The sequence below is a fragment of the Patagioenas fasciata genome, chromosome 4 (genome assembly GCF_037038585.1).
Source record: "Patagioenas fasciata isolate bPatFas1 chromosome 4, bPatFas1.hap1, whole genome shotgun sequence".
In the NCBI taxonomy this organism is placed as follows: domain Eukaryota; kingdom Metazoa; phylum Chordata; class Aves; order Columbiformes; family Columbidae; genus Patagioenas; species Patagioenas fasciata.
In genome coordinates, this window is record NC_092523.1 from 47,252,901 (window position 1) to 47,370,634 (window position 117,734).

At 40.4% G+C, this 117,734-nt stretch overlaps 3 protein-coding genes across 12 annotated transcripts; 1 reads left to right on the forward strand and 2 right to left on the reverse strand.

The window, feature by feature from the left end:
- Window positions 1–18,588: 18,588 nt before the first annotated feature.
- Window positions 18,589–55,971, reverse strand: FHDC1 (FH2 domain containing 1). 3 transcript variants are annotated; one of them, XM_065837706.2, is made up of 12 exons: window positions 55,900–55,971; window positions 50,815–51,443; window positions 43,769–43,830; window positions 43,139–43,241; window positions 34,859–34,944; window positions 34,673–34,773; window positions 31,280–31,350; window positions 31,069–31,176; window positions 30,121–30,191; window positions 27,686–27,803; window positions 25,632–25,796; window positions 18,589–22,666 (listed from the first exon to the last, which is right to left on the reverse strand). In XM_065837706.2, exons 2-12 carry the CDS (start codon window positions 51,295–51,297, stop codon window positions 20,624–20,626), a joined length of 3,411 nt encoding a protein of 1,136 aa, XP_065693778.2. In that variant the 5' UTR covers window positions 51,298–51,443; window positions 55,900–55,971; the 3' UTR covers window positions 18,589–20,623. The 3 variants fall into 3 exon arrangements, with proteins under 3 accessions (XP_065693778.2, XP_071663889.1, XP_071663888.1); XM_071807788.1 differs by lacking the exon at window positions 55,900–55,971 and adding an exon at window positions 55,425–55,444; XM_071807787.1 differs by lacking the exon at window positions 55,900–55,971 and adding an exon at window positions 55,208–55,404.
- Window positions 55,972–61,748: 5,777 nt separating this feature from the next.
- On the reverse strand, window positions 61,749–106,891 carry ARFIP1 (ARF interacting protein 1). 8 transcript variants are annotated; one of them, XM_065837262.2, is made up of 10 exons: window positions 106,708–106,890; window positions 102,352–102,431; window positions 97,640–97,741; window positions 88,604–88,712; window positions 85,742–85,813; window positions 84,190–84,299; window positions 79,215–79,436; window positions 75,656–75,813; window positions 72,494–72,668; window positions 61,749–63,333 (listed from the first exon to the last, which is right to left on the reverse strand). In XM_065837262.2, the coding sequence occupies exons 2-10, from the start codon at window positions 102,427–102,429 to the stop codon at window positions 63,178–63,180; spliced, it is 1,182 nt and encodes a 393-aa protein (XP_065693334.1). In that variant the 5' UTR covers window positions 102,430–102,431; window positions 106,708–106,890; the 3' UTR covers window positions 61,749–63,177. The 8 variants fall into 8 exon arrangements, with proteins under 8 accessions (XP_065693334.1, XP_065693332.1, XP_065693333.1 ...); XM_065837260.2 differs by having other exon boundaries at window positions 85,718–85,813; XM_065837261.2 differs by having other exon boundaries at window positions 88,598–88,712.
- A 602-nt stretch (window positions 106,892–107,493) lies between these two features.
- Window positions 107,494–110,137, forward strand: TIGD4 (tigger transposable element derived 4). Its single transcript, XM_065836107.2, has one exon. The coding sequence runs from the start codon at window positions 107,975–107,977 to the stop codon at window positions 109,508–109,510; it is 1,536 nt and encodes a 511-aa protein (XP_065692179.1). The 5' UTR covers window positions 107,494–107,974; the 3' UTR covers window positions 109,511–110,137.
- The last annotated feature ends 7,597 nt before the right edge of the window (window positions 110,138–117,734 follow it).

Below are 117,734 nucleotides of genomic sequence, written 5' to 3' on the forward strand. Positions count from 1 at the left end.
GCCATAGCCCAGAGTCCTCTCTTTTCTAGGTTGAAGTTGATTAAGTCTCATCTCATATAGATAGCATTGCCCATCTCTGATCATTCCTGTCATACGTCTGTCTGCCTTTTCCCATTCCAGTACAGCCTGAATTTCAGGAGTGCTGCACACCCACAACCCTGAGGTTGCTCAGGAGGAACTGAAGATATTTGGTGTTATGCCCTTTAAAAAAATCAGAATTTGCTGCTGTGGGTTGTGCTCCAAAACTGATTGCAGTCATCTGAGGATATGTCCTGGTGGTCTTTGGTGCTAACTCTGCCTCTGGTGTGCTGTGTGGCAGCAGAAGGGGGTAGCACCATGCCCGGCTCCCAGGGCTTTGGCTCTGAAGTGCCACCATGGTAGCAGGTAGCACCAGGCAGCCTCTGTCACTAAGCCCACGAACAGTAGGTGACTGCCACAGCATTTGTATTTGATATTAAAGGGACAATGGAGGTAATACATTCATTGAGCAACTGTAATCATTACCACAATTGAACCATTATAGGCACTTGCAATAGAAATTTTGCAGATAGGAAAAGAAATGACCTCAGACAGGATCAAATATGCAAAGCTAACTGTGGCTGTGGACTTCTCCCACAAGATAAACAAGTGGCTCAGCCCTGAGAGGAATAGCAGGAAAGGGGAATCCCGGAAAGCTGTTCCCGTGACAGGTTTTTTTTGAAGGCTTTAGCACGAGCTGCGCCTGAGAGCCCAGAGATGGCCCCCCCACTGCCCGCAGGGCGATGCTGCAGGATCCCCGCTGCCCTGTAGCCCCTCACCCCAAGCCTCTCTCACTACAGGGGCAGCAGGCTCCTGCCTGCTCTGTGCACCTGAAAACCCCGCAGCGCGCCAGCTCAGAGATTATTTTTTCCATCTCTGGCATTTTTCTAGCTCAGCATATAACCATCTCTAAGTACCCTATTTTTCTTAAGCAACATTGCCATTCCCTTCAAAACAGCGCTGTGTTTATAGAAAACAAGCAAGGGTTGGTATCGCACCACGCCAAATGGCAGCTGCCTTGCTGCTGGGTGGCACCTGACAGTGCCGAGCTGCAGGTGACAACTCCTTTTTCCAGTGAGACAGGCAAGTGCCAGCAAGGATATGCCCATAATAAACCACCTCTTAGCTGTTGGGGCAGAGACTTTTCCTCTGGTTGCCAATAAGGATTAGAGCCTGAACCTTTCTTCAGCAAAAAGCATTTACAGACGTTTCCACTGTTTCTTCACCTAGGTTATTCTGCAAAAGGTGAGGAAAACAATGAAATTGTTGGTTTAGCAGGAGTGACACAGCTCTTCTTTTTAGCAGAGGATTTTGATCATGCCCTGTTATTTCATCTCTTTAGAATATTCACTAGACAAAGTAATTTTCCTGTCTCTGAGCAGTGCTAAGCTGTCAGACTCCTTTTCTTTGAACAAAAGGTAGCACAGCATCTTCCCCCCACACAAGTGCTTTTTTTTGGAAAATAAAAAACTAAAAAGGAAAAACACCTCCACCCCCCACTGGTCACCTAGAGGCATGTGAGTTTCCAGAGGTATCAAACTGTGGCTGTTCATGTAAAACTCCAGCACCTGGGAATTGCTCCAGCAGGATTACCATGACAGGAGAGTCGGCCCCATCTAGTAGCATAAGATCAGGAGGCTCATCTAGCAGCTAAAATAACTACCCTGCAAATAGCCTCTCACTTAGATTTAAATGGCCGATGGGTCAAAATTCAGCCTCAAGCAGGATTGGGGATGGGGTGGGGGTTTGGGTTGATGGGGGCAGGGCAAAAAGGGATTACTCAGAGCCCTCCCTTGCAACCAACACAGACACTGCCCATGTTGTTCCTTCAACTGGGGAAAACAATGTGCCCTTTCAGGGGCTGCAGGTGGCTGGGGGCAGTGCAGAAAAGGGACATTATGGCTTTCTATGGTAGCACGATTGAAAAGTTTGGAGGCCTATGTACAAAAAAGCCTTTGCTAAGGGTATTGCTGCTGCATCAAGTATCAATGAAAGCTGCATATCTGCTGGTATAAAGCCGATTGCTGCAGAAAATGAATGGGAAGCATTAAGAGCAGCAAAATTTCAAGCTGCAATGAACAGCATCAAATTCATCAGTAAATAGCAGGCCAGGGTCAGTGAAATAATAGCTCTGTTTGGAAGAAATATGGAAGAGCCTTGGACAGTCTGCAGGAGCAGATGCACAGAAGAAGTAACCAGAACAGCGGGCAATTGTGAGGTCTGATGTAGAGCCAGGTTCCAGCAAGGCAGTCTGGCTGGGCATAGGGTCTGCAGCTCCCCACATGGGGCCTTTAACAGCCACCCCCCCGTCTTTGGAAACAAGCTTCACTGGAGAAGAAAAACAACCTGTATGTGCAAAAGCACTATAGGTCAGCATAGTCTACCTCCAAATGCGGTGGTCAGCCCTTCAGAAACCAAACTGACATGGAAAACATGAAGGAATTAACAGCACTTCTACAGGTAGGGAAACTAAGCGTGTGTAGTAAAGCCAGAAGGAGAACTTGGATGTCTCAGTTTCCCATCCCTAATCCTGACCCTGCTCCTCTACTTGCCTCTGTTCCTCTGGTTTCTGGGATGCTGCGATGATGAGAGCTGCAAATCCAAAACCAAACCTGTGGGCAGACTGCCAGGTCGCCAGCCTCCAGCCCACACACAAAGCATCAGTCCCCCTCCCAACCCCCTCCTGGCTCTGCATGTTGTTCTGCAGAGCCCAAAAACCTTTGGTCACTGCCCCTGGGTGCTGGGAACCATGTGAAGGACCAAACACCTGCCTGCTCACAGCCTCAGCCCAGCTTGCCTCCTTGCTTGCTGGCCAGGGATTGGTGGGCTCTGCATGGGTTTTTTCCTGGGTGTATGGGATCTGCCTGATGCTGGTCCAACCCTGCTGGTGGCATCCTGCCCATACGTACTGCAAAATTAAAGGGATGACAGTAGAGGCTACAGTGGGAGGTCAACTGGGGCTCAGACGCATGGCATGATGGCTGATAGTCCCAGAACTGCTGGGGGTGCCACCGGGCTGGGCTGTCCCCAGGAACTGTCACCCCGGTTCTGCACTGGTCTTTTGCCTGGAAATTTCTCTGCCTGACCTCTCCGTGGCAGATGCTGTCTTCAAGGGGTGGTGACACAGGAACAGCAAGACAGCTGATAAGGTTTGATTGGTCTTTACTTAGGGGAAATCCTCTTGACTTTTGCCCAGGGCAAGTGAGACTCAGAGGCCTGAATTCCCAGAGGAGGAATGAATGCAGCAGATCAAAGTCTGCTCCCCAGCCCTCACCGCAGAGGTATCACCTCCAGCCTTAACAAGAGGTTATAAAAACAAGGTCTCTCCCTGACACATCCCAGGCTGCACAATGAAACCAGCTCCAAATAAGGGAAGGCAAGAGAGACCTGGCTGCAAGCACACTCTGAACTCTGGGTCTGAGTGGCCAGCACCCAGAAACACCAAGGGATGGTGGCTCCGGCCCCAGGGATGTGCTGGAGCCATGCGTGAGCTGGAGCAGGGGAGCACACATTTCCTGCATTAGCTACCATAGGCAGGGCTGTGTCTGGGGATGCATCTGTTTGCTTCCTCTATTACGGTTTTACATGAGGGGACTTAAATTCAGAGCACCCTGGGGCTCTTGAGTTATTCCAGGGTATAGTCCTGAGTTTTTAAACAAACGGGCACAGGGTCTTGCTGCTGGCAATGTGATTTCTCTTGGGCGGAGGCTTTCCAAAGCCTTGCCGCTGCTGGTACCTCATAGGGACCCCAGCCCAGGCAGGCAGGCAGGAGCTGCATCACCCCACTCATCATAACAGCCACGGGACTCACTTGCATGTCCCCACGTGCTCTCACGACAGCGGCTGCCCTTTGGGGCACAGATCACACCAAGCCAGTGTCAGGAGCAGCCGGTAGCCTTGTGGAAAGCTTGCTTGGCATGCGATAAGCCAAAGAGCTGAGCTGTGTTGGTTGACGTTGTTTTGACAATCTATATCACATTTTATAGCTGTTGATGTTACAATTCCTTCAAGGTACTTCAGCATGAAAGATGGCAAGGTCGCTGCCTTGGAGAGCTTACAGTCTAGTACAGACAGGTAAACATGACAAGTAGAAACATTAAACCTTAGGCAGGGAGTGGGGACAGGTTGAAGGAGCATGTAAAGAAATTATCTTTGGCACATCAAAGAGCTGGAAGAAGTCCATCAGAGGAACCTTTAGGCTATTTATGTATTTCAGGTAGCAAGATAAAAATCATGAATAATGAGTTCCTGCAACCTTTTTGCAGAACCACTGCTGAAACAATGCTTACAGAGGTGCTTCTCTGCTAACGTATGTGCTTCAGATGGGGAATGCGGAGTCCTACCCAGATTTACATTGCTGACTTTTAACCAGTAATGAAAAAATGAATAACAAGCAGCACAAGCACAGCCAGCATTCTTCTAGGTTTTGGTCCCTCTCTATGGCTGCCTGATCACAATGTCTATCTGCCCAGCACCATCCTCAGCCTCTCTTTCTTTTCACCACAGACTGCTTATTCTAAACTCTCAAGATACCACTCTCCCTCAAAAAAAAGTTTTGAAGTCGAAGTTCCCAATCCCTAATCCAGCTCTCCCTCATGATACCCAGTCCCTGCTGTCTTCAATGAAACATTGCTGAGTGAGAGAAGTTGTGCACCACAGAGAGGAACAGCTAGACCCATCTTCAACAGAGCTGCCTGTCTCCTTGGCGCTCACAGGGGTGCAGCACAGGGCCCGTCACACCAGCACCTCCCTGCACATCTGCTCTGGATAGGAGGCAAAGGACTTGGACCCATCCTGAACAGGCTTTCAAACCCTTTTGGTGCAGAGCCCAGGATGTGACTAGGGAAGCAGAAAGGCAGATAACCCGCTCATGCTGCACTGTCTGGCAGTGGGAGGCTCATGTTCACATGCACCGGAGACAGCTCAGGTGCAGAGCAGGAGGTGTTTCTGGATTTATTCTGCTCATTTGTGAGGGCTCCCTCGAGCAGACTGACACAGGACATGAAGTCTTTCCAGTACGATGCAAAAACATGTCACTCCAAAAATAATACAAATGTATATGGCAGCACTGTTAGCTGTTTCACTGCCAAACAGATCAAGCCAAATGCATCAGTCAATCAAATCGCAAAGGAATCCTGTGCATACAGAGGCTGGAGACCCTTTACGCCAGGCTGGTGTAATTCTTGCCAGCCTAAGCCCCAGCAGTGATGGTGTGAAGCAGAACTGCTACAGAAAATCAGCAACTCCTGCCCATCCCTGCTGCTCCCCTCCGCTGCGCTGCCTCCCCAGCCCTGCCAGCCCCAGCACTGGTGCAAAGAGCTGGGTCAAAACAGTGACCCACCTGAAAAACAATGGTATGGCAGAAAGCATTGTTTCTTAGCCAGATAAATTCTGCAATCCAGTTCGTTCTATGGCAGCACCTCTGGGCTGTATCAAGTTAAAAGCTAGTCAGTCTCCATCCTTAATCATCCCCTGGGCAACCTGAGTTATCACTCTTCTGTTTGGTGGCAAACAAATGCAAGAGATTGCCAGTGTTTTTTTGTTGTTGTTTTCCTCTTGCTGTTTCAGCCACAGTTTGCTGGTCGCCGGAGAAACCTGGGCAAAACCACGCAATCCAGCAACAACAGTGGCCATGGTACGGCTGAGGTGGCAAGGGGGCTGGCAGGCCTCTTCCCCTTACATGGCTGGGGGCAGAGGGCTAGCAAGAGGCTGCCCCTGCTTCAGCCACCTGATAAACTTTGAGGAAACTGTCAAATTTGGTTTTTTGCTCCTTTTCCCACTTGTGTTCCGCCCAGTCAGCACCATCTGAGATCTGCCCTCCCGAATCAGACGGGAAACCTCCCTGTTCTTGCCACTCTCCTCACGCCTTTCCCCACCACGGTGCCACCCGCCAGTTATAGAAGCTGGGATGTACCTCCCTCCCATTCCTTCCCCTCACCTACGGTAAACACCCCCTTGTTTCCCTTCTGTTTTGACAACCCTATCGAATTGCTGTGGAAAAGCAGAGGCAGGTCTCCAACACCTCCTACCTCCTGGGTAAACAGAGGCACAGTGACAGGGAGGAGGCACAGTCTCCATCAACCCCTGTGAGCAACCAACTGCTTATTATCTACAGAGGGCATATAGATTTCAAGACACAAAGTGCTCCACAGTATATGCCATGAGGAGTTACAAAAGGCTTTTAAGTCACCAAACGTCCCCTTTCCCACTGATTTGGCAGTGGACACTGTAAACCCATGGTACTCTGCAGACTGCAGATCTCTGAGGATGGGGTCATCTGCTTGCCCTGCTGGGCACGGAGCCCAGCACTTTGCACACAGCCATCCTCTTCCCCTCCGGGCTCCCTCATGATAAAATAAAAATTAAATTTAAAAAAAAGCATCATGTAAGTGAGTGGAATTGCCAGTCACTTAAAGGCAAAGTAAACAATCGTTGAGGAAAAAAATGTTTGTAAGTAGGTTGGCTTAATCTATGCCAAGAGAAAAGTATGTTTGTTGCACAAATAAAGTGATCAGGAGCAAGACTTTCCTGCCTGACTGGTGGAGAGCTCCGTAAATCAGGACTGGAACTCCTTGCCACGTATATGAATCAATTAAAGCACTCGATGAATCATTTATTTTCAACATAGGCAATCAGCAACAATGGTTTGATGTTCAATTGATTTCTCATTTGTCTTGCTCCCCTGAGTAATGACGAACAGCTCACCACTTACATGGTGGTGCATGCCTCAGCCCAACTGCTCCTAGAGCAGCTTCTTCTGCATGGAGTCACTCCGGGCACCTGCTCCTACCGGCTGACGTTTCACACCTCTTGGTCACTACCAGCCAGTGCCTGCTTGTCTCAGTCATCTCCTGCCCCATGCTCTTCCCTCCAGGTTCGTCCTTCTTCCTTTGTTTTAAAAAATAATAACAAATAAATAGTAAAGCACATGGCAGTAGAGCCAGATTCCTCACTAGAAAGCATCAGCATCCTACTTCTCAAAAGCTCAGAATATCAAAAATTGCCAGAGAAGCAGCACAGCTCTGTAAAATACTCTAAAGAAAGGAGGGAGTCTTCAGAATATTTTCTGTTGGATACCATATCGATACAGCACATTTCCTTCATCCAAAGTGCCTTTTAAAGTGCTTTGTGTAGACCTCTAATCCTTATTTGGGATGCCTCATGGTGCATTTCACTATTTTAACTCAGGGACATACCGAAAGGAAGCCCTCTGTTCAGATGCTGGTTACGCTGAAGTCACAGAGATTAAGACATCATGCCAACAGCACGGACTCCTGTAGTCACACAGTTAATTTTACTGTGTGCAGTTCACATGGCCCCAGATATCTGTCCTGAAACACGAAGGCTTGGCTGTGGCTGGTGGTTGTTCCTAGCAGATACAGGGCACCCCTGGGATTGGGCCAGGATGGGCATTAACATAATCCTATTATGATGAATAAACTGATAAAAGATGAGGAAATAAAAAAAAAAAACCATACATTGGGACATGCTGATCTTTCTCATTCATGCAAACAGGGTGCTCACACCCAGCTCGCAGGGCTGAGAACTGATTTAGGGGCCACGTTTTCTTGGGGATCCAAGGCCCCTACCATGGTCACCCATGTGCTCACTTTGGCAGAAACTGGAGGCAGGAGCTGCGCTGCCTTCTGTGCCTGACACTCCCTGGCACAGAGGCTGCGGGTGAAATTCAGGCATTGGTGAAGGACAAAGAGAAGGCTCCCCTGGCCATGTTATGGTCAATATTAGGGATACACGAGTTGTGCTTCACCTCTGGCTGCCTAAGGTCCCCTCAGGAGCATTCCCTCTCCAGAGCATCCCCTCCCCAGCACCAGGCCCCCAGTGCTCTTCTTCCCTTCCAGTGAGCAGGACAACTGACCAGCAGATCTCCTGTTCTCCATCACCATGTAGCTCTTCAAAAATAATTTTCAGACATATTTGTGCATAAAGCAGGCCCAAGAGAGCTGCAGTATAATTATAATAACAGTAATGAATAACTTGTTCCTCTGCACTCAGAACATCTCCCAAAGTTTTTGCTTTTCAGCCATCTCGCTGGAGAACATCTCCAAAACCCTTTTCCATTTATAGCCATGATTTTAGATCCTTAGCCCACCTCCTTGTCTCTAAAGCTTTTGGAGAGCAAGGGGCCAACTCAGGGAAACAGCTGCAGGTGCTGCACTTCCAGCTCCTGTAAGAGTGAGATGTGGAGAGCAGCAACCGCCCCGCGCCCCTGCACACACAGTCTGACTTATTAAAACTTGCTCAATAGGAAAATATCAGTATTTCCAAGATTACCCAACACATGGCAATGAAAGCTGTTGAGACACCTCTCTCAAAGCGCAAGCCTTGTGTCATGTCATTTGCTGTATTTGGGCAGTGTTGTGCACGCTGCAGTTATGACTCAAAAAGAGCAAGTGCAGCAGCTGAGGAAAGTCCTTTCAAAAGGCTCCAGATTCACCTCCAAGGAGCGGGCACGTTCAGAGTTCACCCAAGCCCAAATTCGGCATTAGCTGCCTGATGTCATCGTGATTGCAGCTCACTTCCTTGAAACCCTGCAAGCCAGAACAGAGTTGGTATTCACAGGGGCTGTGCAAATAGTGTCCTTGGTGCTCTGGGTCTGGCTTGGGCCGTGCTTGGATGCATGCTTGCACTAACAAAGTAGCTGCCCTGGAAAAGTCAAACAGCCTTTTACCTGATTGTTTCCATCTTACCTGCAAAATCATTAGAGAGCCTCACAGGTCATGCAGTGCATCCCGCAGGTGCAGAGGGATCCTTTGTCTCAGCTCAGCAGCCTGTCCCTTTAACCAGAGAAGCAGTCGGGCTGCCCTGAGATGGTCAAATGTTAAAACCAAACTGGGAAGCAGAAAAGGAGGAGGAACACAAACCAGACCCATTTTCACACAAACTTCATATGTGAGACTAGATACCTTTGGACCAACATGCCGCTGAGAACCACCACGTTCATCCTCAATTGAGATTTTCATGAGGCTTTTTTGTGACATGCAACATCGGACCTCAGGAATGGAAAATTAGTGGATGTAGTGGAGGTGGGCTTGGTGGTATGGTCTGGTGCTCTACAGTGAAGAAGTCTCTTCTGGGATCAGTTTCTTCAGTCTTATCAGTGCCTAGTCCAATGATTTCATGGTCTAAACTGTGTTGTTAAATGTGGTAAACCACCAATACACCTAACAGAATCATGAAACAGAAAACAACTGACACAATATTACGTTGGGGATTGTCAGCACTATCCAATTAGCACCAACACATGGGGATGCCTTGCTCAGGAAGAGTAATGATGGCCATCATGCTCACAGCTCAAGGAGGAGGCACGTTCAGGAGCTGGTCCCCACCAACTGCTCCTCACTGCAGCATGCTGGCTCCTCACAACCTGGGCACATGCTTCGGAGCCAGCAGATGCGGCACCACAAAACCCCAGGGATCTCCGGCGTGAAGTTTCCTCCTCTTTCTCCTGAGGTCTGAGCTCCAGCAACAGAGGCTAGGAGCAGCTTTGAGCCGCTCCACTGTCACAGAAGGAAATTCCAGCTTCATCAAATCCACTCCACCAGCCTTTTTTTTAATACAAAATATGAGTTTATTTTTAATTTCTGTAAAATTCTCAGCCTTGTACAACTTCAAGATGATAAAAAAAAAAAAAATCTGCCAATTTTCTGCACTGTTCTTGATTTAACAAGACCATAGATTTTAAATAAATAACTAGCACTTTTCATAGAATGTCAATATTTGTCTTAGGAGAAGAAGCACAGAGTTGTCGCTTTTTATATTTGAAATCACAAAAGACCACTTGATGCCTGCTCAGAAATTAGCAACCTCTTTGAAATAATGACAAATCCAATGGAAATGGAAAACTGCCATGAATTAATTTTAGAGAAGAGGCAAAACACTTAATTTCAGCTGGAGTTAAACTTGAGTAAATCCTTTCAGCTGGGTTTGGTGAGTGAGTTTGAACCAGTATCGCAGTAACTCAGCTTCATGGGCAGGACACAGTATGCAAAGTTTACATCATCAGACCTCATGTCATGATCACCCAGGACAGACAATACCACTTGCAGAATCATAAAAGTAGATGAAAACAGACAATGCAAAGAGAAATACTTAAAACTAAGACCTTTGTGGACACTGTGCCAAATCATCCCTCCTTGCCTCACAGGTTTTATTATGAAAGCCACCTCAAACTATTTGTATATATTTTACAGCCTCTTCCTTCCTTCCCCACAAAAAGGATCTTTGCCATGTTTGTCCCTTATCACCGAATCACATGCCTGGTTAGGTCACCCGTAAGCTCTTTGCTGGGATGCCATTTTCCCTGGCTCTGAGAGCAGAGCTCCACGTGACTTTACCCTTATTCCCCTCAGCAGGCAATGAGATCATCCTTCTGGTGGCCCAGGAATTGCTGCAAGTCTTCTCTCAGCCTGAGGTGACTCACCAGGAAGCTGCTGGAGGTGGCTTTGGTGGAGCATGGCACCCCTGACTCACCCCTGCGCTGGATAAACACCCGTGCAGCGGTGAGCTGGCGTGGTGTCGGCACCAGCCGAGCCACGGCTGCCAGAGCAGTGCTGGTCCCAAACAGCAGCTTCAGAGCCCCTTCCTCCCTCTGCCCCGCTCCAAAGAGTACAGCTCCTTTGGTTACCATAGCGTGGGGCTCCGCAATAACATCAATAAAGCAAAATGACCCAGGATAAGGCCATCTGGTTTATAGATCCCTCGAGGCGCTGCAGCAAAGGTATTGTGCACAACTGAGAGATGGTTCACTTCTGTGGCAGAGTGAACAGAGGCAATCGGGGAGCAGCACAGCTCATGTAGGCTCATAAAGGAAAAAGATTTGGGACAAAAAGGAAAATAAATTTATAAGGGAGATCTCTCTTTCTAAAAGGCAGCCTTAAAATAGAGAAAATGGTCAACACAGTCAAAAGAGGGCCAGCTGAGAAGCAGGTGGCCTGGCTGCCATTTCATCTGTAGAAGAGCTCCAGGCTCCTCATTAGCATGAGCATAAGGGAAGGTGCAAAGAAAACCAAAGAGACAAGGAGACAGTCAGAGCTCCCTTTTTAAAGGATATCAGTAAATGTTATTACTTGTCTCCTTAGCTACAGAATGCTCAACACAGTCCCAAGATGGGAGACAGAGAGGTTTACTAAAAAATGCCTAGTCCTAGCTTAAGGGACAGCAGGAGAAATCCAAAGAGCTGCAGGCCAGCTGTAGAAGATAACAAAGGAGAAAGTCGTGGGGTTTATCAGTGTCCTCATTGTCCCCATCAGAGAGAAGGGAAGAGCAAGTACAACAGGTCTGACCAAAGACAGCCCTAGTGATTCCCAGTAGCATTCAGGCTCTGCAATTGGCCACATAGGGGATGCCTGGTTAAAAATAAACATTTAAATACAACCATCATGTAGTTCTGAAACACAACCCTTTTGTTAGTCACGTTTGAATGTGACAAAGACTAAAACTTGGGTTACCGAGAGTGGTTTTGGGAAACCATTGCAGCAAACACAGGTCTGACCTTTTGGAGTTTCCACCTTGTGTCAAAATAAACTCTGCCGAACAGGTTTCTAAATAGCTCCTGTGGGTCTCTCCCAAGGCCAGTGGGCAGACAGCAGCCCACCAGCCAGAGCCGCTCCTGCAAGCAGGAAAACTGCCCCCCATGCCAAAAGCCAGCATGCCCTGCTGAGAATGAGGTCCCCCCGCCACAGCCCAACAGTGGGAGCAGAGCACAGCACCCTCTTCTAGTGCAGCCTTCACCAGGGGAGATCACAGCTCCTTTCTTGCAAAGGCTGAATCCCAGAACCAGAAATCTGACAATAAGAGCTTGCCAGTTTGGCACACAGCATTGTAACAGATCCAGTTACCAGCAATTAGACACTCCACCCCGATTAATTTGTGCTAGAAATACTGTGACAGTTTTAAACAGAGAGCTCAATTATCTGTTCAAACTATTTACCAAAGGTTGGGGTGACTTCTCTGTTATTTAAAATATTGTATATTAAGACTGGACATTTTATTCAGAGCTATTTACTGTGGTTTAAACAAGACTTATTCAGAGAACTATTTTCATTAAACAAGAAGTTAGACTCAACGTACAATGGACCTCTGTGATTAGTCATGGGCCCAGTTTGCCAATTCATACTGAATTTTCAAGCTACACATTCTTGCAAATCTCTGTTTTACAGTCTTTTATTAAGTATAATGCTGTTGGTTGTTTCTACAATCACAGGACCTCTCCTGCTGTATTTCCGCACGCCCTTCTCCCACAGGTTGCTTATGCCACATTTCACATTATTTCAGATACCATCTTTGTGCAGGCTGGGGGAACTGCAGCCCCCAGGACCCTGGGGACACAGGGCTGTGCCTGGTGGTCTCACTCCTCTGCTTGCTGTGCAGATGAAAAGCAGCCCATGATTTCAGAGATATTTCTCATAACTGTTTCAAGACCTCCTCCTGCTCATGCCTCACTCCCAGTCACTCATCCCTGCCTTGTGCTGTATCTTCAGCTGGAAACTCATCTGTAAATTCACTTGTGGGGGTCTGGGTGTGGCTGGTTATTTTGTTTAGTGGTCAGTGAGGATCAGTTACAATCCTACTACAGGCTGCCCACGGGGAGTGCAGGGTTAAATTTGGCCTGAGCATTCAGGTTTTCCCTGTAGCCATCTCCTTGTTGCCTTACTCAACATGAGGTCCTTCAGAGCATGAGCTCTGGTCTGGAACCATCTCCACAGGGGTATGAACAGGTACCATGTATTGCAGTGCCCACTAAAAGCACCAGCAGGAGCTGCCGCGTGATACAGCCCACGCTCCATCCAGTTGAGCTACAAATCTCTTGCAACAGATTGCATCAAATCCTTCAGAGCAACACAGGCTGTGTTTTGCTGCAGTGAAAAGATATTCACTAGATTTCTAGGCTTACTAATAATCTACTGCTTTACACACTTAATATGAACATTAGTATCAGCTGGGATGACCATAGCAGCTCTACCATAAGTGTGAGGGTGCCAGTCTCATTAGAAAAGCCACCTTGCAAGAGAAGACATGCATTGGAAGTGTTGCTGCTTAGCTTTATATACATAAACAGGCATCCCATCCTGGAGAACCCAAGCTAGTCATCAGGAACACTTACTGCAACTTATTTTTCTGTTTGGCCGTTATGTCCTTAAACAACAGGGCAAGCAAATATGTGCAGGAAGGACTGAGCTAGAGCCAGCGTTTCCTTGGGACAGGGGAACGGACTCGCCTGGCTCATGAGGGTCCTTCCTCCGTTTCTCATGGGTCGATTACAGCATGGCCAGTAGCTGCCCACACTCGCCTGTGCTTTGATTAACAGCACTGGACCTGGCTACTGAACATCTCTCACCTCTCCTCTGCTCTCTTCATCCAAAGTGCAACTGTTCACCCTTTCCCACAAGACTCTGCAACTGTCAGAGTTTTTTTTCCCTCTGATTTCTCTTAAGCCACAAACTTATTTCTCTCTTGCATCCAGTAGGGTCCCTTCTGCTTTCTGGATTTTCCTCAGATTTCTTTCTTTGCTCCTGCTTTCACTTGCTTTACTGACTTCACATCACCATCAGCCTTCTAAGGCAAACTTCCATTAAAAGTTGCAATATATTCCTTGGACTAAGTGGCAAACATTTTTCAAGTCATAGCTTACAGAAAACCAGCATTCCTTTAGTGCTTTCCAGTTTCAGCACCCTTGTTTCAGTAGCACAACCACATTTCTCCCTCTTACAAATATTTTGTGCTAAGAACAACCCTCTGTGGCCCTCAGTGAAGTGACATACGTGTGAAGTTAGCCCTTTTTGGAGCAGGAGGCTGAGCTGGGTGACCTCCAGAGGTGCCTTCTCAGCAAAACTATTAAATGGCTTAGGCTACAACCTCCTGGGAGGAAAGATAGTCTTAAACAGGATTCAGTTCTTTTTAGAAAGAGCATGTGCAAGCACCAAGTACTTGCAGCAATAAACAGTGCATACCCTCTATAAATACACTATACATGCATCCCAAGTGCTCTCCATTTTATGTAGAGATTAGTCACTTCTAGCAGAAGGAAAACTGAGTATTTTCCAAGAGCCATCTTTGGGCTTCTGAGTGTTCCCTCTTGTTGTATTATAAAAAGGTCTTGGTCCTTACTCTATGAGAGAAAATCAACTCTACCAGAACCTTAACCTGCACCAAGAAAAGCTACGTGCAAATTTAAGAAACCATAATACAATTATTTTGCTCTGATGTGCAAGGAAACAGCACTGAACTAACTGCACAAACCTATTTGCTTGTGGTACTAAGGGTGGGGTTAGGAATCACTTTGCCAGACAGCTTTTCAAGCTGTCATCAAAGGTCTTTCGTTAGGGCTTCTTAGACTTGAACCACAAAGCTAAATTGCTCACACCTTTATTTGAACAGATTTTCCTCACCCACCTCTGCAAAATCACCCCATGCACTCAGCATCTCAGCACCCCCACCAGCCCCCTCGTAGGCTGCTCAGCATAGGGGTGACCTATGTTCATATAGAAAAGGTGCAAAAATGCATTTCTGCTGGGTAACAGCCACCTCCAGCAACTTGCTTGCAGTGACAAGGAAAAGCTGCAAAATACAGACACGTAAATCTTAAAACATTAGTTCATTTTGTTTCTCTATTCCCACATCTTACTGGACGCTGGCAGAGAAAAGTCTCAGCTTGCAGATTTTGCAGACAGACCTTTGGGGAAAGACTCACATTGGCAGAAAGAAGAAAGCAAGCGGTGGAGCAGAACAGCCACTGAAGAGTTGAGAAATGGGAAGAAAGCAGAAGGAACGGAAGAATACAGAAAGCCTGCCAGGTGAAAAAGAGGATAAAGAAGGGGGATGAGTTATTAGTGGAGGTTGGAAAATTTAATAGAGGAGGATGGAAAATGATAATACAGGAAATAGGAGTGGGAGGAAACAGTCATGCAATGTAAAGGGGCAAATACAGCTGCAAAAGGGTGGGGAAAAATCAAAATCTTATTTACACCGATTTTTCATCCCAAAACTGGAGATTAGAGATTTATATAGGGAATACATTTGAATCAGTTTAAAATGCTGTGTGAGAAACACCAGACACCAAAACACAAAGCTAGCAATATGTCATATTTTCAGCTCCAGAACTCAAGTGACTCCAGCAGTTCCCAGTCCAGTGCTTTCTGCAGTGATTCAGTGGAGTCCGGCACAGGGGAGCCCACATCTCTCCTGAAGACTGTGGTTTATACCTGGATTTGCCAGAAACAGCAGACACGCAGGGAACCATGAGGACGCTAATGACAGAGAAAAGGACCCCTACATTTTTTGAAAACTGTTCTTCAGTTGCACCTATCCATTTGTTGTCATCACATTTTTCTTTACACATATTTCTCTAATTTCCACAGATAGATCATCAGTTACTGGGCTTCAGTAACTCATAATGGCCATTGCACATCTCTCCACCTTAGAAATATATGCAGTTCCTTCCCAGAAATTGTGCTAGCCCAGCGGCAAGATGTGAAATCTTACTCTTGAAGAAACAATCAGAAGTGCACAGACAGTCAATTACTTTCCTTAACCCTACAGAAAAAGACCGTGAGGAGAGAGCAGCAGGAAAATGATGTAGGTGTGGGTGGCATGTTTGCCCGATCAGCCCTGCTTTATTGCTCTCTGTTAAAGGTAGCTTCTTCATTTCTAATGACAATGAAATGGAAGAGTAATGGGAAATAAAATTCACTGTAAACAATTATTTGGAAGTGGAATCAAATATTTTCTAGCCAGCTCCTGTTGGGTGGGTGCCCAGAAGAACATCTTCTCTGTTCAGTTGTGAGGATTTATGTTTCAGAGTAGATAGTCACTGAAATGTGCTCTGTAGTTAAACAGTTCTTGCTATCATGTTTGTTTTGCTGTTGGATCACTACAGACACTGAAAATATCTGGTGTCCCTGTGCAGCAGAGAGTTATTTGAAGCTACCAGCCCTATTTAACAGTCAAAGTCCTATTGTCTTAAAAAAAAAAAAAGGTAGGTAGAGCTCATATCTTTCCTTCACTTGACCCAAGAGGAGGCATCAAAGTTTTCTGCTTTTTTTTTCTTCCTAATAAATAAGGATAGAATGGGATAAAAAAGGAGCTATTGTTGAGACCTGATCAAAAGCAGAAGAGGCACATCTCTATTCAAAGGGACCCTGTCCAGAGCTTCTGCTTCAGATGGGCTGAGTGGTCTCAAAAACGCCTGTAACTCTCTCCCCTTTGTGCAGACATGGCCAACCTTGCTGAGCATTGCTCAGCCACTGCAAATCTCACCATCAACGCCACCGCTAAAGTCCATGTGCTAATGTCACTTCTGTCCCCTGCAATGCTTCAGCACAACAAGGAATTATATCAGCAGCTAAAGGTTAACGGGGTCTTTTTTTCTTTTTCTTTCTCTTTTTATCTTTCTTTTTGCCTTATTATCTTTTTCTTTTCTCAGAGCAAGTTGCTAGCCGAGGCAGTGCATGTCCTGCAACCTTAGCCTTCAGCCTGAACGAACACAGAAACCAACTATATGGCAAAGAACAACTGCTGACTGGAAACAATCTTCTTTTAAGTGCAAGTAGTTGATTGTGATGATGGTGATGATCACGTTGGGAAGAGAAACACGCTTTCGTGCAACAAGAACCCTTCACGTGTCCTTCGCCTCACTGTTACTTTCTTTTCCAATTGCAAGGATATTTGCTCAGTCGCCAGCTTTAGCAGCATGCGAGATTTCCAGAATGCATCTTTCAGCCAGGAGAACAAGACAGATATTTTAATATAGGCTTACGAGTAATAAAAAAGAAATGTATTTCTGGCTATTTAGATAGTGACGTGGCTAAAACAAACTCCTTTGTTTTCGGCAGCTGTTAACAATACCTGTAGGGAGCTGTTCCCAAGGCAGTTATCTCTGGCACTGGCAACAGTAGGATGTAAACAGCCTGTATCAGGTTAATGGAAAACACTGAGCAGCCAAATCTGAAAGGAGCTGTGTTTAGCTGGGCCTCTCTCGCAGGGATTACCTTCTCACGTGTCACAGCAGCAGGAGGGATGGCTTTTGGAGGACAAGGTCTTTCCCGGGCATGGACGGCCGGGGCTCTGCTGCAGTGGCAGAGCCTGGCTGAGGGTTTGCAATTACAGCCACGGTGTTGGGGCTTGGGGTCAGGGCCAAGCCAAGCACCCTACACCTCCAGCCCAGGGCTGGCTCGTGTCTGGTGGGGTGGGAGCCAGCGCGTGGCTGTCTGCATCCGTCCGCACAGACGTACCCCAAGATGAGAGATACCCATGGGTTATTTTGAATGACATAGTCCAGACTTGTACGCTGTGGGAGGTGTGATGGGAACTCATTTCTGTCTTTCTCGATAATTTAATGAGCTGTTGTAATGAGGGATGCACTGAGCCCCTCATTTGTATGCAGTTCCCACATGAGATGTGAATATTAAATTCCTGCAAGTATGAATCAGCAGCTCTTAACTCCCACAGCTCTTTCCCCTATCTCTCAATCTCCACCAGCTCCACAAGCCACAGATCCCCCCATGGTCCCCTGGGCTGCCCCACTTCACTGCCACCTCAATAGCCACTCAAGGGGAGAGACATGTCCCTGGTCACCCCCAGAAACATGGGCCACTCAGCAGAACAAAGCTGGAGAAAAGGTCTCTGTTCGCTCTTGAAAACTGAGTGCAGCCGGGCCAGCCCTGTGGCCTGTTAGTGTTTGGGAAAATTGCGTGACATGGGAAATTAAACCTACAGGGCATCACTGTCTCTGACAGCTGGTAGTTTAAATAATGAATTGGTAATTATAAACCCTTTTGAAATAAAAATGAAGTTTAAAAAAACATAAACTTTTGAGACACACCTTTTGATGGTGAAGGGCTTTCCCACGTAGATTCCAGCGGCAGGCATCAGTCAGCACTGGCAGACAGCAGGTGCTCACTGCTCCCTATGGGGAGAGAGACACTTGCCAAACGAGAAAAGTCAGGGGCTAAATGAGTTTGCAAATAGCAGCAATTCCAGTCCAAAAATCATTTCCATAGCAGAGGGAAGTGCTCCCTAAGGACAGGGAGGCTGTCTGGCTTTTGCCTTTTTTCTGCTTAATAGTTGTTCTTTCGTATGCAGTAAAGAAGGAAAAATAATGGGAGAATAGGACAAAACGTAAAAATTCAGAACTGCAGTGTAGAAGTCACTACCTGCTCCGGCAAAACAGGCTATTCTTTATTCCCAAAGTCCTGGGAGCTGTAAACCAGGATTTCTCAATAAAGTGTGCTAAGCTAAAAGGCATGAAGATAGCGACAGATCCAGACTTGTCAGTGCCATGAACATTTGTCTTGGCCACAACACACAATGTGTACGCAAAGTGCTAATGTCTTCCATGTTATACCCAAACCTGAGCAGAGAGAAATGTTCAGAAACTGAAGTTAAATTGTTTGTCTTAGTATAAAAACAAACTAGCATTTTAAATGCCAGGATTTGTGCTATGAAGTCCTTCCTTTTGGGACTTTCCACACCGTAACCTACACCCAAACTCCAGTCGCCTGAGATCTCCAGGGCCAAAGCCAAGAGTGTAACAGGAAGGAGAAACTACAAACCTCATACCCAATAAATGGGAACTTTATTAAACTACCAAGTTACTCCGAAATGTATAAATGTTCCATTAAATACATTCAGTTTTCTTTTACACAGATTTATAGAAATTTATTTACATATTCCAAACACAATTAAATTATTTTTCAAGCTTGCTACCAATAAAAGTTTTTGTTGTATTTTTTAAAAAAGGAAAAATGTCAATCATCTGCTCTTGCAGATGTGCATACATACACACAGATACAAATAAGAAGGGAGATGCTTTTATAACTAACCCACCAGGGAGGCAGTATCCAAAAAGCTTACAGGCTTTCAAGAAAAAATTCACCCTTGCCAAAAAGCAGGCTATATAAATTTTCCCTGTGGGATAGACTCAAACAAGAGGCTCTATGCAATACTTTATGGTGTTTGGGTATGCTGTCTGCGTCAAGATGTGCTGGTATGTGGGATGAGCTAAAGGCCCCTTGCCAAATTCAAAACACGAAGCTAGCTGTCCCTGATACTTAGCCCGTGAGAAACATGCGAGCAATTAAATGGCTCATTCTCATTGGATTGCGCTCTCCCAGCATTGAAGAATAGAACAGACAAACAGATCTACCACTAGTAAGTCAATGCCACTTGTCTGAAGATATTTTCCTTTTTTTTTTTGGTCTTAAATGAGGCTTCTTTCATAAGTGAATAAAAAGGCAACTCTTTAAATAAGATGCTTAGGAGAACAGTGATCTGTTTCCCCACCTACATACATTTCTCTTGGGAAGATGCACAGCATCCCAAACAAGTTTTCCCTCATTCTCTGTATCTTAGTCTGACAGGATGTTAAAATTTGTATCTGCGGGAAAAAAAAAAAAAAGAGGTGTTTTTATTTTGTAAAAAGCTTATCAAATACTAGTTTAATTCATCCTTTAGAGTTTTTAAACATTAAAAACCACATTTGAAGCAACCAAAGAAGTCTATGAAAAAATTGTCATGCATAAGCTCTCTGTTTCATGCTAAATATTCATGTTGACAAGGAGAGGGAGAGGAGGAGGAGAAGGCAGGGCAACTAATGGCTCAATCAGAGCCATTGCAACATTCAAGTAATTTGGTAGTAGATAAACCAGTGGAAACATGGAATGGTAAGAAAGTGCTTGGCACTACATCGCAGCCTTCAGGAGTTGAACTGCAAACATCCTTGATACGTATCATAAATATATGGCACTTCTGTATGAACAAAAGCTGGCAGGTTTGCTTGTCACCAAAACAAGTCAGGAGTAGTCAACATCCCAATGGGTACTGATGGCCCTTCCACCAGCCACAGCCCCCAGCTGTGCTATGCGACCCAGCACCAGCCATATCTACTTGTGCATGCAAGACAATGCTGCCACATTCTTGGAGAGCAAGGCTCCCGCCCAGCAGAAAGCCTTCTCCAGACACAGGTACACATTCATAAAACATGCTATAAATTCTTCAGTGAGGTTAAAGACAGCCACAAACAGCAAATGTTCTGTTTTACTATTTTTCAGCCAGCAGTTCCCAGTCTGTCCAATTGCCAGCAATGGACTTTGCAACAGGCAAAGAGTTCCTGAATCCAAGGAATTGAAAGCACAATCCATTGAAAGCACAATCACCCAAGTTAGTTTTCTGTACTGTTCCACAGGATTCACTTTGACATCAAAAAAGTAACAGATCAGCACAAAGGCTTGAGTCTTAGCAAGAATCTTACGAACACAAACACTGGCCTTTATCCATGTTTTCTGTCACAAGGCATTTTGTAGTGTAACTTCTTAAAAATTTTTGGCTTTTGGTGGCATTCTGTATCACAAATATGCAAAGATTTGCTGTTACGCTCATATTCCATCACAGTAGCTTCAAATACATTCAAATTCATAAAAAAGGATTTAGACCAGAATACAACTACTTGCCCTTTTCCAACAGCATGCTGTACTTTAACGAGCACATGATGTTGCTTATCAGCAATGTAACTGTTCTAAGGAGTTTCATGACAGAGACATCCAGTGCTTGAACAAGTGTTCACATTCAAAGATTCAAAAAAACCTCTCCTTTATTTCAGTAACGGCTTCAGTATTTTACCAATTGCAGTTCGGTTTGCATCTTTCAGTTTAAGAGAGGCCTTTTCCACTGTTCCCTGCTCCTTTGGTGCAGGCTCTACTTTAGTGCTGACAGCCTCTCCCTGCAGGATGCTTCTTCCAACCACTCTGGCACTATTTGCTCTCTTTAAGGTACCCACACTGTTCTCCTTTGGACTCGGATCATCAGAGGCTGCCACTGGCTTCGCTTTAGGCAGCCTCTGGGACACAGACCTTGTGATGGTTGGAGGTTTGGAGGAGCTGGATAGATCCACTTTTGCGCGCTTTGAAGAAGAAGCCACTGTATTCCTTGCAAAGCTTGGGACAGCAGATGGTGTTTTGGGGACACTGACTGTGGCAACCTTGGTCTCATCTGTAGGGGTCTGGGGTTTTGCACTGGTGCGACAGGTCTTAATTTCATCTGTCTTTGATTTGACATTACTCCTAATTGGTTTAGAGACTGGCTTCTTGACAGAGACTCTGTCCCTCTCAAAATGCGCACTGCTCGAAGTGACAGTGCCCCTCTGTAACCTTGGCTCTTCTACTGACATGCTGTGCCTGTATGGACTTCTTGGTAGCGTGTCTGTTGTGCCTCGGACGGAGCTGCGACGGGACAGCCGACTTTCCACTGCACTAGTTTCTCGAAGAGCTGGCTTGGCTTCTGGCTTTTTCATGCTGCTCAGTGCTCTGTTTGACCGAGAAATAGGCACCACTTTCCTCATACTTTCATTCTCAGAAGCATTCAAAGTTCTTACAGGTCTGGAAGGAGCTGTGTGGTTAGGGCGAGTGCCACTGGATTTTGAGGAGCTTGGAGATCTATCTTTTACAGAGTTTCTTTTTGGTCCTGTTTGGTCTTTATTTTTTATGGTCTTTTCTTTAGGAAGGCTCTGCTTGCTATTGGCATCATCCTTATCATTTGCCGAAGTGTGAAGAGACAGATCCTTGGCAGAAGCAGAATTCAGGTTTGAGAAGAATGTTCTAGCCCTGTATTGCGGATCATTCCCAGAAGAGCATGCTTTGCCAGCCTCACTTCTTATTTCATTGCCTGCTGATTTAAAATCATTTCCCTCTTCAGAGTCCAATGTCAAAGAACAATCAGTCGTTGTATCTGACACATAGAACATCGGCCCATCTTCCCTACTTCCCGAAACACTTGTATCCACAGACATGGGGCTGCTGCTGGCCTCTGAAGCTTCACTCCTGCAGCCCACTGCCTTGGCTTTATGGTCATGGGCATCTCTGGAAGTTCTGCAAGCTGGAGGCAGGTCGTCATCGGCAGTGCTAAGGGAATGAAAGCTTAGATCATCTAGAGTCTCCACGTCTGTTCCACCAGCATCCTCTAAATATATTACAGGTGTATCCTCTGTAGGCTTTGGTCCTTGAATATCAAACTTACGTAACCCTTTAACAAGTTCATGCTCTTCAATTGCAAGGGCCAGAGCATTTATATCTGTGGACTCCTCACATGACACACTGGAAGCATGCATTTTGTAGTCAATGCTTCTCTGTGAGTAACGGGCACTAGGACCAGTTGAGCCACCAAAGCGACTGGGCTGAGCTGGAGGCACCTGCAGTAGGCCACCACTTTTCACTTTGGTTTCAGCCTGTTGGTGCAAGTGCAAGGTATTTAAGTTGAGATCTCTTGTTTCTTTGGATTCAGTCCAGGCTACGTTGGGTCTTGCTTGTCGCGTGTTTGTGCGGGGAAGGCTGTTAAACTTGTTTGGATCCTCATCTTTTGAGATTTCCAGGAAACTCTGCAACTCCCTGTCTGCAGTAATCCCCAGGGAAAGTCGAGAACGTCTAGAATTGGGGTTTCTGTACAAAGGGCTTTGAGGTCTCTGCTGCAAGAACGGAAGAAATTCTTCAAGTCCTTTTTTGGCCAACATCTCCACATCATTTTCACTGCTGCTCCGCCCAAAGCTCCCAAGCTCTCCAGTTGCCCAGGATCGACGCTTCTCCTCCAGCTCCTTTTGCCTTTGCAGACTATGAAGTTCCTGGATCTCTCGTTCCTTGTTTTCCTGACGAGGAAAAGCAAAAATACATGTCTCAGAGGACGGTGGCCTATGCATGAGAACAAGTCACACTCATTTAACTTTCCCTTTATTTTTTCCCATCGAAGTTAGCTCCTACTCCTATCACCTACCCCCATCCCCCAATACATATACGCACACACACGCACACACACAAAATCACCACAGCAACCAGAGCCTGAAACCGTTAACTGTATGGAGAGCAGTTCCATGCATAATTAATGCTGGTGATGCATCATCTGGTCAGCATAAGAAAAAAAAAAAAAAGCACAAGTCCTTGTGAGACCAAGAACATGACCTATCAAACCCAACTAGATGTCAAGTCCAGCCAAAAAGTTCCTGCTATAAGATGGAGATCTTCAAGTCCACACTACATTTAAAGTTGGCAGTTTTATCAGGTGAGGAAACCTCCACCTAATCATTGCATACATACTTTAAGACAAACTCATCTGACGAGCTTACAGCCAATGCGTTCCTTTCATTCTCCCTTATCGCAATTGCGCCTCAGCAAGTGCAGTTTCTACAAGGTGCTACAACTCAAACATTACTGATTGGAAATTTTATGAAAAGATGTTCCTTAATTGTATATGAAATATATATGAAATTGTACATGAAAGCAAGCAGAAAAGTTTACACAATGCCTCCTGATCAATACTTAGACATCAACTGACCCCACTCAAGGACCTCATTCCAGTTTTGGATCTTGTTTGTATTCACTGTTGGCTTCAAAAACCGGCAACTATTGCACAGAAGTTGCTCAGGGCAGGTTGGAGATTTTGGCAGCTAGGTTGAGGGGTTTGAGCTCAGGAAACCAAAGAAATAGTTTATGTTTGAAAGGTAACTCAGTAATACCTTGTTACTAAAATCATTAGCAGTGGATTACTATGAATATCAACATTTTAACTGTCACCCCTAGGCTTCAGATTTAATCTAGCTGAACCTTTGGTTGAACTTTCCAGGTTGTTTTCTGAAATGGAAAACACGGTTTTCTAGAGCCAGTACAGCTGTAGAAAAAGAAAGAAGGGGGAGGCTAGTCTTGACAGAGGATTCAAAAATTACATGATTTTCCTGCATGTTGTTAAATCTGTTCTGAGCAATGACACACTGTTTAAATAAGCACACCTCTATTTGTTTGAAGCACTATCTAGTTTGATCTTTCCGTGGTTGTGACAACAGAAGAGCTGCACAACTAGAAAAGCTTTCAGTAAACAAAAGCCTAATGCTGAAGCTCTTTTTAATGAATGGGTTAATCTGCATCTCTTAAATTGGATTTGAGACTACACCAGGCTCTGAAAGATAAGATGCATTAGAGACCTAAGAAACCCAAACAGCTAAGAAAGGCAAAAGAAAAAAAAACAACTTGTATTTCAGGAGAAAAGTCTGTGGCAGGAAGCTTGCCTTCACAGGTATGGAGTTACAGAATGAATTCCTGCCTAATGCTAAAGCTCAGCTTTAAATATCCCATTGTAAAGAGAAATGGTTAAAAATAGTTGTAGATATTATTATCATATTCCATACTGGACATAGAACATTTTAACCTTACCCAAAGCATGTTTCAGAAGATTTTATTCAAATGAGTAACCTATTCTAAGCACATACAGACATGTTACAAGAATTGCAAAAAATGTGCACGTGGCCATTACGGTACAAGCCATCATTTTAGACTGCAGGCTAAACATTTGTTTGTTAATAAAGGTTAACACTCACAAAATACTTAGTAAGTAAATCTCCTCAATATTTACAAACATGAGACTAATTTTTAATTTTTAGAGTGTAGCTACTTATCACAGAGAGGAAGGAAGATCCCCATTGAACCTCAAAGTAGCTATCCAACAGCCACTTGTAATGTGTGACTGTAAATTAAATCCCCAATCCCAAATAATTGAACACATATGCATGAAGTTACCTCTCACGAAAATGCCTGCAATAGTTACCACCATTTCATTCTATCTGTTTGTATAATGTTCGAAACCATGCACAAATACATGCTATCTGTGGTGGTAAAGGGTAGATAAACTAATGGCACACCAGGCATGCTAGCTGAACATCCTGTCAGCTTGCTATAAATCAAGATTGTTCTCTTTTCTGAACTAAAGCTCTTATACAAAGTGCTGTCAAATGCAGATTACATAAGGCAGCAAAATAAAGAAATGTGTGGATCCACCTAATTAATGCTATTCATAAAGGCCTAGAAAAAATATTTGTAATGACAGGCAGACTTTGCTGAACCAAAACTGGAACAAATACCGACACTGCTCCTTCATCTTATTATACTTCTTGAATTATTTGGGATCAATTCAGGGTGCTTAACAAATGAATCGTCACACAGGAAATGAGGTATCTTTGTACCGTAGGCTTGCCTAATTTCTTGAGCTTTCACCCACAAAAAGCATTTAAAAGAACAAATGCTGGGGTGATGGACTAGATGACCTTTGAAGGTCCCTTCCAACCCAAACTATTCATGATTCTGTAAGTAGAAGACACAGTCCTTGCTTTACTTGGCAAAGTGTCTAGTCATGCAAAGGAGGGCAGTGGAGAGTCTGAGCCAGTGCTGATTCAGGCTGGTATGTCCATGTAATGCGGTGCAACATCTCAAGGCCTTTCCAGTGATCCAGCCTTACCAGTCCAGGGCCTGAACAGTGAGGACTTGTCAGAAAGTCTGCACCATCTGTTTCACTGCTCAGCTTAGCAACCACCGACCTCCTCACCGACAGAGAAGGAGGGAGCCCACCCACAGGCAGGCCAAGAGGCTGCCCTGACGTGTCACCTCACTGCCCTAGTCAGCCTGCAGCTGAAGATACAGAGCAGTGGGACTGCACACAGGGCTGGGCAGAACGAGCATTTCCCCTGTGGCTTTTGCCTAGAAGAGGGTGGTTTGTTGGAGCTATTTGAGCAAATATATCAAATACGACATGATATAAAACATCCCTTATGCAGAAAAAACAACTCTTACCTTAACAGCCTTGTCAAATCTTATGCAGAAGTCCCTAAATATCTGGAAACATTCATCCAACTTCATGGTTTCTCTGTCTTCACAGAAAAAGTCAATGAGAGCGTTTCCCTCCTTTTGTAATTCTCGTTTCTGGTGTTCAAGCTCCTTTAGATGTCTTACAGCAAACTGTAGTAAAACATATATATGGCATGTACCAGGCAGAAAAAATAAGGTCACAACAGGTCATGTATATATAAGGAACCTATGAAATTCATGTTCCAAACTAGGAGTTGTTACAGAGCCTGGGACAGTGACAGACCATGTTGGAGCCCCCTGAAAGCTCCACATGCCTTATTTTCCCATTCTCCCTGCCACTTTCAGCTAAGCATAAATGGATTAATCCCTCTGCCCTAGTTTTCCCCCCCAAAAAATACGTGCATATATTCATGGATATATATCACAGAATCAACTCCTTCCTAAGTTGACCCTAGACCACAATAAAAAAAAAGGTTTCACGCCAGAAGAGTAAGGAACTGCTGCATCCCCAGCCATTCATTCCCATCTTTGCATAATCCTCGATCTGACACCATATATGGCTCAAAGTAATCTGGGGAAAAAAGTTCATTTTCAGACAAACCTGTTCTCTAACACTGTCTAACTCACGATCACCTAAATACTTTCGATACTTCAGCACCAGGGTGGGAATAGGCAGCTGGAGGCACTGGTGAACATTTAAGCCAAACCTGCTGCCACAAAATTACTTGGCAAATCATGCCAGTAGGGTAGAAACAAATCTTACTTGTTAGTCTTTAAAAAAAAAAAAAGCACCTAATAAAAAGTTGGATTGAAGATAAACTGGACAATTGATAAAGGCATACATAGAAAATTAGTTCCTCCCACATATTGCAGTAATTTATTCATAAAGATGAGATAAGGAAAGCTGACTTTTAAATCAGTTTGGTTATCACCTGTAATTTAGAAACAAAAACCGGAAGTGTTTATGTAAGGTATGCATTTGTAAAATGAATTTTTTCCCAACATTTCTTTTGGAATGTGGCCTAAACAAGGTTGTAGTGTTACATAAAACCAGCTATTAAATTAAAAAAAAAAAAATGCCAAACATGTTAGAACATAACATTAAAGAGTCTGGGTGCAACAGATGAAAGCCAATTTAATCTTAACCCACCCCTTCTTCATCAACTTCTCATCTCCCGAAAAACTGCAGGGACTATTAACTACATTTGCAAGTTAAAAATCAGGGCGGGTTAAGTTCCAGATCAACATCTGCTTTCTTACTTTTAATAATTATCTATAGCGTGAAACAGAAAAACCATTTCATTGAAGTATAATATATATTTCTCCAGGCATCACCACATACTCAGAAAATACCAAGAACTATGCTTCAAAGTTAAGTGCTATGCACATTCATGTCTATAAGGTCACTGCAGTACTAAAAAAGAAAAGGAAAATCCCCCCAGAAGTAATGGTGTGGCTCAGAATAATACACTCTGTGCTAGGGTAAACTAGTAGATAAAACAGTCCCTTAGCCTTCCAGCTTCCAATAATATCTCTTCAGTGACCCAGCAATCAGGATTCATACGCATAGCACAGCCTCAGCTAAAACTGACATGCTCCTGTATAACGTAACATGCAGATACTATACTTTGGGCAACTCTGAGGTACAAAACCAGAGACCAATCCAAATTGTCTTATAGGGGGTGTTTTAAAAAGATGGACCCAATTTGAAATCACTGTAGCTTGGAAACTGGGTCCCCATCCTTTTGAAACATTGTGTATTTTAACTCCTGATGTTCATCAGTCATTTCACAGGTATTAAACATGCCTGCCTAACAAGCCTCTGGCAATGTACACTCAATATCCCTCCCTGTAAAAACTCAGTCCTTCCAACACTCTTACTTGACAAACTGTGTAGCAGGAACAGCTTTGTACAACTGATAGGATAGACATTAAAACAACGCTTCTGTTTATTAACATGTCCACGCAGATTACACTGAGCTGAGGAATGCTCCTATGTTCAGGCAGCAGTAAGGCAGTAACAAAGATATCCTACAAACCTGGAGAAAACTTTCCATCTGGTGAAAGAGTTTTGGGTCCCGCTGAACACTGTCTTTAACAGATCTTGCCTTGAAAGACAGCGACTGGAGCTCTGCTTCTACACTATCAATGGATAACCTAAAAACAGCATACACAGAAAATGTTTATCAAGGGGGAAGGAGCTGGCCACAGGTTAGCCACAATACGCTTCAAAAATGTTTACCATTATGTGCAACCTGGCTATCAAACAAGACCTGCCTGTTCAGGAAATCTTTCCAGAGTAGACAACAAAAGTCAGGAGAGAGATAAGCACACTACTTCTTATATGTAACCTGAAAAGATTCCCATGAGGTGTGGTTTCACGATTGGCTCCAGCCAGTCCCACCCAACCCGATCACCAGAAAGGGTAATGCTGCCCTGCTTCTGATCAGGTGCTTCTTTTCTTTCCCTGGTGCCTGTGCTAGCACTCATTTTCTAGATGGCCAGTCATATCTGTGTACTGAAAATTGATCTAGGAAAAGGAAAATACAATTTTGTTCCAGACAGATCATTTGCTTGGTACAGTTGATTACGTGACTGTTCTGAGTGCAGTGGCTAGCACAAAAAGAGGGTCACAATGGATTGTCAGCCAGGACCACCTGTTTTGGAAGTAGCATTTGGCATCATTAAATTGCATGTTACATTCTTCCAAGCAGTCACAGCAATGCAACCTACACAGTCTCAAGCCACCACTTACACAACATTTCATCCATCTAACGCATACCAGCAGCAGAGCTGCTCCTGCAGAAAGGTAACTCGGAAACTGAAGACCGCATCTGATGTAACTGAAGCTTTATCCTGGAAGTCCCACGTTTCATACAATGGGAGCTCCCACCCAAATCTCTTAGTCACTTGGAGGGTAAATGCTTCTGAATCTCCAGCATTCCTTCACAAGAGAACTGAGCTTTGCCTAGGAATCGAAGCACTACAGTTTCCAAAATGATAAAAATTAACAACTCTACACATGCACCTAACTAAGGTCATTTCACCAACAGCATGACTTTAAAACAGCAAAGCTGAAGAATTTGTGGCAGACTGACTGAAGTGCACATGGGAGTGGCTGGTGACAGCATGAGTAAGTTTGCCAGTGCGCACACAAATGAATATTATGTGTGCTGGTTTTTTTCTGCTTACTTCACCTGCAAAGGTTAGTTCCCTGTTCTGGCAGATGCAAATAAGAAAAGTAGTGGGAGACACAGACCATATTTTTCTGCCTGTGAAGGAGGAAGAGGATGGCCTACAAGTAAAGAATGCATGACAATAAAAAATAAAGAACATAATGGTAGTGGTTTTGACATGCTCTAATTGGAAGGGTTTTATGAGCAACTTGTACGTGACAGTTGTCTCTAATAAAGATCTTCCTCATGCCCAATGGTAAAACATGTATTTCATTTTGTTTCATTTTCACATACAGAATGCACTCCCTGAATAGATTTCAGCATGAGTTACAGCAGAACATTTTCAGCATTAACAAATGTGATTAAAGAACAAAATGGTTAGGAAAAAATATCACCAGATTTGCGGTTCTGCCTGTTCCCCTGCTGTTTGCCAGGGGGCTTGGATGCCGAGGGAAATTACATTCCTCAGCAGGCCACGTGGCAGACTGCCAAAAAGGTGTGTGGGTTGGATGGCAGAGAGCCACACAGGTGGTCCCTCAAACATTTTCTGATTAACTCCATGGCCACTCCTTTCCTCAGAAGACTTCAGAGTCCTTTGCAGACATTACTTAACCCTGCATCAGATCTAAGAGATTTGATCCATTTTACAGCTGGAAAAAGAATGTAAATATGTTGCCTAAATCTCAAATAGTAAGGAAGTGGCAAAACTGGGACTAGAACTTCAGCATTGCTGGCTTCTAGTTTGGGGTTTTAGATCACACTGTCTCACAAAAGCAAGTACAGTTATCAAGGTATGAATCAGATTCAGTTATGCAGCTAGAGACTTTAATACGAAAACAATACAGAGCCCCAAACCCATCAGATTTTCCATCCAAGACAGAAATGTAGAAGCAAATGAAATATAAAGCAACTAGCAGAAGCCACAGCCAGTACTGGTACTAGATTTTGAAAAGTATTGTAGCCTGCTCAGAGACAGATGAAAATTGGTTTAAGGAAAAACAGCAACATGCTTTTAGTTCAGTCCCTCACAAGTAACACACATACATTTGTATTTGACAGAGACTAAACTGACAAAACCTATGGAAATCATCTCATAAAATACTTCACACCTGAAGGCACATTGCAGGCATACTTCTGCTAGCAAATAGAAATGAAGCCCTCAAAGCTATAGTAAACATTTATAAATATCTCAGGTTTTGTGCCAAGACTTCTCTGAATGAATAAGCTTCATTGTTTTACAAATAAGAAAATTCCAAGTCAGAGTCTAACCGTAAGTTCTTGGTTTTCTTTTGACTTACCTGGCAGCATCATGAACATCCCTAATTTTTTCAGAAAAGTTGAGAAGAGCAGCATCTTTCTTTTGGGCTTCCTGAAACAAACAGAACAAAACAAAACACACACAATCCATTAACATTCCACCACCAGGTCAAAGTCCCTAAGTCCAGCAGTTCTAAAGCCTCTGGGAAGGCACTTAAAGGTTTCTCTCCTGCACTGTTTTTCTTCTCGTTCAATCCTAACACAACTGAGTGGAGGACACCCCTTAACAAAAGGCAGGGATCAGAACTGGAAACTTTAAACAACAGCTTCCATTTTGCAGTGTACAATAATAGCTGCTTCTGCCAGTGAACACAAGCCACATGTATTAATAGGGAATGTCAGGGAAAGAACAATTTACTGATGCCCATTGTTTGAGCAGATTCGATGTTTCCTGCGCAAACGTCAATTAACACCCTATTGTTAGCTGACTGGAAATCAGTTAAGCCAGTTTGTACACAGATAACCAAAGTTACATATGGAAGCATTTAAATTCTCTCCCTTCTAAAACCAGAAAGTTTTAAAGAAAAGAAAAATAACTTGGGAAAAGTCTGTAGTTGCTTTAAAAATACATTTCAGTCACTAAGGGAGACAAAAAAAACCTCACCTCTACCAAAAACTTTACTCAAAAGATTAAACAGGAAGACTGAAAGAATTTTTATCAAAATAAGGCACTTCCACAGTGTAAGAATTCCAGAAAGTAAAAGAAGAGCTACAATGGGGAAATAAGACAAAGGCAAGCTTTTACATGGATAGGATGACCAGACATAGGTAAACTGGTGAATTTTGTGGCAGGGGAACAAAGGTGAAGATCAGGATCAAAGCTGCAAGAAAGCTGCTTTTTCTGAGGCACATGGCCCTTTATATTATCTATCATCTATGGCTCTACATTTGTAGCAGTTGCTTATACCAGCAAAACAGTTTTTCTATACCAGAGCAACAAAATGCAGCAGACTCATCCCAGGTTTGTTCGCTTTTGTGTCCGCCAGCTTGAGCAGTGACGACAGTTTAAATCCAACAGCATTGCCAGCATAACCTCCCTAAAAAAGAAACGAGCAAACAGCTGAGGCATGACATCAATGAACTGCAAAACTAACAAGGAAGTTTGGTCAATCACCCACTTCCATTTTGGACGTCACTTACCGCATTCATAATATTCCCAGCCTGAAGGACCAAGTGCAATATGGAATGCAGCTCCTCACAGGTCATTAATTCTATAAGGAACAAGAAAATTGCAGTCTAACAATTGTTTGTTTAGAAATATACACAGTTACCAAACTCCTCTTCACCTCAAGCTTTTATAGGTGAAATATGCCATTTAACACAAAACAACAACAAACTGAAAAGGTGGTAGGGGGAAAAAAAAGGTACTATATAATTCAAATTCACAAACACAGTTGACAAACCTCAAGTATATGTTCACAGCAAGTGTGGTATTTTCAAAGCAACCCACAGCAGCTAACAAAACATTTGGGGTCTAATGTGCAAAGTGTTTCATGCAAGTGGTTAGGTTATCCTCACCACCTACTAATTCCAGTATGAGGCAAGTGTTCTGCACCCTGCAGAATCTATTTGCCATCTGCCAGGACCGGACTTTTGAACAATTATTCTTTTTTTGGGAGACTTAGCCATCAGGCCTGAAAAGATAACAGCAATGTTTAAATTTTCCTTGCTCATCCCACTCCCACTATGAATCATCATTTTATTTCTGTATGATCACCCACTCAGAGCAGCATTTATTTTACTTCAGTCACACCAAAGATGATTTAGCACAAAGTTATATTCAGTGTGATGCAAAGAGCCAAATGGAATAAAGCTGCCTCTTAAAGCTTTTCTATCACAGAAGCCTGTTTGGTACATATTTCCATTTTTTGCAAAACGCACAGTAGTGCTCTGTCTGAATTCATAAACCTTCTCACCCAGCCACATATGAACACAAAATATATGTACTTAAAAGTCACCAGAGGGACTGCTTTATAAATAAAATACAGAAATTCAGAACAGTAAAGAGTTAATAAATTAGTATTACATAAGTGGCACAGCAAACCAAATAACTCCAAATTTGCAAGTGCCCATATGGCAAGAAAAATAACGTGAGCTGATTTTAATGTAAGGTACTGTATTTTACACTGATGAACATAATACAAGGTGGAATTCTTTTGATTGCAGTGTAAATACTTTAAAAAATATTTTATCATAGAATAGAATCATAGAATCATTTTGGATGGAAGAGACCTTTAAGATCATCAAGTCCAACCATCACCTAACTTAACTCTAGCACTAAACCACGCACCTAAGAACCTCACCATTGCATCTTCTAAACACTTCCAGCGATGGTGACTCCACCACTTCCCTGGGCAGCCTGTTCTAATGCCTGATAACCCTTTCCGTGAAGAATTTTTTCCTAATATCCAATCTAAACCTCCCCTGCCGCAACTTGAGGCCATTTCCTCTTGTCCTATCACTTGCTACTTGGGAGAAGAGACCAACACCCTCCATGCTACAACCTCCTTTCAGGTAGTTGTAGTCAGCGATAACGTCCCCCCTCAGCCTCCTTTTCTCCAGGCTGAACAGCCCCAGCTCCCTCAGCCACTCCTCATCAGACTTGTGCTCCAGTCCCCTCACCAGCTTTGTTGCCCTTCTCTGAACTCTCTCCAGCACCTCAGTGCCTTTCCTGCAGTGAGGGGCCTAAAACTGAACACAGGATTCAAGGTGTGGCCTCACCAGTGCCGAGTGCAGGAGGACGATCACTTTTCCAGTCCCGCTGGCCACACTATTCTTGATGCATGCCAGGATGCTGTTGGCCTTTTTGGCCATCTGGGCCCACTGCTGGAAGTGTTTGCTTCAGAGTTCACATTCTGTAATTTACCCTGCATTTAACTGCTCAACACAATCCACCAATCTATAATTTTGGAATCAGACAGCCCTTATATCTCTGGATTTCAGTATTAGCAGCATAAAAACATAGAACTAATTAAATAACCTTTGATCTAACAAGCTATAGGTGAGGAAGCAAGAAGGAAGAAAGAGGAGAGAATACAAAGGAGGATACACATTTCATAAGGCCAAGAGAAGAAGGCAGCTTCTAAAGATTTGGCGTAGTAAGAGCCTGCTCAGCGTCACTATGAGCAACATCCATTTGCAGGCTAGATGAGAATCCATTGGGCTATTCAGACCATCCTAACCCTTAGTGATTATTGGCGTTAGAATTTAAGTAAATATTCTCTCAGCTTAATTACAAGGAAAGAAACATAGGAGATGGGAACAGAAAAGGAGACCTAATTCCTAAACAACTTTGGGCTATCAACAAACCCTGAAGTGAAAAGACCAAATGGAGAAGAACACATGACACAAGTGGACTGAAAACAGGAAAGCTCAGTCAGTCTGATTTGCATGACTGGCCTGATGCAGGAGCTGGAGACCAAAGTGTCTCCTCTGGAGGGAATGAATTCATCAGTTCCCAGATGTCCTGAGTGAAGGACATGAAGGACAACAGGACATGGCTGCTTTGATACATAACATATTCGCTCACATATGTCTGTTGCTCAAAACACAAAGAATAATGACTTGAAAGAGATCCCAATGGAAGGCCAAACTCAAACAGCAGCCTAAGCTAAGGCACATTTTTCTGAGTCAAGAAGGATGAGTTTAATCCTCACTGGTGGGAAAAACTCACCAGGCTTTTCTCCCTTTCCTTTCACTAAGAACAACTATCCTAAGTCCTGGTGCTCACAGCTGGATATTTTCACTACTGTGCCTTTTTATACCACTAGAAGCAGTCTAAACAGTACTCCAGTAGTGCATCAAAAAAACTGCCAGCATGAAATAGGAATTTCATATTGAGGAACAGGACAAAAAGGCACTCAAGGCATTTGAGAAGGTCAGCATTAATGTTTAACTGAAACCAGGAAATTAACTATTTTCCTGCACAGTAGAAGACACCAGATTACCTTACGAACAACCAGCTGCAGCATTTCAAAACTTGTGAAATGCAGAGAACAAGAGAAATGTACAGAAACAGAGAACAAAAACAGGAAAAAAAAAAAAGAAATAGCAATAGTATTAAGTCTCCACAATAAAGATTTTAGGCCATCAATACTACCACCTCTAAAGGCAATGGCATACAGAGGAATCTGGAAACTATACAGTGACTTTCTCCATGGTTCTCTAAAAATGAGCAGAGAGGTTTAACAACTGCATTCAATCAGGGAGACAGTGATACATGAACGAGTAAACTGTACTCACAAGACAAGTTAACCAAATTTGGCTATGGATGCCTTTGTTTCTGTCAGTTTTGGACACGCTGCTTGTAGGCTTTGGTCATAAACTCATTGCTAGTATGTCGAAAGTGTCCAGATTTTTTATTTTGGAAGCAAAGATTCGCCAGGCACACCCTGATGGCGTTTGTCAGAGGGGAGCTAGCTTCCTTTTAATAGCTAAGGTACCTGAAATTCAAGCTCTAGTCTTCATAATGCAGACTAATTAACATGCTAACAAAACCAAGAGTATTATGCATGTCCCAACATGCTTAATTACCTTTTGTTGCCCGTCTTATAATTTTCATGTCATTCTGTAGAGAAGTACAGGAGGGTGAGAATTCCCTCTCTAACACCATGGCTTCAATCCTAAGAGCATAGCTGCAGCACACAAACAAACAGGTTTAGATCCGACAGTCAAAAGAGAACATTTATCATGAACAGAATAAACCTACTATCTCCTTACTTTGGCACCTGGATTAGTAAATACATGAAGGAATCAGCTTGAGACAGTTTTGATACATCTCCATCAAAGGCTTTTAATTTCTTTACCTAGAAAAGAGAAAAAAACACTAGCAAAGAATTTTATCAAAGATCAAGATTAACTTGACTTTGGAAGGAAACACCTTGAAAAGCAGTGAATTTTACAGGAGGCATTAGAGTCCACTTGGTGACTGAATGGCTGCACTGTCCAAGCTCCTGTCATTTCCACACACTCCAATCACAAAAAAAATAAAACTATCACTCCTCTCCCAAACACCTAGTTACACAGTCCAGTGGAAAAAATATGATGCCATCATTCTGATTGGTGATTCTGATTTCCGATCAATGACTTCTAATGTGCGATTCATCGTTCTGATTTTTGATCAATGATTGTTCTCACCACTGTTTTCTTTCCAGCTAGTCAACTTGCTGTTCTCTAGTTGTTCAGCCAGGAAATAGCTGCTTATGTGATGGTCTGAAAAATGATCCTTGACTCTTCAACAATGGTGATATACTCTTAGGCATAGCTTAGAGTTCCAGCGTAGGACTGCCTAGATCTCTTCCACACAATGCAGCTAAGGTTTTAAGTTATGGGGGAAACTGTTTGGTTTTGGTTTTTGTTTTGTTCCTCTAAAATTCTCTTAAGGGGTAAACTTCATGCTCTTGAGTTTTTACTTTTTTTCATCCACATGAAACATTTTAAAGATAAATGCAGTCTCACATTTTAAAATATTTGCTGTCAGTACTTTGAGAACATCATTTACATGCAAAAGAAATATCACCGCATTAATTATGTCGATCTTCCCAGCTCCACCAAAATCCCTATATTTGCATGATCTGGAAGCCACTGATCTGCCCACATACTTACTATTTGTTTATATAGAAGAACTGGAAAATACATGCACATATGTTTAAGTGTAACTGGAATTCCTTTCACATCTTCCAACATACCAACTGTGTCCAAAAGCAGAGCTCACCCTCAATTACACTATTTCTTCATTCAACCAACAAGTTCACACCCAGTTATCAGTTGTATGTTTCCACTGACTTACAAACCAGCCCATCATCTTTCCTTTATATAATATTACACTTAAAGCCCATTCACAACCACATTTACACAAGATGGTCTTCACTTTCAGAAAGCATATTAAACTATCCTGGGGAGAGGAACACTACATGCAGGGCATCAATAGCTATCAGGTTGCCATGATTTCCCAAGATATCCACACCACGCTACAAATTAATCACTTAAGCTATTTTGCTGCTTTCACAGCAAAAAAATAACTCATTTGTAATGGAAGAGAACATATGTTATGCTAAATCAGGGGTTTAAAATAAGTTCTGGACTAGCAGAAGAAAAGGATTATTTTAACAGCTTTGTTCTGCTTCATTCCCATTTTTTTCCACATTATAAAAAAATTAGAATTGCTGAGAGGACAGGAAGAGAAAATAAAAATTACAAATTAAACACAGAACAGAAAAAAACCCCTTGTTTATCAAATTAAAAACCAAACCAAACAAAAAACCCCACACCATACACACACAAATATGCACTTATGACTGAGAAAGAGAATTCTAATCAAAGAGCAATTTTTATTCATGATATCTAACTCCATTTCCTAAGCCACTGCGCCCTTTAATTCAGGACACTCAGACAAAAGCTCCTTCTAAAGATAAACAGCATACCCATTTTTTTTGAGGCCTGAGAAAACTCCTAATTTACAGAGTCACTCAAGAAGTCTGCCAACAAAAAACAGGAAAGACCAGACTTGACATTCCTGGTATTTCTAAGGTGTTAAACGAGTAAGAAACACAACCAAAATAAACACTTTTTCCTCCATCATAAAGTGGGGAGTGTGAGCTACCTACTCAGTTAGTCTGTGCAGTTGTCCTTTAATCTAGGTTCCAAAAATAGTGCCTGCAACTTGAACAAAAAAATTGCAAATTTTCCAGCCTCACTTCAGAATATTGCAAATATCAAAGTTTGCCTGGAAAGGCTACAGGCATTCAGATTTGAGGTTCAGGGAGGGGGAGAAAAAAAGCAACCTACCAAAAAACCCTCCCCAAATCACCAAAATCAAGGTCATATAAACCACGGGTACATATAGGAAGATGCAATCTTAAGATCTAAGTGCACAAAATGTGAACGATGATGTCCTGAGATACAGGAATACTAACTTATTCATGCTATCTGTACTATATTTAAATATACTTTTGACAGTAACTAGCAATCAATGTTATCTATCTGGAATGTTAATCTTACAGAAAATGGATGAAATCCTCTTTCTTCTACCTTATAATATTAGGAAAAATGCCTGGAATGGTACAAAGGAGTACTAAATCCTAGAATTCATCCAGATGAGGAACCTTTCTGCATGTGCATAGCAGAGGGCATTGACAAGGCTGCCTTCTGATGGGTGGGATGGGGTGTGAATGCCACAGCGCAAAAAGCTTTCGGCAGTAGTCAAGCCAAAAGGCAGTCTGTAATCAATCTTAACACAAAGATCTGCTCACATCCTGGTGACACTTTTTCCAGCCCATATCAGCCAGCTTAACCCCCACTATCTCTGCCATATATGATCAAAAGTACCTTTTCAAGAAGCAGGAAAGCAGCTCATCAGACAAGCCCAAACCCCAGGCAAGGTGGAGGATAGCGATCCATTGCACAAACAGAAACACCAAAGAGTTATAAGGTCCTTTTCATCCTGAGTTTTCAACACAGGAGACTAAATCAGCTGTTAACTTGGCCTTAATGCAGTCAATAGTCTGGGGAATAGCTAAGGTAAAGTTAAGACAACAATTTATTTTCTGATTCTCTGATAGCTCCTAGAAGTGAGGGTCAGATTCAAATGCCAAATGCAGCTAGGAACTGCAAAGAAACTATGGGGACTGACAACAATTTTCACTACTAATCATGTTAACAGATACAGTAGAGAGGTTTATAATTAGTGTGAGAATACAAAGCAGCTAAAAAACGTGGTTTATTTTAAAATCACAATGAATAACTCTATCAGAGTCCCATCCTCACAACAAAATCTTTTTCACAACAGTATGCAGTCACGTACCAAGATACAGCAGTGTATTGTATACATGCAAGAGAGTATAATTACATTGTATGCTAAGTTCTGTATTACTAAAATTGGGTGCAGAGTTACTAATTTATTTTTTCATTCATTTGTATATGGAATATGCATTTGCACTGTCCATGCATGCCCACGCACACTAAATCAGATTTTAGATATAGAAGGTTCTCACATATGTAATTTGCTTCATTTTAAAAACAGTTATGAAACAGAAAGCCCAGTCTTTGATTTGATTTATGAACAATTGGAGTAGATATGCCTGTTGCAAATATCTCATTATTCATCACAGACAGGAAAGCTACTGCATTCCTGTCACTCTAGTTTTCAGTCATTTTTTAGTTACTAGTAGCACTTTTTACATCTACTGGGATTTTAACTTTATAGGATAAAACAGGTATGTTGCACTCCTATGAAGGACCTTTGAAGAGCGCAAATCTGTACACTACTCCTTCTCGTATATGCTTATAACTAAGTATTTCTCCACATTCTTAGTAAATCAGTCAAATATTCCTCATGCTACAAATAAATAAGTGAAGCCAAGTGAAGCCAAGTGCAATAGTCCAGAGGAGTAAAGATTTTATCTTTTGTTGTTGTTGTTGGTTTTGTTTTTAATATATATTTCCATGCCATTGCAAACATTCAGGGCACTAAAGAACAACAGAGTTGAAAAATACCAAGTACTCCAAATGGCATCACAGTGGCACCCAACTACAAGGGCACATGGGAAAGCAACTCACGTATTAGGTGGGGAGGCACATGGGGCACGTGCCTGGGCAGTGGAGAACCTCTGTCAGCACATAATAAAAAGGAGAAAAACCCACAGCCATCAAAAGGGGTGAAAAAGGAAGCAGGAGATGAAAAACATACAGGATGATCAGCCATATAGAGCACTGGCTGAGGAAAGGTGGGGGTAGATAACTTCACAAACATGGTTTGAAAAGGGTAGAGCTGACAGAAACAATTCCAGTAAAGCAGGTGACAGATGACTAGGGTTTTAGAAGAGACCATATGAGCAAAGGACAGGTTTGAGACATTATAAAGGAAGTTAAGACATTGTGTTGGTAACCTGGGTGTGCATGTGTGTGAGTGAGCTGATCAGCAGCATGATACACTCTCTTCAGTATATATTTAAAGTACAAATTCTGGCTATTCTAGCTCATTAAACACTGGACTCTCTCAGCTTTACCAGCCTGGGCCTGCTGAAGATTGCAATGATATGCACATAAAAGCAGCTAAAAGCTTCTCCTCTGCTTTGGTCAGGATGCCAGTAAACGACAGCTGTCAGCCACTTTAACACAATATCCTATGACCAGGAAGGGTGTTCCTCTCTCTCCTTTCATTTTTACAGACTAAGGACTAATGGTGCTATATAAAACAGAAAGTAGAAGATAACTCCTTAGGAAACAGCTAGGAATCTTTTTAGAAGTGACACAGCAGAGAAAGCCATTCCTTCAGTCAAGGCAGGCTCCCTGGAAAAAAACATGAGCTGCAAAATGGATGAAACACAAAGCTGCTCACCACAGCAAGGTACAAACAGCAGGACTTCTAACAAGGCTTACACAAAATCAGTGATCTTATCTTACTTGTTAATGTATGGATAATTTTTAAGCCTTTTCTTGATCTTTTTTTTTAAACCACTGTACGATGGCTGGGCTGGTGCCACACCAACAGCCCTCAGCAAAACATTGAGTGGAACCTTGCAGTAACATCCCAGTTTGCCAGCTTCAAGAACTTGTCAAGTTTTTTCAAATTAAACATTTGAAAATACCCAAATGTTTTCAGTTTGACAGAAGACTTCACTGCAGTGCCAATATTTCAATAACGGTCTCAATCAGTTTGACAAAAAACATCCAAAGAGCCAGTATTTGCCATTTATACAGAAAAACCGCAACTGCTTTTGTAGTTGCTGGGATTTTTCACAGAGAACAGCTAGAAAATTACTAGCGCTGACACCTATTTCTGCATGTCAGCAGAGCTGCCACATTAAAATACTGCAAAAATAAAGAATAGTTTTAAAGACAACAGATGTTAAATGTATTTGTTAGCCTGAGTATTTAGCCTCCACTGTCAAAAAGCTGTCCCATCTCAAAGACACTGGAACATCCATCAGGTGCCTGAGATAACATGGACTCAAATGATGTAAAATATATCACTTACGTCAAACTGGTGACCAGGGGAACATTCAGGTAATGTGACTATATCACACCACTTCTAGATAAGATAAGATTGGAATACAAAGCCAGTGTTTATTCACACTAGATAAACTGTAAAGGTGGTTGGTAAGAAAAAGAAGAAATGTGATGGTCCAAGAGTTACCCTTTCTACAGCTATGACCAGGAAGGGTGTTCCTCTCTCTCTCCTTTCATTTTTACAGACTAAGGATTAATGGTGCTATATACAACAGAAAGTAGAAGACAACTCCTAACAGAGTTACTGGGATGAAGCACATGCCTGGCAGGAGGCACTCTGCTCTCATTCCAGCCTGCAAGACAACTGTGCTACTGGGAAACGTGACTGCAAATATCTCAGCTGCTGAAAAGAAGAGCATACGAAGAGGAACCGCGGAAGCCCACCCACGGTTACACCAGGACAGTTAGCACTGGTAACTGAATAACAACTAACCTTCTAGGATCTGACTGCTTAAGTGTCTGCACCGAAAAGTTCTCAATCCCTGCAACAACAAGGCAGGCCTTCAGGAGAGCAGGAAGTATGGAAGGGTAATCCCAGGGAACCCTTGCTGAGGGCAGGTGCAACATTCTGCAGGGAGAGGCCAACATGATGACACCTTGTCAAAGCTCTCTCACGTGATAAGACAACCGGACCAAAGATAAATTAGGGACTATTAAACAGGATAGGGAGCAGCAGAACAAATAACACCACTTCATCCGGTATCACTAGTGATTTTGGATTACTTGTATGTGGAGATGGACTGTATAATTCTGAAGGCTTCCCCTTTGCAGGGGAATCACTGTTCTAGGAGACAGGTATTCAGACTGGGAGGTAGATAATAAACTAATAAAAAAGAAAGGGACATACAAGGAGAACAAAGCACATACATTTAGGGAAAGGAAATGCTGAGAAAGATGAACAAAAAAAGCTCTGAGGCTCATAAACAGAACAATTTTTTGTTAACTGTCTACATCAAAATTTTAGGAGCCACAATAGTAAATGAGTTATTGCACCCACTTATTCTTTGAACACTTGACGGATGAGGACATGAAGGCACTGCAACTTTCTTCCATACCAGCAGAAGCATCAGTCCCTCACACTCAGGATCTTCTCTCTGTCCTACTCCCCTGACCTCAAGTCTCATGGGGAAAACTCTCAAAAAGTTAAACAATTACAGGGAGAATAATCAAGGGAAAGGGGGTCTTTCCTTTTCCTGATGGTGAGCAATGAGACCTCTAAAGCATGGAACTAATTTAATACATACAAATAACCTCAAAACGGGAACATGCCTCTCTCCAGCCTTCCCTTGGGAACTGCTAACATCTAATGCCCCTTTAATTTCTAATAACCCTCTGTGCCATAAAATCTCTTCTATTAATTTCTCAAGTGCCTCCTTAGAAGCACTTAAGTGCTCTGGTCCCACTATCTTGAAGGACAGGCTTGTTGTCAAATCATCCACTAGGAAATAAACATACCTTTTCACTCTTAACAGCACCTACTGTATATCTAAAGCATCTGGCTGAGTATTGCAGACAATTTCTGACAAAATTCAACAACCTACATTACAATTCTAGCTGAATTACAACATTTATATCACACAGGAGTATGCTATTTGAAATATTTTCTACTTGTAAAATAACAACCAAGATCTAAACCAAAAAGAGGAAAAGAAGAAAAAAAATGCTGAATATACACACTTAACTAGGAGTCACTTAACTGTTCTCCGGTGTCTTTCAGACGAAGGAGATAAATTCTGCTTAAATAAAGGAATATGTACTGAAATTAAAATAAAGAGGGAACAGCTAACAGTTTTGATTTCCCAGAACTACTGTCACCTCTTTTTTTTCCAGATTAATTACATTTCAGGTTGTTGATATCCCCCAACTCTAAAAAGTATATTAATCAAATGCAATAACTAAACACCATTTTTACAAGATTCCCTGCAAAAGCAGCCCAGTTTAGGGTTATATATTTGACAGCAAAACAACATGTTTTGCTGTTGACTGGATTTGAGATCTGCTGCTGCACAGAGGAAGCAGCGCTTTGACAGTATGACCTTGAAGTTGATCTATATGTGGACATTAACTAGCAATTTCCCAGGTTTCAGCCATGACTTTGATGTGAAGCACTCAAGCAATTCTAATGCTAATTTTGCCAAGTTTGTGGTATACATTTCACATACAAATGGGTCAATACAAATACAGGAGTAGACCAGGAACTGTGCATCATTAAGCAAGGCTCCCAGGCCAGTCCATGAAGCTTCACCTCTTTAATTACATGAATGGACTTGAGGTTAGGAGTGGGAACGGAGAAAGCAGCACTTGCATGGTCATTTGGTGAACATGGGGACATAGAAGAAGCTGCTGGTATTCTGAGTCTTCTAACACATCTCCTTTGGAGCACTGAGCCACATTAGCAAATTCTATTGGTGCACAGCAGCCTTTTGCCCTGTTGGAAGCCAACAGCCGAGGCCCAGGAGCAGGTAGATCCCAGATACACAACACAGGTAGCAAACCAGAAGAGAGGAGAGACAGTAGCAGAGGGCTCACCAGTATTCAACTTGCAAGCACTCTTACTGGAAAGCATGAGGTAGGTGCCAAAGAAGCGGAACTTAATTTGTTTGTGTTAGGATATACTTTGACTCTGAGCTTTCTGACCCCTCCAGAGCAGAGTTATCTACACTGCACACAGAAGGGTTCCATAGGGCTTGGTAAAATATTTATGGGACAAAGAGGACATCGTAACAGACATCAGAGAAACAAAAATACCTTATCACTACCTTAATTAAGAAGTACCTTAAAAGCAGGTGAAATTCCACAACGTGAAGGGAATGTGTACACTGCAACCTCAATACTATATGTCAAATGAATATTAAACCTTTGTACTCAGTGGTTCCTATCCCCTGGCTCTGGAAGGATTCCTCTTTTACAGACCTTCATCGTGGAATCCTAGGCAGTAGAACTCCACACAAAAAAAAAAAAAAAAAAAATCCACGTAAAACCATTATTTACCTCCTCTGCTTCTGGTAATAATTTAAGAAATTCATGCAGCAGTTCAGAACCATAGGGCTCACTCCTTCCATGATAAATATCTTCAATGATGGATTCAGCAGACCTTGAAAAAACAATTGAGCATACACATTTCTAACACTTGCAGGGTGAATTACAGAAACTGAAAAAAACTCATGCCTGGGCTACTCAAAGGAATTATAATGTGGTTATGTATCAGTGTCCACAGCAGCACTGTTTTAACACCACCTCCAGTGATGCCTTTACTGAAGGACAACATTATCAGTGAATAAAGATAGCATCAAAACACCTAGTTCACCTCTTTCTATTCATTCTTTATAAAGAAAGGAAGCCAGTGAAAAGCAGCTCTCATGCAGTACTACATGAGATTCAAGGGCTCCCCTTAACAGCTGGTTAACAGTAGCAAACTCTAAATGGTGGTAAGTCACTAGGGCACTCAAAACCAAACATAGTAGAAAACACGCTATCAAACATAGTCATTCATGACAAACCTCTATAGAACTGTAAACTCCAAAAAGAACAGAGCACAATGTGCAATACATTTCATGAAAACTACAAAGAATTTAATACATCTGTAGCCTGCACTAGCTGCGTGGAAAAATCAAATCTTACTTTTTGAACTGTTTGAGAAATATCCCAATGTTCATACTTCTTTTTGCATCCAAAATCGAAACCTGAGAGAGAAAGCAAGAAAGATTAATCTACCAATACCTATGAAAACAGCATATCATATCATGCAGATATGATTTCTTAAATTGCTACAGATAATTGTTTGCAGTTGCCACCAAATCACAAGCCAAATGAATACACAAAGTCACTTCTTACCAACAAAGATCATACATTACATAACTAGGTTTTATCAGGAAAATACACAGCACACCCACACCATTTTTTTCCAAGTGAGGCAAAAAAAAAATCCATAGCAACTTTTATGAAAGGAAAGAATCAAGTTCTGTTTCATTACAACATAAAAACATTCTTCTTATTTCGTAATGCTGCATCTGCAAAATGTTGCTTATCAAGTAATACACTGTATTGCATTTGAAAGCCCCTGATATTGAGCACCGCACTTAAATCCCCACGTATGTCAGAGGTTTTGTAAAAACTGTGAGGACGGGCTTTCTAAGCAGAGGTCAGTGTGCGCTACTGACTCCATTCACGCAAACTAACAGACATGCTGATCCACAGAAAGATTAGTAAGTTGATCTTGAATCAAAACCTGAGACAAATAATGCTCAAATTTGTTTGCTTTATCTAGAAGCAAACACAAACCCATAATAAAACATAGTCTCTCCCCACTTTATATTTTAAAGTTAATTTGCTGTATCATCTTACATGTGTAATTATGGAGACTACACAAAGGAAAAAAAAAAAGTTAACTTTTTTTCCCCTAATTCAACTTCTAAAAATTTTAAATAAAAGAGTTAATTCTTTTGATACTAGTTTTTCTTGATGTAACTGCATGCAAGTTCAAGCCTGAGATGTTTGCCGTGTTCTAGCGAATAGCGTCCTTAAGGTCAAAATTTTACCACAGCTATTTTGTTGATAATAGTCACAAAAGTCATGAGATGTAGAAGGACAAGAGAATTGTTTCACCTTAACAATGCCACACGACCGCTACAATAAAACTCAGTACACACAGATGTTCAAGACTGCTGTTGGACTCACATGATGATCGAGGTTTTGACAACAGGAAAGGTGTCTTGAACTCTGTGACAGTGCACAAATTAGAAATACATACATAAATGCAATGTTGGCATCGTCATGAAATTGAATTAGCCTGCAGTCAGCTGGTGACAGTGAAAATACAGGTATGATTAATGTGCTATCCTCAACATAAACCCAGGAGACAGCCTCATCTGCTAAAAAGAGAATCAAACACAGAAGTTTTCTGAAATTCTGGAATTTCCTCCCTTCTGAAACCAGCAAAGACTACAAAACACAGGGAATAACAGCTTATTAGCTTTAATTAGATGATCGCTAGCCTGAAGCCCTTCAGTTTTAGCATATGCAAAGACAAGAGGACAGATTGTGGTTTATTCTCCTGTTATCTTAGGAGCTGAGAGGCCCCCAACAGATCATTAAGGAAAAGCCCCTTAACATAGGACAGGTTCAACTATCTCTCCCCCTGCATTATCTAATCTTTTTTGAATGTTTTACTGCAGGGACCTCTCGCTGACCTCTCAAACTGCAGCTCCAGTCTCCAGTTGCTCTGGTCACTCCTAATCCTCTGATTTCTCTGTACTAGTTCAAGCCTATAAGCTTTGCCACCATGATTTGGCTTTTGGTTTGCTGGAGGTTTCTAAAGCATACTCACAGTTAACCTTCTGTACATATTATTCTCAGTCATGGTCGGTTACTATTACAGTAATACTGACCATCAGCTGGGTAAAAGTGGGGCACAACTCAGATTTATAGTACAACCTCAAATAAAACCAGTTAATTTTTTTTAACATCTTCCCTTGAAGAAAAACAACAGATGGCAACACATACATCTGCATTTGCCTTATCAGCGCAACCATAAACATGCAATAGCTGTTCTTAAGTATAAGGATCTTAGACACACTTCTTACTCTGTATATGATTGTACTATATTTTTTCTCTTATTTCTTGTTCAAGTGCACAATCAAAACACATAGCTCAGTTTTCAGTGACTCTTTGCTTGGTGTCCACTTCAAGATGATCAAAAGTGTTTGAAAACGCTGTGATTACTCAGCTGCCTTCAAGGAGTTTTCAGACGGGAGCATGAGGAGGATAAAAGGTGAATCTGGCAGATACTCCATAAATACAAGTTCCTATTCCTTGCACACAAATAGAGTATCTTTCATCTCACGTTCAGTTGCATATTAGATGCATAATCTTGGTCTGCACATGTGTTCATAATGTCTACTCTTCTTCCCCACTGAGCCTTCATTCAATTTTGTCCTTGCAGAAAGCTGTTTGCATATGACTTCCTACCAAGTTGTTGCTTTTTATCCTCTAAACAGTACCCCAGCTTTTTATTAATTCTGCTCAGCCTGCTCCTATCTTCTGTTCATACACACCCTCAGTACTGGTGCCAGCACAACATGTTCCAAATCTCTGTTCGTCACATACAAAGATTTTAAAGTGCTGTCCACCAGCAACAGCCTTGGATTTCTTGACTCAAAATGTTACATTGGACTGTAATTGAAGACTCTCTTAGTCTAAGTGGGATTCTCTACACCAAAGAAAACTGTTAAATGGTTTCTTATTATTTACTTTAGATAAATTCAGGTGAGCTTTCTCCATTCTCATCTTTTTCAACTCTCCTGCCACAGAAAACTATTAAATTTTTGTTTATCCTGCTCTGGAAATACTACAATTTTCCCAGATACTGTGCACCATCTCAGCACCCACACTTTGTCAGCCAGTGCAAGTGTCACTGCCTCACACACTCACCACTTCTCCTTTTAAACCAGTGCAATCTTTGAAGGAAGAGCAGCTGATGCACTCATGAATCTGCTGCTCATCACCACAGTATTCAGTTCAACGTATTTCTGAAATATGCAGTAGGCACAGATCATGTGGGGTAATAACAGCAGCAGTTTGACAAACATTTATTCACCAATGAAATATTCACTATTTTAGATGTATTAAAGGGAAAATTAGCTTGAGTACCATAGTGTAGTTCTGATGACGGTAAGAGGAAATCCACTTCCAAACTCTGACACAAATTTGCAATCAACACAAAAGATTCAGAGGAGTGTTCTGGGAGACTCAAAAAGCTCCATATCAATACTGACTTTGCAGTGACTGCCGAAATGCAACAGGAGCTTCTTGCCACGAGATTGTCAAATGAGGAAATGGAACACAACGAAGTGGATTTAAAACAGAACAGCGAAAGCAAAATATTATATGTATTCTTTGCATCAGAACAATGGCGTTTCACATGGTAGGATACAGTTTACAAGTTACAGCAAGCATGAAACAGCCTGATGCAGCAGGCTTGGTGCTGGAGGTTAGGAAGGATATAAAAAACTTCCTGCTTCATCTTCCACTTGACAACACACTAACCATCACTGTTGAGTTTCATATTTTGGCGTCTGTTATCCAAGACACACGTGCTGACTGGGGTGGCTGAGGAAAGGTGGGTGCGCTTTCACAGTGCGGCAGAGTGAACCCAGCAGCTTACTGCAGGGCTGCCCAGCTCCATGTCACTCTCCCTGTCACGTTCCTAGCCTTCTCTTCCCCTTAGGCAGGCACTGGTACTCATCTCGTTGTTTTTTTGCTGTGTTAGTCCTCTGTTGGATTAACAGGTTGAAGCAGCTCTCAAGGAGGTGGAACGAGCATCAGAGCCAGCACAAGGCAAACAGAGAGAGCATGTTCAGGAGAGTGGAGAAGAGACAACCTGTTTGCCCCTTCCCATCTTCCCTTCTCCTCTCTACCCCCTTGCACAGGCTCTGGAATTCACTGTACCCTTTTGCAAGCCATCAAAACACACCAAAATGACAGAAAACTATTCCAGTAGAAAACAAACAAAAAAACCCCAAACAGCATCCTGCTAAGCTGCTGATTTAAATCCGTTTACAGAGGGTCCAATGTCTGCCAGAGCCAGCACACAGATGGGGGAGGTGAAGGACTGGAGCAGAGGGACAGGCTACAGGAGAAAGCAAGAGCAGCTCCCTTGGCCCCAGTAAACTGTTCCACCTGCTCCACTGCCAGGCTAGCCATATAGCCTAGGTGAGTATATGTTGTGCCATACCGTGACACCGAGGGGAAAGTAAACTGGCACATTAACTTAACTCTACACCCCCTATTTTTCAGAGGCTCAAATTACGTGAAACCATAGGGCAAATTAAGCCTTTAGTCAAGGAAACATGTTAATTAATCTCTTAAGGGTTTGGTGAGGGATTGTTTACAAAAAGGAAAGCATTTGCTGTAGGAGTTTCACTCAAATCTCAAAAGGGACTTCTGTTGTAATAATGATGTACAGTGCTGAGCCTCCAGAATTGGGATTTGATAATCTGAGGTGGGCATATAATTTCCCTCTATGAAGCACCGGTGAGTAGGGAATTAAAAGGACATGCAGTTCTGGAAGCTGCTACATGGAGAACTTTTTCCAAAACTGCTCATGATTTCATAATCAACAGCGATCTCTGGAGAAAACAGGAAAACTGTCTCTCCACCACAGTCTCTGGGGGAGTGCCCTCAACTCTGGTTGACAAGTCCCTCCTCACCCCCTCCCACAGAAGCTACACCACTGCACCCAGAGGAACCCCACTGAGCCAAAAGAACAGACTCTCCAGCCATGCACTTTCGTACAGCACTTTGGACACATGCTGGTTTTTCAGGTTTGGCTCTAAGCAATACTTGAATTTAGGCACTTAACGTTACCTTGAAAATTCACTGTTAGCATACCATGGCAATTAGACTAATTCCACTATTTAAACTCCAAAGAACATTTTTCACTGTCAGACCATAAAGCACTTTCTAAATGAATTGTGTTTTACACTAAAGGAATAGAGATATCGAAATACAAGATATCTTGTCCAGGCCAGCAATGCAGCCAGGAACAGCAGTACAGCTTCCCTGGCCCCACACTAATGCATTCTCCATAAAGTAACACAGATGCTTTGTACTTCAGCCTGTCACCAACTACTTTCAACCTCCACAGGTTTTACTGCAGTGAACTGAGAATAACCATCATACCATCAACGTGAGCAGCAGCTGACAGAACTGATGACGGAAATCACAAACATTGCCTGTGCCTCAGATCTCCATACTATTGCTGAATGATGCCTGTAGTAACGTTAAGCACGTGAGCTGTTGCGTATCCTTGCTTCCGCACTTCCAGTAACCCACAGCTCCTCCGGATTATCTCCTTCCCTCCTTACTAAGCAGCCAGTACTGCAAAGTCCATTAACACACAAGAAATTGTTCATCACTCCCTGACACAGCACTGCTGCATGCTTGACAAAGCTTAGCAACGGAGTTGAACATTTTGTCGCTTAAATCGGAGGCAAGTCCTGTTGCCTCACCGGCTGCCACATGCAAAGGCACCGTGGGAGCCCTGAACCAGGGTGGACAGGCATCAAGCAGTAGGAACGCACTGGACCACTGTACCAGCTCCAGATGGATGCACAAAAACACAAACTTGTAGCAAGGCAGGTTTTTGTTTCCCAGGCACCGTATCCTGGAGAAACCCTTGTATTGCAGGCCTCTAATTTTAATCTCTACCCTGCTCATAACTTCTACAGGATGCCCCGAGTTTCAAGCTGTAGGTGAAAACACGTGAGTTCTGGAGCACACGGGTTTTCTCTGCCCTGGCTACTGTACCCTAGTTTATGAAACTTACAATCATTTTTACTATAACTAGATCTTCACACATGGCAGAGAAGCTTCTAAAGACACACGTGGGGCCAGAGCTGTGTACATGTGTAGGCAGCGCAGGAAGTCCACTCACTGCCATCCTGATTCTAAGGTGAGCACAGCCTGAAAACCATGCAGAGGTTGATGACTACCTCTGGTGATGGCCCCAATTACTCCTTCCCGATGTCAGCGTTCCAGAGCCGGCAGTACACATGCCTCTTTTAAACCCCTTATTTTAGGCCATGTACAACACACACACTATCAGTACGTTGGTTTCTTACCTCATCCCCACTGATCTCATTTTTACATATTCTGACTCCTACAAGATTCCATGAACTTCAAGTTCCTATTTTCTGACTAAAAACTGATACATTGTTACATCTCTTAACCCCTGTCCTCTGTATTTTGTTTACAAGCCATCATGTATATAGAAACACATCAGTGATTAGATCTGCATTTCAACCCTCCAATTACTTCACAGAAAGATCACTTAATACAATTCAATTCAGGCTTCGCAGAGTCTGTTTATAAATCAGGATCTAAGAACTAGAAAAGCTACTTATCAGTTCACTGGAGAGTGTCTTAATCTAAATTGCTTGGTATCTACCTTCTCATCACCAGAAAAGAAATAAGTAACAGTCTTCAGACCTTCTTGGAAGGTTACTCTAATGTCCAGAAAAAGCAGGATAGATTAAATAAAGTTTTTGTTAGCAAGAAAGCAGCATTTATGAAAGCTGAAACCTTAAAATTATCTAAATTAAATAATAAATTCCATCTAAATTAAATAATAAATTCCCTTAATCACTATATTTCCTCACTGTCATACTGGTACTTCCCTTCCTGATATCTCTGGGACACCAAGGGTATATACAGCATTAACTCTTGCAACAGTATTCCCTTTCCCTGCTGCCCACTGCATGTCTGCATGTAGAACATTTTGTTTGCACAACAGTCACAGTGGAAGAGCTGCGAAGTTACAATACACCTGTTTCATCCTGAAAACTCAAGGGCTATTCAACACAATAAATACACAGTAAATACAGATGCCTTCAGCTCCCTCCACTTCTTTATATCTATGTTAACAGGTGATCAAATCACAGCACTTAGCAACCTGAAATAATGAAAAACTGTCAGTTCTTTGAAAAGCAAATGTGTGCCACTAAGGATAAACTGTTTATCTTCCCCATCGCTCCCCTCCCCTTCAAATCAATACAAATTTGCATGAGGATGAAACAGGACAGAGAAGGAGACAAAGACATGTCAGAAATGACACCAGTTTCTACAGTTTTTACAGTTACGTAAAAGAGAGATTTCACTGCAATTCTTACCTCCTCTTTAGTCTCTTTAAATGAAGACTTTAAAGACCGACTTCTGTGGTCCTGGGGCTTGGTTTCTTCCTGCTGCCCAAAAAGTTCCTCGATTGTCTTTGTATCAATCTGATACTGTGGTCTGGCAGCAATCGTCCAGATGTTGTTTTTACCGCGGACTTGTTCTTCAGGGATAGTTTTCCAGAAAAAACTCCGCATTCGTTTTTTTTTGCTGTGGTTGTCGTGCCCGTTTACCAGTTGTGGAGGCAGAGGTACGCTTGGCCCAGGCAGCGGAGGAGGAGGGGGCGGTGGGGGCGGTATCCCTGGGGGCAGCGGAGGGGCCGGGGGTGCCCCTGTGAGGGGACATGGCGGTGGGGGTGGCAGTGCCGCAGGCTGAGAAAGCTGGGACGCTGTCGTCGTGTCTTCGCTCATTAATCCCGTCGCAACTGGAATAGCCCCATTTTCTTTATCATTGACCAAGGAGAGACAATTCATAACATGCATTTTATGGCCCCTCCGAAGAGGAGAGCGTTACTTCCTCAGATGGGTTTGAAACATCGAAGAGCGAGCACAGCAGCACCAATATCAGGCACTCTCAAGCCCTAGTCTGCCAGCAGCAGTACAAGGCGGGACTGTGCCATCTCCACAACCTGCAACAAAGGACAATAGGGACACTCAGATCAGAGAGACTGGAGATTGTCCCTCACAGTGAAAAGACACTAAAATTAAGGTATAACAGCTATAAAGCTTTTAATGCAGAAAGGAGCTGTAGTGAATCAGAAGTCTTTCCCAGGGCAATCATATAAAAATTATCCACATCAAGATTTCACATTACTACACACCAAGAATGTATATAAAAGTAAGAATACCTCTTAATCACCCACAGTAGGTACTGAATGCCCCTATTAGTTCAGTGCAAATTTGTAAAAGAACACATTTATCTCAAATGGTTAAAACAAACAAATATTATCTCACTCCTAATTTTAGATTTTCTTGTAAGAGATGATTACACACAGTTAGAAAATGTAAGTACTAACTATGGTGCTAGATTGACTGGATCAAACAGATTGTTTGAATCCTTTTAACTCATGGCTTAAATCCAAGCTGCATTAAAATAACGAACAATACGTCAATGACTTAACAATCTAGCCTAATTTACTGCTTTTTTGCCTTCGTATTTTTCCACACAATCGTTGATAAGAGAAAAATAGTGTACAATCCCTAAATTCTTTATGTTCACTGAGCATATACTTACAGCATTTGCATTGCACCATTACTGGTCTGCTTACACTACCTCCCAAAATGAACTAAGAGAAGAAAAACCGCAGTTCAGTTAAGCTGCCTCTTACAATCTACTTCAGTATTTATGTTAACAGAGTCAGTTCAATAAGCAGAGAGAAAGGACAGAGGAGCTGATAGTAACAGTAACCTACACATCCTCAGCTCTGTACATAGGCAAAGCTTTAAATATTTAGGAAGTCTTCTACACCTAGATTGCCGCAGGAAGCAGCTTAACAGGAATCACAATAATTTTGAGAAATTTTTCTTATATTTTCACCTACTAAATGAGTATGTTGTCATTGACAGTTAACCTTCAAGTAAGAGTATGACTTCCAGAAAAAGCAGAATTCTGACAAGCCAATTCTATTAAAACAGATTCACTTCATAAGTCTCAGAGAAAACAAATTAAGGTGTTTCAAATACAGACCAACGAAGAATCACATGGTTTTAGCGAAATTTGTTATATAGCTCTAAAAAAAATGGGGCATTTACAAAAAAAATCAAAGATAACACACATCACAAATTTAGATAGAAGATAGCCCCTGAGCAAAAATCATTTGTAGGAAAGCTCAACAGAAAAAGCTGAAGTAATGCATTGGCACATGAACAATATCAAATCAGAAATTTGGCACTGATTTAGTCGTATGCCTCTTCAACAGGGTTCACACAGACCTAAGAGCAATCCAGATCAATTTGATGTTGTGTAATAGTGATGAAAAACCTTCACTATTTTTGCCAGAGTTCCATCATTAGAGTGGACACGAACAAACAGATGCAACTCGCTAAACAAGCCTTAGGGCAAATTCCCTCTTGGTCTGCAAGGGCTCAGCCACTCACAGCTTCACTGAAGTCAATAGAAACCAACACAAAATAATCCACTATACCTTGTTTTCCTCAACCACTTGCATAGGTAGCATCAAATTCCTCGTTACTGCTTCAGAATTTCTAACCTTTTAACTTACATTATCAAGGTATTTACAAGAAAACACATATTAAAACCTGTATGAGGTTTAAGTCGTAGGAATAATGGAAAATATTTTAATGGCAAGGTAAAAAGGGGAAGAGCTACAAAGAAAGTAGACCAGGATAGAGGGTTTCTAATTTAAATCAGCATTAATACCCAGTTGCTATTACAGAGCTCTGTATGTTCGTGCCTCTCCTCCCAACTTCATGATCATAGAAGCAGAGAGGCATAACAAGGCAGGTGCAAGGTGGTGGAAAGAGATTAAGCACTTAAGCAATTAAGTGTTGCACTAATTTAAAGAAACACTCAACCAGGAAAAAATCTTTTCCTCCCTACCACTTATTTAAAAATGAAAAATGTATTAGCTAGTCTTCCACTGTCACACAGCAGCATTCAACAGTTCTTATTTTCAGACTTGGGCTCACACAGATTTAAAAAAAGAAAGAAAAGAGAGACAGACTGACTGACCAATGGATCATGCCCCTGGGCACTGTGCAAGAACTTCCAAAAAATCTAGGTGCTTTAAGAAAAATGGGATCAAATCCTAATGAAACAAAGTTGTAAGTGATGAATCATCAGAGTCCCAGCACTAACACACAAGAATGGAAAATGACTGATCTCAAACCTGAGCGCTTCTGAGTTGGACAAGAGACACTCCTAGTGAAAGGAGTGGAGAACACAAGAGGAAGAAAACATCCCAACCTAGATGTAAAGATAGATAGGAAAAATTGTCTTCAAGCCAGCCAGCTCTGTACTGCTTTAGATGAAGTAACCGTCACCCAGAATCAGGAAAGGGGAACCACCGGCATCTGGAAGGAAGGCATGAAAGGAAAGACAGAGCATGATGGCTAGCACTCAGCTTTGTCTTCTGACAGACAACCACGATGCAGGTGACAGAGGGCACCTGCTGGTAAGAGGATGGTGGTCTCAAGTTACCAGATACCAGAAGACTGGTCAAAATCCCCTTCTCCTGCTGTGTCTGGGAGATGTTCCCGGCTCCCCTGCCGTTGCGGTGGGTGGGAGAGGAGAGACACCAGCAGCTGGGACTGGCTCTGGACTGCTTGTTGGTATCAGCAGGTGTCTCCGAGCAGGAAGCACAGCCAGAGGAGGTGGGGAACCGTTCTGACGGGGAACTACAGGTTACTGAGACACGCCGGGACTGGGATGCATAATAAAACCCAAGCAAAATTTTAACTCCTACGGAGCCTCTTCCCACTTTTCAAAGGATTAAAGAGGAGAAAAAGAAAGGGACCCAAGAACAAACGTTTCATATGTCTCAATTACGCTTAATTATTGCATGTTTGTTATCCAAAACAGACCAAGAAGTACAAGAACTCTCAAGTAACATCTTTACTGCACTTTTTAATTGCACCCATATTTGGCATAAAAGAAATACTTTATTTCTTTGTCTCATTCATTGTTTTAGCCAACCTAATCTAACTTGGAAATATATTTCAAAGTTGGAGGGTTGAGACAACTTTCTCCCCAGGTAAGAGGACAAAGGCTCTAAAGTAATTTGTTTCTTGCAAAAAAGGCAGTTGCCACTGAGATGGACATACAACATATTTGCATACACAAATTAACAGGTGAAATGCACAACGTGCTGAAGGGCACCTCATAATGCATATTGCAAGATATTACTCCCTTTAACTCATGCCTAATGTTCTCTGCTGCCCACATTCTGTCCTTCAAATTCTCATGAGAACAACGCCGATTTTGACACCAAAGCCCGACCACAGCATTTGTATGTCTGGGTCTCAACAACAGCTGTACAAAAAGGTGAGCGGAGCAACCAGTCGCTACTGTAGATAAAGAAACTGCAAACGCCGCCTCGCACAACCAGCCACTGATCTTGCCAAAACGTGTAGGTTACAAAGAAGACACAGCTCGTGCTATTGCAGCAACTTAGCGCTTCACCACTTCACGCGTCCGACAGAGTCCCTCACGGGGCACGGCCTCCCTGCCAGACCGGCTGGGACGGGAACTCCACGCAGGTTCAGGACACGAGCGAGCCGGGCAGTGGGCACAGGGCTCCCACGCCAGGCAGGGACCTTACGGCTTCTGTTAGGGCGCTTGATTCTACCTATTTTTTGTTCGGGCTCCCAGCCGCTGCGCTCACCCCGCCGCAGGGATGGGGACGCCAGGGGAACAGCCCTCACTCAGTCTTACCGTCCGACTGTCCGTCCGGAGCGGGTGTCCGTCCGGGGCGCACACAAAGGCCGGGCCAGCGCCTAAACGCCCGCCCAGCCGCCGGGACCGCCCGAGGGGCCCAGAAAGACCCTCAATTCGTAACTCCCCTCAAGCGACGCCACGGGCCAGGATCGCTGAGAGCTTTTCGGGGGTGACTGATGCGGCTGGACCCAGGGAACGGCCGCGACCCACTCACCTCAAGCTCCCGCCGGACCCCGGTCACCCTGAGGCGTCCCGTCCCGTCCCGTCCCGTCCCGTCCCGCCCCGCCCCGCCCGCAGGAGCCGCCCGACCCCCTCGCCTTTGCAGGGGCCGGGCGGGGAGCGACGCCCACCCCAACGGCAGCTGCTCCGGCGGCGAGAACCGGAGGTGCTCGCAGCAGCCCCCCGTTCCGCCGCACACGCCTGCCGCATAGACAGGGGACGGCCGGAGATCTAACAGAAACAGCGGGGGGGCGCCGGACCCCGGCGTCCCACGGGGCGGGGCGCGGCACCCGCCTCCCCGGCCCGCTCTCCCCTTCGCCGTCTCGGGGAGGCGGACAAGGACCCACACAGGCGGCCGCGACCCCTTTGGCTGCGCCCCTCGGCAGCGCGGAGCCCCCGCGCAGCCAGCAGAAGGCCCTGGCATAGCTCCCGCTCCGCTCCGCGCCCCTCCCGCCGCCGCCGCCGCTCACCTCCGCGCGCAGCTGAGCCCGGCGTCGCCGCCACCTCCTCCCATCGCGCCGCCGGAGCGGATGGGGGCGGGACAGCGCGCAGGCGTGGGCGGGGCCGCGGCAGGTGACAGCGGCGGGAGTGCCCCGGGATCCGCCCGCCCTCGCCCGGACCGCGAGGACAGCGCCCCGGCTCTTGCCCGGCACGGCCGCGCTACCGAAACGCTTGCGCGGGAGTGGGCCGGACTAGCGCCGAGTGCTGCCGCCGTGGTGTGCGGAGATGGGTATTGGCAAGCTCCTGATAAAATTAGTGGTGTATAAATACACATATATCATAGAACAGTTTGGGTTGGAAGGAACCTTTGAAGGCTATTTAGTTCACCCCCTCTGCAATGAGCAGGGGCATCTTTAACTAGATTGGGTTGTTCAGAGCCTCATCCAGCCTGGCCTTGAATGTCTTCAGGGATGGGGCATCCACCAGCATCCAACCCGAGCCAGTGTTTCACTACACTAATTGTAAATAATTTCTTTCTCATGTGTAACCTGAATCTCCTCCCTTTTAGTTTAAAACCATTAGCCCTTGTCCTGTCATAACAGGCCCTGCTAAAAAGTCTGTCCCCATAGGCCCCCTTTAAGTACTGAAAGGCCACAATACAGCCTTTTCTTCTCCTGGTTTAACCACCCCAACTGTCTGAGCCTGTTCGCATTGGAGAGGTGTTCCAGCCCCCGGATCATCTTGGTGGCCCTCCTCTGGACCCTTTATCTCATATCTGTATTTCATCTCATATTACTCATGTACCACAAACTATCACTGAAATCGCAGCAACTATTTCTATAGAAACAAGACAGCAGTACCATCCATCAGTTACACTCCCAGTTAGAAGGAATGGGCTCCCTTCCCGATTGAAGCCAGGCGAGCATCCCCTTTTCCATCCCCAAGCCCTGCCTGCCAACTCAGCTGAGCAAGCCCGCTGGGAGCAGGTAGGCAGGACAGGCGTGCCAACATGTCTCCAGCCTCCAAAGTGAACCGCGTGAGAGAACTTCAGATAAATCTGAAATGTGATCGCAGCCCTGGGTTATGTCACACTACACAGCTCACATGGCTTGTGGACACCTGAAAGCCAAAGCACCATCCACAACTTATATTTTAGAACAATGTATTTGTTTGTTGTATTTTGCTGAGAGATTCAATCACATTTCACAAACAAAACCAAAAAGAGTGAAGGTGAAGAACTTCACTCAAGTAAACAGTCACAGCTGCAAGGAACAAGCACGGCCCACACGCCAACACTACTTTTTACAGGAGGTCAGTTCTGAGGCAGAATCAGAAATATTTCCTTGCCTGAGAACAGAGGGAGAAAAAAACCTCACCTCCAGCCTTGCGCAATCAGCTTTTGAGCTGAGCACATGAGAGAGAAAACAACACGTTGGCACGGCCAGGGGTGGGAAGGCAGGAGGACAGAAGCGCGTTTCACCTCAGCGTGGGGTGCTGAACCTGCACCCTGCTGCCTCTACCTGGGGGTCGGGAGGCAGGAACCGGAGGCAGAGCGGGAGGCCAGGCAGCATCCCCCAGCCCCAGCCTTAGAGCCTAGGCCTGTGGTTGCTGAGGTTACACCATCCTGGCTTTTGCAGCCAGAGATCTCACCTACTGGTTTGGCAAGACAGCCTGTTTCATTAAAAAAAAAAAAAAAAAAAGGAAAATTTAAGGAATGCAGTGTCAGAACCTGTTCATTTAAAGCTCAAAATTCAGTGAGTGGAAGCAGTTCAGCTGCAGTAAATGGCAATTCACATCATGTCACAGATCTGCGCTTGGCAGGGCTAGCAGCAGCTGGGGAGGACACGCTCAGCTTTGGGCCAGCACAGATGTTCCTCGAGAGTGTTGGGTCACCCCCGAGGTCATCAGCGAGGAAGCGCATTGCTGCTCGGACTGTAGCTGCTTGTGTTGGAACCAAAGAGGCTTGTTTTCATTACTGCCAGTCACGAGCACAAATGTTCACTCGAAAAGACGGAAAGACCAAGACAAATAAGAGACTTGCATAATAGTTTTGTATTTTAAAAAACCCACCAAAACCCAAACAGTGCAGAGGACCTGGGAGCCAGTCCGGATGTAAAGTTAAACTCTTAACTTTTCCTCACCCTGTGGGTTTTTTCCCCCAGAACTTTTCCAAACACAATGTTAGCAAATTAATTTTAAATTTTTAGCTCCCTGCCCACTTCCCCCCACCCCCAGCAGGCAAAGATTTTGCCCACATGGCTAAAATTCATCCAAGTTACAAACAACTGAAAACAGGTCTTTACAGTAGGAACTATTAAGCAACATTAATAATAGGTAGATTGAGCAGCCCCACCTATAATAAGCAACAAATGCACCTCCCTAGAACAGATAGCACTTAGGTGGGTTGGTGTACTATGAAAACAAATCCTATTGTTAATATTTTAAGATTTCTAGTTAATAAAATGCTCAAGACAGTTTTCCAGATTACTGCTTCTCTTAAGACATTTTTTTCTTATGACAGAAAAAAAGTGTTTTGTAAATTCTGCTTTTCTTTAGAGCACAAAGAACTTCTAATGCTTTAGGCTGAACACGAATTTAGTGATCAAACAGATCTAATGGGAACAAAGTAATTTATACCATCTGAACAAAAGCTGTCATCATCTTCATTATAAGCCCTCATTTCTACAGTGTTCGGACAAAGGCAGGAGAGGAAGTTTATTGTGACACTCTGGTCACCTTAAAACCAAGTTCTATTTGGTTTCAAAATGAGGCACTGTGGTAGTTAACCTCTTGAAACAAAACCCTGCAATCAATTACCACTATCACATAAAACTAGCATGATGCATACACATATGCAAGAAAGGCAAATCAAGACTGAACAGGCAACACTAGTTTTTAGCACTATTTAACTCATTTGAATTTACAGCCTTGAGTATTCTTTAAAAGGCAGCAAGGTGTATAATTTTTTTTTTTTATTAGCACAGTAGGACATAACATTTGTTAAGTACCATTTACTAGGAAAACATTGTTGATAGCTGAACTGTTCCTGACTGAACCAATGGATTTATGCTGGCACAAACAGTAATAACACGGCAAACCCAAACTAAAATTTGTTTCAGGTTCACTCTGTTCTAGATCTGATCTCTGCACTTAATTAAGAAATATTATCATACAGCCACAACGGTACCTATCTAAGTTCTACCAACCAATGATGCAAGGAAACTCTGGAAAGATACTCCTGATCTCTTTTTCTGCTTCTCCTAGAATATCAAATATTCAATTTTTCCAATAGCTGTTATCTTTAAAGTTGGTTCTCATAAAGAGATGAGCCAATTAAAAAACTGTTTTCTGAGCAAAAATAATCTACAGTGATTATAAAAAGTTGAACATATATTTTGCTGAGCATAAGTATTTAACAGAAATACACCGTCAACAGCAGAACAGCACAGAATTGTTGCTGCTCCTGCCTCCTTCATTTTTTTTTGTGCCAGCACACTCAGCTGTAGGAAACAAAGAGATTTGCAAACCATAGATTGTGTTCTTATGCCCAAAGCTGTTGCTGTGCAAGGTTCATATGCTGCTTCTCTGCATTTGATTATAGGGACTCTGATTAAACAGCAACACATCATTTTTCCTTTCCACTGCAGCTCTACCAATTCACACCATCCTTCTCCAAGGCTACTTGCTACTCTTATGCTACAGGATAAGGTACTTCTTTCATTAATTTCAAACTATTGCTATGGTGACACACCCCATCTACCTGGCCACCTGGTTCCCATATAAGGACTAACAGAAATTAAAAGACCTTGGTGAAAATAGGTGCAGTGAGGGGAATCTGCCATCACAGACACAGAAATGTGCTTTGACACCATGACATGCAAAGAACACATATGTCAAGAGCTACCAACAACAAGAAGAAAGAAAGAGAACAATGAAATATGAACTAAGCAACGGTCAGCTCCTCTGCGGATCTTCTCATCAAAAAAAGAAACTTTCAGTTTGATACAACTTAGCTGCCAGTTGTTGGATAATTTTGGGGTGGGGGCAATCACAAAATATGAAAACATTAATGACTAATTTAAAAATTCTGTGACTAGTACAACCTCCACATCAAGCATGCAACATAGAAAAGATAACCAGACTTTAAAAGAAACCCCTAAAGATAATTGCAGATGAGGAATGCTAAATAATTATAATACCTTATGATTCTTGTAACACCACAATAAGGAAGAAGAGTAGATAAGCATAAAATACAAACTGAACATGCCCCCTCGCTTCAGTTCAAAACAGAGCTGAGGTGAACGTTTAGCTTTCCTTTTATATCACTTTGATCATTTTTTGAAGCAGAGACAGAACAGAGATAAGGTTGCTGGGAAAACCAGTTGACAGAAGATTGAAATCAAGCTTTTACTTTAATGATACTGCTGTGTTACTATACTTATATACTTATTTCTCTTCAAATATAAGTATAGGTAAATCTTATAACCGGAAAGGTTCTTTGTATGGACTTGACAAAGCATGAAGTATGCCAAAGAGCATTTCTACAGCAGAAGAACTGTTTGTAGAATTCATACAAACAAAATAACAGGAGCTACAAGTTTCAAACAAGCCAGGAGTGCAGGTAACTTACAGCATGGTCATTGAGAAAGGAAACATCTCCCTGAGTCCCTGTTTGGCAGAACAGGTAAAACGGTATTAATGGCTTCAAATTCTTCCTGAGAAACCTCACACAACACTAGAAGCACTAACGTGACAGAGATGAAATGCTTCACAGACAAGACTCGACTAGGTGGGTACAGCCCCCTTGCCAAACGAACAAAAAAAAATTCCACCCTGCCAACTGCCAATCCAGATAAACGCCAGCATTAGCACCTTAAGATATTTACACGGCTTTTTTGTTACCATCAGAAAACCTGACAACCATAATTACTTTCCATTAGAAAATTCAGCAGTATCTTCCTTGTATGATCTCCATAAGCAAAAGTTTCTAACTTCAAATATAAAACATTAGCTTGAATTATTTCATAAGCATGTATATTTGAATGGGGGCAAAGAACGTTAAAGTACTACAGAAGGTAATCAGTTTAATATCTTATCAATCAGCTGAACACATAACCCTCCTCACTGAAGCTACCAATTAGAACAATCGCTTCAGTGAGCAAAATGGAAATCATTATTCCTCCCCCTGCTATTAAACAATACAGACAGATTTTAGTGAGTAATCTCTTGTCCAACCTTTCCTTCCAGGTGAAGAGACTCTAGCAGTTTTAAGCCATTGCAGAAGTTTGAGGGTTACACAATGCCACAGGGCTTGTTCCAGCATAAGGCAGTTTCAGATTCAAGTTTAATCTTACCATTTCTGACAGATCAGGTCCCTCTGCACACGGACCATCCTCAGCAAGAGAAGCATGAATCTGAGCTAGAAACCAACAGGAAGTGTTCCATAGGTACCCTTTTCCTATAGTGTTCTGAAAGCTGATATTCCAGTTGCAGTCAGTAGGTTTGCATTCTTCATCCCTGCTATAAAACTGCTATTTGCATTTCCTAGCCAAATGTAGAATCATACAGCTAACTGCTTTCTTGCACCATCACACCATATGCATGCCAAGTGGAAGCCAACAGCTTCCTAAGAGTTGTAAACTTAATAAAATGTCCTTTAAAAGTTCAAGTCAAGAATTACAATATACTGACAGATTTGTTTCACTATGAGTTTACATTCAAGTTGAACTTGCACCCTGTTAAATCATCCTGAAATAAGTGTTACCACCTAGTACTGCTTTACCAGAAATTCTTGGCCAGGGGTGGCAACTCAGAACAACAGGACTAAGCTTTCACTGCAGAAGTTCCATTCTGCTCTTAACCATCACAAGTCAAGAAGTTTGACTGCAAACACCTTTAATATGAATACAAAATTCACATCGGATATACATTCTGGGGAATGTATATGAACTATTACAAGAGATTCTGACAGAACAAAAACATAAAGAAGGCTCTGTCAGCCCAAGAATTTAATGAGGAATGATTAAAAAGTTTGATTTACAGTTACATTACAGTTGTGTTAAGCACTGAAACTTTAAGAATGTCAGCTGAAAGGCATTTGAACATACAGTACATAAATCATACAATTCACACCATTTTAAGTAACATATCTGAAGTATTTCATTTTACTTAACAGAACACAAAGCAGTGTAACATGTGCAAGACTCCAATATATTGAATTTTAAATGTCTATGATAAAATTGACACAATTTTACACAAAAGGACTGAACGATTGATGGAGAAATTAAAAAAGTATCCTCCATGTTACTCCCATTACTGAAGTATGCTTTCCAATTACACAGAAGAACCATACTGGCCTCTGTCAAAATCATACCTGTCCATGAAGGTTAACTAAAAGCTTTAACTTGCTCTAAGTGTACAATGAAACAGTATTTTTACATAGTCTCCTTCCCCTTGGGGGGAACTGACAAACCATTATGCGAAAGGGTTCTTGGATTATGTACACTGGTGGAAAATTCTATCTTATAAAAAGGCACATACCTGTGATTTAAGGCTAGTACGGTATTTTTTTCATAGAGAAAGTAAAATTTTAAATGAAATTAGTACACTGCATGGTTGGCCTCAATCAGCAAACCACTCGGTGCAAAGGAAAAATATGTGTTTAGAAGCCTCAGACTGACAGTGATTCTTGCTTTAGTGTTTTTCTTTTCTTTTTTGAGCCTATGATGGAAAGGTACATCTTTTAAAAAGACATTTGCTGCAATTCCACTAGTCAATGAGCCATCTGCTACTGTTGCCTTACATGCAGATATTGCATATAGGCCTTATATTATTAATCTGCAAAATATTCTTTTAACACTCTCCTTTTTAAAAGTCATATGAAAATTACTAAAGACATTTTCTATATTCATCTATAAAATATCAGATGTCGCTACAAATGATGTAAACCTCCATTTGGAAATATTTTGACTAGCCACCAAAATGACCAGAAATCACAAATATAATTTGTCAGTGCAAATCTATAATAGTTTTCTTTCCCTTCCCTCCCTCCCCCTTCCCCATTACAGAAATAACCACCAGCCTTCACATACAAAAGGAGTGCTCTGTATTTGAAATGACAGAAATTATGTTTGGTTACCTTAAAGTCACCCACTTTCCCACCAAATTCAGTTTTATAGTATTATAAAAGGGGAAAAAATTAAAGCTGTCTGTGCAAGAATCACTACAACAGTCCTTCAACCCCAACCCTTAATTATTATAAGATTTAAAGGTTTTATGTTAACATTGGGTCCTCTTCTCTCATCTGATTACTGTTCTTCAAGCCAGGATGGGGCATCTGCTCCAGGAGTTTTCAATTTGATGTGGAACTGTTTAAGTGTCTGTTCAAGCTGCTTTTGATTCCCAGCAAAGTATGCCGCAATGGCATTGTGGAACAGAACAAGCTGATTGTGCAATACCTTAACCTGTAGGCAAGGACAGAAATGGATTAAGAGGAGGCAGATGTGAACATCATCACAGGTCAGTTATAGAAAAAAAAAGTATTTGAGATGCTAAGACTTCTTACAAGTTTATTTAATACAAGTTAAAAACCACAAATCCAAAATTCAAAATTTTTTAACATTAAGACAATTTTGAGTTTTCGTAAGGTATGCTTAACAGTCAATACCAACTCAGTATGCGTGGATCAAGGCAATTCATGAAACAATATTATCAAATATCAAACACTTGATTACAAGCACTTGTTTCACTGAAATTAGATGTCAAACCTCTGTTTAAGATACCCACCTGCAGACCAAATAGATTTCTGTGAGACAGTACATGACAAATGCATTATCTAAGTATACAGTTCATTTATTTGACCCCCCTTTCAGAGTTGCTGTTTTCCAGCTCACATATACCCAAGTTAAATGAAACTGATGGTTTTTTTTCCCAGCAATATTTCTTGTCCCTCTTCTGTAACACCAGATTATTTACAGAACTTGGTCAATACCTTGATTACAACATCTGTGCAAAGTAGTCATGAAACACACAGGTCACAGCAGTAATCAAGACTCAGGGAGAAAAGCACAGGAGCAGTTGGAGGGCATCACTGTTATTCTCCTTCCATCTGGTCTATGATGACAAGCCATAGCATTGATGAAGTCAAAGCTGAACAATTGTTATGTTTCCATCCCAGCACTAAACCCGAAGTTGTGAATGATGAACAGTAGTACGCTAAAAAAAGGCCGCTGCCCACCTCCTCTCGCAGCCAAAACCTGCCCTTTTGGTTCTTGAGCGTGTGTTCAGCCCAGCAACACCTCGCTCTTGTGTCAGAGCCCGAATCCCTACGGTGGTGACCCTGTGCATGTTTCCAGCTAAAAGACCCTGAGCCCAGCAGCATTTAGCCAACACACAAGAGAACAGAGGAACAGGGTGGCTGATGGGTCCAAAGGGAGAACGTGGTAGTCAGCAGATTTAGCTTTCTCTGCCCAAATTGTGGATCACTGCCCTGTCTGTCAGCACAACCCACAAGGAGAAGTCTACTCCTGTCATGCTAGGAAGCAAAACTGTCCTTGGGCCAGGCTTGGCCTGTGCCTACCCGCTGACCGTGCTTGTTTCAACAGGTCATCTGGCTAACGTGCTTTTCTGAAATGCATGCAACTCAATATAGAGATCCTTTATTGCCTTAATTTAAGAAAGGATCTCCAATTTAAAAAACCAACATTTATTAGGTATGCTGTTACACCAGAAGAATGTAACATCTACGCTATTACACAGAAATGTAATAATATACTTTTAAAATACAATACTTTGAGAAAAAAGGGCTGAGCATGCATACATGTGCATGTAGATGTAAGTAAAAGTTTTCCAGTAAAAGCTGACATTTTTTAATGAGTATACAACAATTTTTTTTACAAATAGTCTCATTTCACGAATTAGATTTTGCCCATGAACTGATGACTGTACAGACCTTTGTATCCTACTTGAGTGATAAACTCTTTGATGACACAAATTTTTTCTAAGTTGCTCCGACAATTTGAAAACTGGTATTCCTGTGTTTTCTCCCCTAATAATTCAGGCGAATTTAAACTTAATAGATGTGAAATAATAGGCTTTTTGCCTCATTAACAGTGTAAAATGGTAGGTTCTTCCATCAAAAGGATCTCCAAAAAGAAACATGAGAGAAGCAGGTATGGGTAGAAAGGAGTCTGCAGTACACATCTTTCTCAGCATAGTCTTTTTCATTTACAGAAGACTTCACCAAATTCATGAGGTCCAGACACTTAAAGAGATGTAGAATATAGCTAACTACACTTTTTCAACAAACTTACAGTTCATCTTTTCAGAGTCAAGTAAGATGGTCTCTTTCAGTTCACGTGGGAAAGTAGTATATATATACACATATATTTTTTGTATCTATAAAAATGTGTATTTTAATCTCAAAAATTTTAAGTCACACAAGTGGAAAATATCAGAATACCACCAAGAGTTTACTTTTAAAAGTCAAGAGCAAAAAATTTAGCAAGTACAGTTTTTTTTTTCTTGAGCAGATTCTTTCATCATTGACACACAAAGTTTCACACAGTCCAAGCTAGTTCCAGCACATTACTAAAATGCCACAAGAGTTTTATTCATACCATTTGTAGGAACTCAAATAAAACAAGGGTAATTGATACACTGTCCCAGCCCAAGTTCATCAATTTGAGGCTAAATCAGTACTTCCTTAGGGGTAGCTTTTAACACAAAGCTTTTGTGAACTGCCCTGAAGTCTGCTGATAGTTTTATAAATTCAGTCAGGCCCAGGCTTCAAGTACGCGTGCACACACACACAGAAGCAGGAATTCACAACGTAGAGACAGATGATTCAGGCTGAAAAAATGTTTTGTTTTGGTGGGGTTTTTTTGAGCTACCAGAGCTACCTCTTTGCATGAGGTTCAATCCCCACACCAGAACTACCTCATCATAGTCTAAATTTCATGATCAATATCAAACTAGTTGCAGAGGTTCAAGATGTTACCATTTCCGCTCTCTTCCTTCAGAAGCTAATCGCTAAGTGAATCCCAAAAGTGATGGTGGGATCTTTTTATCTGTTGCTACATTCAGGCAACTTTAAGATTAAATTTCTGGAAAAAGACCACTTAAACTGCCTGACACTGTACAATGAAGCTCTACAACAAAGCAGCAGCCAGCTAAGAGAAAAGTGAAAAAAGCTGTAACATCTCAAATCACCTGATGGCCACTGCAAAACCACCTGCAATCACAGCTAAGAACTGGACAACATGTATTCACTTAAAACCAAGTTCAAACCTACCCAATTTTCCCATGAAAAGAATCTCAGCCTTGCCCACTCCTGTCTCCAGCCACTGATTCCCACTTCCACACTGTTTCACCTTAGCCCTCTGTTGACAAAACATTAATGCAGTTATGTAGTCAGTTGGATCAGATCTAGATTAAAACTAACCAGACAACAACGTATTTGCTTTAACCTGCATCAGCTCCCCAATCTGATTCTCTGCACAGCTGCAAAAACACTTGTGTAAGCACAAGAAAGCAGGCAACGTGCGGTAAGGGGGACAGACTATTAAGGGACCACTTTTTTGTGCAGCAAAGCCTTGAAGACCACCGTGTTAAAAGCCAACTCTTCTAATCCAGTGAATAAGCATTCATCTTTCATTAAAATAATCTTAATGGTATGCTGCTAAAATACAGATTCCAGTGTATGACTAGCATGCCTGTCAAAAAGCCATAATATTTTACAGTTTAATATAATTTAAAATCACTGTTCCTTGTTAATTAATTACATACATCTATTTGTTCCTAATTACTAGCAGAGTAAGCACTCCATAATAGACTTGGCAAAACAAAACTGAAGTTTGTGGATAAGCATAAGAAATGGGCATGCGCTAAACAGAAGACTTAGATTTCATATACAGAAGGTACTGTAGGTTGAATTTGAGTTTTCACATTTCCTCTGGATGCTCTTAACATTTCACTTCTTTCTGAATATTGTCCTCTTCCCTCCACCTCCCTCTGAACACTGCATTTTCCATGGCACAGTGAATACAGATTTCTTTATATCCAACCTCATTCAAACTGTTTCAGCCATCTCAACAGCCAGAAGAAATACCCCTGTTCTATCTTTCTGTTACTTTGTTCCTCCTCACAACCATCAGAATCCTCTCCCCTCGCTATCTTTATCTGAAGGTACTTGGTCTGAACAGTTATTTCATCTGGGTTTCCATTAGACTGCATATTGCTTTCATTTGCAGAGGAAAGCATTTAAACACCAAACTCCTGAAGTACAACTCACAGAAACGCATTCAATTTCTTTCTTTACACAGAGATTTGACATTTCTCAAGTGCATACATGAATAACAGTTTTTCCTTTCTCAAAATAATGCCTTTTCAAAAAAATTTCAGTCGTAGAAATCTTTAAGCTAAGAACAGGACACCATCCCTATTAAAAAAAGTTATCTATTTGTAAGCTACAGATTTTGATTGTAGCGATTCTTATTACCCAATGCCACAGATTTCTACACAACTCTGCCAGCTGGGGATAGCCCTAACTTCAAACCCAGGCACTATAATGAAAGTGAACAGAAATCTTGTGTATCTTGGTTTTACAGACAGAAACTTGCAATCCCAGCTTGTCAAGGTTTAAGGCAAGATGGCAATAAACCGTGGCAGATGCTCCCTGTTATCCCCTCACTTGCCACCACCCCTTTCCTTTAGATCGGAAAGATGATTGGAAAGATAAGAGGAAAGGAAGAGAGACTTAGACTTCAAGTTGGAGAGTTTTTAAGGGTTTTACTAATGCTACTAATAGAGAATATATATACAAAATATACAAAACCACTCAAGTGCTCAATGTGGAGCTGGCGTCACTCCAGCAGTGGCGGAGCTGGGTGTGTGGAGCTGGCAGCTCCAGCAGGTGCAGCTCAGGCCCCCGGAAGTCACAGGCAGGACTTCACAGCAAACCGGAACCTGGTTGCAGGGATGCAGGGCCTGAGGCCTGTAGGTCACAGGCAGACAGACAGGATCCTCTCTGGATGCCAGCCATGGTCGAAGAGAGAGTGACCCTTGTGATCACCCTTTTATATAGGGGGTATGACGATTATGGGATAGAATACTTCCATTGGTCAGTTCTAGTCACCTGTTCTATCCACCCCTCCTCAAACACGCCCCTCTCACAATGGAATGTGGGAAAACTTCTCAGTCTTTCTTGGCTACCATAGTAATAAATCTAAACACGAGCTTCTTCAGCATTCCGTTGGTCTCTTATCAGCACCGAGTACAGCATCCTAGGAAAAATATGCAGCCTAAAACTCAGACAAGTACAGCCACCTAGAAGAACTTAGCTGAAAGAAAAATCACTAAAAGAGAACTGGTCTTGTTTTTAACAAAATCAGAACACAGCTTTACTGTATCACAGAATCACAGAATGTTAGGGAATGGGAGGGACCTCAAGAGATCATCCAGTCCAATTCCCCTGCCAGAGCAGGAACACCTAGATGAGGTTACACAGGAAGGTGTCCAGGTGGGTTTTGAATGTCTCCCGAGTAGGAGACTCTACAGCCTCCCTGGGCAGCCTGTTCCAGTGCTCTGTCACCCTCACTGAGAAGTTTCTTCTCAAATTTAAGTGGAACCTCCTGTGTTACAATTTGAACCCATTACCCCTTGTCCTATGACTGGTTGTCATCGAGAAGAGCCTGGCTCCATCCTCATGACACTCATCCTTTATATATCTGTAAACATTCATGAGGTCACCTCTCAGTCTCCTTGTCTCCAAGCTAAAGAGACCCAGCTCCCTCAGCCTTTCCTCATAAGGAAGATGCTTCAGTCCCTTAATCACCTTTGTTGCCCTGCGCTGGACTCTCTCCAGCAGTTCCCTGTCCTTCTTGAACTGAGGGGCCCAGAACTGGACATAGTATTCCAGGTGCAGTTCAGTTCTCTGAACCTTTGGGGGCTTTTAATTGAAATATTAACATATGAACCCAGGAGTAGAGGTACAAAGAGACTGCAACGACAGAATGCCTTTTTTACCCTAAACATAGGGCCAGCTGGATTATGGCTGTTTGGTGACATTAGCAGCAACACAGATTAACCAGAGCCCACCAGCCAGTTAAACCACTTTGCAGTGACAGCTTGAATCACCTCCCAGTTTTCCATGCTCTGCTCATATGTCATGCTTAACCAAATATGGGACAAAACTTTTGAGTGGGAACATAATTGAGTGCATTTAGTGGAGGCACAATTAGAAAAGAGCAACTATGATTCTGTTTTGACATTAATTTGTCAGGCAAAAAATATACAATTCTTTTTAATGTTTAATATTGGTCAGACTGTAAAAACATTTATTGAGAGATAATGAACTGATTTATCTAATCTAAAATTAAATCCCAAATTGCCTAATTGCTTTGCTATGGTGAGGTTTCATTACACAATTCTGTTTTCAACACAGAAGTGATAATAACAACTAAGCTTGAGACTACACTGTACACTACATCCTGCATCTATGTATACAAAACTTGAAGTCAAAAGTTTTACAGTCTACAACACAAAAAATTATACAGCTACCATAACCATTTTCCTACCTAAAAAGGTTTCTCTATTTAGAATAAATATTAATTCACATCTGGACTCACCACCATGATAATATGTATATATAATAATTAGAGATTTGCATGTTCTAGTAAATCATGAGTCTGGCAAGGCCATGCCTTGATACAGCTGCTCAAATACTAACCTTCATTTGCCTTGTATGCAATAAGCCTGCAACAACACAGGCCTTCTAAAACAGGCTACAAAAAAGCCCTTTGAGAGAGACTCAGTAAAACCAGTATTTTGTTCATCTGATCTTCCTCTATTTTGATCTCCCATTCTATTAAATGGGCACTAACATGGTGCTGGGGACAGACACACAAAATGGCAAGTTCCCGTTACTAAGGATCTAGTATCAGTATAAATAGTATAATCCCCTCCCCAGGACGACTGTATCAACTTAACAATATCAAAATTGCCCTTGGGAGTTCAGCATCATATCTGGTCTTCAGTTTACCCATTCCCTAAATGGTGCTACTCCCATAGCAAGAAGGGGCTGTCTTTCTCCTCCTTCCTGTTAGGTGCACGCTGTCTAGCTGTCTAGATTATGCTGGATCATAGCAATGGTTACAATGTACTTTTGGAAAAAGTAGAACATCTGAGATTATCAAATCTAACTGAAATTTAAATCTAGTTCTTATACTCTTGATCCTATACTTATTGAGTTAAAAATCCTTTAAAAATCTAAAAAGTAGTTGACGTAAAAGCAGTCACATCTTTTGTATGCAGCTAAAAATTAAAAGTAATGTTTATCATAGTAATGTAGCTGTCTGGCAAATCAATTGTGCATTCCAATTTCTTAATACTACCCACATGACAAGTATGAGGTCTAACAGGAGCTCCCCTCCGTTGACTTTAATGAAAAAAATGGTTGACAGATAAATACGTCAGACTTGTAAGAACATCATCTCTCAGATAACCACTGCCTCCCTCTACACCCCAGGAAACATCCTGAGCAACAGAAGAACAAAAACTAGCAGATACCGATGAAAGCTGGGGGAAAAAATAAGTGCTCCTGAAATGTAAATTTAGGATTTGGATTATATATTGTTTACTATGGATAATTTTATACAATAAATAGAAACACTAAACTTTACAAAATTTCATACACCCTGAGACATGTCAATTGATGATAAAAAGTCTTAGCCACGTGAAAGTCCCCACTGTATTAACTTAAATGAAAAGGCAGGAAGGAAAAAAAAACCTTTTTCAGAAATAAAATTTGTAGGCTGTGACTGCTAACAGGATGCTTGATCTAATTCAAGACTGTCGCTAGAAAGACAACTTCATTAGTGTTCCCTAAACTATACAATTTAGGTTTTTTAAAAAACATGGAAACTTTTTTGTACAATACAGACATACAATGCTTTCACTCTGGAACTTTACTATTTGTATAAATATCAATTGGTCAGTCAACTGTACAGTTAATGCAAACCAAGGGGAAGCAGGGTACATGCTATTTTCAACCAATTTGAACTTCAGCATCAGAATTCCTGTACAGGTATGAACTGCAAGGATCAAACTATTTCAACACAAGTATGTTATATCAGTAGCAAACAATTTACTAGAAGAAGAAAAAGGGGGGAAAAAAGAAAGACCCACCTTCAGTACATCCATTTTCAACCTAGCATAGTTTTAAAACTCTGTTATAAGCATTTTCTAATTTAAGCATAAGTATCAGCATTTAGATTACACTTTAGCTTGTTCAAAAAAATGAATTTCAATATGGAATTTTTCCATTTGAAAGTTAATGGGCTACAAGTTCAGCAAGAACAACAAATACCAGGGCAATACCAGTTTTTAAACTTCTGATGATCTGGCTCATCAACCCCTGGTCCTAATGCAAATGCCTAGAGGAAGTAAGAGTGCTCAGGAGCTACACTTTTAGCATCTATTGTTTTGGAAACCAAAATGTTTATTGATTTTCTTCACTTTTTTCTTTTCCTCATCTGTTGACAGTTCATTTCTTCTCTGTATCCAATCTTTATTCCAAGTAGCTGATACAACTGTATATGTTACAATTTACTCAAAAATTCATAATAATCAGTTTTAATTGGTCTAGCTTGTCCCCATGATTTTCCCTTGAAGTTTCCTTCTTCTATACACGTAGTGTTGCTTGCTACTGTTGTCATTTGGGGCCTCTCCTGGATTGTCTGACAGGCAGCTGTCTTTAAAATATATTAATTAATCCATACTGAACATGTTAATCCACTGCCAGACATAGACAAACTGCCGAACTACTATCTTTTATATAAGTTTTGATCATATTTCCCTCCCTCTGGAGGCACAGGAAATACTAGCCATAGATTGTTATAACCATTTCATTTACTATGAGTATGAACAAAAATAAGATATTGAAAGACCATCATTTTTACATCTAATTAGAAACAATTTAGAAAGACTTGTTTATCAAAGACAGCACGGTTTAAAAGTGTATTCTGTATGGCAATTCTGGTTTTGCCTGGTAGAGAGAATAAGAGGGATAAGAATTCCATCATTAAGAGGGTGCAGATTGAATGGTACGGTTAGAACAAACACATATGAGAAAAAAAACCTTTAAACCAACACTTCAAGAGCCCTGTTTAGAATTAAGAAACTATAAGGGCACTAATTATAGAAAGTTGTATTTTGCAGTTCAAGTTATTAGTTTGAAGAAGCCTCTTCACAGTTCTCTCTTTCTTTGTGCGTATCCTCCATGACAGTGTTGTCAAACATGAGTATTACTTTGAATCTTAAACCCATATTTATATGACTCATGGTAACATTAGATGCAATGAACTGGAAAAAACCTCCCATGTCAACAAGAAATTTACTGCCCTATTGTTTGCCATTTGCAGCTGGAGCAGCTTGATTAGGGACTTCTAAGGTTGCCTGTTCTAAAAGTGCATCCTCCAGTGATACAGCAAGAGCTCAGAAAGTACACCTTACTTTCTTTGCTCGCTCTATTTTTAAATTAAGATATATAAGAATTAAAATATTTCTAGCAAAGCAGAAACTTACAGGACTGAACTCCTAAGCATAACATCAGAAATTGTAGCTTACCTTATTTTCTTCCAAAAATTTCAATTTGATGGATACATCATTACGCATTTTATCATATTTCTCTTTATGCACTTGAAACAGTTGTTGTGACTGCTCAATCTTTGGCAGAGTGTTTGCATCACGAGGGCCAAGATTCAGCTCTTCTAGGTCTGTTCGATAGGCATCATATTCAATTCTGAGGAGGAAAGGCAAAGTATCTCAAAACAGACCTCACAGACAGGGTCAAGTACAATAGAAGATGAACAAAACAGTCAAGTAACAGAAAAAAAAAAAAACCCACACACACAGAGAAGCTTCCCCCCCCATTCATCGAGCAAAAACATCCTTAAGTATATTGTATAAAGCTGCCTCAACAAGAACCATCCCTCTTCAATTCCTGTCTCAGCCACACGCTCCAAGTCCTCCATTTTGTGCTGCTTCAGTTGTCAGAGCCTTTTCTGGGACATCTCAGCTTCTTAACCCAAATAAAACTAGTTGGTTTTCATTTTTGTTTGTTGTTTTTTATATTGTTTGTTTGTTTTGGGGTGGGTGGGGTTCAGATGATTCTTCTGCTACTGCATCAGTTCCATGAAGAGTTTTGTCAAGAGCAATAGAAGCACCAAGAGCAGGACATCGCCTTTCAGCAGATGTTTGAGCAATGGCTCAGTTCTACCAAAATCTGTCCCTAGGCATCTTCGGCAGCCTCTGGCCTTCTCTGTGTGCTTTTACTGGAACAGCTCTACAGCTCTTCCACAAAGAGTTTTGCAAGAACTTGTCTGCTCTATGGATAAATAGGCTGCAAAAAGATGATGCATTGTTCGTATGATAATGAAGGCCTATCTTATTTTCCTAGGGAAGTTTGACTCCCTGGATCAATACCACCACCGATGGAGATAAGGGAAGAGACATACAGAAGGTTAAGACTAACAGCTGGGTGGTTAAGCTAACTCTGCACCAAATGCATATATCCCACTTCTAGATAGGACAGATAAAAAGTATTTTCTAATTTACTCTTGGTCTCTCCAAATTATCTATCCTGTATACTACTAGCAAAACAAGAATCGATGTTATGGTAATAGACTCTTGGCTGCAGACACCCAGCAACATTTTAGTTGAACCAGCTAGTCTTCATACACCACCATTTATTAAAAAGTTATAAACCTCCTTGATATCCTTCCATATTAGAATGTAAATTTTTTTTACATGAACAAAGATGAACCAGTCATGCCCTCTTTCTCATTTCAATGGAAAAAAAAAGTCTTAAAAGTATTTTTTAATACAGAAGCTTGAATATTGATAGTTTTGCCTTCAAAACCATTAAGCAATTCTTCTTTTCAAGAAAGTTTAAGTTAAGCTTTCTATTAATCAATGTTTAGCATTTATAAGTGGGAAAAACACCTATGGAATGTTAGCAGTTTAAAAACCATACCACTAAATTAATCTGCTTTGCAGTGTTAGATACAAGTCTGACAAATGCTGGATCCTTGCCAGGTATACTATTTTTATATTTTAAAACATTATTGCAAGTGGATAAGAGAAATACAGTAACAAGCTCTAGCTTTTTTTCTTCCTCTTATGCAATGTGGTCCTTTGTTCACAGCCATCCAGCACTTGACCAGGTGAAGCAACAGACGAGAGCCAGAAATGCCTGCAGGTGAGGGGCAGCCCTGCCCAAAGCCTCACTGCTCCTCCCATACTTCTTTGTAGCTTTCAGATAATGGAACCCAGCATGTCAGTATGTGATAGATGCCAATTTTAATGGAACAAACAAATCTATTTCTGGCTTTTCAAATAAGTTTTCTCATAGGCATTTCTAAAACAGGAAACAAATCAGGATTAAAAACTGGTTACAAACAACAACTTTTCAGTTGGCATAACCACTCCAAAAGAAAATACCTCACTTTCAGAGGTAAAAGGAGTTATAATATTCCCAGGGCTCTTTCTGATTCTCATTGCCACTATGATTCCAGCTTTATTTAAATAATTTAGGACTTAATTCCAAAAAGGAAACAAACCAAAGTTGATCGAAGAGGAGAACAGGTGAATGCTGAAGTGCAGTTCGGGACAGGGAAGAAGAGGTACAGAAATAAACGCACTAGACTGTATATGTAAGTGTAGAAGCTTTGTAATTGATTTGCCTTACTGAAATAGCAAAATACTAGACATCTTTAATGAACAGAAAGGGAAAGTAATGACAGTACTTCAGGAGGGAAGAGCCATATATTGAAGAATGACTCACAAGAACAATATCAGTACATATATTTTGTGTAAGTTTTCAAGAGGATACCTGGAAAATATGTTAACAGATGGGATCTTTTTACACTTTAATGTAAAAAAATAAAAGGAATACTTTATATTCAAAGTAATTCTGCCTTTTATGCCTTCTGAAAGTTTACCTAGATATCTAAACAATAACTTACTATTTTGCTCATAAATAAAGCATTAGAAAAGAATAAAAAATAAAGGGGAAGAAAGAACTTCAAAAGTCAAACAGTTTGCAATTTCTGACCTAAGAAAACCCCTCAACAACTCACAGAAAATTATACACGTAAACTACATCTTTGGCAAATTGAAAGAAACATACTTTATGCTATTGAGTCAAAGTCAGAATGGAACCAAGCATCAGAAGCGACTGCAAGTTCAAACCCTGGCTTTAGAGTACTGTGCCATATCCAGAAGTAACCTTCTCCAGGGCAGGAAACCAATTATCTACTGCTAACATTCACTCCCTAAGAAATGTCTTTTTTATCTTCTCCTTTCTGACTTAGCCTGCGACTTCTACAGAAAAACTCAAGTATGAATTGCAAATATTATGCATCAACAGAAGCATGAGATTAAATGTTTGTCAAAGAAATTATTTCACTTATTATAATGTAGTTAAATAAAAGGATTAATCTTGCACTGTTTGCACTGCTTAGAAAGCCACCTGAATCTAGCAGGCAGGAAAAAACAGCTATAATTGCTCTTAGATATAGAACTAACAAGTAGAACAGAAAGTTTACAAAACACTTGAAGATATGGGCAATGAGGCAGTTAACTGTAGATCCTAATTATATGAGAGTTTTGTTATACTTAGGTTTTTATCTGACAGGCTAGTCACTCAAATACAAGGACTAAACTGATACAAAGTCTCTTTCCTAAAGAGTAGTTTGTAATGAAAATAGCTAGACAGAGAATAGCTACCTGGCACTTTCATACTGTTTCACAGTCAATAAAGTATCCTCAATTGTTTTATTCACCAATGTAGTCACACTGGCAATAAAAAAGTTAATAGCCCCGAGAAGAGTTTCTCCATTTTTAGCTAGAAGTTTCTGTGTATCTGCATTGTAGCCAAACTCCTCCTATAAACAAAAAGCAGAGAAAATAAAACTGTAGATCATTTAAAATCATAACATTCATCAGCAACTATATAAAAAAATACAAACACAAAGATGTGGGAGTTCTCTCACTTCTGTTTGGGGATGGTTATTATTAAACAGATAGGATTTCAATACAATATTCAGTTTGCAGTTCTTACAAAATCTGTCTAACATCAGTAAAATATGGTTTACAATTTTGTTACCACACTATGTTAAATCCTATTTAATAACTTCCTTTTTGTGTGTGTGTGCACTTGGAAGTCTTCAACGTTACTTAAAAGTAAGTGCTAATGTAATCTTTACATTGTCATTCAGCAGAGTTTTAATCCAGCATTTAACATGTGGTTGTTTAGGTAATGCTTAATACAGAGACACCACTACATAAGATATTGTAATATAACTGAATTCACAAGGGTACACAGAATTAATTAGCTATTTAGTTTTATTCTTACATTCTGCAAAAGAGCACTGCAAAAAACCTCAACATCTATCACAGTTTAATAGGTTGTAAATAACCGAAGAGCAGAGCATTATAATGGATAGCAAATAAAAATGATAATGTAGCTCAGCCATAAATTTTAAAGGGACATGGGCAAAATTATTTCCAAGGCATTTCAGTCACATTTGGATACATGTTTGTTCATGTCTTTGTTAATAGCAGTGTAAGCCCTGACCAGGGTTGCAAAGATTTTCCTAATACATGGATGCCAAATGAGTCCAATTATTATATTTATGTCATCCATATGGCATCCTCATATTCCACAGATGGGAGTTCTCACAAAAGAGTACAATCTATGGTTGTAATAGCTGTAAAACACACTAGGTTCATATTTGGAACTTGGTTCTTTTTAGGCTTGCACATTGCCAACAACTGACTCAGAAGTGCTGTATTCTCCTAGTTTCCTTTCATCTGTGTAGAACACAAACAGCAAAGCCAAGTGATATTTTATGTTAACATTAATGACTTCATGAGGGTAGAGTTAACAGGCAATGGGAAGGGAAGAAGCCTCTAGAAAAGGAGGTGCAGTGGAAGTGGGCAATTTGAGGGAGAAGAAAAAAGGAAGGGAACTTAGGGCAAGTTTTCATGAGCAAAGCCCTCCAAACACCACTAAAGTTTTGTCACCTTTGCTTTGCACAGCTTGCTTGTGTGGCAAAGGCAGCCAGCCAAATCACTACAGATCTTGCTGAAATCAAAGTCTTTTTCAGCTGGTTTTGCTCTAACACTGGCAGCTACATAGTAACACAAGCACTAGGAGAGGGAAGAGGCAGGAGCACACTAGCAGAGCCCACAGCCTGTCCCTTACAGCACAGCTCAGTCCCATCTCTCTTCCCTCCTGCAGGCAAGACTGCAAATAGTTTTCCAGCTGGTTCTCTGACCCAGATCATTATAGACCCAAATGAACAACACTACCAGTTCAAAGGAGGAGGATAGGAAGGATGGGACTGCAGTGGCCTGCAGTACTAAAACATGTTAGCTACCAAAAGTGTCATTCCACTGGTTCATACAGTTTCATAGAAAAACTTCAAGTTTTGTCCATGACCTCTGTGAAAACCTCTTATAAAAGAGACAGGAAATAATTTCAGTATCAAGAGTTTACACTCAGTTCATACTCTATGCACAGGTCAGTTAAAACTGGAATTTATCTGTCTATATAACTAGAGGCACATGAGCCTGGAACCAGGAGTTGTATTTGTATCCAAAAGAAAAACAGCAAAACATTCACATTAAGATCTCATTTTGTTAACATGTATAAAATATTACCTTAAGAAGTGGTGTTGGTTTTGTTTTCTTTTAAAAACTTAAATATTGTTATCATTTTAAACATAAACAACTAACTGTTCAGAAATTTTGCTTTTAGTCTTGCATAAGTGCTAGAGACAAGAATGCTATCCAAACATCCAAGAAGAATAGGCCAGGCTACAGATGGTAACAAAGTACAGATTAAACAAAGGGGAAACACAAAGAGGAAAGAGACAAACATCAGGCAAGTGTCCAAGAGGCAAAGGTTAGATAACTTTTATTACAGCAGCAGAAACCTTTATTTGATTTTCATCAACAGCCCCATTCAATAATCTACACAAGAGATGAATGACTGAAACAAATTCCAAGACCAGTACAAGATGCTGAAAGAACCTGAACAGTATTCCCATTAGAAGTTACAAACTATTCATGGAAAAAACCCATTCATTAAACAAGATCATGACACCAGATCTAATCCAAGTTCCAGAAGAAGCATCCAGCTTCAGCACATACTTCATAAAAACCACTAAGTTCTGCCACAAACCACATGCCTGTATTTGTGTCAAGAGTAAACTCATTATTAAATAATCTTCTAAAAGAAGGTTTTGATTTCTTAGTGGCTAGAAGTGCTCTACTTTCATGGATTTTCATCTGTTGGAATGATGTGCTCCAGTGCAGGAGTCTCACATTTTTCAGCTAGCTATTGGTTAAGGTTCCTCTGTGCAAGCACGAACTCTACCTCCTCCCTGAAAACTCAATGGGAATATGCAATCATGAAAAAGGGAAGAAAAAACAGAGATTAAGTTTAATCATCACAAATGTGATTTGGGCAGCTATATTTTAAGGAATCATTAAGTTCTTCAACACTGGTTTTCCAAAGGATCAGTAGCAGTATCAAATTGCTTTAATTTCATGAATATGGAACAACCAATGTAGAAGCAAGTCAGCTGCCATGTTTTGGACACAACACCTACCTTCTCTTTACAGTAGACAATTTTATTACCAATAACAAGAAATACCAGTGTTACATAAACTTCTAAACCAAGGAAACATAACAGCCCAAACACAGACCTCTAAATATTGCCTTCCTTGCTCAGAAATTCCAAACAACATAAGAATGCAAATTAGTCCTATTAGTAGCAAAATTTGCATTAAAAAAAGACTTTTGAGATGAAATCTCAATGCTCGAATATTCTACAGAAAAATAATTTACTCAAATTCAATGTGCACAAGTGAAGTAATGTGTCCTGTTCTACTTACTCCATGGCATATTCCCCAAAGACATCCTGTAATTGCCATGATGTAACACTCTGGAGCAGTTCAATGCTTCATTACAAGCAAAAGAAATAATAAAATGCATTTTCTATATGAATGAAAATTGTCAGTTGTCTAGTCCAATCATCAACTAAAGGCAAACATTTAAGAAACAGTAAAGAACTACAGTAATTTCAATAACTTCCTACAGTTTTAAGTGAATTACATAATCTTTTAACACAAAGAACATGTAATATACTGTCAACTACAATGTTTGGTAAAATAGCTGCTAACTACTATATATATTAATATTATATACCCTGCATGAGGCATTTAGGCTTATCTTCATCTCTGCCATTTTATTTTTTTAACACTATAAAAGTCTTACATGAAGTTCCAATGATTTCAAACTCAGGTCAGCAAATGCGTCTCCAAGTTGCCTTTGGGTATGTACCATCTGGAAGAGTTGTGTGGACAATGTCTGTGCCAGTCTCAAGATATTTTCATATTTTTTCTTGTTATCTCTCAATATATCTATTTGAGCTTCTAGTTCCAGATCCACTGTTCTCGAGCCACGACCCAATTTTTCAGAGATGATCTGACGTGTACACTGAGGGAAAAAAATTTAAATTATAAAGAATCACATATATTCAAGACAACACAGCATACACCCATTTTCAGCTTCAAGGGACATATAATTACACACAATTCTTTCACAATCACCCCTCCCAATAGAAGTTTGCACAACAAACTGAAAAAACACCACACTCTTTAGAAGTTTATCAGGACTCAGCAAGAAGAGCTGGACAAGTCTCAACTCCTACTAAGCTGAATATTCAAGTTAGCAAATCAAGAGCATAGCTAATTGTTTCTCAAGTAAAAGAAAACCTCTCTCTTTTTAGGTTTGGTGAATCTCATTAAGCTAAAAGAAGCAATTTAGCCCACTGCATTAAAGTCAGTTAATGAGAGCATTACTAGTTCCGCATAAAAATATCTACTCAGTGATCTTTTGGGTTTTGTCTACCACCATCCAATTCCAGATTAGCCATATTATGTTTTCCAAAGATGTTGTATTTTTGTTTTTCTGTTTTGTTGGTTTTGTTTTGTTTTGTTTGGGGAGGGGAGGAGATAAGGAGGTGATGGTCTTCAGCATGTTTTTCAGAGCTGACTGGGAAACTGGGAACTACTACTACTAAAATGCATTTCTCATTATTTCCACATCTACAAAATGTTGTCTCAGAAAGACTTACTAGTTCCTTTTTGCCACAAGTCAGATTCTTAATAGACTTGGAGTTCATTAACAGTGTAAGCAGAAAACATGCCCTTACAAGGCTGTAGACGCTTTCACCCTGGCAATGGCTGTGGCAGCTCAGGCTGCTATCACATTCCACTTATCTGTGACACCTTCTCTGCCAGAGATTTGAGCCCAACTTGGCAGTGAACCTCTCAAGATACACATTGGGGTTTCCCTTACTGAGACACAGGAAAAGCCATTTGCAAAGCAGATGTGCAGCAAAGCCATACAATATCCCTATGAAAAACCAGGATTTACTGTTATAGTAAGTTATTTGAAGTTAATCTGTGGTCCCAAGAGATGAAGAGGTAGTTACACATATGAAGAATTACTGCTAGAAATGGAATTACAAGGAAATGAAATTAGTACATTAGTAAACAAATTGCTCTGAAGGGACGTAACCTAAGTGCAAAACTGCTATTTTGTTAGATGAAATAATTCCAAATCCTATCTTATATCACATTCCCCAAATACATTACAGCACTAGATTCCAAATGCAAGGCCTTTAGTTTAATCCAGTCTTTAATTACCCCAAAGGAGATACACATTTCATCTGCTAGCACTTTTACATCCTTTCTCATAGACAAAAACTGGAAAGACTCAAAAACGATCAAGCAGAATGAGTTGGTCGTAACTCAAACTTTAGATTAGAAGGTACGGACTATTTGGGCTACTTCATTAGATTCAACCAATTAACAAGAAAGAGCGCAGCTAATCTAGAAAACATGTCAGTCAAGAATCAGAAGTTTGGGAGAGCGTAACAAATTGTATCAGCACAGAATACAACTTTACTACCAAATTCTGCAACAGAAATTGCAAAATACAGCTTAGCAATGAGTGTGATCAGAGCGTAAATTAGCATTTCACTAGGAACTACGGAATTGATGGACAAATTTTGGCTATTTTCCCAAAAAGCTGGGACACACACCCCCCTATGGAAATGCAAGAGGAAAATCTGGATCATGGGAAGCAGGAATAAGGAATTATTTTCAACCAAGGAGTATTTGTTTCAGAAGTTACAGCAAAACACCTAAAAACCCCAGCAGTTACAAGTAAGGGAAAACTAGTAGCTGGAAAGACACCGCATACTTTGTTAAACTGAGATGTAGTTAAAGTTGCACACTGAGACCAAACAAGAATAGTTGAGAAAGAAGATGCACCTATCTATTTTGATTTACTCTCTAGTACAGACACACAAGTCTCTGTATATTCTCACTAGCACACACAAAATTCTACACGTTACTCTTTTAGAACAAAGCAAAATGGAATTATCTGTCCTAAATACAACAACATTCCTCAAAAAGTAGTAACACAAGGCAAAGTTTAAGAAAAACAACACTCTCTCTCAAAAAAAGACACACCAAAACACACTTAAAAGAAATGTATTTTAAATTGTGTGTATGTCAAAAAATGAACACAGACATTACTAGACCTGTCTCAGAAATAAATATTCCATTAAATGCAGTAGCCTAGTATTAAAAAGAGGCATGTAAAACAGGTATATTTTTTTTTTCCACAAGAACTCGTATGAAAAACAAAAATACAAGCTTTCTATTAGAATTGCTGAAACTCCAGGAGAGTCAGAACTTTCTTGTGCCTATGTCTTTTTGCTAAACTGAAAATGCCTTTCTCATCCAAAGTGGGGAGGTGGGGGAAGGGAAAATAACAGAAAAAGCTCTTGACACCAGATTACGGAAAGAAGGGCAATTTCTTCTGATGCTAACTCATTATTACTAGGGAGCATAAAATTGAAGAGAGTGAAGATGGACAGTAGTTGCAGAGGTAACAGTATAATCTTATCAAGCTAAGGGAAAAAGTTAAATACAGTGTACGAAAATTAATGGCTAGGCTGGACAGAAGAGCAGCTTTAATCTCCTGTGATTTGCAATTGGAAACAGTTTCTTAAAACAGAAATAAAAATGGGAGATAACAAAAGCAATGGTCTCTCACAGAAATATGTAGGGGACAAAAAGCAAGGCACTCAAAAATATATGAAGGCATACTTATTCATTTATTCACAGATGGGTATGACTTCTTAATGTATCCAATAATTTGATTTCACAACTCCTGATACAGATACTCTGACAGAGGAACTACTCAGATTCCTAAAGAAGCTCCCAACAGCAAGTTTCCCCACTAACTCCATTTGCAGATTAATTTCTGGTACACTGAATAGCATGGTTTTCAGCTCAGAGCAGCCTAACTGCTGACTTCCCTCCACTAACCACTTACTCCTGCCCTTTATTTCCGCATCTTCTAACCTATGATCAGTCAGCTATTAGGAGATAAGGAGTAGACTTTTTCCACAACCTTCCTGACGGGAACCAAAGCAAGCCAGTATGTCCACAAACTGAAATACTGTCCTTAGTCAGATTAAATACACTTTTCTTATGTAGCCTACAATATAAAGTATATTCGAATGTGTGGCATCTCCAGGGATATTTGTATAATACTCCCTCAACTCAGAATGAATTCATAAGCTCTCTCTAAATCATCCAATTCCTCAAAAAAGCCATACAAGAAGTCAGTACGTGACTCTAGAAAGTTCATAATTGACCTGTCTCCTTAGGCATGTTTGGGAAACAACTTCAAGCTTATAGATTTCAAGCAAACAGATTCACTTATTTTTCTGATAGTGCTAGTCTTTGCTTGCTATGCCATAATTGGTGGGATTCTGGATTTCAGGGAAGGGGAGGTTTAAGTCAAGAAAGAAATCTAAAAATCCAGACTTTGCAAAGACTGTTGCCAAAGAAATGATGTTCTAAACAAGGATCTGCGACCACTTTTCCCTGCATTTTTCACTATCCCTCTGGCTACTGCCTCACATAAGTGGGTTTGCAATCATTCTGCAATTGAGACAAGGATTTTTTAATTTTGTTTTCTAAATCAAGGCACCCAGAAGAGAATAAGGTCAAGTCCTCTCTTATTTAGTTGTGGTATAGCAGATTCAATCTGAAGAATCAATGTTTCTTAGACACAGAATTTTAAAGGACAGCTTCAGCTGAACAGCACAGATTCTGATTGGAGTACAGCACACTCCAGGAGTAGCTGACAGACCTCTGCAGTTGCTAGAAAACTGAGATTACATGAAAAGTAGAAATTCTAAAAGCTGTTCAGACATAAAAAAGATGCAAACTTCTGATTCTAACACAAAGAACAGAATAATCATTTACTAGTGGGTAGAATGTCTTCATCCCTGCTTCCCAACCTCAGAGGGTAGGAAGTCCTCATCTGGACTTCAGAACACTGGCAGGATTCAGACCTGTGTTTTACAAGAGACATTTTTTCACAGATTCATCATTTCTTCATAGTTTGATCTAGATGCCACTGATGCACAATCCACCTGTCCACACCTCTGTCATTTAAGTTGAGGGTATAACAAAAAGCTATTTTTCAAAACTGGTCTTTGTTTTAACCTCCTGGTAGTATCCTATTCCCTGACAATTGTTCCTCACCTTTAGGCTTTTTAGTGAGAGTCACTTCTAGCAAACTGTTTTGCTTTAAGCACCTTTTTAAAATTCTTTTGTTATTATTTTAATTTCACCAAATCCCAACTGATCACAAAGAAGCACCATAGGAGAGTAAAACAAACATTAATGGTAGTAACACTTCAAACACTAACAAAAACAATTAGCCAAGACAGAACAAAAACATCAGAATAGCGATTAACAAGTTTGGAACATGTAGATGTGCCTCATTTTTTTCCATTAGCTAAAATTTTATTTTATCAGCAATCAACTCAAATATAGCAATAATATTTAATTATAAGCCTTAGTGCTGAAATCTGTACGTTCTGTATGTTGGGGGGACATAACGGAACATTCTCTACCTTAATAAACCAGTAACACCTATGAAAGATTTTCCACTTAAAACCAGGTCTTTAAAAATGCTCACAATAATGCTAGACTTGGAAGACAATGAAGCCTTCCCTATGCATTCTTGCTTATGCTCACTGCAACAACAGATTACTTTCATGCAGTAGTACAATACTTGAAAAGCTTCAGTCCAATCCAGTAGCAAATTCCTATCTGGAATACACACACAAACACACAAATGTCTGCCTGCATACCTTGTAAGTGTTTAGGCTCCACTTTCTCACCAATTCCAATTTCTCCATTGCTGGATTCTTCACTTCATCTGCTAACACAACAGGTCCACTCTTCTGTTGAGCTCTGCCCCCTATATCAGACAAAGCAAATCTTTAAGGTCTTGTTTTTTTTGTTTTAAGGAAACGTATGGAAGATTTGCACAACTGCACATGTAAAAGCAGAGCAAGGTGATAGTGAGAACTTGAGTATGTAGATTTTCAAAATCAATTTCAGAAAGGAATAATTCTTTAAAAACTGATCTAAAGAACACTTAAATCTCAGTATTTCACATAGTAATAGGCTCAATAAAGCTTACCTGAATGCACTGAGTTTCACCAAACAACATTAAAACAGCTTTTGAAGCATGTTTATCATTTAATCTGCTTTAAAATTCCAACAGTTGAACATCCTCTTGGATATAGCCAGCCTAAAAGTCTGTTTACAATCTGCAGACCATTAAATAGCAACTATCGGCATATAAAAACCGTTGTCACAGAGGACAACTAATAAATTTTGAAACGGGTTTTTTTCATCTTTTCTAATCCTTTCCAGAAGATGTGTTCAGCCAATATCTAACTTATTTCAGCTTTATTAGCTCATTAGATTAGGCAAAATTAATTCTACAAACCACCAATATAAAAACAGCAAAGAAAAGATCTAAGGCAACAATTAAAATATCTAGGGTTAATCACACACTTTGTGCCAATATTTAGCATTTTCCAGCTATTTTGTTGTATCACATGGATTCTATGTTTTAATTTTAAAAAAGCACTTCCTAGTGTCCTAAATAGAAAGAATCGCAGAGCATTACCACTTTTTAAGCAACATTTTTATTTATTCACATACAATTTTGACTACTCCTGCCTCTAATGCCTACTGCTACTTACAGTCACCTGAGCCTTGCCAGGTTATTTCTGTAAATAAGAGTTTGGAAAAAAAGTCTATACAGATGCCTCAAGATACTCCTTCAGCATCAGGCTCTGCTATATTCTTTACGTATTCAAAAAGCTGTGCAAACATTAAGTAATTAATCCTTCTCAACACCCTTATGAGGTAAGTGAATAGGTTTTCTCCTTTTATATAGGAGGAAACAGACAAAGATGTTAAGTAATTTGCCCACAGGCACAAAATGAGTCAAGTGGCAAAGCCTAGTTTGGGTGTTGTAAATTCCTAATGGCCACCTCATATTCTATTCTACTGGAATATGCCATCATTTTGGCAAAAACTACCAAAGGCTTCAGCTTTAACCTTAAGATTTTGGTTGCTCCCATTTTAGCTACTGCTTGTTATTATTAATATTCAGTAATTATTAAATTTTACAGAGCAAAAAGCAGCATACAGAAAGGAAAGCAGAGGTTACTTTGTGAACTGTTAAAAGCCAGAAATGAGAGGCACCAAAAAACCCCAGAAATCATATTTGCAACTAACAGTAAATAAAATTATTATAGACATGGAGAAGTTAGTACAGTGTCAGCAGAGTCAAGGGTGTTATCCATTCAGTGCTGATACCTGTGGGAATAATTAAATCACAACCTTGTCCAGCCAGTCTGCTAGCTGCTGCACTGCTAGGAGATATAACAGATGATTTGGGTGATGCTGAGGAACCTGAAAAGGGGACATATTTAATAATGAAAACCCATAATTTTCCCCAGAAGGCAATGTGCACTTTAAAACAGATTATTTTTTTCAATACAAAGAAACATTTGCTTCAGCAACACATTAAATAGAAGCATTCACAGAAAAATTGCTGGAATTTCTGATGGAAATGTTTTTTAAGAGGTGCAGCTGTTCATGTGAGCTTTTCCAAGTTTTCATGATTTAATCTTTTTCTGTAGGTCATAATGCCAAACTGGTTTGGGGGTTTTTTTGTTTTGTTTGTTTGGGGGATTTTTTGCCTTTTGTTTTATTTTGGTTTTGTTTGGTTTTGTAAGAGTAATCAAAATACAACTGACAGCTTCATCAGTAAAGTATATACCATCAACAGAAAATTTCATGACATTTATTATATACAGCTTCCATGGCTGATACCTCCTTTTTCAGGATTAGATAGATTTCACTGTGCACTTCACAGCATTGAGAGATGAAATAAGCTCTGAAATCTGTGCCAATTTCAGATATACCTGATTAACATCTCTCCTAAGTCTGTGTAAACACACAGCAATAAACTACCCTGAAGATCATATGAGCCATTAGCTGTTAAGGTGTGCAATCTACTTCCCAAAAGAAAGATTTCACAGCACTTGCTTGTCCTCTTTAAAAACAAAACAAAACAAACCCAATGTTAAATGACCTGCACTGTGTGTGTTCTATGAGCTGGTTTAGGATTATGCTTTTTAGAGCTTTGTAACTCTTTCATACCACATAAATGTGAAGCAGCATTCTTTTTAAGTTTTCAATGCTTAAAAACCAACCAAACATATTAGCTTTTTCTCTGTAGTGATGAGTAATCAACACGGGGCAGAGGGAGGGGGTGTGTGTGAAGATTTTATTACTTTTGCTGAGAAATTCTGAGATACTTCAGGGCTGACAGTGTGCTGGAAGAAAAGGACACCAAACCTAAACTTTAGCAGTTTCAACAAGATTTAGTTATCAGTAGCACCCAAAATATCACTCAAAGTAACTGAATCAGCAACCAGCTTTTGCCTTTTAAACACATGACAGAACACTACTAATACGGGGTACAATTCATCTCATTATTTGGATTCAGTTGTACTGAAAAGACAAGATTGAAAGACACTTGTGTCCTTCTGTAGCAAGAAATTGCATAAGAGCTGCAACCGGATTCATCCAGGCATAAAAGTTCGACTGACTGCGAGATCCTGCTGAAGGCCTAAAGACTGAATCACTTCAGCAAGCGAGCTAAGACAAGCAGTTTAAAAATCCTTATCATTTGAACAGAGTTATTAACACAGTCTTATGTGTGCTTCAGCATTCAACATCCCACAAATCCTAAAAGCCTTTCTCCTCCAGTATTGTCTCCTTTGAGTGTCCTTATTAGGGCATCATTTTTGAATGGAAACAGAAAACAGAATTTTTAGAAACAAGGCAATCATTCTACTTTTGTCCACAGTTTCCTAAGAAGCCTTAGCTTCTACCACTTTTCTCCCTTTCTCTGATTTGGTTAGAGCATTAGGAAAAATATGAAGAAAATATCCTTGGAGGAAAACTGTGATATCTCAAGTGTTTAAAAATCACACGTGCAATGCTCATCATTTGGGTACTTAACTTACTAAAGAACATTTAGATTTCAAACATATTAGTGGGGCCTGAAACACATCTTAGATACTTTTCCCTTTACAGGTTAATGCACTTTAACAGCTGCAGTAGTTATCTTGCTAATAGAATACAAAAAGGTAAGATTGATGAGCAGTTCGCCATCTGCCCAGTTTTTAGCTAGATATTTTGCTAATTTCAAAGACTTAAAGAAACCACAGCATTCACTCTGTAATATAGGAAAAGCACAGCATGTAAATCACTGTTTTCATAAGAACATCCTACCAAACAGGAAAGGCAGTAAAAGAGAAATTAAATCTATAACTACAAAGATTTATTTTCACATCTGTTCATTTGAGATCAGTTCAAACTTTTCAAATTCAGAAATTGTTGAAGCTACATAATCCATTAAAATATAACTTTTACTACTATATTGTGGCACTGTTGTTCTTAAATGGAAGACACTGACATTACTGGTACATTTATCACTTCGTATTTCTCATTGTTTAATGCTAGCTTAAATTCTCTACAATATATATTAATACTTGCATAGTGAATTAAATATTAATTAACTACAATCCTCCTGCTATAGACAACCACAATTCTGCTGAGAAAATATGAAAACAGATACTTTTTATTAGGTAGTACCTGCAAAAAGAGACACAAAGCATTATCCATCCTAGCAACAATACAGTAAAGTAATATATGTACAACAAAAAAAAGGAGAGAAAAGTCTCAGGGACAATGATTAACTCCATTTATTAATCTGCTTCAGGAAAGTGAACTGTGTATCAAGAAATGAATATTTCTCCAGTTACGTTTCAATTCACAACAATACCTGTGATATTTAAAGAAAACTTCAATGCAATGTAATAGTAAAATTCTTCAGCCTCATACCATTTCAAGGTGCTCAAGGACTTCTCTTCCTGTAAATGCATACCAATTCAACACTGAGCAGTTTCCGCTAGTCCCTTGAAAGATACAAGCGTAGCATATATTCTCTATTTTAACAACCCAACTACCAGAGAATATAAGCAGGTTGTCATTAATGTACATCTCAATGTGTACATTTACACCAAAATGTTCAAAGCAGCTACAGAACACTGTATTCCTAACCATATGAAAACATGTCTAAAGATTTTAAATTGAGAAATACAGACAAAAAAAATCAGTTACCTTTACCTGGAAATGGTCCTGCCTCAACAACTCCCTCTTTGGTGCTGTCAAAGCCATGAGATGTTATTTTGGTTTCAGAAAGTCCAAGTCCAACTGGTAACGAACGTTTCAAGTCCTTAGAAATATTTGAATTAAAATGGAAAATTAATGCATAAAAAAAGTGATTCAGAAGTCTTACAGTGCAGTTTCAGGAGCCCTCAGACAGACAATTCTGCCTTTAGCCTGGAATGTCTTGACTGGTGTTACAGCATTCTACTGCTATGCACAAATAAAACATAAATGAATGAGAAACACTAAGTATAGCCTGTGTACTTATTCTGATTTTTTTTATGTTGATGAACCACTAGGATGCTATCTCTTAAGAGCAGCAGTTACCAAAAATGAGGCCCATAACATCACGTTATGTGGTCTGACACTGGTCCAAACAACCATACCAATTTGATAATGTGTCTAGTTAAAAACTGACAGGGGTACAAAATGATCTAACACTAAGAGAAGACAACATTTTACAAACAAAAAATGTGGAAGCAACTATCATCTTAAAGATGAAAAAAAATTCATTCTAAGCAAGAAGTAGCTTTAAAATTCACAGCACTGTTAATTTCTACAAACAGCGCATGCAATCTCTTTAGTATTTCACATGGGAGAAGCATCCAGAAAGGTATCACTTCAACAGCTTCCTTCTGAGCACCTACTCTACAACATAAGTGCTCAAAGCACAAAGTTACCATTTACTTCTATTTGCTTTTGAAACTCCATTTAAAATCGCCTCAGATCGCCTTGTTTAACTTTAGAGAGCTAGAATTAACTACTACTTTAAACGTTCAGTTAACTGAAGTCTTCACAGCAACCCAGTATATGTCTATTCCTTAACTATGAATTTGTCCACCATAATTCAGATACCATCCAACTGCCCATTTCTGCTATCTTGTCTCTCCCAAAGGTTTCCCAGACTATATTTCCAGCCACCTGACTGAAGGTTAAGCCTCTGGTGTTATGGCATATACTTAAAGTTTTAAAGAAAGTTCAACTACTCAAAGCAACTTAAAACCACTAAATTGTAAAAGTAAAAAGTGAGTGGAAATGAAAGCAAAAAGGTAAATACACTTTAAAAAATTAAGTATCAAGAAATCACAAAACTGGCAGTTTCTGGAGTCAGGTATTCTTTTGCATCCCCCTCTGCTTCCATACAGAGGCAAAAAAATATGATAAAATATAGAGGAGCAACAGTGAAATTCGCAGAGAAAAAGTATACATAGCTTTAAGATGTCAGTGCCTGGATATGTGCAGTAACTATTTATGAACCTTTAGAATCCAATCCATGTCTGACATGTTACTGTAGTCACTCAATCCACAAACCAGAAGCAAGCTAGTGCATAGGAATGATACTGCCCAGAGACTGACTGTCAGAAGTACCTTTGGATCACATTCCCACAGATTTAGATCGTTGTCTTTAGTTTAAGACAAATTCCTGGGAGAAAGAACAAAGGAAAAACTACAAATGTGAATTCCAGCAGAACAGAAATCTTGTTGACATCAAAAATCCAGGATGTTATTGCAATCAGAGTAACCAATTTCAATAGCCATACTTTCACTCCCATGAACTGGCTATTTAGTTATAGATTATGCTGTACTTGTGTATCTGAAGCATTATACCAAAAAAAAAAAGTTAAAAAAGGGAAAAATAAACAGCATGAAAAACAAAGTCCTCATATGCAGAACCTGATCTCACAAATGAAGCCTTATCACACCACTGGATACACACTGCTTTCAGTCTTCACAACTGACTTAACATTGGTGCTTCCACTTAAGTACTTGCATTTGTTGGTATGCTGGAAAGCCTTTGCCTCAACTTAGTTTGGCTAATAGACAGAGTCCATTTAACTCAAAGCTGCAAGTCACTAGGAGCTGAAAAAGCAGAGAGACTTGAAAAAAGATAACCAGATTGCAGAGGACACTGATTTAACAAAATGGACATGCCATCTTTTTTTTTTTTTCCTGAAGGCACCTTGCCACGTTGTATAGCTTTCAAAAATATCTAAATCTGTAGCCAAAGAAATGTAGACAGCTAACCTGCTTAAGCATGTTTGCAATAGTAATCTAAGCAACTTTATCTAAGGTTAAAATGCATAACACCTGCTTCGTAAAGACAGAAACTTAGATATAAACTTAAGCAATTGTACTACTTCTGTATATTCAACTTAATTCTAATTTGAAGCTAAACATAAGCAGAACAAACTACAGAGTTAAATAAATAAGAATATTGCAACACACCCTTCTCTTAAATAAAAACCTGATATTTGGATTATGAAAATTATTAAGATCTACAACTGTGTATATATACATATCAGGGGTTTTTATATAAATATATACATATGTATATGTATGTACACAAACATTTGTTTGAAGAGATCTACATCCTTTTCATTGGCAAAAAGGCAAGGTTAAAAGTAAAGAACTGTATTCAAATCTGGCTTTAAACACCTATATTAACCAGTTGAAATACACCCTGCTAAATATGAATTTACCCTTACATATGAATTTAAAAGAACTATTTACCATTTGTTGATCTATACATTACCAGAATCGTCATCAAAAGTCAGTGATCACCAATAGATTACCTTTTTGTTGTTTATAAACATGAAAGTTCAGTGGAGACAAGCTTCTGCGTGTAAACTTCAATATTTAACATGTCATTCATGCAACTGATTGTGCTTGCCTTTTTTCCCCTCTCCCAAATGTAAATAGAAAAAGCTACCCAAAAATCTGTAATTATTCTAACAAAGCAATCTATTTCTTCAATAATTTACAAAGAAGGATAAGTTAGAAACAGCCTTAGAGTAAGAAAAGATGTGCACTACACTTCATGTTTAAGAGAATGAATGACAGTACTTAAGGAGATTTTTAGAATGGTAAGAAGACAACATGAATAGCTTTCTTTTTTGTCAGCAGAAAAGTGAGGACAGATTCCCCAAGTACAACAAGACGATTACATTTTTATTACATATTGCTCTTCTAGCTAAGAGGAAGATTTTGATGATCAGATTATCTGCTTTCAAAGTCAAAAGGGATTTGCCCCTTCTTTGTAAAAACAAAATAAAGTCTTTAGAATTTATCAAAATCTGCTGGTACATTCCAAAACCACAAATCTGCTAAGGGATCACCATCACAAAAAAAAAAGATGCTTAGTTCATAATTTTCAGTTGTATCAGGCTGAAAACCATTGCAAGTTTATGCAATTACCATCTAGCAGAAGTATTTTAATACTGTGACTTAACTAAGACCTAGAAGTATAAAAGCCCTACAACTCAGAAGATTCCCAAGAAGTCGAAAGGCTGGATTACCTATCCCGTTCTCAGTCATTTAGCATGGTATAGGCTCAAAGAAGCAAACGCATGAAATACAGATAGACAGAACAGCTGTACTAGCTTAATTTGATCTAGTCAAAATAGTGCAAGCCTATATTGTACAGAGCATTGAAACCACTTTAACTCTCTGATAAAATCCCATTTAATTAGTTCAAATCACCATATTAAACTAATCATATTTTAGTAAGGTTAGCCTTCTTTACACAAGCCAAACAGGGATATTCTTCAGTTTATTATACAGATTATCTAGAACAACCAGTATGCATTTTTGACATATCAATCCTGTTGAGACAGTAAACACAGCAAAGTAGTCTCTCAGAGCTTAGGAGGAGCCAAAGCAACTGGCTTAGCCAAAACTTAGTGGAAACTAAGAAGAAGACATCATCATATTAATTTCTTAGTTATGTCAGTCTATTATTAATGTGTGACTAAGCATTATTTTTTGCTTAGTACCAACAGTAAGCTTAAGAGATTTGGTTTTATTTGCCTTTACTACCTCAAATAAAGGTGTTTTAAAAACCCCACAGCACTAGCTAGTTCAAGGAGTCCATTAAAAGTGGAGCAACTAAACTGGAACAATTATTTGCTCCTTTTTTTTTTTTTAAATGATGGATAACATTTTGAATAAAATTACTCAAGTTAACTCTAAGAAAAATCTGCAACACATCTTATTGTAAAGTTCACAGTTTAAAGTTTCAAAGATTACAAGTCCCATGAAACAAAATGTTTATGTAGATAGATATAACATCTACCCAGTCAGATAACTGGCTCTGAACTTTAACTTGTAACCCTAATTTTTGTGCAAGTGGAGGTCCTTGTACATATTCAGTATTTTCTTCTTCTTTGCTCTACTATATCACTCAGCTCCTGTTTTCCATTAATTAAGCCACTACATCCCCACATCAATATAAATTCAAGCATAAAAATAGACAGGAGAAGAGTTGAAGGCTTTAATCTACGCTGAAATGGTAAACATGGACTGAAACGTTTCTTCTGTTCTCCAATACACTGCTCTTCACTCAGAAGACCCTTTTTTTTCCTACAGCCCCTATGACTTACCTAATGTCATACCACAATCCAGCCTAAAATTAGCTTCCCTTCTACTCTCGACATTAACTTTCATATTTTTATTTTTTAAGACTGTATGAAGCAGACCACTTGGCAACAAAACAAAAGACTGGTCTTTTTCATTTCATCTCCTAAAATCAGTTTTCTAGAACTGACACAAAGTTATATTTTATATCAGTCTACATTAATTAAAATATAATCGCCCAAAGTAAAATCTAACTATGCCAGTCAATACAGCAAAACCTAAGAGATGAACTCAGGTGTTTCAGGTAGAATGTGAGTGACAAGGTTGGCATTTTTTTTTTCCACAAGGCAAAAGACAAAAAAGAATTCACTTTATCTATTTGTGCAGATTGGCAATAACAAAACACGATACTGAAGCCATGCACTCAGATTCATCAGATACCAGAGCTTATTTCACAATCTAGGAAGATAAATTGAAGACTCACAACAAAGTTAATTTATCTTTTGCAGCCTAGAGTTTATTACTGGTATCATATACATGTTTAATGAAGGGTTTGTCCCTGTGGGAGTACAAAAAGAGCCAGGAGAAGACACCAAATACAGAAAATGAAAGGAAACAACTGGATCAATTTCAGAGACTCAGACTGATATGAACTTCATATAGATTTTCTACCATAGTTTAAACATAACAAGTAGCTTACAGCTGTCTGAAGACCTTTATAGGCAGACCAAACAGTTTTTTTCATTAATTTAATTTATTCCTATGCAGTTTTCACACTAACACATGCTACTGAATTATGAATAACATACCTCCTCACTCCTTCCCACAGTCCTCAGCTCACAATCTCCCCAGTGACACTAAAACACCGCTATTCCGATGACCTAATTACAATAGCATAGGAGGAAAACTGTGTTCTATAAGTTGGTGACACATTAAATAAACCAGTTAATAATATAAACCATCAAGACCTTTTCCCTTTTGCAGAGTTTTCTTGTACAGAGTAGTAAGAAAAACATGTTTGATTAGGAAGTGCTGAAGTCCTCTGTTATTAACACAGGCTAACAAACATCCAAACATTGGCAAATGGTTCTACACACCAAGTTCTTAAAGCTTAAGTGAGTTCCAGCAGAGTTTTTTCCTAATGAAAGGACATCAGGCATTTCATCCAATGACAACTGAAACTGTAGGCTTTTTTAGTTTAAAGAAGTTTCCATCCATCACACAGGCAAGACAAAACTTGTCAGAATTCCGCAGGCATCTCTTATTATTACAAAGCAGACAGAATTAGAATGTAGTAGCATATTTCTGAATGAGACTTTACATTTAGGCAAACACTTAAGTGCTTTTGATTCTTTTTCTTAAAAATAAGGAACCAAGAAGATGCATCTAGCAGAGCTATATCACGTTCCCACAGGACTGGAACTAATACACTTCCTTCTGAAATGACATTATGGCAATCTATGCTCTCTGATGTTCTGCACAACTAATGGCAGTTTTTTTTCAAAGAAAGAACAACTCCACTTGCCACTTCCAGGTAAATATATTTGCACTGCATTGCCTTGCAAAGTGAGGTACTTTTCATGCTTGAGTACATACAAATACTGCATTTGGTGGAAAATAAATATGCATTTTCATGCCTGAGCAGCTTACGGATGAGGTCTGATGGAAGTGCTAAACAGAACGCAAGTCTAGAGGGACATTTAATTTTGTAATTAAAGAACCCTGAAGAAAAGATTGTACAACTACCTCTTTACTCAATCTATTAAAAACATGCAATTGAAGCTGCTCAAGTGTTTGTCACAAAATAGCTGCAGAAGACCAAATAAAAAATACAGGATAAATGATATCTTATTGTTTGCATCTGAACGGTACAATATCTAGATGAATGGCTCCCTGATCATAACAATGAGAAAACAAGAAACCAAAATAACTTTGTTCCCCAGCTTCCCAGGAAGGTGTAATTGAAATCAGTACATTGGAATTTGAGTGCTCTAAATTCTGCTGTGGTCACATACTCTTAATAAGCACTCTGCTAACAGTACGACTTAAAGTGGTAATGGTTTCTTGCCCCTTTCTTAAGCAACCTCCTAAAAACCAATATTTGGCTTATCATTTCCATAAGAGTATAAGAAAAAAGACCCCTGAAAAACTGGCAAAGAAACTGTGGTGCAATGCATATTGCTTTAGGTTAAAACAAAAAATTACCTGGCAAGGAAAAAAAGAGAAAGCATAGCATCAAGCATTAGAAATAACAAACACAAAGTAAGATGAATAGCAGTTAAATATTAGAATTTGAGACTAACAGATTAGTAAACAGACCTAGATGTTAATTCCAAGAAGTTTGTTTTGTTTATAAGAAGTCTTGATTATCACATATTCTGAGTTCAGGTCACACATACAGGCATTAACTTGTACAAGACAGTTCAAAAAAATATTTGAAGTGCACTTCATTTTCACTGATCTCAGAATAAGCATTGTGAAAATAATTACAGCAGCAAACACAACTATGCTTGCATAATATAAATGTTCTGCTACTTGACCAAATATTGGACAAATTTTTGTGAAAGTGGAAGTTTCAAAATATAGTTAACTCCAGGCCAGCAAAATAATTAGTATGCCAGCAAAAACCTACTTCAACTTTTATATGTGGCCATAAACAAAAACTACCTTAACATTTCAACTTTACACAGAAAATGGTGATTACATTTTAACTGCAGAAGAGATCTGACCCAATCAACAAGAATGCTAGTTCTATTTACTGTAACTAGTAAGTACTGGATGCAGGACACTGAAGAAGCAATTATTATGTAACGTATAGATAGATAGACAGTCCAGTCACAGCAGCATCAAGGTCATCAGGCTTAAATGGTATATCTGTTTCTCTACTTCCAGATGAACCCAAATTCATTACCACATACATAGGTACATCTTAATGAAATAAAGGGAAAACTAAATATTGATCAAACATTGTCTTAATTTTTACATTATATTACTGCTAGATCTTAGTTGAACAATTAATCATACAAAACAGAAGCCTTCCCTCATCGTAGTGCTATTCATAAAAAAAATCATGGCCCATTCAGCAGAAGCAAAAAAAAAAATGCCCGCTAATAAGCACAGTGTTTTTTAATAAGAGCTCTAATACAGATGTTTTTCCATCTCATGAAGTTTTATACATCTTTTCACAGCCATGCTCTCTATACAACCACCGTCCAGAGTCAAATGGTCTCAGATGTTGTTTTCAGTATGTATTTTATCTTGAAATATATTTAAAATACCTATTTTTACATATTGAAATAACATTTTCATTTATAACAATAATATAATAAATACATGTTTAAAACTATACTTTTAATACATATTTAAATGTTTCCTGCTTTATGAATAAAATTGCTGGATTAAAAATCAGTATCCTAAAGGCTTAGAGTCAATAATTAGAAACGTATACACTTGACTGTGCATTACACAACAGCCAGTACTTTACACAATTTAACATTCAGAAAAAATTGCCACTGCTAATACACCTTTCATACAAAAAAGTTATTGCAATGTGTAGTATCTGTTTTGGCTTTTTTTAGTCAACTTTAAGAATAATTTATCAGCTTTTAAGTTTTTAGATTAAAGTTTAAACTAGAAGACAAAATGAGGCAGAAGTTGATTTTACCAGTATTCAGGAAGTATATGTAATTTGGTTTTAAACTTATGAAGGTTCCCCCCTGTAATCAGCATTTTAATAGGAGAGAATAAAATGTTGAAGTTCTGCTGAGTATTTCTTTTAGAAATAATCCTGCACTGCAGTCAGAATGGGACTGTTACAGCTTAGAGATTTCCTTAAAATCTAAGTCTCAACAGATATCAAACAAATATGGATAACTAGTCTTTGTATTTCCAGCTGAGAAGCATAACAAAAATCAAAGTAAAGCAGCCCCAACAAATTCCATCGGCTGTACCACAGCGCCCTCTGCTGGTCAGCCAGGCACAAGGAAAACTGATAGTAACTTTTTTTTCAACATACAACAAATAAGATGGATTATGATACATCTCATCTATATATCATACAAAACGACAGCAGTAATTTTCCACTTTCTAGACGAGAAAACTTACCTCTCTCCTGCTTACAACTTTGAATCAAAATGCGACTGTATTTACTGCCAGGCATGTTCCCTCAAAACTTAATACTCCCTAGAAGTAATTTGCTTCAAACCACTTGATACTTATTAATAAAAAAATGTAGGATTTGGTGTCCTGAATTCACAGGACCTGTTAAGTCTTGTATTTTTAAAATGCTTGTTGTCCTGTTTTATGAAGAAGATTGGCAGCTTAAAAATCAGTATCCTCAAGGATCAGAAACAAGGACATAGAAGCACAGACACTTAATTGTACACTACAGAGCACCAAATTCTTTACATTATTTCATGTTGAGAAATATCTGTCATTACTAATGTGCCTTTTGTACAAAAAAGGTTACTGACATGTGCAATCACATTATGTTATGTCAACTTTAATAATAATTTATTAGCTTCAAAGGAGTTTCTATTAAAGCTCTAGAAAACTATGTCAAGTGAAGTCTGCTATGCATTGGATTGTAACTTCAGTATTTCTGATAATGGTATCTTGTTAGATACGAAAGAAAATTCTTACCCTGTTAAAGCTGTGCTCATGAGAATCTTCCAGCTGTCCATTGCTAGTCACAGGAATTTCTGCCGCTGAATTTCTGGGAGACTCTTGAGCCATTGCACCTTCCTATAATATAAAACGAAACAGGTTAGCATTTGTCTTAAATTTCCAATGAGTAATCTATATGAACGTATTTGACATGTAGGTTTCGTAACAGTTGATTTTACTCCAAACTCCTATTGGCAATATTCTGATATACTAAGTCTGTATACCTTCATTTAACCACATACCCAAATCACATTAATATACCAGCACAGATCAGAGTGAAGTAATTCAAAACTTCAGGATCTAAGAGAGAAGAAACACTATGATTTAACCCATTGATATGGAGGGTAAGAGGGTATCAGACACAAATGAGACATGTGAGGCCCGACAAATATCTTCTACATGTACTTGACCCTTAGAGCAGTTTACATATCTTGAACTATAAAAAGGTGAGCTTGGCTAAAAAGAAATAAATAAATAGAATTGCACTATGTAATCATCAGCAAGAAGTATTAGAGAAGTGCAACAAGTTTTAACATGTGTTAAAAAAAATTGCAACTGTTCCAAACTTGGAAATAGTTTAACTTCCTTATTTTATCATAATACAGTGCCACCTTCTGACTAAGCTGTTAGTATGCAACTCTCAGTCAACAGTAGTAAATCTAAAGTGAAATGCAGAAGCAAGAACTTAAAACACCAACACAAATCAAGAATCGAAGATAGTTTCCAAATGCAGCTGTGTTATGAACAGTAGCAGCTGTGAAACCACTGCTTTCAAGAACAACCTAAGGTATAAGCCAGAAGAGCCATCCTCAGAAGAAATGCACACTGTTTACAGGCATCCTAACATTCTCTGAAACTAAGACAGACTGAAAATTTCTACGTTCTCAAAAAGCAAGCCTTAACTCTGCATGCCAGCTTCATTAGTCAACTTTAGTGTAAACAGTAGAAAAATCAACACACATCCAAAGCAGTGTTTGTTCAATTACCTACATAAAAGTTGTCTGAAATCATCAAACCAGCCCATGCCCCAGTGCAAGACTGGCAAGACACAGTACACTGTCAACAGGTACTTGAGAATAGATGCTTTCTTCCCTTAAACCTCTAAAATCATCAAACTGAACCAGATGAAAGGGTCAGGGTGAGGCCAAGTCTGAGAGGAGGCTAAAGCACCAGCAGCTTCTCCAACCACATGTGAAGCTTTTACAGAATGTCCATATAACACAAGAATTTTACTGGTACTGAGGATCACCTGCATCATTCTCAGTGGCAACATCTGTCATACCCCATTGCTGACATTTTCCACACTTTCACCTATCAACACTTCATTTACATTAGTGAGTTTAATTTCCTTCGTAAAACTCGAGGCCACCCAAGCTGTTTTTCTGACTAGTCACTGTCTGTAGGCTCCAATAAATGTGCTCCTCTAACTCCAGATGGCTTTCAAAGTCTTGTTATCATAACTTCTTCCAAAGACTGAACTACTGAGACTTCACTTCTGTTGGTCTTTTGAAGCAGAGCTCACTACTCAAACTTCATTTGTTATCTACAAAATCTGATTTACATTTCTGAAAGCATAATAATCTTCTTCAATTAGCAGCATAAAACACAACAAATTTAAAGAAAAAGGCAAGGAAATCTAAGTCCATCAAGTTTCTGAGTGAATGCTGCCTTTTACCCATAGGGAGAAGGGAAAGAAAAAGGCCAAGGAAAGGCCGCTCTAAGGACCATACATTGGAACTACAGTCCGCGTATGCACACGGATTTGAGGTGATACATTTTCCCCTTTTGATTATCAAGACCTTCTCTGCAACTTAGCAAAGCTGAATTGAAAGCTACTTTTTCAAAAATCATGCTTTATGAAACTTCCCTAAAATGAGAAGCTAAACATATAAGCCCAGCTTCTGAAAAAATTCTAAATACACAGAGAACAGATTTCAAATAATGTAAGAAAAAGTCAGTGTGTTAGAAATTCAAGAAAATGTGTTTTTATAACACACTAACTTACTCTATCAGTCTCCCTCATTAAGGATCCAGTAAGTGCCTTCTTTCAGCACTGGGAAGGAGTAGCTCCCATACCATATACTCACATCAGCCTAGCATCCCAAATTCTCCATATAGTCCAGTCTCCACCCACAATTACAACACAGAACAGCTTTTCTGGGGGTCATTCTTCATAAAACAGAACAAACTCAAAACTCATAGCCTTTAAGTAAATGAAAATATTGAAGTACTCCAAAAGGTCTATGTTTACAAGTAGTTTTAAAACAATAATTGTTTAATTTCATAAAATACAGAACACCTGGAGTTAGAAGGGACCCATAAGGATCACTGAGTCCAACTCCCTGCTCCTCACGAGGAGTTGCTAGTTACCTGCCATATTAGACTTTAATTTAGGAAATCTGTCCACTTGCTCAAGCTTCTTAAGCTTGCTCTAAATCTTGCATCTGCTTAAACTCCAAGATTGCTAGGAACTACATTTCTACTTGACACAGCAAAGCAAGATATTTTTCAAAATGCTCTGCCTGTCACAGCTACCTGCACAACACCAAAACATTAGCATAGGCTAACGTAGCTATTTTGTTGTTCTTTCTGTAAACTGTCAGAAAACACAATGTCAAGGGGAAGTCCTGTACTGTCACTTCATTTGGCAGGGGTCACAAACAAAACTGCATCTCCAAATTTAATTAAAGGCAAAACAAATACTTGGCGTGGATGCTTTTCATCAAGAATCCCAAATCATTTTGCTGATATTATACATAGATGTATGTTTATGCATTTATTCAGATATATAGATGCTTGCACATATGCATACTTCTCTAATAAATACATATATTAGAAAACAATCATCAGCTTCTCTAGGTAACCCACAAAATCTAAAAACACCTAGAAGCAATTAACAGTTTTTTTAGGTGTTTCTACATATCAGCTTCAGAGAAAGCAAAAAATTACTTGCTAACTTCAGTTTCACATTACATCTGAATTAAAACACCATCTCCCATTGCTGAAAGGATGTTTCACTACACCCCTTTTTCAGTTCCTACTGTGAGCCCCAGAGTGTCCCATCTCCCAGCCACAACAACGTCCCTACCATTCACCTGACTGCACAATAAACAGACTCTGCTCACTAGCCTGACAACAGACCTTTTCACCAGGTTCATTTCCCATAGTTGCAGTGCAATGAGGTCAGACAAGTACTACAGACAGGAACTGAGCAGCTGAAAAAGGGAAGTGGCATGAACTGCTAATTTGGCTCAGACATAACAAAAAATCACCACCTGCATTTTAGTCAGTCTACAAAGAACAAGTCCTTGCACTTTTTTTTCTTTTTATCCTTTACCCCTATCTCTTCCCCCACCTCTTCCCTGGGCCAGAACAATGTATTTGTACAGCAAACAAGATAGCTGAAACAAAGCAGGTTAAAAGAAAGCGACCTATGCCCAAAAAGGGGATGGGTAATTTTTCCACTCAAATTGGTTCTCCAACACAGTTCACACAGCTCCATCTCTTGTACCTACAAAACAGAGGGGGTAATTATGCAAAAAAACACTACTCAGATGAAGGACTGCTCTCAGCCACAGCATCAGCTTACTTCAGCAGCACAGTATCTCAAAATAGCTGCAGACTACTGCCAAAACCACTGGCCATTTCTCTTTACTTCTGGATGCACGTTCCTGCAGCCTCACACAATCCTGGCCAGCTTACTGATCTGAGAGAAAACTGAGACACCAGATCACAACAGTATTTCATTAAAACAGTGAGTATGATTGCTGACTGAAGTGTCCCTTTGGCAAGCGCAGCCCATAGCTGATTTAAACCAAGTACATAAAGAAACTGCATCCTCAGAAGAAAAACTATCATATGTAGGAAGACTCTAAAGTAAATACAAAAGTTCCTAAATTTGCATTGATGTGTTAGGCATTAATGAAATAAGCACTATGGAAAATCATGAAGGATATTTTATATAGAAAAATACATTAATTCTTTAGTAACTTTTTTAGCACATCTTAGTTTGCAAATATCAGATTTAGAGATACACTAAATATCTGTGGAATCACTATTCTGTTTCTTATAAAAGTTTAAAAACAATTCACTGGTATTGAAACTCTAATACCCATAAAGTCAGCATTGTGTTTTTTCATCCTCACTCTAGAGCAGCCACGGAAACATTTACTCTTTACCTTTCTGAAACAGCCTCCCAAACACATCCAATTGGCTAAGTATTACTGAGAACCTTAGGAATTTGTTCATTATTTTAAAAAGTCACAGACTTATTTACTATGAAGATGCAAGCTGTATCTACTCCCAAGAAAAAAGATTCACCACTGCAGCAGCAGACAGACTGCCTTGTTAAAGTGAGGTTACACAGAAACTGCTGCCTTTCAAGTACCAACTCTTGTTTCCCGCAGCACCTACATATTTCAGACTTCACCCCACCTAGATCTATTCGGTTTACAAAACAAATACCACAGCACGGCAAAAGACTACTGGTTGAAGTAATCCTTTGTTATTAACTAACAGGATTGCTCTTAGTAGCATCTCAAAAGCAAACCCACCCATTCAAGATAACATGCATAAACTCATATCCCCACACTAACTTTACTGTGCCATGTATACCAGAATTTTTGGCAGTCTGAAACTGTTGCTGGGATTGGTTGATTTTTACAGTAACAAACCATCCACCCAATCACCTCAGAGTCAGACTGGACCTCCTCTGCAGCTGGATGAGATTCATCAAGTGTTGTGGATTCATTGCTGCGTTCTGACATACCTGAAAATAAAATAGGTTTGGCATGCATTAATTGATGTGACAGGAGCTGGATGCCACACCTTATAGAAACCAAAGCAGGCTTTCGGAAAACATTTATTTTATAAGTTCCGCTAAAGCAAAAAGAAACCTCTCTCTTTTGATGACAAGCAGGTCTTTAGCTATCCAAAACCTAACCAAGACTAGGAACATAGTCTAGCATAAACTCCCATTGCCAAAGCAACCTTCCCTGCACAGACAGCTAAGTTTGCAACACAAAACCCAGCAAATCAAACAAGGTTCTGCAGCTGATATTTACTGTCACCTGTAATAACACACTGACTGTATCCTACCATTGCAAAGATCCAATTTTGTTAAGACATGAGATTTATTCAAACATTGCAAGTCCTATCGATGCTAAGTCACTGGAACCTAGTAAGCTGTTCAGTCTGTTAACTAGAAATAGAATCTCATTCATTTTATTCTCAAAAAGATCTCATGAAAGTCAGTAACACTGAGCACACACACGAGAAAACAACTCTGAGCAGAGCAATCACGAAAGCTAAGTTAACTAATTTAGCTTAAATAAGCAAAGTATCTAAACTTGATTTCAAACAGTTGGTATCTACAGGTGACATTACAATTCACTCAGCTGTTTGAGAGAAGGAGACAATTAAAAATTAAACAGAGCCTGTCAGTATTGAGTATAATCACACATGACTTCAGTTAATTAAGTCTTGCACTATTTTATATACATTCAGCCAAATATCAGATTAAGAAAAATTTTATATAGAGAACTATTTATATTGTATTTCAGTTTCCCAAGCTATAAAGCATTTTAATTAAAGCAAATAACTAATAAGGTAAACAGCTCACATGACAAGGGAAATAAAATAAGGACACAAGAGCTGAGAAACTGAAACACATAGATCATATTACACTAGACAACCTATTACTTTAGTTTGGAAAACCAAACATGTGAAGTATTTTCTCCATGAAAAAAACCAATTGTTCACTGAATTAAGTTCAGTTTTTCCTCCAACCAATACAAAGTCCATTTTAAAGGACCTGAAGAATGATAACATCTTCATGTACCTTTCTTAATTTCCTATAATTCTTTTGAATATGAAAGATCATACAGTGGAGGTGCTGTTTACCCACACAGTCCTGCCAGAACTCTGTTTGTGGTTGAAAACCACCTCCATGCTTAACAGCTTATTTCTGAGCAGATAAAGAATTTCCATTATGGACTAGAAGAATAACTGTGATTTCTTTGCTCTGCTGGTTAAACAAGAAAATAAATTCATCATGCTGCACAGTCTTGGTTAAGACAATCTGTACCTCAATTTTACCACATTAGTAATCCTGGAGTTATGTTTGTACCTCACATACAAACTTACACACTACGGCAATGCTGTTTAAAACTACTAAATGCTATAAGGAGCAAAAATATTTTCGTGATAGCATTAAGAACTCTTAACAACCTAATCTAGAGGCATAAATCATCTCACAAACCCATGCAGAAGACACAGCATAAAGACAAATAATTCATATTGTAAACAAAAATTCACCATTTGTGTCACAACCTACCCCCACCCATTTTTCTATAAAGTATTTCCTTCAAGCAGTATCAACACTTCCAACACAGCTCTGCTAGATCACACTAGACCAACTTTAAAACATAAGAAGGTAAAAACTGTAGATTAAAGGTGGCTTTTGTAAAAAGTTTAACTGTATATTCTAGTTTAACTATAGAATTCCCTGATGACTGCTATATAGCAAAAAAAAAAAAAATGGGAGTGTAAACATCAAATGCTGGATGTAAGGATAAAAAATTTCTACATGTTTACAAAGATTCAGAAGATAATATGTGAATTGTGGCAAACATGGCATCTATATACATATATTGCTTTTATTTAAGGTTCCATTTAAGAAATGCATATAGTTTTTTGTATCTCAGTAGTTCCCGATTTGCTCTTGCAGGTGTCAGAGAAAGGGACATTCTTTAAGAGCTTGATTATCTGCAGTACAGCATGAATTCCATGTACCAGGACAGTAACAAGCATCAACTGCAATTACAACAACTCAGAGCTGTTCTACATGGAAGAAACATGTCTGATCCATATTCTGAGAGGAATTTAAGCCAAAACCCTGCCCTCATCACTCCTGCCCCTATGAATTTTTGTGTTTCTTTTGTTGATTTTTTGTTTGGTTGGTTGTTTTTGTTGCTGTGTTTTGTTTTCGTGTCCCGTCCCCCCCCCAGTTCTGCAAATCCACACAAATACTTGTACCAGAGAAGAGAGGAGACAGAATAGACTGAGAATTTTCCCCCATGGCAAAGACACCTTAAATGCATATTAGATTACAATCTCAGTCATTTTAAATTCTGCTTACCACAAATAAAACCACACAAGTTTTAAGTCCTGGGGATTTATATGCCATTTCTTCAACTGACAAAGTAAAAAGTAAAGCAAACCAAAAACTTATTAACAACATACTAAGCTTCCTGTAAGACAAAGACTTCAGAGACATTTAACCAATTATAATTAGTGGTTATACAAGGACACTTATGAATTTGGTTTTTTATATGAGAAGTCCATATTTGCTTATTCATGCATCTATGAGTTAAATGTAATCAACAATAAATTAATCTTCAATAAGGGATTTATTCTTAACATAATTACATTACTTATGGTCTTGGAAACAAGAACCATGGGATTCTCAATAATTACACCTGTTTTTCTAAGCAGTATGTGCAGGCTCCTTCACTTAAGTTTTTCACTTATATTAATTGCCAAAAAGGTAAAAGCAAGATATCTTCTCCCCAAATAAAGTTTATTACACACTTTTGTTGTTGTCTTATTACTCCACTCACGGATAAGAATTAAAGGTTTTTGTAATACTGCATAAAATGCAAGCGCTGGTGGAAAGTAATGATAACACTTAATTTCATTTTCTAACTAAGAACACTACCACTTATTCTTGACAAGATCATGATCAATTGCTTTTTTAAAAGAATTTGAAGAACTGCATTAAACACTTTCTGCTCTGATGACACCACAGTTTTCTCTTTATGCTCTTGAATTCCCTGGCTGCTCCACTTGCAAGATCTAATTATGCTTAAAAGTTACACAACATGTTGGAGATAAAGACTGGAAAACAGAACCTTCCACACTTCCTACTCCAGGTCAACCTGTCCCATGGCACTTCAGCACTCTGCTCCTGTCCAGATTACCCAAAGCATGGGCTCCCATTATGGTTCCAACTTCTACCAAAACAGAAAAAAAGCAGCTGATCAAGATACTGCCTCAGCTTACAATTTTTCTAGCCTAGTATTCTTTCGTACTATTTATTCCTTGCATTTTAACTGTGTGTGTGCACATACGCATATACATAAACATATACATGATTCAGACAGCTGTTTAGTTTTGGAGTTGCACTGATCAAATTATATCCTTTGCCAGCTCTGCAAGAGAACCCTTTTTACCTTTTCTGGAGAATCAACACTTAGATAACAAAGCCACTGACTGCAAGCACCAGTTCCACCAAGCATGAAAAGACGACATTGAAAATACATCCAGTTCAGGGGATGCAAAATGAAAAGCTATGAGGAGGGTTCAGTCAACAATGAGAGATCAGACATGTACTCTAAGCAACACTAGAAAAATTGCTCATAGTTTGTAAACAATATCAGATACAACATCTGCTTGTCACACAACACCACACTGTTTCCATGTTTTAACAATAGTAAGCCAGCTGCAAAAGACATATTGGAACACTTAAAACAATAATTGTCAGGGTGTGAAATAAGCCCCAGGGGCATGAAATTTATGCAATATCTACAGTGTTTTCCTTCAACAACAATCACCTTCCCTCATAAATCCCAGCTTCTACCAAGCTCAGGCTCTGCCCGCCCTCTCCGGGTGCCCACCACCCCCTGGGGCAGGGACCTTCCCGCGAACCCCGCAGACAGACGAGCAGATGGGCAGACCCCCCCAGCACCACGCTTCCGACCCCTACGGGAAGGGCACCGCCCGGCCGCCGGCCCCTGGGGCGGTGGGAAGCGGACGGGGACAGCCCGCGGTGGGCCCCGCTAGGGGCTGCGGGCTCTCCTCACACCGCTGACAAGCCCAGCCGCCCGCATCCACGAGCTGCCGGGGAAGCGGAGGCCGTTCCCGCGGTGTGACACGTAGGACGGGACGGAAGGGGAGGTGAGGCCTCCCCGCCCGGCTGCAGCGAACGCCGGGCCGGGCCGGGCCTGGCCTGGCCTGACCCCTGTGCCCAGCGGCCCGCCCCTCACCTGCCGGCGGCGCTGCTGCCGCCCCGGAGGCGTCGTGCTGAGGGAGAAGGCAGGGCGGGACAGAGGACGGAAAGGGGAGAAGGAGGACGCCGGGCGGGGCGGCAGCGCCGCTGCCCCCTCTCCAGCTTTATTTTCTTCCTCCTCCGGTACCAGTAGGAGCCGGAAGCGCTTGGCCGGAAACGCAGCTGACGGCGGCCTCGCCGGGGAGTTGCGGCGGGCAGCGGCCTCTCTAGGCTGCGGCAGGGATGTCTATGGTCGCCTCCTGGCCGAGCGGTAGCTATGGCAACCAGAGCCGCGGCCGCAGCTCCTCGCCCGCTGACAGCGGCTCCTGCCGCGCCGCGGTTGTGTTACCGCCCGGCCGGGGCCTCTGGGGGCCGAGGGGTGCGGAGAGGCGGCGGCGGGGCGCTTCACAGAATCCCGGAATGTTAGGGATTGGAAGGGACCTGGAAAGATCATCTAGTCCAATCCCCCTGCCGGAGCAGAAACAACTAGATGAGACTACACAGGAAGGTGTCCAGGCGGGTTTTGAATGTCTCCAGAGAAGGAGACTCCACAACCTCCCGGAGCAGCCTGTTCCAGTGCTCTGTCATCCTTACTGAGAAGAAGTTTCTTCTCATATTTAAGTGAAACCTCCTGTGTTCCAGTTTGTACCCATTGCCCCTTGTCTTATCATTGGTTGTCACCGAGAAGAGCCTGGCTCCATCCTCGTGACACTCACCCTCTACATATTTATAAACATTAATTAGGTTACCCCTCAGTCTCCTCCAAGCTAAAGAGACCCAGCTCCCTCAGCCTTTCCTCACATGGGAGATGCTCCACTCCCTTAAGCATCTTTGTTGCCCTGCGCTGGACTCTCTCCAGCAGTTCCCTGTCCTTCTGGAACTGAGGGGCCCAGAACTGGCCACAATATTCCAGATGTGGTCTCACCAGGGCAGAGTAGAGGGGAAGGAGAACCTCTCTCGACCTACTAACCACCCCAATACACCCCAGGATGCCATTGGCCTTCCTGGCCACAAGGGCCCAGTGCTGGCTCATGGTCATCCTGCTGTCCTTTAATCCTTGGCGAGATTAAACTGTGCAACCCTGGCGTGTGTGTGCCAGCTGCAACCGGGAGGCTGCCCCTGCCCCTGCCAAGTGCCATGCCCGTGAGATCAGAGCACCGCCTTGAAAACGAGCCTTATAGAAAGCTCCAGCAACCCGAAGCGGCAGAGCGGGAGCGTGCCTGCCCGGCGTGGGTGTGCGCGCCTGGGACGGGGAGCTCGGTACCATGGCAGAGGCTTCGGGGAGCCCTCCTCCCCAACCGACAGTGAGGAGGAAAAAAAGCATATCTATTGAGGAAAAAATTGATATCATAAGTGCTGTCGAAAGTGGTACGAAAAAGGCAGACATCGCAGCCAAGTATGGCATAAAGAAGAATTCCTTGTCTTCAATTATGAAGAATAAAGAAAAAGTTCTGGAAGCCTTTGAATCTTTACGATTTGATCCTAAAAGAAAAAGACTAAGGACTGCTTTTTATAGCGACCTGGAGGAGGCACTGGTGAAGTGGTACAGGATTGCTCAGTGCTTGAATGTGCCAGTAAATGGTCCTATGTTGCGCCTCAAGGCTAATGATTTTGCCCAGAAGCTTGGACATAGCGATTTTAAATGCAGTAATGGCTGGCTCGATCGTTTCAAGTCAAGGTATGGTTTAGTTTTCAGAGCTCATCCTGTAGAAGCAGCTGCAACTACAGTGGATGCTCCAACTCTTTGGTGCCAAAATATTCTTCCTTATTATTTAAATGATTATCAGCCAAAAAACGTGTTTTATATACAGGAGACTGGGTTGTTGTATCAGATGTTACCGCATAACACATTTGCATTTAAAGGGGAAACTTGTTCTGTGGGTGAAGTAAGCAAGAAGAGAATAACTGTAGTGGTGGGTACAAATATGGATGGCTCCGAGAAACTTCCTTTGCTTGTTATAGGAAAAAACAAGAGTCCTCGCTCTTTCAAAGATGTATTGTCGCTCCCTGTGGATTATGAAGCAAATGATACGGCGTGGATGACTTCGGAAGTGTTCGAACAGTGGATGCGTAAACTCGATGACAGATTTCGAGCACAGCAGCGACAAGTAGTTATTCTTGTTGATTCTCTCCCAGCTCACCCAGAAGTAAAGAACCTGAAGTCTGTCAAGTTAGTATTCTCTCCTCCAGACTCTTCTTCGAGTATAGCTGTGAAGCAAGGGGCTATCAGAAGTCTGAAGGTTAAATACAGGTGCTGTCTTATCAAGAGATTTGTTGACTGTGTAGAAGGTAATAAAGAGTTTATGCTGACTCTTCTCGATGCAATTGAGATGTTGCACCTGTGCTGGAGGAAAGTAGCACCAAAGACTATTGTAAAAAGTTATAATGAAGCAGGATCTAAATTAGAAACCCAGGCAAATGATAATGACACAGAAGTTGGAAGTGATTTTGATTTGATTGCACATGCACAGGCAGCTGGAGTGGAGTTTCCAGAAGGTTTGTCTTTGGAGGAATATGCAGCTCTAGATGATGGCTTGGTAACTTGCGAAATGCCCACCAATAACAAAAGAATGTGTGCCAAAGAATGTGCATCAGATAAACCTGGGACATTTGTTGGTGATGAAGATGAGGATGAAGCTGATCGATTTCAGGGAGCTGAACAGCCTTTACCATCAAAACATGAGGCTTTGAGTGCTTTAGATACCCTTCGAAAGTTTTTCCGAAGTCAAGACACGAATAATATTTTTCATGATTCCTTAGCTGACCTGGAGAATTTTATTCAACATGTAGCATGTAAATAAATATTTTAGTAAAATGTGAAAGCATGTAATGGAAAAAAAGGAATTGTATAAGTAAACAAAAATAGGCAGTTTAATAATTGTTGCTATGTCCTCTAGCATGTCTTGCTCAGGTGCCTAGATGTACATAATGAAAGAAATTCGAAATTATGAAAAAGGTCTGTGAACTGAATTGTTTCACAAAAATCAGGTGGAAAGAACACAAAATTTGGGGTGGAGAGAGGAAATAAGTTGAACCTTTAAAATTATAACTGCAGTAAGCACAATGGAGGCAAAAGCAATTCTTTGAGCAGTTTGGTACACTCAGAATGAACTGGTGCCCACTTGTAATTCTTTCTTCAGGAAAAGATTAGCACTTCTTCACATCGATAATTTCACCAGTGTCTCTGTTATTGTTGACAGTGGAACAAAAAATATTTATCAGCTTGGTGGTTTTGATACTTAAAAAATTGAGTAACACAGAAAATAGGTACTTAAGTTCTGAGAACTAAGGGCTTTTTAAAATATTTTTTTTGTCCTTGTTCAAGAATTCTGACCACAGTTTATTCTTGCAGCTGATGATGAACAGCAGAAAGTTACCAGCATTGTATGTGCTTTGTTTTCTTAAAGCTGCTCATGTGTGGATACACACAAATGGCATCATAATTTATCCAAGAGTCAAAAGACAAACAAACCTTTATTTGGTCTTTGAAGAGGTCAAAAAGGAAGGTCATTCTCTCCTTCTCAGCCTTTTTGGTATTTGGATTTTATGTAGGTCCTTCTGTGCAACTCCATTTACTACAGTAAATAGAGAAAAAAATCAGCTTATGCATCACCTGCACTCAAAACCTTACTGAGCTCTTGATTTATTTACTATACTTTGAGGCTTTGCTGTTGGATTCAATGCACCAATGCAGTTCAGCGTTATCAGTGCCATTAAGAGGGGTGCTGTTTGCATGACTACAGTGTGAAGTTGAGTAAATCACTGTATGTTTATATATCTTCAAGTATGGGGAAACGCGGACTCCTCAGATCCAAAATGCTAGCACTGAAGAAGGAAGTGGTACACCGTGTAAATGTTAGTCATTTTAGCCCATATATGCAGTTCGAGCTAGAGAATTTTTCACACTGTGTAGGTAAACCATCAGGACACTGGCTTTTTATGTCTGGGGTGGTATCTGTTGGAGGGAGAGGGAGAAGAATATTGCTTTAGAGTGCACTGTATTTAAAAATAAGAACCTTTTCTACAAAATGCAGATTACGAAGGCTGTAATTTGCTTTAGTACTTCGAATACTAGTTTAGACAACTAAGTGCTTTTTCCTATATGCTTTTCTACTCCATGCTATAGTTAGATAACAGTTACGTGCTTTGGCATCAAGTCAGTGAGGTCATTTTCAGTAACCTGAAGTTACTTCTAGAAATGTGAACTGAAAATATGAAGCTTTAATAATATAAGTAATTTCCAAACAGGGCCAAAATAGAAAAAAAAAAAAAAAATTGGAACATAGATTTGGTATAATCAAAAGCATCCTCAGAGTCATTCTTGAGACAAGTAATATGTAAAATTAAGTATGCTTTTCAAAATACATCTGCACTTGAAAATTTTAATAAATACTACACTATTTCTGATTTATGTTGTGTGTGTTTCTTATTTACTGTTGTGCGTGGTTCTGGATATCTTTCAGAAGTATGAACTATATCTCCATTTAAAATTGTTACTCAAAGGAACATTACCTCTAAAACTAAAAGGAAATTAATCAATTTTTGCACCATTAAGCAAAAAGATAAGAGAGGGGACAGTCAGAGCTTTACAGGAGAGCAATCCATATGTGCCTCTATACCCAAGACCCCTGACATTTTGACAGCAAAGCAATTTGGAAGGAGTAAATAAGTAGATGATTCTCATTATTTATTATGTAAAGCTTGAGAATTGTAGTCTCAAACACACAGAATCTTCACTGATTTTAGATTTTAGAAATGCCATACTACTTTGTTAGCTAGAATTCTTAGAGTAGAAAACAGCAATCATATGCAAGTATTAATTTCACTTAGTTTCGGACCATTTTTCTTTGTTCTCTCTAGCACCCTGGAAATAATGCTGGCTCACGTAGGCATCCAGTTTTTCAATGAACAGTAGGAACTGATTTAGTAAAATTTAGCTGCAACAATTTCATAAATGTCAGTTAAATTGTAAAATATTAGTAAAACACTGTCAAGATTTTTTGGTGGTTGTGTTCAATGAAATGGTAGGGCGAATATTGGCCTACTCAACAGTTAACTAAAAACGTGGTGAGCGGGCAACCATGGCATGCAATGACAGTATTTCACATTGTTTTTCCTCCTTTAAGATCACTAAAGGTTTGTGCTTTCTATTTTGGGGGGGCAATTGTTAAAGGAGGACTTCATGAAGTTCTTATTGAGGCTGTCACCAGAGAAGAGATTTTATAGTTAAGCAAGGAAGTCACTGTTTGTATCTAGATGTTTAATGTGACTAGTTGGGGTTTCCCGTCTTGAAAATCACAACCAAAATCAATCAATCCATAAGCATACAACTCTTTTAATTTAATTTTTTTTATGTGTTGAGTTTATGGCTAAATTTTTTAGAGACCCTGTTCAAAATTGTAGCAATATAAGTATTTATTGGATGTAGCCATCTGCTTTGTGCATTCAAGACAAGGAACTGCCTGACAATTGGACTGAAGTTCGTATTTTTTATTGATGCATTCATTAACAATAGAAAAATCTTTGCAACAGTTGAAAAGATAACAGTGCTATGTCAGACAGCCTGTTTTTACACACAGCTTTTGTATTGCTAAAGCGGAAATGCACAGAAATGTGATTCCCTTTTACTGAGGTAACTAGCTGTGATATAACCACATAATTGTTACATGAGATTACTAATTCAAGCATAGCTCATTGCCTTACTTGCTAGTACAGTTACTCCATTTGAGATGTATTTTCTCTCTTACAGCCAAAGCTGTTTAATTATATCAGTCTTTTAAACCATAGAACTTTTTGATAGCTGTGTTACCTCTGCTCCTTGAATGAAATGGAAAACCGTAAATTACAAATTACTCTGATCAGTAAAGTGGACAAATACCACGCTGAATTACCAGATCTGCTGAGTGAGAAGATGCCTTATTTACAACAATTTTTTAAATGCCTTACTGTGTTTTGCAATATTTCAGCTGGAAGCCACCTTCTTCCTAAGCTTTCATGCACCTGTGGCGCAACTTTCCTGCCTTGTGTGTGAACAGCACCCAGGGGAACAGGTCAGTCCCCTCACCACAATCTGTGTGAATTGTCAGCCTGCATGCAGGTCGTTGGCCACATCATCGGGGAGGTGAGCTCCAGAGCTGGTTTGCATCCTCCACTTCTGCATTTTTGTCTTTTTGTGTGCCTGTGCAAGCACTTGGTGATGATCACTGAGGTAGTGACTCATCTGTCTGGGAAAGCTGTGGTCTGATGGGGTCATGCAACATCACCTCAAGTGCCAGATTAAACACTGTTCGTAATATATTTGTCAAAGAAATGTTCTTGACCCTAGATTTCCCCTTGTCTCAGACATCTAGGCTTGAAAAAACAGTTTAATCAAAGGATAAAAAATAAATTGAAAAGTACAGCAAAGAAACAGTCCAGACGGGGTGCCTCTCAAGGAGAAGGACCCTGAGACAAAAGCCGCTTGGGCTTTTAAACCCTCACAATCTATGCACCCTCTCTTCGCGTGTCCTTCATGTGCTGTCCACATGCTTTTTGGTCCAATGGTAATTCTGGGTCTCAGGGCTTCTTTGTTTCTCACTGGAATCTCTTTCTCCAGCCTCCAGTTCTTATCTAAATGGTTTGCAGCCTCTGCTGACAGAGTTTCCTCTTTGTCTCCTGGTACAGGTCTTCAAGACTTCCCATCAGTGAGCAACCAAGTTAAGAAAAGTTCACAATTTGCAGCCTGGAATTCCGGCGAGCCTGGCCACTCGTACTAAGTTTGGTGCTCATGCAAAAATAGGTTATTCAATCAAAAGAATGCAACTAAAAGAATAGAATAGAATTTAAAAGTTAGTTTGATTAAACTTATTCTGTAACATATTGACCAGCTGTTTCAAAACCCTGCAGGACCTGGGATTGCTGACAGAGACATCCCAGGAGGGTGATAAGAGGTCTCAGCTCTCCTGGTCCCTGCTCAGTAGCAAAGCTGGAGAGCTCTACTCTCTGGAGAAGTTCTTAGAAAACACTTGATGTTCAAGAATGATTACTTCAACGTCTGATAAATGGTTGCTGGATTTCTCATCTGAAGTCATCCACTTATCCTAAGATGTGCTGTGAGCCTGCCACCATGTCATGCGTACAAAGGGACAGCTTACTGAAACCATTGCTTTTCTTCTAGCAGTGGTGGTGTCTCATACGTGTAAGTTGTATAAACAACGGAACGTTATATTTTGCTATTCAAAATTGTATTTCTCTCCTCTTCCATTTCTTTCATCCATTGCCTTCCATTGTTTTATATTAATTGTTATCCTGCTAATTCTAGTGTTGATGTTAGGATCGTTAGAACCTTCTGACAAGCCGTTTTTCCACTCCTTTCCCTGTTTCTAATATTATGTTCTGCAGGTGGTATTTTTGAATCATCACATGTAGCAGTAAATATCACCCTCTTGGTACACAGTCTCATGATCTCAGGCCTTAATTTCTTCATTGCTGTATTTAGTGGCCTTCCAAATTCCTTGCTTCATTTAGCTGAGAACATTTAGTATGTCCATATTTCTGTTTGTCTTTTCTTTTTGTAGAGCAGGGTCAGCAGTACTTTTTCCAGCAGTCGCCCAGGGTGTCTGAGTGAATTGGTAATAAAACATGCAATCTTTTTCTCCTTTCAGGTGTCTCTGTTTCTTCCTCCTGTCAGTGGCCCTTTCTGATCTGTACTTTTGAGATTCTCATTTTGACATTTAGTATCTTCATCTAAACCATTCCCTTTTCTCTTTCATCTCTTACCTTTATCTGCCTGTATAGCGTCCTTGGCACTGTTTGCTTCTACATTTCAGTTTCTAAATATCGAACCCCTAACATCAGCTCTTTAGATCTTTCTTTCCTCCTCTTTTACTGGACCCATCTAATGTTTAAACTACATTTCAAACTCCCTTTTCCTCCTTTCCATTATTAGTTTTCAATTTCCCTTCTCCAAAAACAAGTATTTAACTTGTTCTGGAGACAACCAGTTTTTTACTTTCTACTTTACTTGGTGTGTCTTCATGATACCCTTAGATCAAAGATTATATATTGATTAAAAGTATGTTATTTTCCCTAAATTTATCTTTTTGTATTTTGTTTTGTCCTATTCTTTATTCCTAGCACTTTCAAGTCTTTGCTTTGCTTGAGCCTTTCTTTTGCACTCGCGATCACCAGCATTTGATTCATTTTTTAAGGTTGCAACAAAAAACAACCAACCAACCAAACCAAACAAGCAAACAAACCCGCACACAAACAAAACCTGCACAAAGAAAGAGATCAGGGCTAATTTTTTACATAGCTAAACATATTGCAATGTCACATAAAACAAATCAGATGAAAGCCAGCTCAAGCATTAGCTAGTTTATATCAATGTTTTAATTTTAATTTAAATTTTTTATTGTTTATTTTCACTCTGATTTTTGCTATTTTAGTAGTTCTTTGTGTGTTGTCAGATGTGTATATCCTGTTTGGCTTTGTAGCCAGCCCATATGGCCTGAGTTCATGGAGAAAAGCAGGTAGATCATGAAAACGGAGGAGTTTAAAGCCAAGGTCCTGGTCCATTCAGATTCCCCTGCAGGAACTTAAGGAGAGCTTGTGACGCAGGTTAAGCAGAACTTTTCATTCAAAATCAGTATTTAGAGTCCTCTGAAAGTCCACATCCATACACAAATTAGCCACAAAAACTAATTTGAGAGAGAACATCACAGCTTGTCTGAACTTAGGGTGGCAAGAAATTACCACCCATAATTCAGCTTCACTTCAAAATTAATTTATATGAGAGTTTGTTTGTTTGTGTGTTTGTTTGTTTTTGTTTGTTTGTTTGTTTGTTTGTTTCCCCAGAGCTAAGGAGACATGATCTATGTAAACCATGTGTCACCACAGTGGCCAGGGTTTCGGTATTCGGTAAGCAAACAGAAATTTGCCTAGAGACAAAGGAAGGCTGAAACAGCATTTCTGGGTAAGAGCAGTCATTCTTTATAGTCTAGAAGTTGCAGGAACAGTCAGATGAGCTTGAAAATTGACATGGCATTTCAGAAGTTACTGAGAGAGACTTTGTAGTGTGGCCTTGGGATTTCTGAGTTAAAGAGATACTTGTTATGTGCAGTTCCAAACAACTACTGAACTATTTTTGAAAAGCTGGCTTGATGGATATCGATTTTACAGCGCTGAGAAAATGTGGCAAAGCATTGCGTGCACATTCAATGCATGGCACAGACAAACATTATAATTAAATTCCATCAGAGACAGACCCTCTGTTCCCTGTGAGAGCTGAGGGTGACCAGACGCAGTGCATACCTGGTGAGCATCTGCAGAGAAGCAGGAGCAGACGTGGTGTATGCTGTAGACATGCAACAGCAAGACAGAAAAGACAAGTACAGGCAGACAGAACTACAGGCTCTCAGCTTTGGTTGTTGAATGACTATAAAGGACTCTTCTATGCCCCATCAGAAATGCTTTCCCTACATGCCCCATTACCAATCCAACTTTTTCAAAAAGCGAAGGAAAGCCTCTTATGAACTGAAAGCTTTTCAAGATTTGATAAGTTCTTGCCAGTTTGGCATTATTGTGCTTCATAACCTTGAAGCACACAAAAGTTGGCAGCAGAAACAAGAACTACAAAAGATAAAGCTGAACTAAATGCATAAGGAAGCTTGTAGGTCTTTATGTCATGTTCTTACCTGGCTTTTACTCAGCCCATGCGGAGTTGGCAGCATTAATACAAGGGGCCACCTGTAGAGTTCCCCCAAGTCATACAGCACCCTCAAAGATTTGTTAAAACCTAATTTAGTACCAGCAGTTTGCTCACTGCTGCTCACAGGAGAGTGTTTGGCAAACATAATGCTTGGATGGTTAGAAACCATCTTGCAATTGCATCTTAAATATTCATGGTTAAATAGCCACTGAGAGCTTTAGGAAAATAACAGAACTTGATAATTCCCTAACAATAGCTACACTATTATCTATACCCAGCCTTAATGCACATGTGCATCTGCAAACCTGTATTCCTATTTAAATGCCTGCATTCACAGTGTTGATCTGTTGAGGACTAATACTAGGGTGGCAGATATCATCCTGGACAATAAGATTATATGAAATATACATTAATGTAAGCTTCCTAAGGGATTATTTAGAATTGAGATTATGGAGCTTTATGAATTTAAAACTTCCTTTGTATTTCTTCATCCTCTCACCTCATCTCACAGGGTGGAGAACCCCGTGGCTTGCACTGGTGCAGTCTCACAGTGGGTAATGTGATCATTTTGAATGACCTTCTTTGTGGGGAGCTCTGCAAGTGTTTGCCAGCATATTAGTCTGCAAGAATTAGGAGGAAATGCTACTACATGCGGAAAACAGCCCTTAAGCTCCAGCCAGTGGGAGGTGTAAGTGCGGCTCTGCCTCCCAAGAGGGATGAGCGAGCCTCCTGCTAGGATGCCGACTCCTCAGGCAAGGCACATATTTGTGAGGTTACATCTTCAGAAAGCAGAAATGCAGGTACTGGTTTGCTTTTCATCATTCATCCTGCATTTCTCCTTCCTGTCTGCTATTCCAGCTCCTCAGAGATGAAAAATTCCGTCTCAGCCATGTGCCCAATCCGATCAGTTCCCTAGTTCATAAAGTCAAGATAGTTCTGTGCCACCCCACCTGCCTGATTTACAGGCTTTAAATATAGCTCCTATATTTGGCAGGCACCCTTTTGCCTTTTTTTTTTTTTTTTTTTTTTGAGGACGAGATATTTGCATTCCCTAAAAGCATTTCTAGCTCTAATGGCAAAAGAATGAGTTGTGGACCTCAAATGAACTCCGTGTCCCTCTCTCTGTGTGGAGATACAATTATAAGGATTTATACCAGGTGGAGATCTGGCCTTAGTGACTTTCAAGGAGGTTGTAGACTCAGGCTATGTGTGGATTGACCTTTGCAGACATGGTAGGAGATGTAAAATTCCCAATTATGTGATGAGAATCAGAATGATTAACAGAAGAATTATACACTCACGTCCAGGAAGACTCTACTTCCTATAGGATCATAACT

Coding starts and splice junctions, on each gene's coding strand:
- FHDC1 (XM_065837706.2), bottom strand. CDS start 51,297: ATGCATGTTATGAATTGTCTCTCCTTGGTCAATGATAAAGAAAATGGG. Junction 25,797..27,685: donor AGATGGAAAGTTTTCTCCAG/GTTTGTAGGATA, acceptor GTTTTACTACAG/TTTGCTGTAAGACATCTAAA. Junction 22,667..25,631: donor GATTTGACAAGGCTGTTAAG/GTAAGAGTTGTT, acceptor TTTCCTCGTCAG/GAAAACAAGGAACGAGAGAT.
- ARFIP1 (XM_065837259.2), bottom strand. CDS start 102,429: ATGTCAGAACGCAGCAATGAATCCACAACACTTGATGAATCTCATCCA. Junction 97,742..102,351: donor AGGTCCAGTCTGACTCTGAG/GTGATTGGGTGG, acceptor TTTATATTATAG/GAAGGTGCAATGGCTCAAGA. Junction 88,713..97,639: donor ATGAGCACAGCTTTAACAGG/GTAAGAATTTTC, acceptor AATATTTCTAAG/GACTTGAAACGTTCGTTACC.
- TIGD4 (XM_065836107.2), top strand. CDS start 107,975: ATGGCAGAGGCTTCGGGGAGCCCTCCTCCCCAACCGACAGTGAGGAGG.